This window comes from Lissotriton vulgaris, chromosome 5 (genome assembly GCF_964263255.1).
Source record: "Lissotriton vulgaris chromosome 5, aLisVul1.2, whole genome shotgun sequence".
Classification (NCBI taxonomy): Eukaryota; Metazoa; Chordata; class Amphibia; order Caudata; family Salamandridae; genus Lissotriton; species Lissotriton vulgaris.
The window spans coordinates 1,491,910,152-1,492,054,330 of record NC_141693.1 but is presented as its reverse complement, the minus strand read 5'-3'; positions in this window follow the sequence as shown (position 1 = coordinate 1,492,054,330).

The window sequence follows — 144,179 nt, the reverse complement described above, 5'->3', positions numbered from 1 at the left end:
GCGCGAACAGCTTTCCTTTCCTGAGCGCTTCAACGCTCGATCTGGCGGCTCCCTCTGGGCTCCCACGGTCGCTGGGGGGGGAGCAGGGTCATCGGCTGCCGACCTCTTCCTTCTGGCGGCAGTACTTCCAGGCAACAAGTTCTTTGCTTGTTGCTGCCGGGACAGGGCACTCCGGTCGGGTTCTGAGGGCTATGGTCACGCCGATCCCACCCTCGTCGCCAGCTGTCGTGTCCCACGCCAAATACACACGGACACTGACTTGTATATTCATGAGCCCTTTATTCATGCATCTGTACCGGTCCCTGTCCCTACTCTAACTGTCCTCGTGGTTCCTCTTCCCCGGCTCCTCCCGTTCCTGCTCCTCCCTCTGTCTCCACCCCTCAACCACTAGACTGCGTCTCACCATACTACAGGCGCCTGCAGCCGTGGCCCTCATAGTGCAATGTTAGCTCTGTCAGGGGGCTCTGGGATCCAGTGTCTCCCCCAGTACAGACTCTGGTATCAGCTCAGGGCTGGCTTTAGGGCTGGTGGCGACCGCTGTGACAATGTTAGTTGGCGCCCCCCAATGACCACCTCCACCACGGATTCCCTCACCAGCACCCTTTAACAGTGCCCACGTCTCCATAACCACTCTCTCTCAGATGCATATGAAATGTAAAGCACACTTATACCCCAACCGGGGTTTCCTTGGGTTTTACGCATACCAATGTGGAACCCTTCCTGGCTTTTCCCTGTGAAATGTCCACTCCTGGGCACCCCCAAGGTGAAGCCGGGCATCCTAGCGCTGTTGGGGCCGTTGTGGAGAGTAAGCAAGCTATTGCCCAGAGTTGCAGAGTGGGACCCATGCATAGAATAGGCACCGAAGCGAGAATTATCAGGTCTGAGGAAATTGAGCCCAAGACCCGCCGAGGCGGGAATTGAACCCTGGTCCCGGGCCAGACCTCTGCAACAGGGTCTGCCGCTCTAACCATTGAGCCACACTTCATATTTAGCACTCTTTCTCAGATGCACAATTGGCGCCACTCACCAGAGTAGGTTGTCAGAGCACTTTTCATCAGACACACATTACGCAGACGCAATAAATCATAGGTGTGTAAGGAAATGTTACATAAGACAGAGGACTCCAAGGTGTAGGATTCACGTCATCAATACTGGTAGGCAGTATAGTTTAATAGTGCGTGATCTAGAGAAGCACAGACTCATAATTTAAAAAGGAACTGGATAGCTGGAGGTTCTCTAATGATGAGAATAGATTTCTGCCTAAATTAATACTTTTTGAAACATTAATCTTTGCTCAAATCTATACTTTGTTGACTGGAAGTCAGCACCCGGTGCGGTGGCACCAGTCACACCGGCCTAGAGCCAGCCCTGCTGCCACCGCCCCTCGCTTCCGTCCACACACACTGCCGACAATACCTGACTTGTATGTGTCTCTACCCCTCCCCTTTCTCACCCACAGATGCAGACAATGCCAGCTCCAGGCTCCTCTACCTCCTTCCGTTCTCACCCTACCTCCCCTACACACACAGTGCACATGCCACAGCCACTGAAGGTACCCCGTATCTCTATCCTTCCGAACTACTTCCTCTATTGAAAGAGTTTTAAAAAATCCCACGACAGAACAGACCTCTTTTGTAAGACATTGATCACAAATGTGCCTTTCTAAAACTTGCAGTGCATGCAAAATATGCCTCCGAAGTGTACTGTCGTTGTTATGATTATTATATATAGTGCAACGATAAAAGATCAATGAAAAGTTAAAAATAAAAAAATAAGTAAAAAATCCTAGCTCCTGCATGGACCTTCACCTTATTCGTCTTACCACACAGTGCACGCAATGCCACCTCCCAGGCTCTTCTACCTCCTTCCGTTCTCACCCTGCCTCCCCTACACACACAGTGCACATGCCCCAGCCACTGAAGGTACCCCGTATCCCTATCATTCCGAACGACTTCGTCTAAGGAAAGAGTTTTAATAAATGCCAGCTCCTGCATGGACCTCCACCCCTTCACCCTATTGGTCTTACCAGACAGTGCACGCAATGCCAGCTCCTGCAGGTGTCGCTATCCCCTTCACCCTAGCTGCCTTACCCCACATAACACGCAATGCCAGCTCCTGCAGGCGTCGCTATCCCCTTCACCCCAGCTGCCTTACCCCACATAACACGCAATGCCAGCTCCTGCAGGCGTCTCAGTCCCCTTCACCCTATTGGTCTTACCAGACAGTGCACGCAATGCCAGCTCCTGCAGGCGTCGCTATCCCCTTCACTCTAGCTGCCTTACCCCACATAACACGCAATGACAGCTCCTGCAGGCGTCGCTATCCCCTTCACCCTAGCTGCCTTACCCCACATAACACGCAATGCCAGCTCCTGCAGGCGTCTCAGTCCCCTTCACCCTATTGGTCTTACCAGACAGTGCACGCAATGCCAGCTCCTGCAGGCGTCGCTATCCCCTTCACTCTAGCTGCCTTACCCCAGATAACACGCAATGCCAGCTCCTGCAGGCGTCGCTATCCCCTTCACCCTAGCTGCCTTACCCCACATAACACGCAATGCCAGCTCCTGCAGGCGTCTCAGTCCCCTTCACCCTAGCTGCCTTACCCCACATAACACGCAATGCCAGCTCCTGCAGGTGTCGCTATCCCCTTCACCCTAGCTGCCTTACCCCACATAACACGCAATGCCAGCTCCTGCAGGCGTCGCTATCCCCTTCACTCTAGCTGCCTTACCCCACATAACACGCAATGCCAGCTCCTGCAGACGTCTCAGTCCACTTCACCCTAGCTACCATACCCCACATAACACGCAATGCCAGCTCCTGCAGGTGTCGCTATCCCCTTCACCCTAGCTGCCTTACCCCACATAACACGCAATGCCAGCTCCTGCAGGTGTCGCTATCCCCTTCACCCTAGCTGCCTTACCCCACATAACACTCAATGCCAGCTCCTGCAGGCGTCTCAGTCCCCTTCACCCTAGCTGCCTTACCCCACATAACACGCAATGGCAGCTCCTGCAGGTGTCGCTATCCCCTTCACCCTAGCTGCCTTACCCCACATAACACGCAATGCCAGCTCCTGCAGGTGTCTCAGTCCCCTTCACCCTAGCTGCCTTACCCCACATAACACGCAATGCCAGCTCCTGCAGGCGTCTCAGTCCCCTTCACCCTAGCTGCCTTACCCCACATAACACGCAATGCCAGCTCCTGCAGGTGTCGCTATCCCCTTCACCCTAGCTGCCTTACCCCACATAACACGCAATGCCAGCTCCTGCAGGTGTCTCAGTCCCCTTCACCCTAGCTGCCTTACCCCACATAACACGCAATGCCAGCTCCTGCAGGCGTCTCAGTCCCCTTCACCCTAGCTGCCTTACCCCACATAACACGCAATGCCAGCTCCTGCAGGTGTCGCTATCCCCTTCACCCTAGCTTCCTTACCCCACATAACACGCAATGCCAGCTCCTGCAGGTGTCGCTATCCCCTTCACCCTAGCTGCCTTACCCCACATAACACGCAATGCCAGCTCCTGCAGGCATCTCAGTCCCCTTCACCCTAGCTGCCTTACCCCACATAACACGCAATGCCAGCTCCTGCAGGTGTCGCTATCCCCTTCACCCTAGCTGCCTTACCCCACATAACACGCAATGCCAGCTCCTGCAGGTGTCTCAGTCCCCTTCACCCTAGCTGCCTTACCTCACATAACACGCAATGCCAGCTCCTGCAGGCGTCTCAGTCCCCTTCACCCTAGCTGCCATACCCCACATAACACGCAATGCCAGCTCCTGCAGGTGTCGCTATCCCCTTCACCCTAACTGCCTTACCCCACATAACACGCAATGCCAGCTCCTGCAGGTGTCGCTATCCCCTTCACCCTAGCTGCCTTACCCCACATAACACGCAATGCCAGCTCCTGCAGGCGTCTCAGTCCCCTTCACCCTAGCTGCCTTACCCCACATAACACGCAATGCCAGCTCCTGCAGGCGTCTCAGTCCCCTTCACCCTAGCTGCCTTACCCCACATAACACGCAATGCCAGCTCCTGCAGGTGTCGCTATCCCCTTCACTCTAGCTGCCTTACCCCACATAACACGCAATGCCAGCTCCTGCAGGTGTCGCTATCCCCTTCACCCTAGCTGCCTTACCCCACATAACACGCAATGCCAGCTCCTGCAGGCGTCTCAGTCCCCTTCACCATAGCTGCCTTACCACACATAACACGCAATGCCAGCTCCTGCAGGTGTCGCTATCCCCTTCACCCTAGCTGCCTTACCCCACATAACACGCAATGCCAGCTCCTGCAGGTGTCGCTATCCCCTTCACTCTAGCTGCCTTACCCCACATAACACGCAATGCCAGCTCCTGCAGGCGTCTCAGTCCCCTTCACCCTAGCTGCCTTACCGCACATAGCACGCAATGCCAGCTCCTGCAGGTGTCGCTATCCCCTTCACCCTAGCTGCCTTACCCCACATAACACGCAATGCCAGCTCCTGCAGGTGTCGCTATCCCCTTCACCCTAGCTGCCTTACCCCACATAACACGCAATGCCAGCTCCTGCAGGTGTCGCTATCCCCTTCACCCTAGCTGCCTTACCCCACATAACACGCAATGCCAGCTCCTGCAGGTGTCTCAGTCCCCTTCACCCTAGCTGCCTTACCCCACATAACACGCAATGCCAGCTCCTGCAGGCGTCTCAGTCCCCTTCACCCTAGCTGCCTTACCCCACATAACACGTAATGCCAGCTCCTGCAGGTGTCGCTATCCCCTTCACCCTAGCTGCCTTACCCCACATAACACGCAATGCCAGCTCCTGCAGGCGTCGCTATCCCCTTCACCCTAGCTGCCTTACCCCACATAACACGCAATGCCAGCTCCTGCAGGCGTCTCAGTCCCCTTCACCCTAGCTGCCTTACCCCACATAACACGCAATGCCAGCTCCTGCAGGTGTCGCTATCCCCTTCACCCTAGCTGCCTTACCCCACATAACACGCAATGCCAGCTCCTGCAGGTGTCTCAGTCCCCTTCACCCTAGCTGCCTTACCCCACATAACACGCAATGCCAGCTCCTGCAGGCGTCTCAGTCCACTTCACCCTAGCTGCCTTACCCCACATAACACGCAATGCCAGCTCCTGCAGGTGTCGCTATCCCCTTCACTCTAGCTGCCTTACCCCACATAACACGCAATGCCAGCTCCTGCAGGTGTCGCTATCCCCTTCACCCTAGCTGCCTTACCCCACATAACACGCAATGCCAGCTCCTGCAGGCGTCTCAGTCCCCTTCACCCTAGCTGCCTTACCCCACATAACACGCAATGCCAGCTCCTGCAGGTGTCGCTATCCCCTTCACCCTAGCTGCCTTACCCCACATAACACGCAATGCCAGCTCCTGCAGGCGTCTCAGTCCCCTTCACCCTAGCTGCCTTACCCCACATAACACGCAATGCCAGCTCCTGCAGGTGTCGCTATCCCCTTCACCCTAGCTGCCTTACCCCACATAACACGCAATGCCAGCTCCTGCAGGTGTCGCTATCCCCTTCACTCTAGCTGCCTTACCCCACATAACACGCAATGCCAGCTCCTGCAGGCGTCTCAGTCCCCTTCACCCTAGCTGCCTTACCCCACATAACACGCAATGCCAGCTCCTGCAGGTGTCGCTGTCCCCTTCACCCTAGCTGCCTTACCCCACATAACACGCAATGCCAGCTCCTGCAGGTGTCGCTATCCCCTTCACCCTAGCTGCCTTACCCCACATAACACGCAATGCCAGCTCCTGCAGGCGTCTCAGTCCACTTCACCCTAGCTGCCTTACCCCACATAACACGCAATGCCAGCTCCTGCAGGTGTCGCTATCCCCTTCACTCTAGCTGCCTTACCCCACATAACACGCAATGCCAGCTCCTGCAGGTGTCGCTATCCCCTTCACCCTAGCTGCCTTACCCCACATAACACGCAATGCCAGCTCCTGCAGGCGTCTCAGTCCCCTTCACCCTAGCTGCCTTACCCCACATAACACGCAATGCCAGCTCCTGCAGGTGTCGCTATCCCCTTCACCCTAGCTGCCTTACCCCACATAACACGCAATGCCAGCTCCTGCAGGCGTCTCAGTCCCCTTCACCCTAGCTGCCTTACCCCACATAACACGCAATGCCAGCTCCTGCAGGTGTCGCTATCCCCTTCACCCTAGCTGCCTTACCCCACATAACACGCAATGCCAGCTCCTGCAGGTGTCGCTATCCCCTTCACTCTAGCTGCCTTACCCCACATAACACGCAATGCCAGCTCCTGCAGGCGTCTCAGTCCCCTTCACCCTAGCTGCCTTACCCCACATAACACGCAATGCCAGCTCCTGCAGGTGTCGCTGTCCCCTTCACCCTAGCTGCCTTACCCCACATAACACGCAATGCCAGCTCCTGCAGGTGTCGCTATCCCCTTCACCCTAGCTGCCTTACCCCACATAACACGCAATGCCAGCTCCTGCAGGCGTCGCTATCCCCTTCACCCTAGCTGCCTTACCCCACATAACACGCAATGCCAGCTCCTGCAGGTGTCGCTATCCCCTTCACCCTAGCTGCCTTACCCCACATAACACGCAATGCCAGCTCCCGCAGGTGTCGCTATCCCCTTCACCCTAGCTGCCTTACCCCACATAACACGCAATGCCAGCTCCTGCAGGTGTCTCAGTCCCCTTCACCCTAGCTGCCTTACCCCACATAACACGCAATGCCAGCTCCTGCAGGTGTCGCTATCCCCTTCACCCTAGCTGCCTTACCCCACATAACACGCAATGCCAGCTCCTGCAGGCGTCTCTGTCCCCTTCACCCTATCTGCCTTACCCCACATAATAATAATAATAATAAATAATAAAGGGGCTTATAAAGCGCACTGGTGACGCCATCCCGGCGTGTCCCCGCGCTGTGAAGAGAGTGACGGAGCGGCAGAAAGCAAGGCTTACTGAATGAACAAGTGAGTTTTTAGCAGCTTCCTAAATACAGTTTCAGACTTGGCCTGCCTGATTTCATAGGGCAGAGTGTTCCATTGGTTGGCTGCCAGCACTCGGAAGGATCGGCCACCCATTCTAGCCTTTTTAATGCGGGGAACTTTTAGAAGGCCCATGCCCATGGAGCGAAGAGCTCTGTTGGGTTGATAGGGGATAGCTAAGTCCTTCAAATATTCAGGAGCTATAGAAGCGGTAATCCTGTAGCAGATTAGGAGTGCCTTAAATAGGATCCTCTTTTTTATAGGAAGCCAGTGAAGGGCAGACAGAGTGGGTTTAGATGGCGTTCTTTTGGGTAGTCTGAGAACTAACCGGGCTGCAGTATTTTGCAGCACCTGGAGCCGCCTCAGGTTTTTCTCAGTGGTCCCCAGTAGCAGGACATTCGCATAATCTATGCGGGAGGTGACTAAAGCTTGGGTCATGGTCTTTCTAGCCTCCAAGGGCAGAAGGTCCAAGGTGCGATTTAGGGTCTTCATTATTCCAAAGCACTTCCCTGTAACCTTGCTGACATGGCTGTCAAAAGACAGTTTCGGGTCCACCCATACTCCCAGATTCTTTGCCTCCCTGCCAGGGATAGGTGTAGGGCCGAGGCAAGGGGGCCACCAATCCTGAGTCCAGCTGGTATCCTTTCCCCCGATCACTAGGACCTCAGTTTTGGAGCCGTTAAGCTTCAGGCAGTGTCGGTCCATCCAGCCAGCAAGCGCCTGCATGCAGGTTTTGAAATTGGCCGCTGCTAGCGTGGGTGCCTGAGAGAGGGAAATGAGCAGTTGAGTATCATCGGCATAGGATACCAATTCTATGCCGTATGATTGGACCACCTCTGCTAAAGGAGCCATATAGAGGTTGAACAGGGTGGGGCTCAGGGCGGAGCCCTGAGGCACCCCCTGTTCTAAGGCTATGCTGTCAGAAAGAAACAGGCCACTCTGGACCTGAAAACTGCGGTCAGAGAGGAAGGCCCTGAGCCAGCCCCAAGCCGCCTTGGTGACCCCAGCACTGCTCAGACACTGTAGTAAGATGGGATGAGCCACAGTGTCAAACGCAGCGCTGAGGTCCAGCATAATGAGAGCCATAGTGTGCCCTTCATCTGCACCCATCCGCAGAGTTTCGGTCGCTCGTAGGAGGGCCGTCTCGGTCGAGTAGTTCTTCCGAAAACCCGATTGGGAGCTGTGAAGAGCTTTAGTTGCCTCTAAGTGCTCCATAAGCTGTATATTAGCTAGTTTTTCAGTCACTTTAGCGAGGAAGGGCAGGAGGGAGATGGGTCTTAGGTTCTCTAGAGTGTCCTGACTAACATTAGGTTTCTTTTTTATAGGCAGCACTATCGCCTTCTTCCAGTCACTCGGGAGAGAGGCAGACGAGAACGAGAGTTGAATGATGTGCCTGAAGTGGGGCTCGAGTACTTCCAAACTAGCAGTCAGAACTTTAGGAGGGGCAGGATCTCGAGGAGAGCCCGATTTGACACTTTGGCAAACCTTTACCAATATATCAGGTGGAGGAACCAGGAAGCTGTGGAGACATAGCTCCGTGGGTACGGCCTTAGTGTTTTCCAAGGGGTCATAGGTAGCGGTGAGGTTTCCCGAGAAACTAGCATAGATGTCCGAGATTTTTCCCGAGAAGTACCTCGCAATCCGATTGCATGTGTCTACTGAGTCATTGGAGGACCTGTTATCAGTCGAGAGAACAGAAATCTCCTTGAAGATTTTAAAAAGCTCCTTCGAGGAGTTCACTGCCGCATCAATCCGCTGTTTATAGTGGGCGGCTTTAGAGATACGAACTTCTCTATAGTATTGCTTCTGCATTGTTTTATATTTTGTTTTAATCAAAGGGCAGAAGTTAACACGCCATGCACGCTCCAGTCTTTTACAGGAGGATTTGAGCGTTTGGAGTTCAGGAGTATACCATGAAGAGGTTTTCCTCATGTTTTTTGGATTGCTGCCATTACGAAAGGGGGCAGTCTTATCAAGGGAGTCTAAAATGCGGGATTGAAGGTGACTGTAAGCAGTATCGCAGTCCGTCCCTCCTAACGGACCACCCATTGTGAGGTGTTCATTGTAGGTAGCCTGAGAGAAGGATTTCCATTTACGCCGCGGGTACCGTTGTATAGAGTCTTTCTTAGAGACATCTTCGGAAGACTGAATGACAAAAGGAATGACAAAATGATCGGACCAAGGGACCGGGATCGGTGTGGAGGATTGTACTCTAGAAGGGTTACCAAAGATGGGATCCAGGAGATGCCCTAGTCTGTGAGTGGGGTCGTGGTTTATAAGATCAAGCTGTAAAGAATGAAGTGCAGACCTAATGTCGCTCGCCTCCCTGTCTAAAGGGTCATCCAAGTGGGCATTTAGATCGCCAAGCACAAGGAAGCTCTTTTTCCTGATCGCATGGTGAGCAGTGGCCTCCAACAGGTTGGCAATAAAATCATGCATCCTGCCCGGAGGTCTGTATACAAGGATGCCAGAGAGGGAGGTTTGAGGTCCCATATTTATCGTAAAAACACCAGCCTCACAATGGTCAATATTCAGAGGCAGTAGGGTACATTGTATTGCAGCTCTAGTAGCAATGGCAATACCCCCCCCCCTGCCATCCTTCCTGTCAAGTCTAGCAAGGGAATAGCCAGGGGGCAAAGCCTCTATGATGTCAGGATCAGAGAGTTCACCCAGCCACGTCTCGGTACAGAACAGTATGTCAAATTTCTCGTCTTCGAGTAGATGGTAGATTTGAAGACTGTGACCACCGAGAGAGCGGCAGTTAATCAATCCTGCCTTGGCTTGTCTGTTAGCAGGCACTGCCCGCACTGGATTGAGGGGTTTAAAGGTGCATAGAGGGCAAACATGTAATGATAGCACCTCCATGGAGTGCATGCAACTGCGGGAGGACTCAGGACGCAGAGCAAGCAGCTCCTCTCTGTCATAGCGCACAGTGGGTGGTGATAAGAGTCCAGAGTCTCTAGCCCCGTGCCCCGTCCTGTCGCAGACGGGCTGGACTTTGGCTCGACTTCGGCGCGCTTCCGGCGCGCCCGCTGCACGCGTCCGCTGCGCGGACGCAGACCTACACACATTTATAGGGCGTAGGGGCAACTAGACCGCTGACTTGGCCGCCCGAGCCCGGAAGTGGTAGGCTCCTCCTCGCCCTCCGCAGCAAACGCCCAGAGGTGGACGCGGCGGACCGGGGCGGGAGACGGCAGGCAAGTGAGTAACACAGCAAAATTACATCAGCACAATAATGTTTTTAAAATTGGCCTGAACGCTAAAAGTTTAAAATCACCGCAGTAAACTTATCATAAGCAGAGTGTCACGTTTAAAGCACAGAGCGCGAGCGGATAGAGCCTGCCACTGCCACCGGCAAGACTCTCTCCACCCTCTCCACATAACACGCAATGCCAGCTCCTGCAGGCGTCTCAGTCCCCTTCCCCCTAGCTGCCTTACCCCATATAACACGCAATGCCAGCTCCTGCAGGTGTCGCTATCCCCTTCACCCTAGCTGCCTTACCCCACATAACACGCAATGCCAGCTCCTGCAGGTGTCGCTATCCCCTTCACCCTAGCTGCCTTACCCCACATAACACGCAATGCCAGCTCCTGCAGGTGTCGCAATCCCCTTCACCCTAGCTGCCTTACCCCACATAACACGCAATGCCAGCTCCTGCAGGCGTCGCTATCCCCTTCACCCTAGCTGCCTTACCCCACATAACACGCAATGCCAGCTCCTGCAGGTGTCGCTATCCCCTTCACCCTAGCTGCCTTACCCCACATAACACGCAATGCCAGCTCCTGCAGGCGTCGCTATCCCCTTCACCCTAGCTGCCTTACCCCACATAACACGCAATGCCAGCTCCTGCAGGCGTCTCAGTCCCCTTCACCCTTGCTGCCTTACCCCACATAACACGCAATGCCAGCTCCTGCAGGTGTCGCTATCCCCTTCACCCTAGCTGCCTTACCCCACATAACACGCAATGCAGCTCCTGCAGGTGTCTCAGTCCCCTTCACCCTAGCTGCCTTACCCCACATAATACGCAATGCCAGCTCCTGCAGGCGTCTCAGTCCCCTTCACCCTAGCTGCCTTACCCCACATAACACGCAATGCCAGCTCCTGCAGGTGTCGCTATCCCCTTCACTCTAGCTGCCTTACCCCACATAACACGCAATGCCAGCTCCTGCAGGTGTCGCTGTCCCCTTCACCCTAGCTGCCTTACCCCACATAACACGCAATGCCAGCTCCTGCAGGCGTCTCAGTCCCCTTCACCCTAGCTGCCTTACCCCACATAACACGCAATGCCAGCTCCTGCAGGTGTCGCTATCCCCTTCACCCTAGCTGCCTTACCCCACATAACACGCAACGCCAGGTCCTGCAGGCGTCTCAGTCCCCTTAACCCTAGCTGCCTTACCCCACATAACACGCAATGCCAGCTCCTGCAGGTGTCGCTATCCCCTTCACCCTAGCTGCCTTACCCCACATAACACGCAATGCCAGCTCCTGCAGGTGTCGCTATCCCCTTCACTCTAGCTGCCTTACCCCACATAACACGCAATGCCAGCTCCTGCAGGCGTCTCAGTCCCCTTCACCCTAGCTGCCTTACCCCACATAACACGCAATGCCAGCTCCTGCAGGTGTCGCTATCCCCTTCACCCTAGCTGCCTTACCCCACATAACACGCAATGCCAGCTCCTGCAGGTGTCGCTATCCCCTTCACCCTAGCTGCCTTACCCCACATAACACGCAATGCCAGCTCCTGCAGGTGTCGCTATCCCCTTCACCCTAGCTGCCTTACCCCACATAACACGCAATGCCAGCTCCTGCAGGCGTCTCAGTCCCCTTCACCCTAGATGCCTTACCCCACATAACACGCAATGCCAGCTCCTGCAGGTGTCGCTATCCCCTTCACTCTAGCTGCCTTACCCCACATAACACGCAATGCCAGCTCCTGCAGGTGTTGCTATCCCCTTCACCCTAGCTGCCTTACCCCACATAACACGCAATGCCAGCTCCTGCAGGCGTCTCAGTCCCCTTCACCCTAGCTGCCTTACCCCACATACCACGCAATGCCAGCTCCTGCAGGCGTCTCAGTCCCCTTCACCCTAGCTGCCTTACCCCACATAACACGCAATGCCAGCTCCTGCAGGTGTCGCTATCCCCTTCACCCTAGCTGCCTTACCCCACATAACACGCAATGCCAGCTCCTGCAGGTGTCGCTATCCCCTTCACCCTAGCTGCCTTACCCCACATAACACGCAATGCCAGCTCCTGCAGGTGTCGCTATCCCCTTCACTCTAGCTGCCTTACCCCACATAACACGCAATGCCAGCTCCTGCAGGTGTCGCTATCCCCTTCACTCTAGCTGCCTTACCCCACATAACACGCAATGCCAGCTCCTGCAGGTGTCGCTATCCCCTTCACCCTAGCTGCCTTACCCCACATAACACGCAATGCCAGCTCCTGCAGGCGTCTCAGTCCCCTTCACCCTAGCTGCCTTACCCCACATAACACGCAATGCCAGCTCCTGCAGGTGTCGCTATCCCCTTCACCCTAGCTGCCTTACCCCACATAACACGCAATGCCAGCTCCTGCAGGTGTCGCTATCCCCTTCACCCTAGCTGCCTTACCCCACATAACACGCAATGCCAGCTCCTGCAGGTGTCGCTATCCCCTTCACTCTAGCTGCCTTACCCCACATAACACGCAATGCCAGCTCCTGCAGGCGTCTCAGTCCCCTTCACCCTAGCTGCCTTACCCCACATAACACGCAATGCCAGCTCCTGCAGGCGTCGCTATCCCCTTCACCCTAGCTGCCTTACCCCACATAACACGCAATGCCAGCTCCTGCAGGTGTCGCTATCCCCTTCACTCTAGCTGCCTTACCCCACATAACACGCAATGCCAGCTCCTGCAGGCGTCTCAGTCCCCTTCACCCTAGCTGCCTTACCCCACATAACACGCAATGCCAGCTCCTGCAGGTGTCGCTATCCCCTTCACCCTAGCTGCCTTACCCCACATAACACGCAATGCCAGCTCCTGCAGGAGTCTCAGTCCCCTTCACCCTAGCTGCCTTACCCCACATAACACGCAATGCCAGCTCCTGCAGGTGTCGCTATCCCCTTCACCCTAGCTGCCTTACCCCACATAACACGCAATGCCAGCTCCTGCAGGTGTCGCTATCCCCTTCACCCTAGCTGCCTTACCCCACATAACACGCAATGCCAGCTCCTGCAGGCGTCTCAGTCCCCTTCACCCTAGCTGCCTTACCCCACATAACACGCAATGCCAGCTCCTGCAGGTGTCGCTATCCCCTTCACTCTAGCTGCCTTACCCCACATAACACGCAATGCCAGCTCCTGCAGGTGTCGCTATCCCCTTCACTCTAGCTGCCTTACCCCACATAACACGCAATGCCAGCTCCTGCAGGCGTCTCAGTCCCCTTCACCCTAGCTGCCTTACCCCACATAACACGCAATGCCAGCTCCTGCAGGTGTCGCTATCCCCTTCACCCTAGCTGCCTTACCCCACATAACACGCAATGCCAGCTCCTGCAGGTGTCGCTATCCCCTTCACCCTAGCTGCCTTACCCCACATAACACGCAATGCCAGCTCCTGCAGGTGTCGCTATCCCCTTCACCCTAGCTGCCTTACCCCACATAACACGCAATGCCAGCTCCTGCAGGCGTCTCAGTCCCCTTCACCCTAGCTGCCTTACCCCACATAACACGCAATGCCAGCTCCTGCAGCTGTTAACGTCCCTCACCCTAGCAGCCTTACCACACAGTGCAAGCAATGCCAGCTCCTGCAGGTGCTAACGTCCCCTTCACCCTAGCGGCCTTACCCACACAGTGCACGCAATGCCAGCTCCTGCAGGTGCTAACGTCCCCTTCACCCTAGCAGCCTAACAACACAGTGCACGCAATGCCAGCTCCTGCAGGTGTCGCTATCCCCTTCACCCTAGCAGCCTTACACACAGTGCACACAATGCCAGCTCCTGCAGGTGTTAACGTCCCTTTCACCCTAGCAGCCTTACCACACAGTGCACGCAATGCCAGCTCATGCAGGTGTTAACGTCCCTTTAACCCTAGCAGCCTTACCACACAGTGCAAGCAATGCCAGCTCCTGCAGGCGTCTCAGTCCCCTTCACCCTAGCAGGCTAACCCACACAGTGCACGCAATGCCAGCTCCTGCAGGCGTTGCCTCACCCTTCACCCTAGCGGCCTTATCCACACAGTGCACGCAATGTCAGCTCCTGCAGGCGTCTCAGTCCCCTTCACCCTAGCGGCCTTATCCACACAGTGCACGCAATGCCAGCTCTTGCAGGTGTTAACGTCCCTTTCACCCTAGCAGCCTTACCACACAGTGCACGCAATGCTAGTTCCTGCAGGCGTTGCCATACCTTTCACCCCAGCGGCCTTACCCACACAGTGCACGCAATGCCCACTCCTGCAGGCATTCCCGCCCCCTGCAACATAGCGGCCTTACCCACACAGTGCACGCAATGCCAGCTCCTGCAGGCGTCCCCTTCACCCTAGCAGCCTTACCACACAGTGCACGCAATGCCAGCTCCTGCAGGCATCCCCTTCACCCTAGCAGCCTTATCACACAGTGCATGCAATGCCAGCTCCTGCAGGCGTCCCCTTTACCATAGCAGCCTTACCCACACAGTGCACGCAATGCCAGCTCCTGCAGGCACCCCTTTCACCCTAGCAGCCTTACCACACAGTGCACACAATGCCAGCTCCTGCAGGCGTCCCTTTTACCATAGCAGCCTTACCACACAGTGCACACAATGCCAGCTCCTGCAGGCGTCCCCTTCACCCTAGCAGCCTTATCACACAGTGCACACAATGCCAGCTCCTGCAGGCGTCCCCTTTACCATAGCAGCCTTACCGCACAGTGCACGCAATGCCAGCTCCTGCAGGCGTCCCCTTCACCCTAGCAGCCTTATCAGACAGTGCATTCAATGCCAGCTCCTGCAGGCACCCCCTTCACCCTAGCAGCCTTATCACACAGTGCATGCAATGCCAGCTCCTGCAGGCGTCCCCTTTACCATAGCAGCCTTACCACACAGTGCATTCAATGCCAGCTCCTGCAGGCACCCCCTTCACCCTAGCAGCCTTATCACACAGTGCATGCAATGCCAGCTTATGCAGGCGTCCCCTTTACCATAGCAGCCTTACCACACAGTGCAAGCAATGCCAGCTCCTGCAGGCACCCCCTTCACCCTAGCAGCCTTATCACACAGTGCACGCAATGCCAGCTCCTGCAGGCGTCCCCTTCACCCTAGCAGCATAACCCACACAGTGCACACAATGCCAGCTCCTGCAGGTGTCCCCGCCCCCTTCACCCTAGCGGCCTTACACACACAGTGCATGCAATGCCAGCTCCTACAGGCGTCCCCTTCACCCTAGCAGCCTTATCACACAGTGCATGCAAGGCCAGCTCCTGCAGGCGTCCCGTTCACCCTAGCAGCCTTATCACACAGTGCATGCAATGCCAGCTCCTGCAGGCGTCCCCTTTACCATAGCAGCCTTACCACACAGTGCATTCAATGCCAGCTCCTGCAGGCACCCCCTTCACCCTAGCAGCCTTATCACACAGTGCATGCAATGCCAGCTCCTGCAGGCGTCCCCTTTACCATAGCAGCCTTACCACACAGTGCATTCAATGCCAGCTCCTGCAGGCACCCCCTTCACCCTAGCAGCCTTATCACACAGTGCACGCAATGCCAGCTCCTGCAGGCGTCCCCTTCACCCTAGCTGCATAACCCACACAGTGCACACAATGCCAGCTCCTGCAGGTGTCCCCGCCCCCTTCACCCTAGCGGCCTTACACACACAGTGCATGCAATGCCAGCTCCTACAGGCGTCCCCTTCACCCTAGCAGCCTTATCACACAGTGCATGCAAGGCCAGCTCCTGCAGGCGTCCCGTTCACCCTAGCAGCCTTATCACACAGTGCATGCAATGCCAGCTCCTGCAGGCGTCCCCTTTACCATAGCAGCCTTACCACACAGTGCATTCAATGCCAGCTCCTGCAGGCACCCCCTTCACCCTAGCAGCCTTATCACACAGTGCATGCAATGCCAGCTCCTGCAGGCGTCCCCTTTACCATAGCAGCCTTACCCACACAGTGCACGCAATGCCAGCTCCTGCAGGTGTTAACGTCCCTTTCACCCTAGCAGCCTAACAGCACAGTGCAAGCAATACCAGCTCCTGCAGGCGTCTCCGTCCCCTTCACCCTAGCAGGCTAACCCACACAGTGCACGCAATGCCAGCTCTTGCAGGCGTCTCTATCCCCACCTCCCCCTATCCACCCTACCCACACACTGTTTAGACAACGCCTGCGCCTGCAGCTTCCCTGGACAATGCAGGCCTCACCGGTGTTGGTTAAAGGACACTGAAGGTCAGCGCCGCTTCACGCCTGCGGAGACCAGAGGAGACCAAAGAGGAAGAGAGGAAGCGTGGGGTAGAAAATCAAAGGACAAACAGAAGACATGGAGGAAGGACATGAAATTATGTCAGAAATTTGAGGGGGAGAAAGGGTAATAAATCAAATGGGCAATGAATCGAAAAGCGGAGAGTACAACGCAAAGGGTGTGACAGGATGTAAATGAGATGTGGAGCCTGATAATTATAAAGGTGGAGGCAGTGAGTCAGAGTGAGGGGTATACAACAGGCTTCTTTCTCTCTCTCCTAATCAGCATCCACTTCTTCAAAAATCATACTTCACGTGTTGGGGCAGGCCCCTGAGGGTCGGCATACCCTCTCCTCGTGGAAGCCTCCCCTCTGCCCCCTTCTGTACACCCAGGACTCAGAGACACCCTGTTTCCAAGATGTATATTCAATTTAAAGGCAGCGAGTTGTTACCGCGGCAGCAGGGGTTTACAGCAGGGTCGGATTGGGATCACAATTCGGCCCGGGCACTGACGAAAAAAGTGGCCCACATTCAAGAGGCGTGGCCCATATTTAAGGGGCGTGGCCCACATTCAAGGGGCGTGCCCTTTCATGAAACACCATTTGCACAGACAAGGAATGAAAGTGGGAGGATACTGTTCTTGCACACGACACAGGGCCAAGGTGACAATGGCCTACATGCTGAGCAACTAAAAAAAATAGCAAGGCCCCTTTTTGTCACAAAATTATTCCAGCCCTCCAGCACAGGAGCACCTGAAAAGCAGCAAAGCCCCTGCTATTACTAACCTACTCAGCCCTCCCCAGACCTTCAGCTCAGGAGCACATGAACAGAGGTAAGGCCCCTGCAATTAGTAAATTAATCAACCCTCCAGGCCTTGGGAAAATGTCCTGGCAGGGGAGCACAAAACACAGCTTTCTGGGTCATCCAAGGTAGCCAGGTAGCCAGGGGGGAGGCTGAGGTGAAGCTGGTGCATGGGAAGTGCCTTCCCAGTGTGTTCTGGCAGTTTGAGTGTTTACCATTTACTGTAGTATTACCCTTGTACCTGTGTATGGTACCCTTTTGTAACTTGCACAAGTCACTTTTCTCTTGTAACACACTGTTTGCTACCTCTCACTTTTGTTTGCTTTAGATACTTGCACAAGTGCCACCATTGCCTACGTAACGTTTGTTCTTGTGCTGGAGTGTCTGCCATTAATTGCAGTATTATACCTCTACTTATATTTTGTACGCTTTTGTAACCTGCACAAATATCTCTTTTTCCTCCTGTAATGTATCGTTTGCTCCTCTTGTATTTTGGATGCTCACTATTGTCACTTTTGATTCATGTAACTTAACGTTTGCTTTTGTAATTGGCCCACTTATAATGTTCTCCTCATTTATTATTGCTGTTCCTAGTGTGAAGCGCTCTGACACCTTCGGGTAAAGTCCGCGCTATATAAAATTGCATAAATAAATAAATAAAACAAAAAATTCCAAACATCACCAGGCCCCCACAGCAAGACCCATTCTTCCTCGTCCACTATGCCCGGAATGTGAAGGGCTGTGGGCGAGGTGCTAAGACTAACACCGTTTCTGGGCTGCATGGGCCCCAGGGGGGCCGAGGTGCAAATGGCTCAAAGGCCTGAGAAACACCTGGCCCCCAGGGAGGCCGATTATTGCAAACAATCACCCCTGCCCAGCCTCAGCTTGATTGCTTGGCAGGGTAGGGGTGAAGGAGAGGCCACAGCTGACAATCGCTGTCTGGCCGCACAGCAAGGCTGCTTTCATTTTCTCTGTCTGTGGGCCGTTTTTTTTCTCCCCTTTCCTAGTCCACTCTCTGTGGACTGGGACAGGGGAGAAAAAAACGGTCCACAGAGGGCACTGAGGCACCGGCCCTGCGGCCCATTCCCGAATGCCCGCCTTGCCAATCCGCCCCTGGTTTACAGTTTGTATTCCCTTTCTCCAGCGGTGGAGTAACACACCTCCATTACAAGCCATGCTTCTGTGCCTGGTAGGAGGCGGTGCCACCATGTCTCACACGATTACCACGTTTTAACACTGTCCCCTGGTGAGGGGTCAAAACCACATGGCGGTAGGCAAAAGGAGCTGGAAGTGACACCTTGGGAAATTGGCTGCAGCCCCAGCAACCTTTGTGCTTTTTTAGATTGAGCCTGTCGGCAGCACGCATGCACTACTCGCTCTGCGAGGCATGCAGTAGTCGAGTATGCTGTGGAAGCCTCGCCTTCTCTCCGCACATATTTTTGATTGGCTTGTGTCATTGTCCTTGGTAAATGCTGGCTTCCGATTGATAATGAGGCTTGTTAGTCCCTCCTTGTTACCGCCCTGTCGCCATTTGTAACCTCCCATGAGGACTGGATCTTTTACTTGTGGCGTTACACGGTCTCCTTCATAAGTTGGTAAACACTATTTTTAAAAAAATTTTTGCAGCATGGTCCGCTTTCCCTTTAGCGTCTGCGCTTGTTTATTTAATTAATTTGCTGCGTGGTCCGAAAGGGAGCGTTTCTACTTACCAATCTAACAAGCATTTCAATGCAACAGGTCTTGCATTTACGTGAGTTTGAGCTATTGACATTCTAAATAACAATGCCTTTTATTTTTGTTTTAGTTTTTAAAACATAAATAAAAGGCATTGTCATTTACAATGCCAATAGCTTAAACTCGCGTAAATGCGAGACCTATTGCATTGCAAATGCGTGTGTTTTATTGGAGAGGGGAGGAGGTGGATGCATGCCAAAGGGTGGACCAGACCCACCCAAGGAAGACCCGTGCCCACCCAAGTCCATTCAGAAGTGCAAATGGAGGTTACACAAACCTGGGCCGGCTTTCCTGCTGGTGCACAACCATAAAGAGGGATTGGCTGTGACTCTGCATCAAGCCACAGAGTCAGGCCGGTCCATTGCATTTGTAGACTGACAATGGACCAGCAGAGGAGGCACAGCATGGCGCATCTCCTCCCGTCCCCGGCCTCAGGAGGTGACTGATTCCTCGAGGAGCTGCTGATGCTTTTGTTAACAGGTCTTAGATGGGGTACTTTGGTTTGCTCCCTCGCAGCAGGCCTTAGCGATCGGTTAGAAAAGCTTCGGGGGCCTAGAGCCAGCCTTCTTGGTTTACAAACTGTGCAGTGACATACTAGATTGGGATTAGAAGTTTCATTCTAATTTAATTCCATCTATTTATGGTATGGGTAGTATAATGTGCACAGCTAAGTGCGATAGCACTTCAGCAATAAAACAGTTAAGACTGAATTAACTTTACATTTAAATAAAAATATGACTAGAAATGGATAAATGGAAAATTCAATTTTGACAAAGTTGCAGTTGAAAAAATAAATTTACCCTCTATGATGGGGCAAAAGAAGAGACAGAGACAAAAGGAAATAATAGACAGAGTGGTGGGGGGGGTTAGAGATAAACGAATAGGGGGAGAGGAAAGACGGAGAATTGATTGAGGAGAGAAGAGAGGAAAAGAGGCTAGAGGGGAGGGAAATAATTATAGATAAGCACATTAAGGCAGTGAGCGAGGGAGAAAGGAGAGAGGGAAACAGTCAAGGAAACGATGCAGTGAGGATAGACTAAGTCGAGAGAAGGGTAGAACAAGAGATTGGCAAAAGTAGAGTAGGAAACAAAAGTGGAGAGAAGGGCAACGGCAAAGGGAGAAAAAGAATAGTGAATGATAAAGCGAAGGATGGATTCATAAGAAGGTGTTAGAAGTTTCCCGGTCAGTAATAATAAGGAAAGAATGGATCAGGGCCTCATATACTTCTTAGTTCTGACGGTCTAACAGTCTACACTTGATTTAGAAACGCCAATTAAACTGCTGCTGACCAGGGACCCTTGTGGACTATCCCTGCAACGTTCCTGCTGCTGGGCTGACCCTTTGCCTACAACGTACCTGCTGCTGGGCTGACCTCTTTGCCTACAACGTTCCTGCTGCTGGGCTGACCCTTTGCCTCACACCTCGCGGAACCCGCTGCGCGGGTCCCGCATCGCCCGCATTGCTGGACAGGAGTGCCTCGCTGAGGCGAAGAGCTACGGCGGCGCACCGTGTGCCTCATTGGGAGAAAGGAAGGAGAGAACACTCAGCCCGGGCTGCGAGCACCAGGTGAGGGACAGGGACTCCATTTCCCAGGAGTCCCTGTGTAGCCATCCCCTGCACCTGGACGCTCTCCCGGGTAGCCCCGCCCCTAACCACCTCTTCTCCTCATTAGCAACTGCTGACACCCGCTACGCGGGACGCGTGCGGGACGCCGCCCGGGCAAAGGGCGGGCCCTCTGTGGCCCTCAGAGGCCTGAGAAGCCTGGTCTGGGCCACACCCTTTGTCATTTGTTTGCCATTCGTCGGACCAACGGATCCTCTACATATTTGTAAGTTTGCTCACTGTTAATTTTGTTATTATCACTGGGACCAACATTAGAGACTAATTTTCTACTGCTCAAATAGAAGGGGGTTCCCCGGGGGGACTTAATGATACTGGCAGGAAATGAGGGGAAGTAACAGCTGAATAGAAAAAACGAACCCTGCCAGAGCAGATTGGTTGGTCCCTAGGCGGGATCCTTTCAATTAGGTTGCGAGTGACTGAGAACACCTGTCTGAGTGAACAATGAATAAACTGATAATTCAGCCGTTATTGAAAAATGTACAAATTTTTTTTTTATTTACAATACATAAAAAGAATTTATTCTGTATAAATACATAATCCAAAAAATATATTGAGGAAAGAAGATAAGCACATGAATGAATGTTTCTGAGTGACTGAGGGAATATGTGGGACTTATGATTATGACTTATGTGCTTATCTTCTTTCCTCAATATATTTTTTGGATTATGTATTTATACAGAATAAATTCTTTTTATGTATTGTAAATAAAAAAAATTTGTACATTTTTCAATAACGGCTGAATTATCAGTTTATTCATTGTTCACTCAGACAGGTGTTCTCAGTCACTCGCAACCTAATTGAAAGGATCCCGCCTAGGGACCAACCAATCTGCTCTGGCAGGGTTCGTTTTTTCTATTCAGCTGTTACTTCCCCTCATTTCCTGCCAGTATCATTAAGTCCCCCCGGGGAACCCCCTTCTATTTGAGCTTTCTTCACAGCCCTGAGCTGTGGGGGTTCAGGTTTGGGCCCTGACTGCTTTGCAGCTCCCGTTTGAGTTCACCAGTGTGCCTGATCGTCTGACTGAAAGTTCGTACACTGTCGCCCCCGTCTCCCTGTCTATCCTGTCCCATTCCCCGCACCCAGGCTGCCCCTCCCGTTTTTTTCCCCCCCGTCTTAAAAATGGAATCCATTAAAACCTTCGGATTCTCCGATGATGACTTCGCCAGGATGATTGGCACCTCAACTAACACCAATCCTCAATTCCCTATACCCAAAGGATTAGATGTAGAATGGACCAAGTTACTTAACCTAAAGAAAAAAAGCAAAAGAACTGAATTGCATGCTCAATTCATGCTAGATTATCTTAGAGCTGGCACCATCCCAATAGGCTTGAGAGTACGCAACATACCAGGCCTATTTGTGGAAATTAAACAGTTCCTGGAGCGTTGGGCACTTATATCGAACCGCTGCTCCAGGGACTACATGATGCTTATTGTGGAAACAGCTAGGGAAGTACTGGCAGCCCTCGAGAAGGAAATACTAGAACTAGAAAGTAAGCTTAAGGACGCAAATGCAGTTGATCTAGGCAAAAGCAAACTTGAGGAAATACATCAGGAGCTTGACTCCTTCACGGAGTATTTATTGAAGAGAAAAACCGACAAGCTACGTAAGGACATTCGAATGTACTCCCAAGAACGTGCTTACCCCTATCTATCCGCGGGCTATTACACCGCCCAGGAGGAAGGAAATTCTCGAACCCCAGCCTCCGGGTGGGGACATAAAAGGGTCACCACCTTCTCAGACACCACGGACTCAGAAGGGGAAAACCAAGACCAGTACAATCCGAACTACGATCAAGGATATAACACCAATCGAACCAACAGGAATGGAGGCTATGAACGCGGCAACCCCCAGAATCATTTTTTAGGGAACCGCCGGGGCAATCAACGCCCTCCGTCGGGGGGACATCACCCCAGGAATCACCGCACGGGACGAGGACAACCCCAAATGTATGTCCAAACACGCAGCCATCAATATTGGAAAACATAAAAGGGATCCCGGTATTCAACCTCACCAAAAAGGAGGTGAACCCGATGGCCATTGACCTACTTGCCCGTGGTCTTTCATTTGTACCAGCAACCAACTTCGACAAATTTGAATTCACCAAAGACATACACCTGTTTTTCAGAAAGATCCGTTTAAAGAAATTCTTTCTAGAGAGACCCAATAACATCATCACAGAGAACAGATCTGGTTTGAAACCTCCATCCACTTTTACCCCCTCCATAGATATGTTGGGCCCTGAGGTTGACATCTTTGAAAAAACGGTGATGTCCAAGGTGGAAAAAATGATTAAATATGTTCCCATGCCAGAGTCGAATCTGCACCACGACGAGGAAGCCACACTTAGAGAACTTAAAGATGACAACACTATCACCATCAAGCCTTGTGACAAAGGCGGCGGCATTGTTTTGTTTGAGACAACCAACTACATTGAAAAAATGAATGAACTTTTGAATTCATCCGGGCATTACCAGAAGATCATCAAAAACCCTGAACCAACCCTGAAGCGAAAGATTCTTAGCAGAGTAACTCAGGCGGTGAACCACAACTGGATTTGTGAAGCTGAAGCTGAATTCCTCACACCTACGAACACCAGGATACCCATAATTTATGGGGTTCCCAAAACCCATAAAAACTGTGAGGATCCCCCACTACGACCCATAGTATCCACCATCGGATCAGCTACTGAACCTTTGTCTAAGTATATAGACAAATTTCTTCAACCCATGGTTATGGAGCTCAAATCCTATGTGAAGGATACAGGACATTTCATCAAACTTGTGGAAGGAACAGAATTTTCAGCCAACCGTGAGCTGCTGGTCACCCTCGATGTAGAATCGCTTTATTCTAACATCCCGCAAAGAGGAGCGTATACTACCATTGAAAATATTCTGAATTCCAAACCTGACATTACGAACTCCGAATTCATCCTACAATGCCTGGAACTTGTTCTGTATGAGAACTATTTTGAATTTAACAAATCTTTATTCAAACAGACCACTGGAGTAAGCATGGGGGCAAGCTGTGCTCCCAGCATAGCTTGTCTCTACATGGGAGAATTCGAGCGCATCAATATATTTAATGAAATGGCCCCGTTTTACGAGAACGTCCGGGGATGGCGTCGTTTCATAGACGACATCTTTCTAATTTGGGAAGGAAATCACACCTCCCTAGAGGAATTCATTGCCTGGCTAAATGCGGCGGATTCCAACATACGATTCACCAGCCACGTCAGCGCCGAGAGAATTGAGTTCTTAGATCTGTGGGTAGAACATCAGGAGAACCACCTTAAGGTGTCCCTATACACCAAACCCACTGCCAGAAACACCTTATTGCAATATTCTAGCTTTCATCCAAGGAACCAACGAGACAGCATACCATACAGCCAATTCTTACGCATTAGAAGAAACTGCACGAATGTCAGCGATTATCTTCATCAAGCTGACATCCTCAAAGAAAAACTAGCATACCGGGGTTACCCTAGGAAATTGATAAAAGAAGCCTTCAAAAGGGCTAGGTATGCTAACCGAGATGCTATGTTCACCGAGAAGGAATCTGACTCCCTGGATCAGCTAGTATATGTGACTCGCCACACCAACATGAACCACAAAATTCGACAAATTATCAACTCGAGTTGGCATATTCTGAATCTGGAGAAGGACAAACCTCCCTTTAAACGACCCATATTCGCGTTCAAAAGGAACAGGAATTTGAGAAACCACCTTGTCAGAGGAAAAATACCGGATAATCCCAGCAGCATCCAAAAAGCCATCACCACCCGGGCTCCCATTTATGGTAACCATAAGTGTGGTTCATGCCAAGCATGCCCTCATGCTATAATTGGAGATTCAGTTACCACTACCGAACGGACCATATCGGTAGCCCGCAATAAAAGAATGACGAACTGCAGGACGGCGAATGTGGTATATATCATCTTATGCCCATGCAATCTCCCCTACGTTGGAGAAACCGGACGTGAATGCCGCCTGAGAATTGGGGAACATAAATCCAACATCAGAAATGAAAAAACATCTGCCCCCCTGGTGACTCACTGGCTAAACCAGAACCACACGGAAAAAGATCTCCGGTGGTTTATCCTGGAGAAAATTGAGGCCCAGGCAGGCATTGACCCAGTGAACCTTCGGAAAAAAAGAGAAGTATTCTGGATGTTCATGTTTAACTCTGTATCCAAAGGCCACAACGAGGAATGCCTTTGGCAAAATGCCATCATATGAGACCCGCCTATTACCCTTTAGCCTGAGTCCGACCCATGCAGTACCTGTTCCACTCCCCTATTATATCCCTCCCTCGTTCCATCATGTTCCTTCCCCGTTCCATTCCTCCCACTCTGAGAATAGTCCCGCTAGCCTTTTAATCTATCCGTCCTTCCCTTGTTATTCCTGGTTTCTAGGGACTAGCATTCCTGTTCCAATATGGCCGCCGCTCCCACCTGACCTCTTGGACGTCGGCGTGCTCACCCTGCACTTTAATTATCTTACTTTTATATCCCGGCCTTGAAGACATATCCCTTATGAGACCGATTCTCCCTTCCTTCCCGCATCTACCTTCATCACCTCTCCTTTCCCCTGTTCAGCCTGCGTGTGTACTTAACTTCGGAATGACATTTACCATTCCAATATGGCCGCCGTGTTTGTCCGGCGCCCCCGACATCGTTTATTTCCACCTACTCACCTGTTATTCATTGTCCCGGCTAACTCCTTATTTAAACGCCGGTGTGTGAAGCCGTGGTCAGTGACCCCCCGGGAATCCCTGAAGACGCCGCTTCGCGGTCCACGATGCCCGCTCCCTTTTGAGGTAAGCGACGCTGCTGTGCCTCATGAGAGCGCCCGCCCTGAACCTTCCCCCTGGACCTATTTAAATTGACTGCCCTTACCTCCCATTAGGAACCCACCCTGGATCCCTCCACTCAACTTCCCCTCTCAACTAAACTGGACTTGGAGTTGTCTAACTAGGTAAGCGACGCTGTTGTGCCACATGAGAGCGCCCCCCCTTAACTCCTCTCCTGGACCTCTTTAATTGACTGCCCTTATTCTCCTTTAGGCAACACTACCTTGGATCCCTCCACTCAGCCACCCCTCTCAACTAACTGGACCTTAAGATGTCTAACTAGATTTTGACAGGTAAAACGCTAAAAATGCTTTGGACTTAAATGCCTTAGAGCTGAACCTGTTAGCTTATTTTCCCGCATCTTGGTCTACCTCACTCATGAGACCTCTTTCGCACTTTTAGGTCCTTATTAATGGATTGACCTTAACTCATTTTAAGAACTCACCCGCAACCCTTTTCTACCAGATAGTCCTGGAATCTATTAACCAGTCGTGTACAGGTAAACACTATAAAACTTTAGACTAAAAAGCCTTAGAATAGAACTTGCCAGCTTATTTTCGCCTAACGTGGTTTACCTTACTCATGAGACTTTCCTGTATTTTTAGGTCTCCGCTGTTAATCAGTTCCTGAAACCCGATCTAATCTCTTTTGATACTCATATCACTTCACTTTGCGACCCTGATTGTTGCCCTACCCTCCAGGTAATGAAAATTAGACCCGACTATATGGCTAATTCATTAGCCTCTTCTGTCTGTTGCATCTTTGACTTACCTGTGAACGGTTTGATTCCCCAGGATTCTCCTGAACTAGTGGACCACACACGGTATTCCCCCTGCCGGTTGACGTCCCATGTCCCTACCCAAGGTAATATCCTCCCCCCTGTTTACCACTTCTGGTTTACTTTGGGCTTGCATCTTGTGCCCCCAGTAACCACTGACTTCCTCCCACCTGCAGGACCCCGCAGGACGACACTTTGTTCACCCCTCTTCTCCTTGAGATTGCGTAGCGGAGAGAAGCCCTACATACTACTCTCCCCAGCCCCAGCCCTACTGCAGGTACCTGAATCTGTTTCCCTGTACCCCCTTATCAAAACCCCCCCCCCCCCTCTTTTCAGTCGACCTAACCTTTATGAACTACTCCAGCTTCTCTATTCCTGACCTCTAGCGTGTGATTTGAATGTTTGAATTGTCAGCTTACTGGTGAACTCATCCGTTCTTAAATGCTTTTAAAAAATCTTTTCCCGAGTGACACCCATTTGTCTGAGTAGCTAGACACGCCCCTTGTGTTTTACATTAATGTATGACGAATTATCTATGAAAAATGAATTATCTTCACAAGATATCTAGGTATATTTTTCTGGCTATCAAGTACCAGGCCTTTCTCTGTTTCAGTTCAAATTAGAGAATGAGATTATACAGGCCTTACAATTATATGTCTAGCGATTATACAGGCCTTACAATTATGTGTCTAGCAAACGTTCCTTGATGAATTACTACAGCCTCCCATTCTATATTTTTTAAATTTATCCCTTTTTTATCAACAGTGGGTCCATCTTTGCTATACACATGTTCCCTTTGGTCTCCCTCGCCCTGATGAAGATGCAGCCCCACTAGGCCAAGCATCGAAACGCGCGTCGGCGCATTTCCTCCTGGATGGCACATGTGCAGTATCAACTCAAAAAACCATTTACTGCTTGTTGCCTCCTCAATTGCTTCATATCACAGTTTGTTGTAGCCTTAGTTTAAAACTGTATCTTTACTGAATATCATGAGTGTACGTTAGATTGAAGTATGTATGAATTGAATGCTTGAAGCGCTGAAAGAGAATGAATGTTTCTGAGTGACTGAGGGAATATGTGGGACTTATGATTATGACTTATGTGCTTATCTTCTTTCCTCAATATATTTTTTGGATTATGTATTTATACAGAATAAATTCTTTTTATGTATTGTAAATAAAAAAAATTTGTACATTTTTCAATAACGGCTGAATTATCAGTTTATTCATTGTTCACTCAGACAGGTGTTCTCAGTCACTCGCAACCTAATTGAAAGGATCCCGCCTAGGGACCAACCAATCTGCTCTGGCAGGGTTCGTTTTTTCTATTCAGCTAATTTTCTACTGCTTACACGTGACCCCGGCTGCCTAGCACTGTAATTGTATTATTTTTGGCCTGTAATGAACTGTCGAGAGACTAGAAGCATGGCAGCTGCTGGAGCCAAAAAACTGACAGGTACCCTCGATGATTTTATCGTTCGGACCCATGCCTTAATAGATGAGGGGATTATATTAATGGACAGAAGGGTGTCTCAAGGACTTTCACAACGGACCTTACCTCTGTGGCGACTGGAGTTTTGGTGGTAGCAGCCTTGTCTCTGTTGTGGGCGTGGAGGGACTTGAGGATCCTTGTTTCTGCAGGGCTGCGAGCAGGCGGGAGGCGCAGGACTACCTGTCCCAGGAGCGCCCGCCCGCCCTAACTCATTCCACCTGGTCAGCTCTCCCTGCAGGCTCCTCCCCCTTTCAGCTGATTGAAGAGTAAGCTGCCCCTGTCTACTGGTGGGACTCTCGGCGGACTTTCACAACGGACCTTACCTCTGTGGCGACTGGAGTTTTGGTGGTAGCAGCCTTGTCTCTGTTGTGCTGCACAGCGACCTGTTGAAGCTAGCGGTACCCGCTGCGCGGGTCCCGCGTCGCGTGGGTGAGAACAACTTGCACCCTTGTGTCCCCTGGGCGTGGAGGGACTTGAGGATCCTTGTTTCTGCAGGGCTGCGAGCAGGCGGGAGGCGCAGGACTACCTGTCCCAGGAGCGCCCGCCCGCCCTAACTCATTCCACCTGGTCAGCTCTCCCTGCAGGCTCCTCCCCCTTTCAGCTGATTGAAGAGTAAGCTGCCCCTGTCTACTGGTGGGACTCTCGGCGGACTTTCACAACGGACCTTACCTCTGTGGCGACTGGAGTTTTGGTGGTAGCAGCCTTGTCTCTGTTGTGCTGCACAGCGACCTGTTGAAGCTAGCGGTACCCGCTGCGCGGGTCCCGCGTCGCGTGGGTGAGAACAACTTGCACCCTTGTGTCCCCTGGGCGTGGAGGGACTTGAGGATCCTTGTTTCTGCAGGGCTGCGAGCAGGCGGGAGGCGCAGGACTACCTGTCCCAGGAGCGCCCGCCCGCCCTAACTCATTCCACCTGGTCAGCTCTCCCTGCAGGCTCCTCCCCCTTTTCACCCTAGTATCCTATAAACAAGGACGACAGTCCCGCTGCGCGGAAGCGCGCGGGAGAAGCCCGGGACAAGGGCGGGACCGTCCAAGGCCGTCATCGGCCGGAGTAGGCCGGGCTGGGCCCACTTTCTTGGTTTCTCATTTTGCGCAGGTATTTACTGGACTTATTATTTTGTTGCACCCGCCCTGGGAGGCATAATTGACTGACCCTCCCGGAGCTTAATCATGCCCTCACCAACAAGGGAGAGTACCCCTCAGAAGCCGGGTGGAGTGAAAAGCGGGACTCTTGAAAACTATTTTGCACGGGCTGTGGGGGAGGTGGACAAAGAGGGAAATTTGTCAAGGTTAAGGGCGGAACGGAGACGATCAGTGGACAACCTGAAAAACACCCCCATGGGAGAACAATCTATTACATTAAGGGAGGAGTTAACTCGAATTGAGGATGTTCCACTCCTGTTAAGGGAGGGTATGAACACCTCCCCAGCTGAAATTACGAGCACAGCTCTACCTATTAGCTCCAGCCCCGTTAGGGGGATTACGGATTTAACCTCACAACCGCCCCCAGCCCATAAAGATAGGCATCCCAAATTGAAAGTAGTCACTACACAAGTAATCCCGGGACCCCCCCCAAAAAAACGCAGGAGAAGGGCAAAGGGAGTGCAGGGTGGTAGTAAACCCAAGACTCTACACCTAGACTTTGGCAAATCCCTAAAACATTCTGTATCCACAGTAAAACCACTGGCAGAGTCACACCCTAAATCTAATGTGCAGGATGTTATAGTTTCCGCCTTGAGCAAAGATGCAGGAACTAGTAGTGTTAATGTCCCCCTCTCTGTTGTGCCGCTGGGAAACTTGGAATTTCTCTTAAGGTCACTGTTACTCCCGATCAGCGAAAGCGTAAAAAAGATCGAGATCAGACTAACCATACTGGAGGCCACATTGGGAAGTCTGAAAACTCGCGGTGGTCGACAGGAAAGCGATTTAGCACCCATCACCACCCCTGTTGCCTCGCAAGGGTCAAAACACAGGGTAGCTAACCCAGCGCCAGTTCCATCTCAGGCTGTAAATGGGGTAGTCCCCCAAAAACCCCTAAAACCAAATCCTGTAGCTACCAATTCACCTCATGCCAACACGCTTAACCCCCCCCTTGTATCAGTACCTCAGACACATACGATAGACAATAACATTCCGGACCACCAAAAAATGCCCCCCGCAAGACCCCGTCGCCCTAACCTACCCCCCGAGACTAATGACCTTACAGTAGTTATGGCAGGGGTCCCGCCACTTGATGAAGGAGAAGTAGAGGATTTTTGTGGTCTAAAAACTAGGGTTATTAAGTGGTTAAATAAAAATAGACCCCTCCCGAGACACCTTAACAATGAGATTATAATGGTAAGAAGGGTCCCATGGGTGGGGAGAACCCAGAAATCCATCACTGGGGACTGTGTTTTGGTGAGTTTCAGGGACAAGGGCACGGTGTCGCATATATGTCAAGGGGAAAATATATCAAGGGAATCTACCATCCATACCCTTCGTGTGTCTTTCTTCTTCCCTATTACCCCAGGCCCACACCACCCACCCCCAAATCATGATAGATGGGAGAGAGTCAGAAGAAGCGGGCGTCACCAGGCTTCTCATCCCTGGCCACTTTTTGGTAGACCGGCACCTTTTCTCCCAATTTATAATCGGTTTAATTGTCTAAACGGCCTAGAGGGGGTGGATTGACAAACAGATAAGGCCTCTAAGGAGATCACAGAAAAGGGCGCCCAAGCAGAGACACCAGAGGGGCAAAGACATTCGGCCCTGCAAACCCAAATAGTTAGGGTGGAGGATCCTATGCTTGCAGTTAATAAACAACCAACATATACTCAGACACCGCCTTTAGCTTCTTTAGGGGAGGTGGAACTCACTCCATGTCGGTTCCTTAGCTGGAACGTGGCGGGCACTAGAGCTAAAAGACTAGATCCCACATGGATAGACTTCATAGCCAGTAACCACGTAATTGCCCTCCAAGAAACATGGGATACCTCACCAACTTTTTGGTTGGATGGGTTCACAAGTTTTACTATACCTGCAACCCCAAGTAGTGCAGGAAGAGCTAAGGGTGGATTAGTTCTCCTCTTTTCACTTAAACTGGCAGGGACGTTTAAACAACTAGAGTCTGGCTCCCCAAATATTTTAATGGTAGAGTGGATTATCTCACCAGGGCGGGTCCTAGTGGTCTCTAATTTTTATAATTCCTGGGTTAGACAAACAGACACAGCCCATGTGGACCACTTGGAAAATGTTCTTAACGATTACAGTCATAAATCTTGCACTAATTTCGATTTCATAATTTTAGGTGATTTTAACATTCAAAAATGTGTTTTAAAATGTAACTTAGGCAACCTGGAGGGTCAGACTGAAAATGGCAATCTGCACTTCGCTCACACCAAAGCGGGGGAGGCGCTTGAATTTTTCCTTGCTAGCCTTAATATGTTTGAACCCCTCAGCACTGGTAGTGACGAATCTTTGCCCACTTACAAAGGGTCTGAAAGTGGGTCTGTGATAGATTTCATTTTTGTTTCCCAGGGTTTAACCTCTAAGATGGGGATATATGAGGTAACTGCCTCCCCACATAGTGACCACAACCCAGTTTCTGCACAAGTTCACTGGAGTGACTTATGGAGCAAACACCTGGGTTTTCCTAGGGCTTGCACATCGACGGTGCCCAGCGACCAGGGCAGACGGCTTAAGTGGGGTAAGGTGGTCCAGGAAACCTTCATGGCTTCCCTGTGCCCAAAGATAGAGGAACCCATGTGTATTTGTCTAGACCAAAATGCCACTAGCAAAGAGATTGTTTTAGCTTTTAACTCTATTTGCTCACAAACAGCTAAAGAACTCACAGTTCCCAAATCCAATTTGCCACCCAAGCCTCATAAATGGTTTGACAGAAATTGTTCTAAAGCCCATAAAGACCTGAAAAAAGCACTCAAAACAAAGCCGAGGGATAAAACCTTAATCTCTAAATTAAGACGGGAGTATAAATTGGCTATCAAAAATAGGAGAAACACAATTAAAAAAAATGCCTGGAATGACTTGCTTGACGTGGATATACTACGTAATAGTAAGAGATTCTGGGACATTATAAATAACCAATTCTTCTCTGGGGAGATTAACACAATCTCGGACTGCATTATCAGTGATGAGAAATGGGTTGATCATTTTAAAAACATATACGGCGGTAATGATTCTGTGAATGGAAACGATATAGGACTGACCAGGAGGCTAGCGGCAGTAGAATTCTGCGAGGAAGAGGTATATAAAGCTATAATGGACTCCACGAAGAATAAGGCTCCGGGCCCAGATGGAGTCCCGGTAGACTTTTTTATATACGCCCCAACCACCTGGTCTAAAGTCCTCACAAATGTTTTTAGGGCAACAAATGATGGATGTTTTCCAGAAACTTGGAATACATCTGTCATAGTACCCATTTTTAAAAAGGGAGATAGGGAGAATCCGGGATGCTACCGCCCAATTTCTTTAATAGACTCTGCCTTTAAGATCCTGGGCAGAGTACTATTGACTAAATTGAGAACAAACCTGGAGCTCTGTGGGGGCCTCGCAGAGATTCAATATGGCTTTAGGGAAAAACGGGGAACCTTAGAGCAATGCTCAAATTTACATCTCCTAATATCTAAGTACACGGTGGCCGGGGAGGGCTCACTATATTTAGCCTTTATGGACCTCTCCTCGGCCTTCGACTTGGTTAATAGGGCCAAGCTCTGGGCTATACTCCGTGAGCTTGGTATCGAGGATTCCTTGGTGGCCCTCATAGCAAGTTTGCACCAAGGACTTACTGCAAAGGTCCGGGTAACCAGGGAAGGGCGATGCTCTGACAGCTTTAGGTCAAACAAGGGTGTTCGCCAAGGCTGCATTTTGGCCCCACTTTTATTCACCATTTATATTAATGATCTAGGGAAGTCCTTGTTAGCAGGCAACGCCGATGTCCCGCGGGTAGGTGGGAAGCAGATTCCGGCTCTCCTATATGCGGATGATGCTGTTCTCATCGCCCGCACGGGCATTGGTCTACAGACCCTTTTGGAGCTTTTTGGTTCCTTCATGGCTAAATTAGATTTAAAAATCAATGTGACCAAATCGCACACAATGATCGTGGGTCCGCAGAAAAATAAATCACACACAAAAACTTTTTTCTGTAAAGGCGAGGTTCTCTCCAGGGTCCCTGTTTTTCCATACTTAGGGGTCCTGTTTGATGAGAAGGGCTCCTGGGTCCCGCAAATTAAGGCCAAGCATATTTCTTTAGCCCGGTCCACAGCAGCCCTGATGGATTTCACTAAAAGACTAGGGGCTAAACCAATGGAAGCTGTGTTAAAAGTTTACAAAAGTAAATGCATTTCTATAGCCTCATATGGTGCAGCATTGTGGGGTTATACCAACCTGGACAGTATGCAGAGGGTAGAGAATAAGCTTATTAGAAGAATCTTGTCGGTTCCAAACTCCACACCTACCTACTCCATACATGAAGAAGTTGGCCTACCCTATATTATAGACGGATTGAAATTGGCCCCTTTACTTTTTTGGGCCAAAACCTGGTTAAATACTGAGTTGTCCTTAAACCACACAATTCTTAAAGATGTGACTGCAAGGGAGGGGGCAATGAATATACCCTGGTTGAGATACATAAAGTCATCATTCACTGCCCTCGGGAGACCTGACCTTTATACAACACCGTCAATAATTAGGAAAGCAGACATTGCATGGATCAAGAAGGAATTCCAGGGGAGGACACGCTTAGAGAGAGAGGAGTCTGAAGTTAACAAACCACTAGTAAGAGCACACTTGGTTTTGTCCTCTTCCCCCTCGATGGAACCATACCTGCAATATGTTTCTAAACCCTTGCACAGATTTTTGCTAACCAGATTTAGAATGAATCTGATCCACTATTCACTAGGCACCTTCCCTATGTGGGGTAAACCGGAGCATGCACCACCCTGTGAGTGTGACCAGTTTTCTAATCAGGACACTCTCCATTTTCTGTTTTTTTGTGCATTTCATAACACGGAGAGGAGAAAATATCTAATTCCCCTCCTGAAAATTCTTGGCTTCATACAAGTGAGACCAGCCTTGCTTTATCTTCAAAGATTACCGGATGCACACGTCACTTTTTGTGTAGCAAGTTTTTTAACAGCTGCATACAGAGGAAGAAACAAAAGAATCCCTAGAACTGTACTGTTTTAAACTAAAAACCAATATATTAATTGTAACTTCATTTTATATATCATGGTGATTAATTAAGCGACTCTTTTACGGACACTGTGTAAAAACAAAATGAATTGTGGGTATTTTTAAAATGTTTTTAATGTATGTATTTCCCTTGCCTTTTATGATTTTAACAAAAATCGAATAAAGTGTATTTTGACTGACTGACTGACTGACTGGGTGTCTCAAGATTTGGCATTGGCCAGGAGATCCTCTTTAGGCCTCATAGCACAAGCCTGTACGCCACATGCAGTTACAAACCTAAACACCTCAGCTATTGTACACAACGAGGGGGCTCATGATGTTATTAGTTCGCAAGAAGGTTTGGAGGCTACACCTAATCTTGCTTTGTTAGCAGAGAGTGGTTCATTAAACGAGTCTGTGGATGTTTCTGTAGAAAATGCATTGGAAAGGGGCTTGAAAGAGGGAGCTATTCCTAAAAAAAAGTCCAAACCTGTCACACGTAAGCGAAAGAAAGCATTGAACACTCAGAACTTAGATCAGACTACCTCAGATTTGGTGCCCCCAAACTCTAATAGTGTGCTGGTGGCTAATACCGCTGACATCGATGGAGCCAAACAAACTAATGTGGGTCTACCGCTAAGTTTACCAGATGACACAGTCATAGATAGTAGTCTAGAGGAAATCTTGGATCTAGGTGGTGAAGTAGATAATCATGTTAGAAGTGAGGAGGACAGGAATAGCTTAAACATGGTAAATAATAACATCTTTCAAATGTTGAAAATCCTACTTGAACCTATTGAAGCCAGGTTGCGTTGCTTAGAAACCATCTTAAAAAACATTCATAAAGATATAAGCGCTCCTAGTTTCAGCCTGGATAACAAGATACTCCCCGTAAAAAAGGCCATGAATAAGCCTCCCTCGGCTGATAAAAATACCCCTTCTCTTAAAAAAAATACGCCCACTAATCCTACCAATTCCATCATCACTGGGGGCACTTCTTCAAAAACCCCTGACATAAAACTAGTTTCGAATCCTGCTAAACCCAAGGTTACCTCTCAGGTTAAGTTTAAAGAACCCACACCTCCGACCCCTAAATTGGATCAGACCCCAAAGGAAAAGAGAGAATCACGGAGAAACATCCACCTTCCCCCGGATGCATGTCCCTACGTAATTATCCTGACAGGGGTCACTGAACTCGGGCCAACTGAAACGGAGTCCTACCAAACCCTAAAAAATAAGGTGTGCCACTGGCTGTCTAAAAACTTTCCATTACCGCCTGGCATGCCTAGTAACATTCTAATGGTAGAGAGAACTCCCTGGGTGGGAGGAAATAGGAAAAACCTACAAGGTGACTGCGTGGTAGTCACCTTTGAGCACCCACAGGTAGTAAATTACATCTGTACTGGTATACCGCGCCATCAGGCGAGCACGGTCACGGCCAGGCCTCGCTCCTATTTTTATGTTCAAGGGAACCAACCCGACAAAAGATGGAGTTGGTTAAAGGGCCCTCAGGAGTCCATCTATAGACAGAGGCATAATCCCCCCTGGGAGGCTCAATCACGTGGCTGGGAGGAGGGGGGCGAGGATGGGTGGACCGTGGTCAGGAGAAGAAGAGCTGGACCTTTTCAGGGTGGTTTTTTCGCTGGCCCCCAAAATAAACATCCATATCAGGATTATCATCACGTAAACGGGCAGGAAAATTATTTTAATGTCCCAACGTTCAATCATTACGATCACCCGTCCTTTATGGACTGGGTAGATTGACAAACATTGGGTCACTTTGCTACACAATCCGCCCTACACACCACCCCACAGAGTAGTCACCCCCCACAAGACTCAAATCCTGATCCAAGTACTGAGCGAACGTTCACCATAGAACAGGTCATGGAGGGGGGGACAGATTTGTCTGCAATTGATGGGAACAAAGGAGGCAGGCAGGTGATCGCAATGGCCACATGGAACATAGCGGGCCTCAAGAACAAAATCGATGACCCCCATTGGAGAGACCTCATAGGCACTATGGACATTATCGCTATGCAGGAAACGTGGGTGACTGAAAATCTGCTTACATTGGATGGATACACCACCTTCTTCCTCCCAGCTGTCAATTCATTGAGAGGGCGGGCTAGAGGTGGCCTGGTTACCTTGATATCCGCAAAAATTTCAGGCACCTATAAAGAAATTCCCACTGGTAGCCCCTACTGCCTTGCAGTTTTAATTACACACAGGAGCTCTAACGCTGTATTATTAGTGAATTTCTATAACTCTTTTGATAGAGAACATTCAGTCGATAACTTGCAGAGGTTAAACTCTTTTTTAATTAAGTTCCAAGAGTCCATGGAGGTCAATTGTATTGTTATTTTATTAGGAGATTTCAATGTCCATGGCTGTCAGGAAGACTGTCCTCCGAACCTCCTGTTTGGTTCCCCAGATGATGAGAATATCCATTTTGAACATACAGATCAGGGTTCTTTCCTAGAATTTCTGTTAGCTGAAAATGGTTTAATGCTGCCACCTGGGGGGGGAAGAGGGCATTCCAACTTTTACGGGCCATGGCAGTGGGTCTACCATTGATTACATTTTTTTGAGCAGTAGTTATAGCAGTCATATTATCTGTTATACCGTTGTAAGGTCCCATTTTAGTGACCACAATCTTGTTGTACTAAAAGTTAAAGATGTATTTGAACTTAACGCTAGTAGCTTGAGTCTGGTAGACAAATGTGACTTACGACCAACTGACCAGGCCCGTCGAATCAAATGGTGTAAAATAATTCCTGCGGATTTTTTTGGCAATCTGTGTATAAATAGTCAGGAGGATTTTGAACTTTGTTTAAACGACCAGGCGGGGGACACTGAGGTCTTAGAAGCGTATAAAAGGGTATGAGTCAACATCGTGTCCAACCTGACACAACAGTGTAAAAGGAAAAACCAGGAATGGGTAGGCTGGTTTGATAGTAAATGTTCTGCTGCTAACCACAAATTAAAACTAGCTTTAAATACTAGTCCTGTAGACAGAAAACTTGTGGCTACCCTCAGGAAAGCATATAAGACCACCATTGAGAAAAGGCGGCGTGAGATCAGAGAGGATGCTTGGGCTGATCTGACCTCGACAGACGTCCTGAAAAGCAGCGCCAAATTCTGGGCCGTGGTCAACCAACCATATTTTGCGGACACATGCAATAGTGATCTAGATTGTGGTATTCAAGAAGACAAATGGCATACGCACTTTAAATCTGTGTATGAGCAGGAAGCTAACGGGGCTGAGGCCACGACTAGTTTATACCAACTCCCGTATAGCCTAACGGTAGATGAGGAAGAGGTGGGCCTAGCCATTGAAAAAATGACCAGCAACAAGGCTCCTGGGCCGGACGGGGTTCCAGCTGATCTTTTTAAAGTGGATATTTTATTCTGGTCCAAAATTTTAGCTAGAGTCTTCAACAGCATTTTTAAAACTGGTATCCCAGACTCATGGTCCCAATCGGTAATCGTCCCTATTTTTAAAAAAGGAGACAGGGGGGTACCGGGAAATTACCGCCCGATATCCCTGATAGATTCTGCGGTCAAGGTCATAGGGAGAGTGGTCCTTAGTAAACTTACCGAATGGTTAGAGGAGACTAATACCCTTTCCCCCATTCAGTATGGTTTTAGAAAGGGAAGGAGCACCATCGATCAGAGCTTAAACCTACAATTGCTGATCGGAAAATACACTAAAGCAAAGCCTGGATCCCTATTTATCGCCTTTATGGACCTGTCCTCGGCTTTTGACCGAGTGAACAGGTCCAAGTTGTGGGGCCAGCTTCTCAGCATAGGCATCGACCCAAACATCGTGTACTTCCTAGCAGACCTTCACAAGGACCTTACCGCTACTGTTCGCTATGACAGAAAAGGGAATTGCACAGGGAAAATTCATATTACTAATGGTGTCAGGCAGGCCTGCATCCTTGCTCCCCTGCTGTTCACCTTATACATTAATAACTTGGGTGGAACACTGGGTTTAGCCTGTAAAGACATACCTAGAGCAGGGAAATATACACTGCCCGCATTACTGTACGCAGATGATGCGGCTCTCATAGCTAGAACTGCTGTGGGTTTGCAAAGTCTGCTGAATTCTTTTTATAATTTTATGATAAATCTGGACCTCAGTATCAACTTTGGCAAATCCCATGTAATGGTGGTTGGATCCCATGTTAAGGCCAAAAAATATGCCTTGTCTCTACACTGTAATGGCCACAAATTATCCAGAGTTTCTAGATTCCCCTATCTGGGTGTAGTGTTTGATGATCGCTCCACTTGGCTTCCCCAAATTTTGGAGAAAAAAAAGGTCCTGGCACGCTCTATATCTGCAGTCCTTGGTTTCTCACGCAAAATTGGGGTGAAGCCCATAGAGGCTCTCCTAAAAGTGTACGCCGCTAAATGCATAGCTATTGCCTTGTATGGCGCGGACCTGTGGGGTTTCATGCCCGCTAAATCTCTCCAAGTGATTGAAGACAACTTTCTGAAGTCCATTCTCTCTCTACCAAAATCCACAGCAAACTTCATTGTGCATTAGGAATGCGGGGTGGATTTCCTGGAGGATCGAATTGCTATGGCTCCCCTCCTGAAATGGATATCTGTGTGGCTCAACCCAGAGCTTGATGTCAATCACGAAATCTTGAAGGATTGCCTTAAATTAGACCATTGGAACAAGATTCCCTGGCTAAAATATGTTGAACAATTCTGTGTTAAGCTGGGCAGGCCAGAGCTGTTCCACAACCCTTCTGCCCTCGTAAAGGCTGATCTGAAGTGGGCAAAGAATACCTTTTTGCTACATAGTGGAATGGACAGAGAAAGCAAGGAGTTGAAAAAACCTTCTGTTAGGTCGCATCAACTGATTGTTTCCTCAGATCACGAACCAGAACTTTACTTGAAAGCTGTAAATAACCCAAGTCACAGGTACCTTCTTACCAAGTTCCGCTTGAACAAGGTTCACTTGTTAATCTGTGGTCGCCCTGGCTGGACCAGGGACTCGGAACTGAGTATATGTAATTGTGACGGGTATTCAATTATGGACACTGCCCATTTCCTGTTTTTTTGTACCCACTTTAAAACTATTAGGAAAAAATTCATTATCCCCCTGCTGAAGGGGAAAGGTTTCAGGCAGGTTAAACCAGCGGTATTATATCTCCAGATGCTAACTAATATCTGGGAAATTTATAATGTGGCCAAGTTTTTAACTATTGCGATGAGACTGGGCAAAAAGATCAATTGGGCGTAGAACATGTACCAACCATTTTGTGTATTGCAAAACTGAATCTGGTTTTCTATTCTGTAACGTTTTTAAATTTTGCTGTATTACTAATTGTAACTTTTTTTTAAAAAAATGATGTACTTTGATTCCTGGACCACTTTTTATATATGTTTGTACTTTTATGGTTTTGAAAATTCGAACCGAATAAAGTATTTCTTGACTTGACTTGACTTGATTTAGAGTTTGCCGATGTCTAGAGGAAGTGCCAAATCTAGAGTAAGACCAAAGAAAGTGATAATATGATACGACTCCTTCAAGAAAGGGATAGTACGGTAAAATAAATGCCATCTGTGGATTCTCCACCGTTTGTCACAGTTCCTCCAGAAATAGGTGGATTAATTTTTTTATTTTTATTTTTTTATTAGGTTTCTAAAGCGCGACAGCTACCCAAAAAGGGTTTCCTGGCGCTGTAGTACTTTACCACTCAACAATAAAACATACTTGTGGTCTGATCTCTCCTAAAGGTAGAACAAGGCCCCTCCACTTTCCTGAATAACCTTTATAAGCTGCAGACCTGAAAGGACTCACAAGGACAGGAACCTATATAACTTCTATAGATAATAGTCTTCTGAAAATGTCAAGGTTTGATAAAGCAGGTAGTTACTGACAGCAGTAAGTCAGTAAATGGGACACAATGAAATATAACATTAGGTGTAGAACAAAAACAAGTTCAAGGGATAGAGGAAAATGAGGGTAACTTGCATGAGAAAACTCAATTGGGAGAATATTTAAGACAGAAAAAAGAACTGAAGTGAAACTCAAAGCGGCAATAGAAATTGAGGGAGTGGGGAATAAGGACATAGGAGGTAAAAAAAAGCATGCAGGCTAGAGTGTATGTGTGAGACAGAGGAATGTGAAAAAGGGGAAGCTTATAGACAGAGAGGGAGGAAAATAGTGCATGGGAGTGGAAATGGGAAAAAGTCAGGGCAACTATGGAGAGTGAGAGAGACAGGAAAAAAGAGATGGAAAACAAGAGAGGCGGAATAATGGAAGGAAGACGGACATAGGAGGGGACTAAAATAGATAGAGGGGTTTGTAGAGTGAGAGAAAGACAGAGGGAAGGAGACAGAATGAAAAGTTGGTATGATATATGGACAGACAAACAGACACACAGAAATTCTAATAGATGTGGTGGGTTAGAACGTGAGAGTTCAGGTGAAATGAAAGAGTAAAGAAAGGGAAGAGAGTGAGATAAACACAAGCAGGAGGAGTGAAGGGCTATTCATACATGTGGGGAAGAAAAAGAGACAGTAAGGGCACAGGTAATTTATAGAAAATGAAAAGAACGACTGTAGTTGAAGTGATTATCTCCTGCATATCAATCAGAGTCAGCTTATGTCTCTTCCCATAGTATAAAAGTCAACAAGTACCAAACTTTGTTACACCCCCTAAGACATCACACTCAGAGAGACTTCTGTGTGGCAATCAAAAGGGTCCATGTAGGACTTGGGTGTGTACAGCCACTTAAGCCTGAGGTTTAGCAGTGAGTTTTCTGAAGTATTATATCAGGAGACCTCAGGGTGACCAGGAAAGCCAGTGATCTGAAGGTAAACAAGATATTCTGGTATATGAAATTGAGAAGAAGATTCAGCAACTTGAGGATGCCATGTGCCCCAGGGCCCTAAGGTGAACCAGAGCTCCAATGATTGATGTCTTTGAGAAGGAATCTCTGGGCACTTGAGCGTGGGCAGGAGCCACGGGTAAATGACACTTAGCACTCCCTGGTGAGCAAGAGCCTTAGCACTCTCTGGTGAGCAAGAGCCTTTGGGACAAGCAGGAGCCTTGAAGACCTTGGAGTGGGCAGGGTTTCGGGCTAGTTGGAGTAAGCATAAACATCAGGACATTGAGGGTGAACTTAAGGCTCAGGGACCTGAACTGAGAAATACTCCTGAATTGCATGTTCACCATCAATGCACACTGCGAGGATTAAGGGTGAGCTGAAGGTTCAGCTGTCTGGCGATGACAGTAAACCTCATGCCCTAAAAGTAAGCAAAACATCAATGAAGCTATACGGATATATAAGGTTTGTGGAATCTCATGGTAAACTTGGTCCTCAGGGAACTACGGATGTCCTAGAGCTTCCAGGTGAGAGTGAACAAGAGCTAAAGGGTCTGACGGTGAACAGGGAATTCAGGTGACCAGATGATGAGCTAGAATCCAAAGGCACCTGAGAGTGAGCTGTAACCTTAAGGATCTGAGCCTGAGCAGGAGTTTCAGAGCACCGGAGAGTGGAAAAGAGCTTCAAGGCCCTTTTAATAAGTGGGTAGTTAAGAGACCAACTGATGATGAGCAAGAGTCTGAAGGCCTTAGGATGAGCAGCCGAGAGAGGATTCAGAGATCGGAGAGCGAGCAAAGGCTTAGAGCATCAAAGAGTGAGAAACTGATTCAGGGACATAGTCGTTGGAAGATATGTGAGTTTGCTGCAGAGAAATAAAGGTGTTAACAGCATTGGATAATACTAACGGTGCTAGAACATTAAAAAAGTTTAATGTATTACAAATGTCTCCCCAAACTAGCCACCTGATACTAACCAAGCAATGTTTCATGAAAGGTTGTAATCTGCAAACGTGAGCACTTGGTTTTGGGTGCTCGGGCCCCTTTTTGGTCCTGATTCACCCCTGGACATAGGCTACTTTAAAGCCTGGGGATAAGTGTGGTGTCAGCAGGGATGGTAGCTGCTGCATGCACAAATGAACAGCACAGATATCCGGAACACTCTCACTCACTCTCAAAGATGAGGCAAAGGTTCCGATTTGATCCATTTTGCATTATAGCACTATGATTTTTTTCATAAGCAACTTACCTGATGTATTTCAGTGCCTTAAAGACAGGTGTTTTAAGGTTCATAGTGCACGCCCTTTGCACCCTTATCTCCTGTGGAAGTCTTTTTTAATTACATGAGTGGCTTCTATTCTGAGCATGTTTCTTAGTATAGGGCACTGCAGTATTGTTTTCCTGAGTAAAGATTCTATTATTACTTGGTACACATTAATTACCATTTTACACATTGCAAACCAAATACATGCAACAAAACAACCAGACAAATAGCAGCTCAAGATGTTGTTACTTCTTCCATTAAAGGGGAGATGTGAATGCTGGAAGTATTACCACTACATGGAAGACTGCTAGAGACTAGAATGGCCAAAAAAGCAATATTCAGAAAAAACATGGATGACCTCAAAACAGATAAGAAAAAGGCCCAGGCCCAGTTGAGTTGGTTTGCACATTTGTCAAAACCATAACTCAGTGTTAACTGTGTTTTTATTTTTTAAATGAACATGTGCATAGAAACGGAGGATAAATAATGATAAAGTAGGTAGGAGCAAGCAAAGTTGTCAGATGGCCTAATGTTACCACATTTTTAAACTCCATTCATTGCTTTCAAACTACGAAGCTGACAATAAAAATATATATATATATTAAAATAATTTTTCGTGTCCAAGGAGTGCCGTCTCCTGCTTGAGTTTGCTGAAGCTGATATATATATCTGAGTCACAAGAAAACAGAAAAACAAAGGTGAAAAAAAGAAAAAGGGGCAGGGTAGAAACACCCTGACCCCCTAGGTCTGCTCAGGGCCAAAAAAAGCATTTTTTTTTTTAATCGGCCAAATTCGAGCTGGGGTCAGGAATCTGGGCGAGAAAACCGAGCTTCATTGTATTGAAGCCTTCGGGTGGGCCTTTTCCCGGGGGTACTGAAAAAATTGTGTGGGGGTCCCCAATCCCCCCCACACTGCCCCGGGGACACCACCTCCCCAGGGCTTGATTTATACGTTGCGGGAGGCACGCAGCCCCCCCCCCCCGCAGACCCGGAGACCGCCACCCCCGGGGCTAATTTTTTAATGTGTATGGGGCCTCCAAGGCCCCCCAAGCCCTGGGGACCAGCACCCACTGGGGCTTTTATTAATTATTTGCGAGCCCACGGCCCCCCGCTGCCGCGTGGACCACCACCCCGGGGCTTTTTCATGACAATAAATAAAGTTGTGTGGGGAGGCTCAAGCCCCCCCACATGCCCCGGGGACTGCCACGTCCCTGGGCACTAATATGCAAATGTGGGGGTCCGTTACGGACCCCCGTGACCCGGGGACCACCACCTCCCCAGGGCTGTGTACTAGGTGGGAGGGGGGTCGCGTGGCCCCCTCCTGGAGCCATTCATGGCCTGGGGACCGCCAACCCCCAGGGCCGGCTCCTTTAGTGTCCCGGGGTGCCCACGCCTGGGACACTGCTGTTTGCTATGGCAGGGCGGGGGCCGTGTGGCTCCCGCCCTATAATAGAAAACTGTGGTTTGGATTTTGTAAGCAAGAGCAGGTTTCCTGCTCTCGCTTACATAATCCAACCCATATTGCTTTTCCACAAGTGGAGCTGCATGTTAGCAGCTCCCCATGTCATCATATTGAGATGTCATCAGCGATGTCACTGACATGTCATGAATGATGTAATATGTAACATCATCAGCAGTGCATGGCAGGGGCGCGAGTTATAGTTAGCTGAACTAACTATAACGGGGGAATTTCTATGGTTTTGTACGAGTGAAATGTCCAACTAACTATAACGTCCCTGAAACCTATGGTATTTTCAGTGAATTTCTAAGGTTTTTTAAATGCTAATTTCTAACTATAACATGCCTGAAACCTATGTTTTTTTCAGTGATATATATATATATATATATATATATATATATATATATATATATATATATGTATATATAGTGAGAGAGAGATATATGACAGCAGGAATGTTTACGCACATGACCAGGAGCAGGCTGCAGTAAATCTGCATGCTACATACCTCCCTTTTAACAAAGGCGGAGGTGCAGCAGGGTAAGCGAAGTAGGTACCTTGTTGGTTGGTGGTTATGTTGTTAAAATGTCAAAGGTCGACAATGTCTGTGCCTAAAATTTCAGATTTCTGCAAGACTTCAATAGCTCCAGAGCTGGCTTCAGACTTCCAACACCTGCGTCTCTCAGTGGGGAAGCATATGATGAACAAAAAATGGGAAGATATCTTGTCTTCCATACAGTTTACGGAGATTGATCAATAGCTTTTTTCAGGGGTTCAATTACTCCAATAATAAGAAAAGAAATCTAGTGAGAAGATACCAATTCTAAATGTAAAGTACAACGTTTTGGCTAATACTGGAGTGACTTCATCTATAATTTATGTGTAATTTAGTGGGACAAGAATACTTTGTTGGGTTTTTGAGTATTGCTTATCCTGTGACCAGAACCTATATACTGCTGTTCACTTCTGTGACAAAATCAAATGTAATCCGGTTGGGGAATTCCCATGGGTGCATTAGGTCGACATGCTACAACATGTCTCTATATCCCGGACCCATCGCAGAGCACTGCTATCGGTGTAGCTGAGTGTACATAATTGTGATTCCATAAGGTGGCTATGCTCAGATAAGCCCCAAACTCATAAACAATATAATAAAGGTTTGAGTATACTATGGAAGGTAACATCGGTGATCCACAGGTCCAGGAAAGGGACTGTGTGTGTGCCAAGAGGACGTCTCAACAACCCAATCTTTTGATGAACCCTCTTTCACAAGTTGACATTTGTGTGATGTTCAAATAGCCCAAGAGTTCTCTCTACATAAAGAAGTGTTCTGGTACTGTGCTTTATACGGCAGCCAAGAGGTCACACCTGGTGTCCTCGATTTTCTATTTTGAAACGCATTGGTGCTCCATTCCTTTGTGCAAGAATGCTTTCCTTTTTAAAGATGTGGGGTGTCCACCTGACAAGCTAATCCCTAAGTAGTTCAATTCCACCACCTGTTTGTGGCTGAAACAATTTTTCCCACTGCTGTATGGTCTAAACACATAATTAGTTTAGTCTGTAAACCATTGGTGAATAATAATAGGGGACACTTGGTCCAGGCTAACCTATGGGCATCATTGAATCAATTACCACCCTCCTTAACTACTTGGTTTATATAATAGGAGCAAACGTGAAGCTAAGGAGCAACACCTTTATTGATCTGAAATTGAAATGGTTGTGTAGTTTCTCCTGTCTGCCATCCAACAGTGACAAACTTTCAGTAAAGGAGACGAATCAGGATATTAAAAAGATTCAAGGGATACCTAAGTGGAACAGTAAGCGCCATGGGGCATTATCAAATGTGGATCACAAATCTACAAAGTCCACTAAAAGGGGTGCTCCTTTCAGTTTAAAAACGTATCCAGGTTCAGGTGGAATCTGAACACCTGTTTTCTTTCTGCACCCAGCCGGATTCTAGGATAAGATTAGGTTGGACTTCGCCCATGTTTCGAGTCTAGACAGCTTTTTTCCAACTTGTCAAAGAGATAAATCGGGCACTAGTTAGCCAGATCACATCTCTTATTCTTCTTGAATATTGGCAATATTTCTGCACCAAGCCAAGAGGGTGGTATGGGAGCCCACTTACTATGGTGTTATGCATAAAGATTGTTGTTAAGTTAATCCCTCTCCACATCGCAGGTGGTCCAGGATATATTTCTTGAAAGATAATATAAGTAATAAGAGTGGCGCTCCCTCCCCCTCACCATCAGGCCGCTAACTGCCTTCCCTGGAACCTCCCTTCACCATCATTCAATGCTGGCGCATGCCAACCTTAAATTCTAAATTCCATTGTGGCTTTCTTGCAAAATCTCTTTCCTAATGCATACAAAACAATTTGCTTGCTCCTCTCCTCACTCAAATTTTGCATTTTTTAAAGCAACTTCCTTAGCTGTTCTACTTGCATAGAATAATTTTATATGAATCTTGAAAAAAATTCTCTCAGGCCCAAAAATGACATTAATTGCTCCTCACAAGTAGGTTCAGCGGCATTTCAAATTGCTTCCACATGAGCAACCTTAGGATGTACTCCATCCTCTGAAATTACGTGGCCTTTGTATCCTACTTGATCCTTACCAAATTTACACTTATCACCCTTTACTGTCAATCCTTTGTCACTCACGTGATCCAAAATGCCATCATGCGTGATTTTATCCTTTCAAGATGTAGTCTTGAAATACATTTATCCCTTTCACATTTGCCAATAATTTGGTCATCTCCCTTTGGAATGAGGCTGATGCACTGGCAAGCCCAAAAGGTATTCTTTTGTATTAAAATGTTCCTTTAGTTGTTACAAAAGCAGTAAAATGGCAAGAATCATTTTCTAATTTGATCTGGTGGTACAAACTAAAAAAGGCGATTGTCGAGAAAAAAGTGACATGATTTACAGATGATAGCAATTCTTTAAATTAGGTAATGGAAATGTATCTACCCAAATGGCTTCATTCAGACATCTTAAATCTACATACAACCTTAATTGGCTTTGAGTGATATCACAACAGGTGACATCCAATCTGAACTTTCAATTGGTTCAATTATATCCCTTGCAGGTGACTCATTCAACAATTCCTTAAGTTTGGATTTATATTTTATTGGCACATTACCTAATTTGTATCTCATGGGATTCATGTTTTCTCACAAGATACTTTTGTGTTTAAGTTCCTTCAACGTGCCCAAGGATTTCTTAAATGTTTCTCATTGAGACTCTCATACTCCACACCTTCCTCATTCAATTTCTGCACTACATAAACCGGTGGATTCCTATTTGGATCCAATTTGTTTCCTAATTTGTTAATGTGGGGTCATCCCATTATCAATTCCCCCTTGTCTGCTTCATATTATTTACCCAAAAATTTCCTATGGTGAATAAGAGTTCAATTTGTACATGCGCCAACCCTACCATAGGTATTTTGTGACCCGTATAACTTCCAGGGTTCACATCCAATAGATACAATTATCTACCTGGCCACAACTTATCAAACATACTTTTGCTCATAATTGTGTACCATGCACATGAGTCTACCATAGCGTTTACCTTGCATCCTTCTACAATTTGTTTACATGTAAGTAATTTGATAGGAATTTCTTTACTAAGTGCCCCGCCCTCATGTACACCTAGCACCATACCGTGCATACTTCCCTCCTCTTCCCATCGCATGTTCCGACACATAACTCACACTTTTCTTATCACCCTTACGAACCCTGCTGAAATGGCTATGTTTTTACATGTACTAGAAATTTTCCCTACAGCAGGGCACGTTTTTGAGTTAGCTAAATGTTCATTTGAACCACACCTATATCATAACCTCGTACCAGTTTTTTTCATTTAAACATTTTTTCTTTTCTTTTATTCATCGTTGTGGCTCTGTCAAAAACAACGGTGGAGTCTAGTATTTGCTGTAATTTGCAATTGATTCTGTATGCTGAAGGTGTGCAAATCACCGTAAATTCGCTTGCCAATTGTAACTTTATTTCACATGTGGGCATCCACTTTTATGCTATTGCCGCCTGCATATAAATCAGCTGCAAAAGGTGTGCAAATCATTGTAATCTGCCTGAAATAGGCCTGTGAATCACAGTAATTTGCCAGCACCATGTAAAGCACAATGCCTAGCAATCCTTGAGGAAGCTTTTTAGATGACAGGTAGTGCACGCAGCATTAGGCGCGTTGCCTAATAACCCAGGTTTCAACTGGTCTTTAGTCAGCACTTTGTGAAGCACGTTGCTTTACCTAGCTATGCTTGTTGAATCCCAGTGACTGTGGCCGGCTTTCACAGCATTAAATCAATTTGCTCTTCTAGCGCAACTTGCTCAATTTGTAATACATTTTAACAATATATTAACCCCTTCCGCGCTGATGACGAGCTCAACTCGTCATGAGGCTTACCTGCCGTTTGCTAATGACGAGCTATGTAACGTGGTATTTACAAAACCGCCGCGCACAGCGGCAAAAGCTGCCGCAGCAATGCAGTTAAGGTAAGTCGATCACCCTGGATCCACTCTATAATGGCACCACAAGTTTTAAGTAATCTGCACAATGGTGTGCGGATCATCATTTATCTGCTTCCTTTCAGCCAAATGAAATATGGCCGCTCGCGACGTGTACTGACGTTGCTGTATTTGCCTAAACTAAAATGGCAGCTCGCACGGGCTTGTTACAGCATCAGCTTCTCGCACTCCATTGCCTGACGCACCTCAAGCCTAAATACCTCACAGCATGCAATTGTAAGTATTGATCAACTGCCGAACTCATCGGCATTTGCAATCGGCGAGGTATCATCATCATCAGACCAAAATCAGGATTCCGAAATTTCAAGTGAGTGCGTGGTTCCTTCTTGAGCATTGCTTCCTGGCACTGTTAGTTTCCGCTCAGTGCCATTATTAAGTTAATATCCCTATACATCACGGTGGTCAAGGATATATTCATTGAACGATAGTAGCAGTGATAAAAGCGGCACTCCCTTTGCCTCATCATCAAGCCGCCAACTGCCTTCCCCCAGAACTTCCGTTCACCACCGTTCCATACTCTATGCTGGCACATGGCAGGCTTACCTTCTACATTCCATTGTGGCTAATGTCACAATAATGTAAGGCCCCAAAGAACAGGATCCCAGTTGTATAGATCAGTTGAAATTTGTTCAAGACCGGGAACTTGACCCTCTTCTGTTTCTTAATTGCAGCACTAGTTTCATTTAAAGTAAAAGGATCTTTTTTTGCACGCCTTTCTATTTCAGCTACACAATTCAAGACACTTTCTGTCAAGGAGTCAAAATATAGGGATGAGAAGTATTCAGACTAGCAGTCTTGAGTAATGTACACCTCTGGTTTAACTGAGCAACATTTACTGCTGTTGGCTGTAAAGTGCCAAAAGGAAAGCAAGTCCTTCATTAAGACAGATCTGTGAGAAGGTGGCCTGATATGCAGTGCTCACTATTCTAGTGAACACTATGTATCAGTCCAGCAACCCTTATTGATGATTGGTTGTAAGTCAACCTTATAGACCAGCTATCCTAGTAGCGTGGATACGAGCAGTCTAAGGCTAAAGACTCGAGAGGGCGTGTTAAGCCAGCTGTTATACCACATATACCCCTTGAACACCAAGTGAAAGGACACCACACAAGTGTTATGAAAATAAACAGTTATTTATTAAAGATCACAACAGCCCTGTACTCTTTATGAGGACAGGGTACTAAGCACAAACCAAAACTCTTACAAAAATACTTAAGTTAGCACAGTATATACAAATGCCCGAGGGGCACGGAAAACCATATACTTGAAAAGTGGAATGCGAAATTACTAGCAGGTAAGTACAGTACTAATAGGCTTTGGAATCACTAGGACTTGACTATAGAATCGTTAGATTACTTCTAGGAGACCCAGGGGACTCGGGCGCAGTGTTTGCACTCTCACGCGAGATGCGGGACAAAGTCTATGGTAGCTAGAAATTGCAAAGTTAGTGTTCTCGGGCGAACCCGACCTGGTAGGGAGAAAACGAAAGTAGATTCTGACCCTTGGATAGTGAGGCTATGCTGGGGCACCGAAATGCCGAAGTTACCTAGCCCAGGGGCTGCAGCTGCATAGGACTCAAAAGACGTCGGGAATCCTCGTTGACGGACCAGGAGCCTGGAAGAAAGAAGTTGCTGGCAGGTGACCAGTGAAGAAAGTTCGGTGGATCCAAGCCTGGATCGATGGAAGATGACACCTGAAAGCAGAGGGGACCAAGTTCGAGACTACTAGCCAGTAGTCAGTGGGCACCAGGAGGGCACCGGATGGTAGCCACCTCGACAAGGCGTGTGGGTGACGCTGTGCTCAGAGATCACACGGACCAGGAGGCGTTGTCGGCGACCAGGAAGGAGGATCGAGCTGTCCCACGAAGATAGAAGCTGTCGGCGTCGCTGGACCCAGGATTGGGCAACAAAGCCTTGGCAAATTCAAGCCCACGCGGTGGACCTAAAATGGCGTCTGGAGTGGACCAGGAGGGTCCGGGGTGCCTCTCTTCAAGAAGGAAGCAAGGGCCAGTCTGGGACAACCAGACCAGCAGCAGTGATGTCGTCGGGCGTCGTTCAGAAGGCCACAAGCCAGCCGGCTAGTAGCCAAACAACGCGGTGCACAGCAAACAGCAGAAGGGCCCCACGCAGATCGTGGAGATGCAGGGAGGCTGATCTTGGGTGCTGGAGCTGCGCAGGGTCGGGGCTTCTCGGACCCCAAAGCACTCACCCGTGGAGGACACGGTGGGCTTGCAGTAAAGATGTCGTGCAGTCTTGGCGATCGTCGGTCCCTCGAGGTCTCGTCGCACTCACGGTTCTCAGCTTGGCTGTAGAGGTGAGTAGAGGTCAGAGGTGCCAGGGAAGCCGGGTCTCGTCGAACTGGGTCGTCGGATTCGTGATGAAGGACTTGCAGCAGACCGCAGTGTTCTTTAGGATGGTGCCCGCTTGATGCAGGGTGACTACTCCTTAGCCACAAGGGAGAATCTTGAAGAAGAAATCGTGAAGTCCTTTCGAAGAAAGTCGTGTCTTGATTCCAAAGATGATCTAATTTTAACAGGGGGCCCGCTCCCATCTTTATACTAAAAAAGGGGGCTGACCCGGTGACTAGGTCCTGCCTATGGGTGGGACTAGGTGGGGGGTGGTTACACCCCTCAGCCATGCCGGACTTCCCCAGGCCAGGGGCTGGTGTGCCCCTGGAACTGGTTCAGACCGGCCTATGTGTAGTGAGCACCGGGGTGCCACTCAGCAGTCACCTTCCTGAAAAGCCCTGCCTACCCAGGATACACAAAACCATGTCTGGGACGGTGCTAGCACCGCCCCTGACAGGAAACCCTTTGTCCAGGCTCCCCTCGCTGGAAGGACTCCCAGCTGCAGGGGGTCAGACTCGTGTCTGTGGTGGCAGCATCCATTTTGTGGAGCTGAGGCTTCAGTTAACTTTAACCGGGGTTCACAGTTACATACATGTCGTGTCCCTCTAGAAGGGTGGAATGCTAACCCCGTCGCCAGAATTGGCGAGGGGTTAGTATTCCAATTCGTATGACACCTTACTCGACATGTTTTGATAAAGCAATACCAAAGTTAGCATTTAACCGCGAGGATTATAATGCACTTAAGAGTATATGGTATGCGTTATCATGGAACAGCTATTAGGACTTGGTTCCGCAAGCTGCAGACAGGCTCAGCTCATGCCAGAGCACCATCTCACACGATTCCAAGCACTCTGCCTTCAGGATTGTCAAGGCCTGCCATAGGAGTGACTGATAGGAATCTGTGTGTCCATTTTAGGGTTAGGTATAGGTATACTACACCTACAGCAAAGCGTGTTTACACGACTTTGCCCCAGCTGTCATGCAGCCAGTTGTGTCAAATTTAAGAGGCCAGCCAGGGGTGGCATAATACATGCAGCAGCCCCTGGCAGCCCTGGGTACACCTATGCCCTGAGTTACAGGGTCTGATAAGGTGGCCCAGTACCAATTGGTAAATGCACCTAGGGTACATGTCGTAATTTAGAAAGAGAACAGCCAGGCTGTGGGTCTGATTAGCTGCCCCACAGCCAGAGAAAGTCGTAAACCAGTGAAACAAAAGCAAAAAATCTGGGTGATCATAGGATTGCAGACCCTACTCTCCTACATGACCCCCCCCCCAAATTTTGGGACAATAAGCTAACCTTGACCAGGTGAGTCTTCTTGTTCTAAGTGGAAATATCTGGAGAGCCCATCGGCATTGCCATGATCAGTACCAGGTCTATGTTCCACTGTAAAGTCCATCCCCTGTAGGGAAATGGACCACCTAAGCAGTTTGGGGTTTTCACCCTTCATCTGATTTAGCCACAAGAGGGGCTTATGGTCGGTCTGAATCTTGAAGTGAGTGCCAAACAAGTATGGCCTCAGCTTCTTCAGGGCCCAAACCACAGCAAAGGCCTCCCTCTCAATAGCTGACCAATTCTTCTCTCTGGGGGTCAGCCTTCTGCTTATAAAAGCAATGGGCTGGTCTTGACCATCAAAATTCAGTTGAGAAAGAACAACTCCCACACCCAACTCAGAAGCATCTGTTTGGACAATGAATGGTTTGGAGTAGTCTGGACTCTTAAGGATAGGTGCTGTGCACATGGCCTGCTTTAGGTCATCGAATGCTTTTTGACAGCCTGCTGTCCACTGAACCTTTTTTGGCATTTTCTTACTTGTCAGTTCATTTAATGGTGTCACAATTGAACCATAGTTCCTGACAAACTTCCTATAGTAACCAGTCAGGCCCAAGAAAGCTCGAACCTGAGTCTGGGTGGTTGGAGGAGCCCAGTCCCTGATTGACTGTATTTTGCTCTCCAGTGGCTGAACCTGGCCTCCACCTACAAGGTGGCCCAGGTATACAACCTGTGTCTGCCCTATCTGGCACTTGGTGGCCTTGATAGTGAGGCCTGCTGCTTGCAGAGCCTCTAACACTTTCCTTAGGTGGACCAGGTGATCCTCCCAGGTGGAGCTAAAGACAGCAATATCATCTAGATATGCTGCACAGAAGTCATCCAGCCCAGTAAGGACTTGATTCACCAACCTTTGGAAGGTGGCAGGTGCATTTTTCAGACCAAAGGGCATTACCACAAATTGATAATGCCCACCAGGGGTTGAAAATGCTGTCTTGGGCTTGGCATCCTCAGCTAACCTGATTTGCCAATACCCAGCTGTTAAGTCAAATGTGCTTAAGTAGTTGGCAGAAGCCAATCTATCTATCAGCTCATCTGCCCTTGGTATTGGATGGGCATCAGTCTTAGTGACTGCATTGAGACCCCTGTAGTCTACGCAAAACCTCATCTCTCTCTTACCACCCTGGGTGTGAGGCTTTGGCACTAGAACTACTGGACTAGCCCAAGGGCTATCTGAGGGTTCAATGACTCCCAACTCCAACATTTTCTGCACTTCAGTTTTTATGCAGTCTCTAACATGATCAGGCTGCCTGTAGATTTTACTCTTAACTGGCATACTGTCACCAGTGTCAACCTCATGGGTACACCAATTGGTCTGACTGGGTGTCAGAGAAAACATATGTCTGAAAGACTGAAGAACCTGTTTACAGTCTTTCTGTTGATGCTCAGAGAGGCTGCCACAAAAGACAACACCATCTACTGACCCATCATCAGGATTCTGAGTGAGCAGGTCTGGGAGAGGGTCACTCTCTTCCTCCTGTCCCTCATCTATGGCCATGAGCAAACTCATGTCCTTCCTGTCGACATATGCTTTGAGCCTGTTGACATGGAGTACCCTGTGGGGGCTCCTGGGAGTTCCAAGGTCCACCAGGTAGGTGACCTCTCCCTTTTGCTCAAGAATTGTGTGGGGCCCAGACCATTTGTCTTTGAGTGCTGCTGGGGCCACTGGCTCCAACACCCACACCTTCTGTCCAGGCTGATAAACAGTCAGGACAGCCTTTTGGTCATGCCAAGCTTTTTGAAGTTCTACAAGGTTGAAGGTTAACGAGGCTTTATATGCAATTCTTAGGTTACGACGATATGATACAAGGAGGTCTGGACTCAGGGGTCCCCTCGGTTCTGGTCTCTGGTTTAGGAAAAGGGGTAGCGGGACAGTCTTGTTACCAATGAGTGGAAAATAGCTCTCAATCCTCGAGCTCGGCGTTCTAGATGATCGGGCCGCGGCGGAGCCAGCCGGTCCCGAGATGGACGAAGGAAAAACGACGGTCCGCGGCGGAGCCTGCAGGTCCCGGTGAAGATGACGGTTACAACGGTCCGCGGCCACGCCAGCAGGTCCCGACGACGATGAAGGAGATGAAGGTTGCGAAGGCTGTGGCAGCGCCAACAGGCAGGACGATGGTGCACAAGACAGAGCTACGGCAGCGCCAGTAGTCGGCCTAGGATGAGTTCCTCTTTACGTCTCTCGACTCCAAGATACAACTGCCTTCCTGCTCTGGAGCTGCCCCAGTTATAGGGCTGGTATGCTTTGATGTCCGGACCCTCGCACTTGGAGGTCGGGAGGTCCGGGATGAGGGAGTCCAGACACCCAGCAGGGGGGTGGAGCCAACGCCCGGGGAGGCGATGGGCGAGCGGCACTTGGTGGTGGAGAGCCATCGACACCTCCTTCTCCCATTGACTTGCCAAGTAGCCCGCTCACCTCCTGGGTGGATGGTGGTGCCGGGATGTCTGAGGCCTGGCCAGGCCCAGGGTTGAGGTCGGCCGGGGGCCAGGCGGCCACGTGGGGGAGAGTCCAAGATGGCGCCCCAGGATGGGCGCGTAGGCTGGCAGTGGATCGGACCCACGAGGGGGACATGCTCGAGGGCAGGGGTCCCTGAGGGGACGGAGGACGTGCAAGGGTGGTGTGTAGTATCTGCGTGACCGGGCTCAGGCCTGGTCGGGCCGGGGGGAGAGCGGCCTTTCATGTGGCCTGTCCAACATGCGTCCCCCCCAGCTGAAGGCGGGGAGAGTTACCCATCCTCTTGGGGACTCTCCTCGTCGAGGCGGAAGAACCGGGACAGGCCATCCGCGTTGGCGTGATCTGGCCCAGGCCGGTGTTCGACTGTGAAGTCCATACCTTGTAGGGAGATGGACCAGCGTAGTAACTTCGGGTTTTCCCCCCGCATCTGCATCAGCCATTGCAGGGGTCGGTGGTCGGTCTGTACCCGAAAGTGTGTGCCAAAAAGGTAGGGCCGGAGCTTCTTGAGGGCCCATACCACAGCGAAGGCCTCCCTCTCTATGGTGCTCCAGCGCTGTTCCCGTGGTAGGAGTCGCCGGCTAATGAAGGCCACCGGTTGATCAAGGCCGTCGGTGTTCACTTGAGACAGGACTGCCCCAATGCCATGGTCGGAGGCATCCGTCTGAACGACGAACTCCCGGCTGTAGTCGGGGGCCTGGAGCACAGGGGCGGAACACATGGCGGCTTTCAATTGTTCAAAGGCAGCTTGACACTCTGGGGTCCAGTTGACTTTCTTGGGCTGGTTTTTCGACGTGAGTTCTGTGAGGGGCCCCACTATAGTCCCATAGTCTTTCACGAACCTTCGGTAGTAGCCTGTGAGGCCCAGGAAGGCTCGTACCTCGGTCTGGGTGATGGGGGACTGCCAGGACTGGATGGCGGCAATTTTTAGCTGCAGAGGGGCCACCAGGCCGCTTCCCACCTGGTGCCCTAGGTAGGTTACAGACCCTTGCCCAATTTGACATTTGCTGGCCTTGATCGTGAGGCCAGCCCGCTGTAGGGCTTGCAGCACCGCTCGGAGGTGGTGGAGGTGCTCGGACCAACGGTGGCTGTACACAGCGATGTCGTCTAGGTAGGCGGCGCTGAATCCTTCGAGCCCCGCCAGGACCTGATTGACGAGCCGTTGGAATGTTGCTGGGGCGTTCTTCATGCCGAAGGGCATGACGGTGAAATGGTAATGGCCATCGGGTGTGGAAAAGGCAGAACGTTCTTGCGCCCTGGGTGTGAGGCCGATCTGCCAGTAGCCCGCTGTCAGGTCGAAGATACTGAGGTAGCGGGCAGCTCCCATGCGGTCGATCAGTTCATCTGCCCGGGGGATGGGATGTGCGTCTGTTCGGGTGACCGCATTCAAGCCCCGGTAGTCGACGCAGAACCGGAGTTCTGGTGTGGTGCCGGGGGCAGCTGCTTTGGGGACCAGTACTACAGGGCTGGCCCAGGGGCTGTCTGAGGCTTCGATGACCCCGAGTGTGAGCATCTTGGCTACTTCGTCCTGGATGCAGGCCCGTACCCGATCTGGCACGCGGTAGGCCCGGTGGCGGATAGGGGGGCTGTCCCCCGTGTCCACATCGTGCACACACCAGGAAGTGACACCTGGGGTGAGGGAGAACAGGCTGGCGAACTGTGATAGGAGGGCTTGACAGTCCTGGCGTTGCTCTCTGGTGAGGGCCTCCGAGAGTCGGACCCCATCCACGGAGCCGTCTTGCTCCTGAGTCCGTAGGAGGTCAGGGAGGGGCTCGGAGTCTTCTTCAGCCCCAGTGTCTGTGGCCATCAGGAGGCTGAGTTCTGTGCGCACAAAGTGGGGTTTTAGTCTGTTAGCGTGGAGGACCCGGAGTGGGTTCCGGGAGGATTCCATGTCGATGAGATAGGTGGCAGGGCCCTTGCGCTCGATTACTTTGAAGGGCCCCGTCCATTTGTCTTGTAGGGCGCATGGTTCGGTGGGGGACATCACCCATACCTGTTGGCCAGGTTCAAATTCAATGGATGAGGCATTCCGGTCATACCACTTTTTCATGTCCTCTTGACTGGCCTCTAGGTTGGTTTTTGCCAGTTCCCGGAACCGCCGGGTCTGGTTGCGGAGGGTTAAGAGATACCGGAAGACATCTGGAGGGTTCTTTAACGGAGGCATCTCCCAGCCTTCTTTGACTAGGCTGAGCGGCCCCCGCACTGGGTGTCCATATAGCAGTTCAAATGGGCTGAAGCCCAGGGATTTCTGGGGGACCTCTCGATAAGCGAAGAGGAGGCACGGCAGCAGCACATCCCACTGGCGACGGAGGGGCTCTTCCAACCCCCCGATCATCCCCTTTAGCGTGCGGTTGAACCGCTCAACGAGTCCGTTCCCTTGAGGGTGATAGGGGGTCGTGAATCGGTAGGTGACCCCGCACTGTTGCCAGAGGGATTTCATGTATTTAGAAATAAAGTTCGTGCCTCTGTCGCTGACGACTTCTCGGGGGAAGCCCACACGGGAGAAGATCCCCATCAGAGCCCGGCCGACTACCGGGGCTGTCACAGTCCGCAGAGGGACAGCCTCAGGGTAGCGGGTGGCGTGGTCCACTAGCACCAAGATGAATCGATGGCCTTGTTTGGTGCGCGGGTCCAGGGGCCCCACAATGTCTATTCCGACCCTCTCAAACGGGGTAGTGACCACAGGAAAAGGTTGCAGGGGAGCTTTTAGTTTGCGGCCGCTCTTTCCACTGGCTTGGCACGTGGGGCAAGATCGGCAATGCTGGTGCACATCGTTCCTCATTTTGGGCCAGAAGAAGTGGGTCACTAGGCGACTGTAGGTTTTATCTTGTCCCAGGTGTCCTGCCAGGGGGACATCGTGGGCCAGGTTGAGCAGAAAGTCTCTAAAACGGAGGGGCACCACTAATACTCGGTTGGCCCCCAGCTCGGCGATTCTTTGCTCGCTGTACAGCAGATCATTGTCCCAGTAGACCCAATGAGTACCGGAGGTATCTCCTGCGCTTTGGGCGAGCGCTTGCTGGCGGAGTCCCTCGAGGGAGGGACAGGTCTTCTGTTCTTGGCGAAATTGTTCTTGCGTGGGCCCCCCCTCTTGAGGCCACTGGTCGAGGTTAGCAAGGTCGGAAGGTTGAGCTGGTTCGGGGGGAATGTCACGGTCGGTGGTTTCGGCTGGGGCGACCGGGGGCGGTGGTGCCGGCCATTCGGGTTCTTCTGGGCGGTGGTTGGCACGGGCGGCCATGGACCGGGTGGTGACGCACGCCCAGTCCGGGACGCCTAACATCCCCAGGTGTTCTCTTCGCTCCACGGCTGTCCACGGAGAGCTTTCAAGGTCATTCCCCAGGAGGCAGTCTACGGGGGCATCGTCTCGGACCGTTACTTTCAACATGCCGGAGACCCCTCCCCATTCGAAAGGGACGCAGGCCATCCGACACAGACTTTCCGAGTTATCGGCTGATCGTACAGGGCAGAGAATGTTCGGTAAATACTGTTCTGGGGTCACCAGGTGACAGCGGACGGCTGTTATACTGGCCCCGGTGTCACGAAGGGCTTCGGCCCGGCGTCCATTGATGCTCACCCATTGGCTGTACTTCTGGGTGTTAGCGGGTAGGGGGACCCGCGGGACCATGTCCTTCCCCCCTAAGCATGCTAGAGCCATGGCGGCTGGCTCCCACTCTTGATGCTCTTGTTCGTATTCTTCCTGCTCCTCGGAGATCTGTTCTTCCCCTAGGGCCGCAGCGGCCACTTGGCGGGGTCTTGGGCTCTGGTACTGCGGGCAATTTGGGTCGTTTGCATAGTGGCCGACCCGTTGGCATCGGTGACACGTGACATTGGCTCTGTACCCCGGTCGCGCCGGGGTGCTGCCCCGGTTGGCCGGGGGGGTGGTGCTGGTAGCGGGGGCGACCGGAGCGTTGTCTCTTCCTCGTCCTTGGCCCCCTCCTCCTCCTCTGGGTCGGTGGTGACCATTGTTGTTCCGGTTCTGTTCGTAGGACCCATTCCGGCCCACTCTGGTGATCTCCCACCGGTCAGCTTCGGCTGCGAGCTGCCGGGGATCCGTTAACTTGCTGTCGAGGAGGTGCTGGCGGAGTTCAATGAAGCAATTGTTCGACAGATGCTCCCATACCATCAGATTGAACAGTTGTTCGTAGGTCGTGACGTTGCTTCCTCTGATCCAGCCCTCGAAGGCTCGGCTAAAGTAGGTTACATAGTCCACCCAAGTTGTACCCGGGATGCGGGTGCAGTCTCGGAACCTCTGACGGTACATCTCGGGTGTGAGGCCATAGCGGGTGAGGAGTGCCGCTTTCATATGGTCATAGGAGGTCATCTGGTGGTCCGGGAGCTGTAGCAGGGTATCGCGGCCCTCATTGAGGAATCTCCCCCATAGACCGGCTCCCCAATCGCTTCTATCGATCCGGTGTGCAGTCATAGCGATTTCATAGGCCTTAAACCATTGCTGGATGTCGTCCTCTCGGAAATATTCTCGGACAACATCCTTGGGGATGTGTACCTTTTTCTCTGTGGCCTCTGAGGTGTGGGGTCGCTCGGGCACCCCTACTTCTTTATTCTGCTTGCGCAGGTTGATCTCGGCTAGGTTCCGTTCGTGTTCGTACGCCAGTTTCTTTTCCTCGAGCTCCCTTTGTCTCTGTTTCTCCTCTCTTTCTTCTCGGAGACGCAGGTGCTCTAAGTTGATTTTTTGTTCGGTCAACTTAAGTTCAACGTCCATTTTGAGCCGGGCCATTTCTAGCTCGTGTAGTCGGGTTCTTTCTCTTTCCTGGATCTCGTCTTGCGAGAGACCCGTTCTTTGCCCTTCAGGGGCCGTGGTGGTTTTTTCTGCGGTGCTTTGATCGGGGGTTCCGGCAGCCCCGGTCTCTGCCCAAGATTCTAGGGCATGCTTAAAATCGTCTTTGGTGCTTAGTCCGGTGGTAGCGATACCCAGTTCGATGCAGAATTGTTTTAGTTCACGATGGCTGTACTCTTCCAATTTCTCCATTTGGAACTTCTCGGTTGATCCGCTTTCTTTAGTTGTCATTGTGATTTCGTCGTGGGGTGAGCTACTCTCTGTACGTTATGCGGTGATTCGGATCGCGCCGCTGGCCACCAATGTTAGACGGACCGGGAGGGTCGGCCGAGACTACGGGGAGAGGTCTCCGGGGAGAGCCGTCTCCAACGACTGTACAGACAAGTAACTTCCCCCCCACAGACGGACACCACACAAGGTTGAAGGTTAACGAGGCTTTATATGCAATTCTTAGGTTACGACGATATGATACAAGGAGGTCTGGACTCAGGGGTCCCCTCGGTTCTGGTCTCTGGTTTAGGAAAAGGGGTAGCGGGACAGTCTTGTTACCAATGAGTGGAAAATAGCTCTCAATCCTCGAGCTCGGCGTTCTAGATGATCGGGCCGCGGCGGAGCCAGCCGGTCCCGAGATGGACGAAGGAAAAACGACGGTCCGCGGCGGAGCCTGCAGGTCCCGGTGAAGATGACGGTTACAACGGTCCGCGGCCACGCCAGCAGGTCCCGACGACGATGAAGGAGATGAAGGTTGCGAAGGCTGTGGCAGCGCCAACAGGCAGGACGATGGTGCACAAGACAGAGCTACGGCAGCGCCAGTAGTCGGCCTAGGATGAGTTCCTCTTTACGTCTCTCGACTCCAAGATACAACTGCCTTCCTGCTCTGGAGCTGCCCCAGTTATAGGGCTGGTATGCTTTGATGTCCGGACCCTCGCACTTGGAGGTCGGGAGGTCCGGGATGAGGGAGTCCAGACACCCAGCAGGGGGGTGGAGCCAACGCCCGGGGAGGCGATGGGCGAGCGGCACTTGGTGGTGGAGAGCCATCGACACCTCCTTCTCCCATTGACTTGCCAAGTAGCCCGCTCACCTCCTGGGTGGATGGTGGTGCCGGGATGTCTGAGGCCTGGCCAGGCCCAGGGTTGAGGTCGGCCGGGGGCCAGGCGGCCACGTGGGGGAGAGTCCAAGATGGCGCCCCAGGATGGGCGCGTAGGCTGGCAGTGGATCGGACCCACGAGGGGGACATGCTCGAGGGCAGGGGTCCCTGAGGGGACGGAGGACGTGCAAGGGTGGTGTGTAGTATCTGCGTGACCGGGCTCAGGCCTGGTCGGGCCGGGGGGAGAGCGGCCTTTCATGTGGCCTGTCCAACAACTGGCCTTAAGGTTTTCTGATGCCTTCTCCATATACTCAGCCATCCTGGAGCGGAGACCAAGTACATAGTCCACTATGCTGGTTGCAGGCTTTTTGAGAGGTCTCTCCCATCCTTCCTTCACCAAACACAGGGGGCCTCTCACAGGATGCCCATACAAAAGTTCAAAAGGGCTGTAGCCAACCCCCTTTTGTGGGACCTCTCTGTAAGCAAACAGAAGGCAGGGAATCAGGACATCCCATCTACGCCTGAGCTTTTCAGGTAGTCCATGAATCATCCCTTTTAGGGTCCTGTTGAACCTTTCAACAAGCCCATTGCATTGTGGATGATAGGGTGTAGTGAATTTGTAATTGACACCACATTCCTTCCACATAGCAGTTAAGTAGCTTGACATGAAGTTTGCACCTCTGTCAGAGACAACCTCCTTAGGGAAGCCCACTCTGGAGAACACTCCAACTAGGGCCCTTGCCACCACAGGTGCTGTGGTGGTCCTAAGTGGAATAGCTTCAGGATACCTGGTGGCATGATCCACTACCACCAGTATAAACATGTGCCCTGATGCTGTCTGGGGTTCCATTGGACCAACAATGTCAATCCCCACTCTTTCAAAGGGCACCCCCACCACAGGCATTGGTATAAGGGGGGCCTTTGTTGTGCCACCTGACTTACCACTGGCTTGGCAAGTGACACAGGAGCGACAAAACTCCTTGGTATCCTCATTCATGTGAGGCCAGTGAAAGTGTGAGACAAGCCTGTCCCAAGTCTTTGTCTGGCCTAAGTGACCTGCTAAGGGAATCTCATGGGCCACGGTAAGTAGGAAACCTCTCTGAGACAAGGGTACAACCAGCCTCCTGGTCATGCCAGGCTTGGGGTCTCTTGACTCAGTGTACAGGAGTCCATCTTCCCAGTATACCTTGTGGGTACCTGTGGCGTTCCCAGCAGCCTCAGCAGCAGCCTGCTGTCTGAGGGGTTCAAGAGAAGGGCAGCTTAACTGGTCCTTCCCCAGGTCTTCCCTTGAGGGTCCCCCTGAACCCAAGAATTCAACTTGATCAAGTTCAAACTCTCTGGGCTCAGTTTCCCTCAATTCCTGTAGGTCAGCCTCCTCTGAGACTTGATCCTCAACCTGGGGCAAGGGGGAAGGCACAGCCTTAACCCTACTGCTCTTTTTCTTGGGAGGTGTCTGGTCCATTGTTCCAGGATCCAGCACCTGTTCAGTGGGGCATTTCCTGACCTGTGACCTGGTCACAGCAAACACATGTGCTGGCAAGCCTAACATTTCCATGTGAGTCCTCTGCTCCACTTCTGACCATTGTGATGACTCCAAATCATTGCCCAACAAACAATCCACTGGGAGGTCTGAACTAACTACAACCTTCTTTTGGCCAGTTACCCCTCCCCAGGAGAAAGCTACAATTGCCATACTGTGATTGGTAGTGACATTGCTTGCATTGGTCACCAGGAATTCTGTACCTGGCATGATCTGTCCAGGGTCCACAAAGTTAGGTGTCACCATTGTGACACTGGCACAAGTGTCCCTATAGGCCTGAGCCATTTTTCCATTAATGAAAGGTGTCTGTCTGTATTTGCCCAAAGTATTGGGACTTATGTCAGGGGACATATCCATATCCCCTGTACTGACAAGGACAGCCTGAGTGAGTGTACCAACTAAGTTGTCACACCCCTCAGAACCCAGGGTTAACCCTACTAAACCCTTGGGAGGTGCACTACCACTGCTGGCTGTACTAGGGGGCACAGGTGCCTTAGGGGCTGCAGTGGCAGGAGTCTGCCCTCCTCCTTTCTTGGTGCACTCACTAAACCAGTGAGTTTTACTTTTGCAGTATTGGCACCACCTTTTAGATTGGCCTTCTTTCTTCTTTTGGGGAGCCTGACCCCACCCTCTTTGGGTTGTTGGGGACCTGTCGAAGACTTCTGGTCATTTTGTTCCCCCTTAGAATCTTTACCCTTCTGGTCTGCTTTCTTCTGACCACCTTGATTCTGGCCCTGGTTCTGTTTAACTCTTGTTCTAACCCATCTGTCTGCCTTCTTTCCCAATTCTTGGGGAGAGGTCAGATCTGAGTCAACAAGATGCTGATGCAACAACTGGTTCTGACAATTGTTTAAAATTTGTTCTCTCATCATCAAATTATACAATCCTTTATAATCAGTAACCTTACTGCCCAGCAACCAGCCCTCAAAAGCCTTAGTGGCACAATCTACAAAGTCAGACCAATCTTGAGACTGAGTTTTCTGGGTATCCCTGAACAGCACCCTGTACTGCTCAGTGGTTAGGCCAAACCCTTCAACCAGTGTATTCTTCAAGACTTGGTAATTGTTAGCCTCCTCTACCCTTGTGGTGAGGAGCTTGTCTCTTCCTTTACCTTCAAAGGAGAGCCACAAGATAGCTGCCCATTGACTCTGGGGAACACCTTGCACAGTGCAGGCCCTCTCCAAAGCAGTAATCCATTTGTGGATGTCATCCCCTTGTTTAAAGGGGGGCACTATCTTCCCAAGGTGTTTTGTATCAAAACTCTTTTCCCTATTGCTAGGTACAATGCTGCCACCAGTGGGGACTACCCCACTTAACTGTTGCTCTCTAGCAAAGGCAAGCCTTTCTTTGGCTAGGGCAAGTTCTTCCCTTTCAATCCTCAGATTGGCTGCCCTTTCTTTAGCTTCATATACTCTCCTCTGAGGGGATGTCATCCCTCTTTGAGAAGAGTTGTGAGAGCCATTGGTTTGAAGGGATCTGCCAGAGCCTCTTGACAGAGATCTGGCTCGTCCATTCCCAATGTTAAGCTGACCTGATAGTGGCCCCAGGGGTCCCCCAGGACCACTGTCATGTTTGCTTAAGTTGGACCTGCTTAGTCTACCGACCTCTACCTGTCCCTTATCTGCCTCATCCCCAGAGGGATCCTCATCCTCATCATCCTCTACATCTTCATTCTCAGTTGAGAGGTGGATGAGGTCAGGGTCACCTCTGGTTCCCTCAAGGGGAGGCATGCCTCCTTCTGGATTAGAAGAGCTAAGAAGGGTCTCAGCTTTTCTGGCATCATAAGTCTCCAAGAGACCAATCAGAAAGGAAGTTGTGGGGTTAGACCCCTGTTTGATCTTCCTGGAGTGACACACCTGTCTCAACTCCTTGAAGCTCAGTACAGTATATCTTGAAGGGATGACCTGTGGAGGGTCAGCTGACACAAGGGGAGACTCAGAGTTTCCTCCTTTGTCCGACATACTGTTTCTAGTGTGGTGTAAGTGATGCACCTACCTACACTATGTGTTTACCTACTGATCCCTTGCTAAGAGTTGCAGCCAAGGTGTGCTAGGCCTTGAGGAGCTGCAACAGCTGGTTCAGTAGAACTCAGAGTATTCTAAGCTTAGTTATATGTACTAACAGTACTTATGTGATCTTTCAACAAGATATTCTTAGGATACGTGTGGTAAAACAACAGCAAGCTCAAATCCCAACCGCTGCTCACCAATGTGAGAAGGTGGCCTGATATGCAGTGCTCACTATTCTAGTGAACACTATGTATCAGTCCAGCAACCCTTATTGATGATTGGTTGTAAGTCAACCTTATAGACCAGCTATCCTAGTAGCGTGGATACGAGCAGTCTAAGGCTAAAGACTCGAGAGGGCGTGTTAAGCCAGCTGTTATACCACATATACCCCTTGAACACCAAGTGAAAGGACACCACACAAGTGTTATGAAAATAAACAGTTATTTATTAAAGATCACAAAAGCCCTGTACTCTTTATGAGGACAGGGTACTAAGCACAAACCAAAACTCTAACAAAAATACTTAAGTTAGCACAGTATATACAAATGCCCGAGGGGCACGGAAAACCATATACTTGAAAAGTGGAATGCGAAATTACTAGCAGGTAAGTACAGTACTAATAGGCTTTGGAATCGCTAGGACTTGACTATAGAATCGTTAGATTACTTCTAGGAGACCCAGGGGACTCGGGTGCAGTGTGTGCACTCTCACGCGAGATGCGGGACAAAGTCTATGGTAGCTAGAAATTGCAAAGTTAGTGTTCTCGGGCGAACCCGACCTGGTAGGGAGAAAACGAAAGTAGATTCTGACCCTTGGATAGTGAGGCTATGCTGGGGCACCGAAATGCCGAAGTTACCTAGCCCAGGGGCTGCAGCTGCATAGGACTCAAAAGACGTCGGGAATCCTCGTTGACGGACCAGGAGCCTGGAAGAAAGAAGTTGCTGGCAGGCGACCAGTGAAGAAAGTTCGGTGGATTCAAGCCTGGATCGATGGAAGATGACACCTGAAAGCAGAGGGGACCAAGTTCGAGACTACTAGCCAGTAGTCAGTGGGCACCAGGAGGGCACCGGATGGTAGCCACCTCGACAAGGCGTGTGGGTGACGCTGTGCTCAGAGATCACACGGACCAGGAGGCGTTGTCGGCGACCAGGAAGGAGGATCGAGCTGTCCCACGAAGATAGAAGCTGTCGGCGTCGCTGGACCCAGGATTGGGCAACAAAGCCTTGGCAAATTCAAGCCCACGCGGTGGACCTAAAATGGCGTCTGGAGTGGACCAGGAGGGTCCGGGGTGCCTCTCTTCAAGAAGGAAGCAAGGGCCAGTCTGGGACAACCAGACCAGCAGCAGTGATGTCGTCGGGCGTCGTTCAGAAGGCCACAAGCCAGCCGGCTAGTAGCCAAACAACGCGGTGCACAGCAAACAGCAGAAGGGCCCCACGCAGATCGTGGAGATGCAGGGAGGCTGATCTTGGGTGCTGGAGCTGCGCAGGGTCGGGGCTTCTCGGACCCCAAAGCACTCACCCGTGGAGGACACGGTGGGCTTGCAGTAAAGATGTCGTGCAGTCTTGGCGATCGTCGGTCCCTCGAGGTCTCGTCGCACTCACGGTTCTCAGCTTGGCTGTAGAGGTGAGTAGAGGTCAGAGGTGCCAGGGAAGCCGGGTCTCGTCGAGCTGGGTCGTCGGATTCGTGATGAAGGACTTGCAGCAGACCGCAGTGTTCTTTAGGATGGTGCCCGCTTGATGCAGGGTGACTACTCCTTAGCCACAAGGGAGAATCTTGAAGAAGAAATCGTGAAGTCCTTTCGAAGAAAGTCGTGTCTTGATTCCAAAGATGATCTAATTTTAACAGGGGGCCCGCTCCCATCTTTATACTAAAAAAGGGGGCTGACCCGGTGACTAGGTCCTGCCTATGGGTGGGACTAGGTGGGGGGTGGTTACACCCCTCAGCCATGCCGGACTTCCCCAGGCCAGGGGCTGGTGTGCCCCTGGAACTGGTTCAGACCGGCCTATGCGTAGTGAGCACCGGGGTGCCACTCAGCAGTCACCTTCCTGAAAAGCCCTGCCTACCCAGGATACACAAAACCATGTCTGGGACGGTGCTAGCACCGCCCCTGACAGGAAACCCTTTGTCCAGGCTCCCCTCGCTGGAAGGACTCCCAGCTGCAGGGGGTCAGACTCGTGTCTGTGGTGGCAGCATCCATTTTGTGGAGCTGAGGCTTCAGTTAACTTTAACCGGGGTTCACAGTTACATACATGTCGTGTCCCTCTAGAAGGGTGGAATGCTAACCCCGTCGCCAGAATTGGCGAGGGGTTAGTATTCCAATTCGTATGACACCTTACTCGACATGTTTTGATAAAGCAATACCAAAGTTAGCATTTAACCGCGAGGATTATAATGCACTTAAGAGTATATGGTATGCGTTATCATGGAACAGCTATTAGGACTTGGTTCCGCAAGCTGCAGACAGGCTCAGCTCATGCCAGAGCACCATCTCACACGATTCCAAGCACTCTGCCTTCAGGATTGTCAAGGCCTGCCATAGGAGTGACTGATAGGAATCTGTGTGTCCATTTTAGGGTTAGGTATAGGTATACTACACCTACAGCAAAGCGTGTTTACACGACTTTGCCCCAGCTGTCATGCAGCCAGTTGTGTCAAATTTAAGAGGCCAGCGAGGGGTGGCATAATACATGCTGCAGCCCCTGGCAGCCCTGGGTACACCTATGCCCTGAGTTACAGGGTCTGATAAGGTGGCCCAGTACCAATTGGTAAATGCACCTAGGGTACATGTCGTAATTTAGAAAGAGAACAGCCAGGCTGTGGGTCTGATTGGCAGGCCCACAGCCAGAGAAAGTCGTAAACCAGTGAAACAAAAGCAAAAAATCTGGGTGATCATAGGATTGCAGACCCTACTCTCCTACAAGATCATTCTGCTTTCTTTTTATTCAGCAAAGCCCCGAAACACAATCTGCTGTCCATGATTTCAACTCTATCATGACATTTTAGTTCTGCAAGTCATGATGCCCCTACTTGTCTTGTAAAAACAAGAATGGTGGCTGGATCTAGCAGTCAGACAGTATATTGTGGAGCAATATAACTTAGAAGAGACATATGAAATCTCAAGGTTTGGTGTGGGTAAGTTGACTGTTACATAATCTGTTATACTCTTGCACAGACAAGTATGAAAGGTGTAGTGCCTTGGAGTGTCTGATTTGGTTCTACAAAGACATACACACAAGCTGCGAAATAGGACAACATGAGCTTACTGACAGTCCATTTGTTTATAGTGTTTGATGTAATTCTAAATGTATTTATATAGCGCTTAAGACCCCTGACAAGTGGGAAATAGTGATCACTCTCCAGTATCCCAGGCACCACTCAAGCCTGATTTTCAACTTTGTTAACCAAACTATGAAGACTCCGTGATTTATAGGAGGTGTTAAAGTCTGAGGCTGTAACTAAAGTCGGCTTCCTTTTGTCAGTAGTGGCATATGCTAATGATCTGAAACAAGCTTGAAGAAAGTGCAATGTTACAGATTCTGCCCTATGTTTTGTTCCCCTACTATAGACATTAAGAACCATTGTTTGGCTTTCTGGTTTAAACGTTACTAGCAATTGTTGGGTATCCTTATGGATGGTTGTTATGTCTCCGACTCAGCAATTCAGACTGCTATCTGGGGTTGGTGATAACCCACCTAGTAGAAATGGGTTTTCTGGTTGGCTAGGGTATGCACCGAAACCAGGCAGAATCCACCGCTCCAGTCAGGATAAGGGGATTGCATTGTCTAATATAACCCCTGCTCACCCCCTTGCTAGTTTGGCACGAGCAGTTAGGCTTATCCCAGAGACAGAATGTAAAGCATTTGCACATAACCAGTAGTAATACAATGAAAATACAACAAAAGGACACCACACCAGTTTTAGAAAAATATGTTGTTATATTGTTGTTGTTATTTTTTATACTTCTATAGCGCACGGCCACTCCACGGAGTATCCCGGCGCTATCCACTATTTATCTGTGTAAAACAAGATCAAAATGATAAAAATCCAACATACATTGATCAAAATATGAATTAAGCAAAAATAAACGTTATATACAGTTCCTTGAAGTCAATAGTTCCGTCTGGGGCTATTACAGCATCTTGAACAAACAAATCCAATAGTTCCGGATTGTCGCATTGTCGCGGGCCAGCTATGGTGTCCGGGAGACCCGTAAAACAGTACCCTAGGAGATGCCAAGCGTCAGACCTTGTGGTGAGCTCTGGAGGAGCGGCGTCAGCAGGAGCCGTTCCGGATGTCGGTGCAAGAGTCGCCAGGCCCTTTAAGTCACATGTGTTGCAGGTCGAAGTGCAGTGGTACCCTCTGCAGTGCCTTCAGGTTACAGAGCCGGCACGGCGTCGTTGACGGTGTCGGGTACATTTTCTCCTCTGTGGCAGGTGAAACATCCAGTTCCAGAAGCCGGTACCTATAAGATTTTCAAGTCTTTCTTTTCCTTGAGACTTCCAACAGGAGGCATGCTCTACATAAAGCCCTTGGAGATACTTAGGATGCAGAAAGCACAGCCCAGTCCTTTGCCTGCTCAAGACAGAAGCAGCAACTGTAGGCCAATCCAGCAAAGCACATAGCAAAGTTGTAGTCTCTCCTCACAGCTCTTCCAGCTCTTCTTGCATGGCAGGTTCCTTAGTCCAGCAGTAATCTAAAGTTCTGGTATCAGGGCCCCAATATTTATACCACATTTTCTTTCGAAGTTGGTACAAACAAAGTTCCTCCGGCACAAATAAACCAGTTCAGCCTGGCTCAGGCCAGGTTCACCACAGGAGGTAGAGACAGCTTTGTGACAAGCAACCACAGTCCATTCAGATGCAAGTGACACTTCCTCCCAATACTCTAAAGGCAGCTATGTCTATTAAGCCTGGCTATGAGTCACCCAGGAAAGGCAGGACATACCTCAACAACCTGTCCCCCCCTTTGTGATTGTCTAATGTGAATGCACACCCCAGCTCCTGTCACTCCAAACCCAGGCAGGGAATACATAAAAGGCAGAGGCAAGCGGGATGGTTAGACAAGACAATACCCACTTTCTAAAAGTGGTATTTTCAAACACATCATATAAAATTATCTTTACTAAAAGATGTATTTTTAAACCCTGAGTTCAGGCATACTAAACTCTTTTTTTCTATCAGCGCCCACTGGCAAGCTACCTTGGTAAAGTGTTACCAAGCAGCTCCCAGGTTAACCTATGAGAGAGATAGCCTTTCAACAATGAAAACGAAATACACAGCATTTCACTATTAGGACATACAACAGGCACCAGTACATGTCCTACCTTTCCAATACACTGCGCCCTGCCCATGGGGCTTCCTTGGACCTAACTTGGGGGTGACTTAGATATAAGAAAAGGGAAGGGAAGGGCCTGGTAAGTGGGTGCACTTGCCAGATCGACATGGCAGTTAAAAACAGCGCGCAGACACTGCAGTGGCAGGTCTGAGACACCTTTGAAAAGCTACTTGTGTGGGTGGCACAACCAGTGCTGCAGGTTCACTAGTAGCATTTGATTTACAGGCCCTGGGCACACACAGTGAACTGTACTAGGAACAAGAAGCCAATTAAGGAAACACCAATCCATAAACACAATTTACATGGAGAAAATTTGCACGTTGGCACTAAATATCTGTGGTAAAGTGCCCAGAGTCCTAATACCAACAAAACAAGGTCAAAAACAGTATGCAAAAAGAAACAAGCATTGGAAATGCAATAGGTCTCGGATTTATTTGAGTTAGAGCTAATGGCATTGTAAATGGCAATGTCTTTTAGCCATGTGTTATGGAGTGTATGCATGTGGTGTGTAATGGAATTATGTGGTATGGATTGGAATTGTTCACCCTGCGCACTCACTGCTCTGCACTCACTGCTCTGCACTCACTGCTCTGCACTCACTACTCACTACTCTGCACTCACTACTCACTACTATGCACTCACTACTCACTACTCTGCACTCACTACTCACTACTCTGCACTCACTACTCACTACTCTGCACTCACTACTCACTACTCTGCACTCACTACTCTATACTCACTACTGTGCACTCACTACTGTGCACTCACTACTGTGCACTCACTACTCACTACTGTGCACTCACTACTCACTACTGTGCACTCACTACTGTGCACTCACTACTCACTACTCACTGCACTCACTACTCACTACTCTGCACTCACTACTCACTACTCTGCACTCACTACTCACTACTCTGCACTCACTACTCTATACTCACTACTGTGCACTCACTACTGTGCACTCACTACTGTGCACTCACTACTGTGCACTCACTACTCACTACTGTGCACTCACTACTCACTACTGTGCACTCACTACTGTGCACTCACTACTGTGCACTCACTACTGTGCACTCACGACTCACTACTGTGCACTCACTACTCACTGCACTCACTACTCACTACTCTGCACTCACTACTCTGCACTCACTACTCACTACTCTGCACTCACTAGTCTGCACTCACTACTCACTACTGTGCACTCACTACTCTGCACTCACTACTCACTACTCTGCACTCAGGACTCACTACTCTGGACCCAGGACTCACTACTCTGGACCCAGGACTCACTACTCTGCACTCACTACTCACTACTCTGCACTCACTACTCTGCACTCACTACTCTGCACTCACTACTCTGCACTCACTACTCTGCACTCACTACTCTGCACTCACTACTCACTACTCTGCACTCACTACTCTGCACTGCCTACTCACTACTCTGCACTCACTACTCACTACTCTGCACTCACTACTCACTACTCTGCACTCACTACTCACTACTCTGCACTCACTACTCTGCACTCACTACTCTGCACTCACTACTCTGCACTCACTACTCTGCAGCCACTACTCACTACTCTGCACTCACTACTCACTACTCTGCACTCACTACTCACTACTCTGCACTCACTACTCACTACTCTGCACTCACTACTCTGCACTCACTACTCACTACTCTGCACTCACTACTCACTACTCTGTACTCACTACTCACTACTCTGCACTCACTACTCTGCACTCACCACTCACTACTCTGCACTCACTACTCACTACTCTGCACTCACTACTCTGCACTCACTACTCTGCACTGCCTACTCACTACTCTGCACTCACTACTCTGCACTCACTACTCTGCACTCACTACTCTGCACTCACTACTCTGCACTCACTACTCTGCACTCACTACTCTGCACTCACTACTCTGCACTCACTACTCACTACTCTGCACTCACTACTCTGCACTCACCACTCACTACTCTGCACTCACTACTCTGCACTCACTACTCACTACTCTGCACTCACTACTCACTACTCTGCACTCACTACTCACTACTCTGCACTCACTACTCACTACTCTGCACGCACTACTCTGCACTCACTACTCTGGACTCACTACTCACTACTCTGGACTCACTACTCACTACTCTGCACTCACTACTCTGCACTCACTACTCTGCACTCACTACTCACTACTCTGCACTCACTACTCACTACTCTGCACTCACTACTCTGCACTCACTACTCACTACTCTGCACTCACTACTCACTACTCTGCACTCACTACTCACTACTCTGCACTCACTACTCTGCACTCACCACTCACTACTCACTACTCTGCACTCACTACTCACTACTCTGCACTCACTACTCTGCACTCACCACTCACTACTCACTACTCTGCACTCACTACTCACTACTCTGCACTCACTACTCACTACTCTGCACTCACTACTCTGCACTCACTACTCACTACTCTGCACTCACTACTCTGCACTCACCACTCACTACTCTGTACTCACTACTCTGCACTCACTACTCACTACTCTGTACTCACTACTCACTACTCTGTACTCACTACTCTGTACTCACTACTCTGTACTCACTACTCTGCACTCACTACTCTGCACTCACTACTCTGCACTCACTACTCTGCACTCACTACTCTGCACTCACTACTCTGCACTCACTACTCACTACTCTGCACTCACTACTCACTACTCTGCACTCACTACTGTGCACTCACTACTCACTACTGTGCACTCACTACTCACTACTCTGCGCTCACTACTGTGCACTCACTACTGTGCACTCACTACTCACTACTCTGCACTCACTACTCTGCACTCACTACTCACTAATGTGCACTCACTACTCTGCACTCACTACTGTGCACTCACTACTCTGCACTCACTACTGTGCACTCATTACTCACTACTCTGCACTCACTACTGTGCACTCACTACTCTGCACTCACTACCGTGCACTCACTACTCACTACTCTGCACTCACTACTCACTACTCTGCACTCACTACTCTGCACTCACTACTCTGCACTCACTACTCTGCACTCACTACTCTGTACTCACTACTCTGTACTCACTACTCTGCACTCACTACTCACTACTCTGCACTCACTACGCACTACTCTGCACTCACTACTCTGCACTCACTACTCACTACTCTGTACTCACTACTCTGTACTCACTACTCTGTACTCACTACTCTGTACTCACTACTCTGCACTCACTACTCTGCACTCACTACTCTGCACTCACTACTCACTACTCTGCACTCACTACGCACTACTCTGCACTCACTACTCTGCACTCACTACTCTGCACTCACTACTCTGCACTCACTACTCTGCACTCACTACTCTGCACTCACTACTCACTACTCTGCACTCACTACTCACTACTATGCACTCACTACTGTGCACTCACTACTCACTACTGTGCACTCACTACTCACTACTCTGACTCACTACTCACTACTGTGCACTCACTACTCACTACTCTGCACTCTCTACTCTGCACTCACTACTCTGCACTCACTACTCACTAGTGTGCACTCACTACTCTGCACTCACTACTGTGCACTCACTACTCTGCACTCACTACTGTGCACTCATTACTCACTACTCTGCACTCACTACTGTGCACTCACTACTCTGCACTCACTACTGTGCACTCACTACTCACTACTCTGCACTCACTACTCACTACTCTGCACTCACTACTCTGCACTCACTACTCTGCACTCACTACTGTGCACTCACTACTCACTACTCTGCACTCACTACTCACTACTATGCACTCACTACTCTGCACTCACTACTCTGCACTCACTACTCACTACTCTGCACTCACTACTGTGCACTCACTACTCACTACTCTGCACTCACTACTCACTACTCTGCACTCACTACTCACTACTCTGCACTCACTACTCTGCACTCGCTACTCACTACTCTGCACTCACTACTCTGTACTCACTACTCACTACTCTGCACTCACTACTCTGCACTCACCACTCTGCACTCACCACTCACTACTCTGCACTCACTACTCACTACTCTGCACTCACTACTCTGCACTCACTACTCACTACTCTGCACTCACTACTCTGCACTCTGCACTCACTACTCTGCACTCTGCACTCACTACTCTGCACTCACTACTCTGCACTCACTACTCTGCACTCACTACTCACTACTGTGCACTCACTACTCTGCACTCACTAGTCTGCACTCACTACTCACTACTCTGCACTCACTACTCACTACTCTGCACTCACTACTCTGCACTCACTACTCACTACTCTGCACTCACTACTCTGCACTCTGCACTCACTACTCTGCACTCTGCACTCACTACTCTGCACTCACTACTCTGCACTCACTAGTCTGCACTCACCACTCACTACTCTGCACTCACTACTCACTACTCTGCACTCACTACTCTGCACTCACTACTCACTACTCTGCACTCACTACTCTGCACTCTGCACTCACTACTCTGCACTCTGCACTCACTACTCTGCACTCACTACTCTGCACTCACTACTCTGCACTCACTACTCACTACTGTGCACTCACTACTCTGCACTCACTAGTCTGCACTCACTACTCACTACTGTGCACTCAGTACTGTGCACTCACTACTCTGCACTCACTACTCACTACTCTGCACTCACTACTCTGGACTCACTACTCACTACTCTGCACTCACTACTCTGCACTCACTACTCTGGACTCACTACTCTGCACTCACTACTCTGCACTCACTACTCTGCACTCACTACTCACTACTCTGCACTCACTACTCACTACTCTGCACTCACTACTCACTACTCACTACTCTGCACTCACTACTCTGGACTCACTACTCTGCATTCACTACTCTGCACTCACTACTCTGCACTCACTACTCTGCACTCACTACTCTGCACTCACTACTCACTACTCTGCACTCACTACTCTGCACTCACTACTCTGCACTCACTACTCTGCACTCACTACTCACTACTCTGCACTCACTACTCTGGACTCACTACTCACTACTCTGCACTCACTACTCTGGACTCACTACTCACTACTCTGCACTCACTACTCTGGACTCACTACTCTGCACTCACTACTCTGCACTCACTACTCTGCACTCACTACTCTGCACTCACTACTCTGCACTCACTACTCTGCACTCACTACTCTGCACTCACTACTCACTACTCTGCACTCACTACTCTGCACTCACCACTCACTACTCTGCACTCACTACTCTGCACTCACTACTCACTACTCTGCACTCACTACTCACTACTCTGCACTCACTACTCACTACTCTGCACTCACTACTCACTACTCTGCACTCACTACTCTGCACTCACTACTCTGGACTCACTACTCACTACTCTGCACTCACTACTCTGCACTCACTACTCTGCACTCACTACTCTGCACTCACTACTCACTACTCTGCACTCACTACTCACTACTCTGCACTCACTACTCTGCACTCACTACTCACTACTCTGCACTCACTACTCACTACTCTGCACTCACTACTCACTACTCTGCACTCACTACTCTGCACTCACCACTCACTACTCACTACTCTGCACTCACTACTCTGCACTCACTACTCTGCACTCACTACTCTGCACTCACTACTCACTACTCTGCACTCACTACTCTGCACTCACTACTCACTACTCTGTACTCACTACTCTGCACTCACTACTCACTACTCTGTACTCACTACTCTGCACTCACTACTCACTATTCTGTACTCACTACTCACTACTCTGTACTCACTACTCTGCACTCACTACTCTGCACTCACTACTCTGCACTCACTACTCTGCACTCACTACTCTGCACTCACTACTCTGCACTCACTACTCACTACTCTGCACTCACTACTCACTACTCTGCACTCACTACTGTGCACTCACTACTCACTACTGTGCACTCACTACTCACTACTCTGCACTCACTACTGTGCACTCACTACTGTGCACTCACTACTCACTACTCTGCACTCACTACTCTGCACTCACTACTCTGCACTCACTACTCACTACTGTGCACTCACTACTCTGCACTCACTACTGTGCACTCACTACTCTGCACTCACTACTGTGCACTCACTACTGTGCACTCACTACTCTGCACTCACTACTCTGCACTCACTACTCTGCACTCACTACTCTGCACTCACTACTCTGCACTCACTACTCACTACTGTGCACTCACTACTCTGCACTCACTACTGTGCACTCACTACTCTGCACTCACTACTGTGCACTCACTACTCTGCACTCACTACTGTGCACTCACTACTGTGCACTCACTACTGTGCACTCACTACTCACTACTCTGCACTCACTACTCACTACTCTGCACTCACTACTCTGCACTCACTACTCTGCACTCACTACTCTGCACTCACTACTCTGCACTCACTACTCTGTACTCACTACTCTGCACTCACTACTCACTACTCTGCACTCACTACGCACTACTCTGCACTCACTACTCTGCACTCACTACTCTGCACTCACTACTCACTACTCTGTACTCACTACTCTGTACTCACTACTCTGCACTCACTACTCTGCACTCACTACTCTGTACTCACTACTCTGCACTCACTACTCACTACTCTGCACTCACTACGCACTACTCTGCACTCACTACTCTGCACTCACTACTCTGCACTCACTACTCTGCACTCACTACTGTGCACTCACTACTCACTACTCTGCACTCACTACTCACTACTATGCACTCACTACTGTGCACTCACTACTCACTACTCTGACTCACTACTCACTACTGTGCACTCACTACTCACTACTCTGCACTCTCTACTCTGCACTCACTACTCTGCACTCACTACTCACTAGTGTGCACTCACTACTCTGCACTCACTACTGTGCACTCACTACTCTGCACTCACTACTGTGCACTCATTACTCACTACTCTGCACTCACTACTGTGCACTCACTACTCTGCACTCACTACTGTGCACTCACTACTCACTACTCTGCACTCACTACTCACTACTCTGCACTCACTACTCTGCACTCACTACTCTGCACTCACTACTGTGCACTCACTACTCACTACTGTGCACTCACTACTCACCACTCTGCACTCACTACTCACTACTATGCACTCACTACTCTGCACTCACTACTCTGCACTCACTACTCACTACTCTGCACTCACTACTGTGCACTCACTACTCACTACTGTGCACTCACTACTCACTACTCTGCACTCACTACTCTGCACTCACTACTCACTACTCTGCACTCACTACTCACTACTGTGCACTCACTACTCTGCACTCACTACTCACTACTCTGCACTCACTACTCTGCACTCACTACTCTGCACTCTGGAAACTCACTACTCACTACTGTGCACTCACTACTCTGCACTCACTACTCACTACTCTGCACTCACTACTCTGCACTCACTACTCTGCACTCACTACTCTGCACTCACTACTCTGCACTCACTACTCTGCACTCACTACTCTGCACTCACTACTCTGCACTCACTACTCACTACTCTGCACTCACTACTCACTACTCTGCACTCACTACTGTGCACTCACTACTCACTACTGTGCACTCACTACTCTGCACTCACTACTGTGCACTCACTACTGTGCACTCACTACTCACTACTCTGCACTCACTACTCTGCACTCACTACTCTGCACTCACTACTCACTACTGTGCACTCACTACTCTGCACTCACTACTGTGCACTCATTACTCTGCACTCACTACTGTGCACTCATTACTCACTACTCTGCACTCACTACTGTGCACTCACTACTCTGCACTCACTACTGTGCACTCACTACTCACTACTCTGCACTCACTACTCACTACTCTGCACTCACTACTCTGCACTCACTACTCTGCACTCACTACTCTGCACTCACTACTCTGCACTCACTACTCTGTACTCACTACTCTGCACTCACTACTCACTACTCTGCACTCACTACGCACTACTCTGCACTCACTACTCTGCACTCACTACTCTGCACTCACTACTCACTACTCTGTACTCACTACTCTGTACTCACTACTCTGTACTCACTACTCTGTACTCACTACTCTGCACTCACTACTCTGCACTCACTACTCACTACTGTGCACTCACTACTCTGAACTCACTACTCTGCACTCACTACTCACTACTCTGCACTCACTACGCACTACTCTGCACTCACTACTCTGCACTCACTACTCTGCACTCACTACTCTGCACTCACTACTGTGCACTCACTACTCACTACTCTGCACTCACTACTCACTACTATGCACTCACTACTGTGCACTCACTACTGTGCACTCACTACTCACTACTCTGACTCACTACTCACTACTGTGCACTCACTACTCACTACTCTGCACTCTCTACTCTGCACTCACTACTCTGCACTCACTACTCACTAGTTTGCACTCACTACTCTGCACTCACTACTGTGCACTCACTACTCTGCACTCACTACTGTGCACTCATTACTCACTACTCTGCACTCACTACTGTGCACTCACTACTCTGCACTCACTACTGTGCACTCACTACTCACTACTCTGCACTCACTACTCACTACTCTGCACTCACTACTCTGCACTCACTACTCTGCACTCACTACTGTGCACTCACTACTGACTACTCTGCACTCACTACTCACTACTATGCACTCACTACTCTGCACTCACTACTCTGCACTCACTACTCACTACTCTGCACTCACTACTGTGCACTCACTACTCACTACTGTGCACTCACTACTCACTACTCTGCACTCACTACTCTGCACTCACTACTCACTACTCTGCACTCACTACTCTGCACTCACTACTCTGCACTCGCTACTCACTACTCTGCACTCACTACTCACTACTGTGCACTCACTACTCTGCACTCACTACTCACTACTCTGCACTCACTACTCTGCACTCACTACTCTGCACTCACTACTCTGCACTCTGGAAACTCACTACTCACTACTGTGCACTCACTACTCTGCACTCACTACTCACTACTCTGCACTCACTACTCTGCACTCACTACTCTGCACTCACTACTCTGCACTCACTACTGTGCACTCACTACTCACTACTGTGCACTCACTACTCTGCACTCACTACTCACTACTCTGCACTCACTACTCTGCACTCACTACTCTGCACTCACTACTCTGCACTCACTACTGTGCACTCACTACTCACTACTCTGCACTCACTACTCACTACTATGCACTCACTACTGTGCACTCACTACTGTGCACTCACTACTCACTACTCTGACTCACTACTCACTACTGTGCACTCACTACTCACTACTCTGCACTCTCTACTCTGCACTCACTACTCTGCACTCACTACTCACTAGTGTGCACTCACTACTCTGCACTCACTACTGTGCACTCACTACTCTGCACTCACTACTGTGCACTCATTACTCACTACTCTGCACTCACTACTGTGCACTCACTACTCTGCACTCACTACCGTGCACTCACTACTCACTACTCTGCACTCACTACTCACTACTCTGCACTCACTAGTCTGCACTCACTACTCTGCACTCACTACTGTGCACTCACTACTCACTACTATGCACTCACTACTCTGCACTCACTACTCTGCACTCACTACTCACTACTCTGCACTCACTACTGTGCACTCACTACTCACTACTGTGTACTCACTACTCACTACTCTGCACTCACTACTCTGCACTCACTACTCACTACTATGCACTCACTACTCTGCACTCACTACTCTGCACTCACTACTCACTACTCTGCACTCACTACTGTGCACTCACTACTCACTACTGTGTACTCACTACTCTGCACTCACTACTCTGCACTCACTACTCACTACTCTGCACTCACTACTCTGCACTCACTACTCTGCACTCGCTACTCACTACTCTGCACTCACTACTCACTACTGTGCACTCACTACTCTGCACTCACTACTCACTACTCTGCACTCACTACTCTGCACTCACTACTCTGCACTCACTACTCTGCACTCACTACTCTGCACTCTGGAAACTCACTACTCACTACTGTGCACTCACTACTCTGCACTCACTACTCACTACTCTGCACTCACTACTCTGCACTCACTACTCTGCACTCACTACTCTGCACTCTGGAAACTCACTACTCACTACTCAGCACTCTGCACTCGGCTGGTGGTGTCTGTGTGTGCATGGCAGTGGTGGTGTGTGTGTGTGCATGGCAGTGGTGGTGTGCGTGTGTGCATGGCAGTGGTGGTGTGCGTGTGTGCATGGCAGTGGTGGTGTCTGTGTGTGCATGGCAGTGGTGGTGTCCATGTGTGCATGGCAGTTGTGGTGTGCGTGTGTTCATGGCAGTGGTGGTGTGCGTGTGTGCATGGCAGTGGTGGTGTACGTGTGCATGGAACCTACTTGCAATCAGACGTGTTGGTTGTCACCAGAATGCTTCGTTACTGCTGCCGGTAATGCTGCTGGATGCTAGGACGTGAAGAGCACACCACTCACTTGAGTCGGGTCCAGCAACTTTTTGAATATCCGACCTCACTTCCTTCCAGAGGAGGATGCGAGGTCACAGCCACGACACACATAACCACTGCCCGGGTCTCCATACTATTAGGCAGTGAGTCAGTGTTCATCTTTCTTTTCCCGCTCGCCAGCAGTTAAGTCACCCATTCTTTCAGCTCAGTTTGATTCTGGTGGTTAAGTGACACCGCGGGAGCATTTCTTCATCGCTCCAGCGGTACTTAGTAATCGTCTCGGGCGGCATCAATGCTGTAGCGGCTGGGAGCCGACAGAGGGCGCACTAACAGCAACAGTCAGTGAGGTAATAAATAGCATGTGAATAAATGTGACATGCAGTAGACACGGCCCTGATAGGTAAGGGCCGGTGCTAAGCACCAGAAAGCACCGGCACAATTAGCAAAGCAACCCGCTTCTCCCTATGTACTGGCGACCTTAGGCCTGCTGCTTCAGCTGCGTGGGGGCGCGCGCAGCCGTGAACGGCGGCTGCACGCGAGCACTAGCACGCAATCTGAGAGGCAGGGACGGCACGCAACTGGGGCAAGCCGGTGTGTCCTGTTGAAAGAGTGTACCCCTCCTTAGGTGCTCGGTGACTTGTTGGGGGCCTGTTGACGACTGTGCACCTGCCCGTCCTTGTGCAAGACAGTCTGTCCAGTGCTCACCCTCATTTGGCGAACGTCACCATGGAGCGCAAAGACACGCCGAGACGAGGTAGGAAGGGGGGGGGGTGTGTCTCTGTGTGTGCTTGCGCTGCGTCGAGGGGGGATGTTCTGTATGTGTGTGTGTGAGTGTGTGTGGGTGAGTGTGTGTATGTGCGGCGAGGGGGGGGGGTCTGTATGTGTGTGCGTGCGTGTGAGTCTGCTTCCAAGGAGCCATGGGAGACAGGAAGCGCGCGCGACCTGATCCCAGTTCCAAGGTTGCGCGTGCACCTCGCTTGTCTGTCTCCCTTGACTCCTCGAAAGCCAGAATGATTACAAAAGAGTCTCGGAACGACAGATTGCTTCGCAATCTGTTCGCAGTTCCGAGACCTAAAAAGTCTGGGGGTGAACCAACTGAAACAGCCAAGTCTAACTCCACTTCAGGAAATAATGACAGCCCAGTCAGGTTTAAGTGTCATAATCACAAATTAAATGCAGTACCTAATAATGAAGTCATGAGTCATGAGGTCCTAGCAGTGTCCTAAAATGTACTGGTTATGGACAAAATGGAGTTGGGGGCAACGATCAAAGGCTCTCTGTGACTTTGAAGATTGATTTTTTTAAATTGACTCTTTGACCTGAGAATCATATGAAACTGTTGCACTCTTTATTAAATGTCTCCCCTTGAATGTACAGAGGAAGGTTTAAATGACCTTGGTGGGCTACAATTCTTTTTTAGGTTTAGGTTTTAACAGGGTAGTTGTGAAACAGACCTGTTGCTTAAAATATACATAGAATGACGTTTGGGTTTGCCCTTTTTAACCAGTGACTTTCTTCATCCAGCCGTTCGTTTGAGTCTTTGACAAACACTTCTTGACCCAGGCTGGTCGAGTACTCTTCTCTCAACTAATGCCAGTGGCTCTTTGGGTGTATTCTTGAGCTGTCACTAAAGTGCTTGCATTCAGCTTCATCAGAGACTGCATTATAACTATGGCCCTCTTTATCTGCTCCTGCTGGCTTAAAAGTGCTCACGCTGTATGTGTGGGCTTTGCCAATGCCTTTTCTCTGTTGCCTATAATACATGTTATGATAGGAATGTTGACAGCTATACTCAAGGTTGTGTTTACTTTATATCTGTGCACAATGTAAAATGTTGGGGGAGAGGATGTAGCCTTACGGCTAGAGCGGTCGACGTCGAATCTGGGGAACTGGGTTCGAGTCTCGGCAACGACGCTCAACATCCTGTGATTCTGGGCAAATAAGTTAATCGCCCGTGCCTAACAAAAATGAATGTGTCCTCATATAACAAAACTGGTGCTATGTAAAGTGCTCCAATACCCAATAACTTCGGGTCTAGTTCGCGCTATATAAAACTCCCCCCCCCCCCCCCCAAAAAAACAAAGCTTAACCTCCCTGGTAGCCTTGGTAGCCCTGGCACAGAGCAGACAGGCTTAACTTAGAGAATGTGAAAAATTATTTGTGAAGTACCAGAAAAGTAATGAAGTCAAAATGCAAAACAATTAAAATCCCAAACTGAATTAAAAAGATAGAGTACAATTTAATACACAAAATGACACAAAAATAACAAAACTCTATAACGGGAACAGGAGATATGAATTTATAGAAATAGAGTCCAAAAATAACTAAGTGCTATTATTAGTCAATGGTTGCAGTAGATCGGGACAGTAGTTGCAATTTGAGGCTGACTGTGATGAAGCACATGTCGGACACACCAATTAGAGATATGAATTCATAGAAATAGAGGCAAAAAAGCACATAGCATCAACGTGAGTTAATGGTCGCAGTAGACCGGGAACTAGGTGCAACTTGAGGCTGACTGCGATGTACCGGTTGCCAGATACACCAACGAGGTTCGTTCTGGTCAACGAATGTACATTTTAATTTACAGGCTGATTTAGAGTTTGACGGATGCAGTTTTACTCCATGAGGGCGATCTCACTGCGGTTCCAGTCAATACATTGCAAGTTTCATTGACTGCTACATCAACATGGCAGAGCTACACAACAAACTTACTATGTTTTTTTTTCCAAAACAAAAACGTAAAGTTGGATTTTGTTTTGGAAAAAAATTATTTTAGACCTGGCATCTTTTGGCATGGCTTCCCCTGGCTCTTTGCCTCTGACTTCCTGTTTTTGATTGTGTGTTGCATTTAGTTTTTGCTGGTTTTAGGACTTTGGGCACTTTCCCACTGCCGACCAGTGCTAAAGTGCTAAAGTGCAAGTGCTCCCTATTTAAACTGTATTGGTGGGGTTGACTACAGCCCTTTTGAGCTTCTGTATGGACACCCTTTGAGAGGACCTCTCAGTTTGGTAGAAGAGGGCTGGGAGCAAGCTCCTAGTAAGCCACCCCAGGATGTATTCAGTTACATGGTGGCATCCAGGAACTAGAAAGCCCACTTCCAGAAACTCACCCAGGAGATTCTGGAAGCTAGACAGAAGGACATGAAACACTGGTATGACCGGAATATCACTCTGGTTGAGTTTCAGCCTGGCCAGAAAGTGTGGGGGATGGCCCCAGTAGAGCCCCGTGCTCTCCAAGGCCGCTGGTTTGGGCCATTTGAGATGAGGGAGCGCAAGAGCAATGTCACCTACTTAGTGAACATGCAGACTTCTAGGAACCCTTTGAGAGTCCTGCACGTGAATTGCCTCAAGTTGCATTTCGAGATGTCTGAGTTGACCATGCTCTTGGTCACGGATAAAGGGGTGGAAGACGAGGGTGAGCTTCTCCCCAAACTCCTGTCTTCCAAAGAGCAGGATGGGTGAGTAGAGGATGTGATTCTCTACCATTTTATGGCCCTAGAACAGCAGAGAGACTGTCACCAGATGCTGGGACAGTTTTCCTCTCTGTTCTCACTAATCCCTGGAGTTGCCCAATGGTGCACCTATGACACTGGGGACAGCCTACTAATGAAGGACAAGTCTTACAGGTTGTCTGATAGGGTGGGAAACAGCTTCAAGGTGGAGGTCTCCAAGATGTTGGAGTTAGGTGTGATTGAGCCCTCCAACAGACCTTGGTTAAGCCCATTGGTTTTGGTTCCCAAGGCTACCCCACCCAGTGTCACACCTGAACTGCAGTTCTATGTTGACTGACATGTGCTCAATGCTGTTATGAAGATGAACACGTACCCCATCCCCCGAGCAGATTCGTTCTTTCATCGGCTGGGAACTGCCAAGTTCTGCATACATTTGATCAAACGTCTGGGTGATGGCAGATTGCCTTGACCGAGGGGGTACAGGAGAGGTCAGCATTATCAACACCAAAAGGGCATTACCAGTTCTGGGTTTTGGCTTTTGGGTTGAGGAATGCCCTTGCCACAATCCAGAGGTTGGTCAATCAGGTCCTGGCTGGGTTGAAGAACTTCACTTCAGTGCGGCCTACCTTGATGAGATTGGAGTCTTCAACTCCAATTGGGAGGACCATTTGAACCATCTTCTAGAGGTGTTGAAGACCTTGCAGAGTGTAGGCCTCTCTATCAAGGCCAGTAAGTTCCAGATGGGCAGGGGTCTGTAGTGTACTTAAGACACTAGGTAGAAAGAGGCCATGTGGCGCCTCTACAACCCAAGATTGATGCCATTCTGGCTTGGGCACCCCCCAAGACCCAAACAGAGGTGAGAGCCTTCCTAGGTCTCACTGGGTATTACAGGAAATTCGTCAAGGGGTATGGCACCATTGTTGTCCCCTTGACAGAGTTGACTTCCAAGAAGCAACCCCGTCAGGAAACCTGGACTGAGGCGTGCCAGACCGCTTTTGACGACCTAAAGGAGGCCATGTGCACAGCGCCCTGGCTCTTTACTACTCCAAAGATTTTGTGGTGCAGACTGATGCCTCAGAGCATGGTGTGGGAGCCGTGCTTTCACAGATAAACAAAGAGGGCCTAGATCAACCTAGAGACTTTATTAGTAGGATATTACTTTCCAGGGACAGAGATGGAGCGCATTAGAAAGGAAGCTTTTGCTGTGGTCTGAGCGCTGAAGAAACTAAGACCCTACTTGTTTGGGACTCATGTCCGGGTTCAGACAGACCACAGGCCCCTCAGATGGTTAATGCAAATGAGGGGTGAGAATCCTAAACTATTGAGGTGGTCCATCTCCCTACAGGGAAGCGACTTTACAGTGGAACACCACTCTGGAACAGAACATATGAACGTTGATGGTCTTTCCAGATTCTTCTGCCTTAGTGATGAGAACCCCCAAGAGGTTGGGTAGCTCTCCCCATTTCAGCTGAGGTGACACGTGATAGACTTGGTATCTTTTGGCATGGTATCCCCTGTCTTTTTGCCTCTGACCTCCTGTTTTTGATTGTGTGCTGCATTTTGGTTTTGCTAGTTCTAGAACTCTCTGCACTTATCACTGCTGACCAGTTCTAAAGTGCAAGTGCTCCCTACCTAAATTGCATTGGGGATTATTTTCTCTGTGATTAGCATATTTTATTTACTAGCAAGTCCCTAGTACAGTGCACCAGGGGTGCCCATGACCTGTAAAGCAAATGCTACTTGTGGGCCTGCAAAGAACCAAAGACAGGAGTAAACCAGTTAACCGAGGTGAGACCGGGTAGATTTTGGGTAGAGTTTGTAACAAAACAACAATGTCTCAACTGGAAGTCATTCGAGGAGGGCAATTTAGCATGATAGTATGAATCGCAAGCAAAGGGAACAAAGGAAGGGTGGCCAAAACAGAATTGATAAGATGAAAAATAATATTTGTAGGTAGTTGTAACAGCACTACTGTACAATTGTATATACAGTGACCATACCACACAAGTGTGCACTGAACGTGCTAGTGACAGTGAACGGCAGGGAGACTGGGGTGAAAAACAGCGTGAATGGTGAAAGGGTAAGAACAAATAATAATGTGGTCAACTATACAGTGCAGATATATACAACATCAGTATTTTTGATTCGGGATAAATCGATTGACCACAATAGCGCCAAAGTTCTGTACTGGGTAGTCAACAGTGTTTCAACCTGATCAATTTCAGGTCATCATCAGGACAATGGTCACTAATTCCAAAGAAGTGCTGAGTACCGCAGAAAAAGATCATGCAGGGTTGCCTCAGAGGTCTGGCAAAAGTTTTGATCAAGCAATCAAGCGATGCAAGGCAGTGAATCACAGATAATCCACTGTAGGAGATAAACGGATTGTCCGGCGTGAGGAAGCAAGGTAGATTGAAAAAACAGAGTGAGGTGGGCAACTGCCAATTAATGGTTCCACAAGATCCGCATCAGTGACGGCCTGTATGAAGAGATCCAAGTTCTGGGTGTATGGGACGGGGCCAGCTTCAAAACCTCATGGTCGGGATCGTACCATGGTGCAGGGAGCCGAATGAATGAAGGAAGTGTAGGAAAATTCCTCTAAATTGCTGGAAGGCGGGGGACGAGTGAAGCGTCTGGTAGTTAGTGGGCCTGCAGCACTGATTGTACCACTCACATGTGTAGCCCTGCAAACATGTCTCAGGCCTTCCACTGCAGTGTCTGTGAGTGCAGTTTTTTAATTTCAAATCTTTTTTATTTAGGATTCAAATAACACAAAAATACAAAAAAGATGGACATACAATAATGGTTCACAGGAGAGATACAGTCAGCAGTGCATGGAGAAGTACAGTTGATGTAGTCGGGGGAAGTAATAAAAATGTCAGTGATACATCATACATGTAATAAATACGCAAAAAGACCATACAAGTAATTATCAGATGAGAGCATTGAATAAAACGTCCATGCATAAAATCTCGATCTCATGGAGCGCATGTGACTGGCAAGATAGAGAGGGGAGAAGAGTGGAAGAGGCAAAGACAAAGGAGGACTGGGGAGGGAGGACAGAGGAAGACGAGGAGGAGGGGAAGGACCAAGCAGCAGCAACATGACTTGAAGAACGTAGTTTGCTTCCAGACATCTATCATACATTACCAGGAGTAATGCCCGATGTGACATCAAAGACCAGGCGAGGGTCATGTTGTATGTTAATCAGTGTGCCTAAGGTGGGTCATAACAGAGTTCCAATGAGTCAAGTGAACTCCAGAGCTTGGTGCGAGGCTTTTACCAAAGGGATGAATGTAGAACATCGTTGTCCGCTCCCCTCAAGGAAGCCAGCCATTCCTGCCAATGTGTGAAGGAGACATCAGAAGCGCTCTTCCACTTGCTCAGAATGATTTGCATGCCAGTGTGAGCATAAGGTCCAGGAGGTGTCTGTCATGTTCCCTAGAAATAACTGGGTCAATCGCCCCTAGCAGAATATATGTGAAGGCCCTGGGTGGTCGAAAATGAAAGGTGTGTTGGATGTAAGAAAAGATCTTATCCCAAAACGTTTGGATTAACGGACAGTGAAAAAACATATGTGCCATGTCACCCATGTGTGTTTTGCAGTTCCAGCAGAGGGGGCTATCCAGGAGTTTGAGCTTGAAGAGTTTCTCAGGTGTCCAGTAAGATCTGTTTATCAGCATGAGTTTGGTCTGGGAGAGGTTCGGGTATATTTTATTATAGAAAGGAGTGAGGTGAATCCTGTCCCAATCAAAAGCCAGATTAGAGGAGTTTGGTTCCTTTTCCCAGTCCCGCTCACTCTTTCTATGTGCTTTCTGGGGTAGAGGTGATATGAGTTTGTACATTTTTGATACCATGTGACCTTGTGACATGAGGTGGATTAGTCTAGTACATACGGTAGGTTGCTGTGGTACGATGGCTCTAGCAGAGACAAGGGCTTTGAGGCGTAGAAACTTGTAAAAATCAAGTGGTTGGAGATCAAACTTCGACTGTAGGGTGACAAAAGGAAGAGAAGAGGTTCCGTCGTAAATGTCTTGCACTGAATTCAAACCCTTTTTAGCCCAATTTTCCCAAAAGAGGAGTCCACCATCATCCTTCAGAGCCGGATTAAACCAGAACGATGATAGATTTGACGTGGAGAACTTTATTTGAACTTTACAGTGCTTTTCAAGGCTGAGTAGAGCCCGTTTAGTGTTGAGAAATATATATTTGGATTGAGTAAAGGCAGAGGCATCCATAGTCATTATGGAGGAAAGCGGCAAATTGTTAATGATGGATTTTTCTACGTGAACCCATACAGGCGTGTATTCCTGATGAGCATGGAACCAGTTCACTCCTTGCTTGCATAAGAAGGCCGTCTGATAGCATCTGAAGTTAGGTAGACCTACACCCCCTTTGTCTTTCGGTAATTGGAGCTTCTTCAGGGAGTTTCTCGGTTTTTTGTCCTGCCAAATAAAACCATTGAAAATCTTATGTATCTTGGTGAGGAAGTCATCAGAGAGTAACATGGGTAACATGCTGATTAAATAATTGACAAGGGGTGTGATCATCATTTTCAGAGTTTCCACTCTACACCACCAGGATAAAAACTTTGGGGACCAACCCTCCAGGAGTGTGGATATCTTCTTAAATAATGAAATCTCATTAATTTTTAGAGTACTGATTAAGTCTTTCTCGAAATCAATCCCGAGATATTTAAAGCTCTTCTGTTGCCAGCAAAGACCTGTGTCCCCCAGGACATTCCAATCACCGATGTTACTAAGCAATTTTACTTCGGTCTTTTCTTTATTGAGTTTATATTCAGACACTTCCGAGAAATCAGCAATAGTGGACATCAGTGCCGGGATTGCCAAGTTTGCATTTTCGGACATCACCAGGACATCGTCCACATAGGCTGAAATTTTGACTATGATGCCTTTTAAATCTATACCTTTAACCAGTTCCTTGTTCCTTAAAAAATAAAGGAAGGGTTCAATTGCCAAAAGAAAGAGTGACGGTGAAAGAGGACAGCCTTGTCTCGTGCCTTGTAAAGAAAAGGAGTCTGAAAGACATCCACTCACTCTTACTCGAGTTGAAGGATTGGACTATAAGGCCATCACCATGCGAATGAAATTCGTACCCAGATTAAATTTATGTAGAGTGGCTTCCAAGTAGGCCCAGTCAACCTTATCGAAGGCCTTCTCGGCGTCTAGGGTCACGGCCACGGTGGGGGAGTTGGTCGTCTTCGCTCTTTCTAAAATGTGCGCAAGGATTCGGGTATTATCGCTAGACAGTCTATTTTAGAGGAACCCTACCTGTGAAGGGTGTATCAACTGGGGCAAGACCGATTGAATCCTTTTTGCCAAAACCATGGCGTAGATTTTGCAATCAAGGTTGATCAGGGATATCGGCCTGTAATTCTTCGGGGCGGACTGGTCCTTCCCATCTTTTAGAAGACCCGCAATAATGGCTTCTGCTGGCGTGCCATGAACCTGGCCACTTGTGTTAAAATGTTCGTAAAGTCCTTGAGTGGTTCCGGCAGGACAGACGAGGAGCTCTTATAGAATGTAGCATTGAACCCATCAGGACCCGGAGCTTTCCCTGTTTTGAAGGATTTAACGGCCTGAACAATGTCTGCTTCGGAAATGGGGCGGTTGAGTGCGACTTGGTCTTGGTTTGTGAGAGCAGGGAGTTTGCATTTATCAAGGTAAGCCCCCACCTTGGAGCTATCAATATCTTTGTTTTTACTATATAAGTCATTGTAGAAATCCTTAAATCAGTCTGCAATTTTGTTAGGATCCGAATGGGATGTTCCTAATTTGTCAACTATGCATTTGATAGTTGATTGTAGTAGTTTAAATTTTAGATATGAGGCAAGGCTTTTACCCGCTTTGTTAGTATGGCACAACCTGAAGTTCTTATGATGTTGAAGCTAGACTCCTGCCCTTTCACTAATGATTTTGTTATACTCTTATTTTTTGTTCATTAATTCAGTCAGAGCCACTGGGTCTTTAGAGACTATGTGGCGTTTCTCAAGGGCTGATATCTCTTCTTCTAGTCGTGATAGGGTGGAGTTTGCATCTCTGTTCATGGCTGCATGTATTTTGATTAATACCCCTCTATTTGTCGTTTTAAGTGCTTCCCACCTCGTAAGATCTGTAGTGTCCCCTTTTTTGTTGTGGCTAAGATAGTCCGTGATTGCTTTTTCTATGGCAACCCTGTGTGCTTCCTTTTTCAGTACCGCGTCGTTGAATCTAAACAAGGTCCTTTTCTTGCCCATTTTGTGCACCGCCAGAGTCATCGTAATGCATGAATGATCGGAGATCACACGCGCTTCAATGGAGGTGGCTTCAATGTCTCCCTTGGAGTGAGAAGATGTCAGCAGGTAATCTATAAGTGAGTATGAGCCATGGGGTGGGGAATAAAAGGTACAATCTCTGCCTGTTGGGTTCATCAGCCTCCATGAATCAACTAGATTAAAACGTGTACAGAGATTGAGAAGTGCTTTATGTGAGTGAGTAGGCCGGAACGGACAACGCAAGTCTCTGTCTAGGAAGGGATCCATAGGGAGATTTAAGTCACCACCCAGGATATGTGTTACGGTGTCTGGGATCGTGTCAATGTGGGAGCCAAGCTCCTTCCAAAAATCTTGGTCGTCTTTATTGGGGGCATATACATTGGTCACATAGAACTCCTTTCCGCCCTTTGTTAGTTTATTAGAGACCCATCTACCTTTGGTGTCTGCACTACTGTGTAGAACATCTATGTTGGCTCGCATCGCAATGAGAGTGAGGACCCCATTCTTTTTGCCCAAAGCGTCAGACCGAATCGCCTCACTGTAGAGTCTGTTTTTCATAGAGTTGAATTGTGACAAGTCTATTTTAGTTTCCTGGAGCAATATGATGTCACCCTTCTGCTTGTATAAATAATCTAGAATTTTCCTCTTTTTAATTGGGTGATTGATGCCCTTAACGTTGAGTGACATTATTTTTATAGGCTGTTTATCCGTTGCCATAAAAAGAGAGGGAGAGTGGTCTTGGAGTCAGCAAGGTATACATAGCATGAGATCTGCCTAACATTATAATCCTGAGTAGGTGAGGCCTAGAACACATGAAGAATGTGAACGGGCGTACATGTGCACACATAGAGCATTCTCATCAATACCGGTGTGTAGTACGTTGCTGCAAGAATGTGAAGACAAGAGGTGAAGAGGGGGTAGAAACAAGAGTGAAGACATGAAAGGAGTCACAAGTGATAACAAAACCAAAAACCCTACCCGACCCACCCACAACCCAAACCCCCCCACCCCACCCAAACAATGCACCAGGAGCATGGCGACCAAGGAGAAGCAACCACCGTAGCTACCCACCTCCGTGGCGAAGACTAAGTAACCTGCTTATAAATGTAGGTAAAACAGTGCTTATGAAACAAACATTGTGAACTACAGGAACATGTCAATAACATGATAGAGGCATGATGCCTCATAATAGCATGGGGGCGTGGCTTGGATGCCGAGGGGACAGGTGGCGTGAGCCCGGAGCTCCGCACCCGATCCCCGCTTTTATCCTGAAAAACTGCTCGAAATCCATTGTGACAGACATTATCTGGCCTGCGAAGGACACCAGAACGGCGGAGGACCCCCAGGCACGGGGTTTAAGGCTTCTCCAGTGCCTGCTGGCTCAGAAGAGGAACAAAGAGATGCCGGGCGTGCTGAGGCAATATGGCGGCCGGAGCTCAAAGCCGGAAACGATGAAGACCGACTGAGTGTGGCGCTCCTTTAGCGACGGCCTGAGACAGCAGTGGTGCCGCCTGAATTCGCCTGGGCTTCCCTCCATGCTGTGAACAGTGGAGTTCATCTGTCCCATAGCGGGGGTGGACCGGATCCCATACGGACAAAGACCGCGGAGACCAAGATGGCGGCTGTCCTCGCAATCGGCAACCGAGAGAAGCTCAGTGCGTGATGGCGGAGCAGGGAGGTGTCAGCAGCACTGAGCGAAGGTGAGCCTGGCAGGCGCCCGGAGGCAACCCGAGATTGAGCCGAGACTCTTCGGACTGGCTGTTGGTTGGGACTGTACAGCGGATGAGCAGGAGGCCCTAGATGGCGACGGCACACTAGGGGGTGAATCGGAGTGAGGGCTTGACCGCTGTGGCAGCCTTAGCGGGAGCGGACAACGCACGAAGAATCGAGGGCATCCTGAAATTACAAGCACTAGTAGGAGATACTGGAGGTGATACTGGCAACTCAGGATTGACTGACTTTGAAGGGGCTTAGCGGCTTTGGAGTAGAGCTGACCCGCTCCCGCTGGCGGCTGGAAAAGTACAGCAAAGCCACACTGATCGGACAACAGCGCTACCTGACGCTGCTGGACGTTGGTGAGCCGTGACCAGGGGAGCATTGGGGATGCCCGGAGGCCGAGTGCTTGCCGCCCACGGCACCTGAAGAGCGGACCCGCCTGCCCCTCCTACCCAGACGACAGTGGGAAGGAAGTTCCCCCCCCCCCCCTTCCCAGCAGTTCAAATGGGAAAGCCTAAGGGGAGAGTAGAGGAGGCCGCGGGCTCGGGAACGGCGGATGGACCGACACAGGCCCCAGCTGACCTGCAGCAGTTACAAACTTGCATCCTGGAAGCGATTCAAGCCCCGAAAGAGGCGCTGCAGCAAGATATCGCCCAGGTGGCAACGGGACTGGGGCTTCTACGTGCCGACCATGATAAACTGAAAGATAGAGTTAAAAAGTACAGAACACACCCTCAAGGAGATATTGCCCGAACACAAATCTATGGAAGGGTGGCTGGTGGACGCGCTTAACCGCATACAAGCCTTGGAGAGGAAAGCGGAAGATGCAGAAAACCGTGGCAGGCGCAACAACGTGCGCTTGGTGGGCCTTCCGGGACAAAAGGAAGGGGATGACATGGTGGGATACCTGGAGCACTGGCTGAATACGGAAGTGGCGCCGGAGGGTCTATCGCCTTTCTTTACGTTGGAGTGAGTGCACAGGGTCCCGGCCCGACCCCCAAGACCGGGTCAACAGCCCCGTCCAGTGGTGATAAAACTGCTACACTACAAGGACCGGGACTGGCTGCTACAGAGGACCAGGGACGTGGGCCCCTTCCAGGTTGACAATAGTAGAGTAACGCTTTTCCCTGATTATACATTTAAGACTCAGAAGCTGCGCGCCTCTTTTTTATCACTCAAGAGAGAACTCCGGGCGGAAGGCATAACATATTCGCCCCTTTTCCCAGCCAAACTCAGAGTGGTGGTGGATGACAAAACGATCTTCTTCCATACTTCGGCGGACGCCTGGGCATGGTGGGACACGTACAAGGCTGGTACGGACGGAGCGAGATACAGAGCTGAAGAAGAGCGAACTCAACAACCAACCCGGAAATCGCAAAGGCTCCGGAAGCGCCGGCAAAGATCACAAAAACCGACGGAATCACAGACAGAAGGCGAGAGGAAAGCAGCGTTACAAGCAGTAATCGACCTGTCGGGAACTGTGAGGACTAGATCATGTGGGAGCTCGGAAGCAGAGGGCCATGTCACTGGCTCCGAAACGGACCAATCAGACCTAAATGGTGTCAAGGGCCCAGAGGTAACGCCACAGACGTCGGGAGGGCTAATTGACGAATGATAACGGAGACGACTCATGCTAACTCCGGAAGGTGTCTGGAGAGGGCCGGGGCCGACAGATGGTGAAGGACACAATAAAGTAGGATGGATGTTCCGACTTGAATGGGGGGATTGTTGGGTGGGGGGATGGGACTGAGTTGACCACCTTCGGAACCAAGCTACGCCTTTCAGGCCCCTAAGGCCACTGTGGTGCAGACTACGGTATAGTTGGGTTGTTGGGGGATACGATAGCCCTCACTAGGTTTGGATGGGAGCTGCTCTCGCAAAGCTGGCTCCTGTTCTGGGGGGAGGGAGCCGAGAGTAGTTGGGGGTGCTCGAGGCGGGATGGTTGGGGAGAGGGGGTTTGCTGTGTTGGGGTTGGGGGGGAGAGTGCGACCTTATGTGCCTGGATGCGCACCACTACTGGATTTCACCGCACAACATGGGACTATGGCTAGTACTGGAACTGTGAAATGTGTAACCTGGAATGTGAGGGGTCTGAATACGATGGCAAGGAGGCACAAAATACATGTATACTTAGTTCGAAGAGGAGTGCAGATTGCGCTGCTGCAGGAAACGCATTTGACAAAGCAAGAGGGTATTGCGCTGCAAAGGAGATGGAGGGGACAACTGTTTAATACTACATACTCTGCATTTGCCAGAGGCGCGTTGGTCTGGATACGGGCAGGGACCCCTTTCCAGATGATTAGGCACACAATAGATCCAGAGGGCCTGTTTGTAGCAGTGGAAGGGAAACTAAAGGGTAAGGATATAGTGCTCTGCAGCGTGTATGCGCCTAATACCGACCAATTATCTTTCTTCACAAAACTTTCCGGAGCACTGGCGGGGTTTTTGGCGGGCCCCGTCGTAATGGGGGGGGGGGCTTTAACTCAGTGACGGACATTGTATTGGACAGATCCCATCCACCTCTGGGGATGTCCCCAGTGCACCGTCTGGCAAAGCGTAGATTTGAATGGCAGAAGAGCTGGGAGTTACAGGACGTCTGGCGGGTGCAACACCCGATGATGAGGGATTACACCTATTATTCTAGTTTGCATGGCCTCCATGTCTGCTTAGATACCTTCTTATGCTCCCCACAGGTGCTTCCAGCGGTGACAAACTCGGAATACTTATCTCGCAAGCTATCTGATCACAATCCCTTACTGCTCACCCTTAATTGGATGACTGAGACCTCGTGTGTCCCGATGTGGCAACTGAGACCGGACACACTAGATGACTTGTAATTTAGAGAAGCGCTGGGGGATAGGATAACACATTACTTTGAGGAGAACGAGGGCACCGCGACATCCAGAGCGAAGGAGTGGGACGCCGTTAAGATTGTTATTCGAAGCCACTGTATTGGGAAATACACTGGAGCGCGCAGGTCCTTGTTGGATGATCTGGAGAAGGCGGAGAGAATTCTGCGTGAGGCTGAAAAAGCGCTTCCTAAGCACCCAGAGTGCAGGGGACAGTATGCACAGCCAAGGAGGCGGTGGCTGTGGAAATGGAACGGCTCCGCTGCTTTGACCATAAGACTTATTTGACAAAGGCGCATGCGGAGGGGGACAAGGCGGGGACGCTACTTGCCTGGCTGGCTAACCCCACGAGACGTAGCCACCCAATCTTAGCCATTGAGGGGGAAGGTGGCCTTGTACACCACACCCAGATGAAGATACTAGAGTGCTTCCGCTCGTACTACGAAATGCTCTACGAGAGCGCGCTGGAAGGGCAGGAGAATGAGATTGTTGCCTTTCTAGAGGGGCTGCAATTATAACAAGAGCAGGCGGAGACCCTGGGCAAGAATATAGAACTGGGAGAGATTAGGAGCGCAGTGAAGAAGATGGCTCGCAACAAGACACCAGGTTTGGATGGGCTGCCTATAGAATTTTACAGCAAATACATAGACCAATTGGCTCCGCGGCTCCAGGTGGTGGTGGGTAGACTGCCTGAATCCATGTGTGAAGCTCTAATGATACCAATATTAAAACAAGGCAGGGAGAGCAAGTACCCAGCATCCTATAGGCCGCTGTCCATGCTGACGACGGACTACAAAATTCTGAGCACCATACTGGCGACCAGATTACTGCAGCACATGTCGGAACTGGTCCACAGTGACCAATCTGGTTTTTTTCCCGCCCGAAACACAACTGTTAGCATACGCCGACTGGTGCGCCTTCTGGGAGAGCCGTGGCCTGACACACAAACGCCTGTAGTACTGTCGATTGATATAGAAAAGCATTCGACAGTTTGGAGTGGAAATATCTGTACAGAGTTATGCAGCACTTCGGTCTCCGAAGCGGCTATATACGTTGGACGAGAGTGTTATAAGTCTCTGCGATGGCACGTGTGCGGGTGGGCTCCCTTGTGTCGCACCAGTACCCGGTGCGCCGCGGCACTAGACAGGGATGCTCACTATCTCCCCTGTTGTTTGCACTGGCGATCGAACCCTTTGCGGCGGAAGCCAGGAAGGGACACTTTTATAGGGGCTTGACTTATCGGGGAAGCCCGCAAATTATTTCATTGTATGCGGATGACCTCTTGTTATACCTAGAGAATGCGCAGGAGGCGTTGGGGGGAGCAGAGAGACTCCTGGTGTTCTTTGGCAGGCTATCTGGGCTAAAGGTTAACTGGTCTAAATCATGCTTGTTTCAACTGCGTCACGGGGAACCGAGACCCCCTACCCACCCGTTGCTTGCATGGGAGCCTGACTTTCTGAAATATCTGGGGGTGCACATATATCATAAAGCTGCGGACCTGCTCGAGGGCAATGTGGGCCGATGTATACGAGCGCTGCGGGGCAGTATGACCTTTTGGGCTACTCTCCCGCTGTCGGTGACTGGACGTATATCCCTGGTGAAAATGATAGCCTTGCCGCGTCTCCTTTACTACTTCCGCACGTTGCCTATCTGGATACCCAGATCGGTCTTCCAGCAATGGAAGTCTTTACTGATTTCTTTCCTCTGGGGCACGGGCAGGCGCAGAATAGCTCTGACCACGCTGCTCCGGCCGAAGGATGAGGGACGTCTAGCGGTCCCTGATTTCGAGCTATATTATTTGGCAGATCTTCACGCAGGAAGTGGCGCGGGTGTACCGAGGGCCGGAGCAAGAGAGAGAGAGAGGTACCCCTTGGCATGGGCTGGCATTCATAACCCTGCAGCAGAAGCTGAACCTCGGGGATCTATCGCTGGAAGAGCAGACGTACAGACTCTGCTGGATCCGAGCACAGAAGCGGGCGGGGGTACGACACATGTACGCACCTGAAATACCCCTGGATATGGTGACGGCACTTCCACACGGCGGAGACTGGTCGAGGTTGCAGGGATGGGAGGATGCAGGGCTGCAAATGCTAGGAGATCTGTATGAGAACGGTGAACTAATCCCCTACCAGACTCTGCAGGATCGCTTTGACCTCCCGAGGGGGGACTTCTTAATGCATGCGGCTGTAACGCGAGCGATGCAGGTACACTGGGGGGAAGGGATCCAAGAGCCCATGGCATCCATGGCTTGCCAATATACAATGATGGCGGCCGGCACGTATAAAGCGATGACATGCCTCTATTCACGGATGTTGCGCGAGACGCTGCAAGCCTTGTAACACTGAAGGATGCCTGGGAGCTAGAGTTGCAGACAGAGATCCCCGATACAACATGGGCGCATATAGTGAGGCGGGCGAGGAAAAGCACAAGGAACGCATGTTTTCAGTTAATACATTTCTACATACTGCATAGAGCTTATCTTACACCTAGAAAGATTGGGAAGTATTTTGGGGTGGAGGACGCGGCATGCCCCAGGTGTACCACGGTAGGAGCAGACCTGGGACATATGCTCTGGGACTGCACACATCTACGAGATTATTGGAGGGAGATTATTGAGACATTGAACACTGTGACCGAAAGGGAGTTACAATTCACCAATGCGGTAGGCGTGTTGCACTGGTCTCCGCATACACCCAAAAACAGGATCTCGAGCAAATTTGTATATATGGGCTTGATTTTAGCTAAAAGAGAACTGACTAGAAACTGGAAATCGAAAAACTGCCCGACGTTTAGAAGGTGGACTAACGAGATGCTTTGGGGGGAAGGGAGTGAAAGTGCACTCAGATACCAGGTAGCCCGCCGCAGGTCGAACGACAAAGCAATGGAGGCGGCCATGGAATGGGAGATGCTGGTGCAAGCTTTGCGAGATAGCACGTTGGAGGAGGAGGAATCGAGCGATGTAGACCCCCGACACACACCAGGAGCACATTCCCAATAGGACACTAATCACTCCTGATAGTACACACACATGTATACCACTGCAGAGCTCAAGCGCAGGGGGACGGCACTCGGGGGGGGGGGGGCAGGTTGGAGAGGGAGGGGAAGTTGGGGAGCAGAGGGGTTGAGGCATAGGTGGCGACAGGGGTGGGGGGGCGAAAATGTTAAAAGCGGGATGTGGAACTCCGAGTCTACAGAACTCCATATATAAAGGATGTCAAGGAGGGGGATCCACTGATGGATGCCGCCCGACCTCCGGGTTGTGGGCTTATTGGCTGTGTACATAATACGTGCGATGCGAGACAGGCGCACTAGCGTCGGAGGACAAGAAATGTTGTAAATATGTGAAGTGCATTGTGTTTCCTGCAATAAAAACGGTTTAAAAAAAAAATGATGCCTCATAATAGCATGTGTAATTAGAACGACCATTATATTTGCTGCTAACCCAACCTAAGGCAACAGACGCAACCTTACCCATATTTCTAACAAAGTTTTAGATAGAACATTTCTGCTGAAACAAAGAATATGATCTTCATAAACATGTAAAGAACATGTCAAAGGCATAATGCCTCTTGCATGCATGCGTAATTAGTACGCCAATTATATTTGCAACTACTCTAACTCAAGGCAAATAACCACAGTCTTTCCATACATCTAACAAAACCTTTGTGGGACATGTACTGATGTGTTTTACATTTCCTATTAGTAAAATACTGCTAATTTTGTTTTTCACTATTGCAAGGTCTCGCTCTCCCATAAGGATTGCCTTGAAATATCTTTTAAGTGTAATTTCCCATTGGGAACCAATAGAAATTTGAAGTTTGGGGTCTCACATTTTAAAAATACATCTTTTGGTGAAATTGGTTTTTATATTGTAAGTTTGAAAATGCCACCTTTAGAAAGTGGGCATTTTCTTGCTAACCATCCTGTGTTTCTGTCTGTTTGTAGAATTACATGTCTAGGTTGATTGACAGATGGGCTCTTGTACATTCACTCTAGACAGTCACACACAGGGAGCTGAGGTGTGCCTTAAATATCCTGATGGCCATCACCGGGCTGATGGGCCTTCCTGAGCTAGAGTGGTGGCAGTAGTTGTTTCGGGCACCTGCATAGGGCTGTTTCTGTCCTCACACAAAGCTGTCTCATCTCCTCTGTAGTGTGTCTGGAGCCAGGTCAGGGAAAGGCAGGGTCTTGTGCACTACAAAGACTTTCGTTTGAAGTTTTTCTACTTCAAAGGAAGAAAGGGGTATAAGTATTGGGCCTCTGGCACCCTAAACTCAGAACACTTCTGGGCTGAAGACATTCTACCAGGAGGAAGAGCTGGATGCTGTAGGAGGGACTGTCACTCTGCCTGTAGCTTTGTTGTACTGGCCCGCTGCTTGCTGCTTCTGTCTTGGCATGAAAGGACTGGACTTTACTTACTGTATCCTGCTTCCAAGGTACTCCTAGGGCTTGAGTTTAGCTTGCCTTCTGTGAGGAAGTCTCAGGGCCATCAAAGACCCTTTGGACTCTTCTGCTAAAAGTCCTGACTTGCTAAGTGGTGCCAAATCCAGTTCCTAGGCACTTGGAAGTCTAACCTGGTGATGTTAAGGAGAAAATCCACGCATCGTTCCCAGCGCCTGTTTTATCAACTCATCACAGCAAAAGTTTGATGCATCGCTGCTGCCTGCCCCAAAGCATGGTTTGTGGCTCAACGCATCGACCACGGCTTTCACCGCTCATCAAAAAAATCACTGCAGTGTGAGTTTCGAGTACGGAGTCACCGTTGTCCAACTCCGACGCAGCATCTGCTTCAAGGCTGTGGAATTGACACAGGGCCTGCTTTGCCACAGTTTTTTTTTTGCCTTGTACATTTGCGCGCTTTATAAGTTTAAAAAATAAATAAAATAAATAAATCCCTGGGAGCCAGATCTTCATTGACACTGCAGTAAGAAACCGAGGTCGCCTGTCCGGTAATTGACGCATCACCTTCCCTGCCAGTAAGCAACTGACACATTGCTTCCCCTGCCTAGCAGAATGGAACCAACGCATCATCTTCCCTGACAGTTAGGAACTGACGCAACACCCTCCCTGTGTAGTAAGGAACCAACGCATCGCTTTGCTTTTCAGCACTTTCCCTCCCCTGCGTCTTGCCTCGTCTCTGCTTTTTTACGCATCTTAGGTACTTTGTGCTAAAACAAACGCATCTATTGATTCCTATGGACCAAACTTTCTTAATCTTTTAAAAGTGATATTTTGACTTGTGTATGTTGGATTTTTGTCATTTTGGTTTTGTTTCATTCAGATAAATAATGCCTATTTTTCTAAACTGGTGAGGACTCCTTCTCCAGTGTTTTCAGTGTGTGTGTATGTAAATACATTACATATTTCCCCTGAGTTAAGACAGACTGCTCATGCCAACCTACCAAGGGGGTGAGCAGGGGTTATCTTAGCTGTGTGACTCCCTTACCCTGACTAGAGTGAGGGTCCTTACTTGGACAGGGTGCAAACTACTGCCAACTACAGACCCCACTACTAACAATGCCCCTCTCACCATGGACGTTTTTTCCCATGACAAGTAGTATTTTGCAGTTTTTACTACCCCTTACTGCCATGTATCACCTGGTGGTAATAGACAGTGGCAACAGTCTATGTGTTCACCACTCTAGGGGGTCGATTAGAATCGTGGACGTAAACGTGTTCCGTCCGCCGAGGAAGGTGGCAAGATACTCCGGACCGGTCCGCGGATAAACCGCAATAGCGATTAGGATAATATATGAATGAAACACCTGAGACCGCCGCAAGCGGACGGAACCGAAAAAACACTGACCGCCGCATACGCACATGACCGCGAGAACATCCACATCTCCCGCTATACCTGCTTAGTGTCTGTGTCCGCAATTAGGATAACTCCGCAAGTACCCCGGTAGCCACCACGATCCACGTCCGCTGCGGTACCAATGCAAAGAGAAACCGTGCTTCACAGCGGAAGGCCAACACGAACAACATCCCTACCGTCAAACCAATGCCAAACAGTGCGACGGAAGTTAATACCAAACACAGGAAAATGAACGACCACCCACCTGAAACATCAAAACCAATCACAAGACACAATGACCCACCCCCAAGTACCACATAATGCACACCAGTCAACACACCCACCTAGCACCTGACTTCCAATAACCATTCAGACAGGACCAAGTCACAGACTATAAAATAATTCCCACCCACTCCCGAAATCCTCTGCATCACAGCATAGCTGCTAGCAAGAGACACAAGAGAACATACAGCACACACCAATAGAATACACATAACCACCACCCAAACACACCCACAACACAAAGACCCACCACACCATTCCTACACACCACACACCTGCACCTCCCAACTCACTCAAACCCACACCCCGAGCACCACACACCATGGCACCAAAAAAGAACCCCAAATTCACAGACACCGAGTTAAAGGTAATGGTGGATGAAATCATCCGTGTAGAACCCCACTTATTCGGGGCCCTAGTGCAGCAGACCAGCGTAGCCAGGAAAAACCACGTGTGGGACAGGATTGTCACCAGGGTGAATGCGTCTGGGACCGTGCCGAGGACCAAGCAGGAGATTTCAGAGGCGGTGGCATGACCTCAAAACCCGTGTCAAATCCATCCGTGCCAAAAACCATCTCCGGGCAAATCACACTGGCGGTGGAACCCCCCCGGAGCCCTTACCCTACACCGACTGGGAGGAGAAGGTGCTGAGCATCCTGCACCCAGAGACCCTTGAAGGAATTGAGGATGGAGAAGAGGCTGGTAAGTACAAACCAAGCACCACGAGCACAACAACATGGTGCGCCTCACACAACTCAGAAGACACATCTCCCAGAGCCCAACCCATGCATGCAGTCCACATACTCACCAACGTCTAAACCACTCCAACAGGCCCCCATGTCCATAGGGATGGCGGTGGTGGTGGGTGGGGTGTGTGAGAGGACGGCACTACAACTCCCAACAGGCCCCCATGTCCATAGGGATGGCGGTGGTGGTGGGTGGGGTGTGTGAGAGGACAGCACTACAACTCCCAACAGGCCCCCATGTCCATAGGGTTGGCGGTGGTGGTCGGTGGGGTGTGTGGGAGGACGGCACTACAACTCCCAACAGGCCCCCATGTCCATAGGGATGGCGGTGGTGGTAGGGTGGGCCATGTGAGAGGACGGCACTACAACTCCCAACAGGCCCACATGTCCATAGGGATGGCGGTGGTGGTAGGGTGGGGTGTGTGAGAGGTCACTTGTCCAACTCCCAACAGGCCCCCATGTCCATAGGGATGGCGGTGGTGGTGGGTGAGGTGTGTTAGAGGACGGCACTACAACTCCCAACAGGCCCCCATGTCCATAGGGATGGCGGTGGTGGTGGGTGGGGTGTGTGAGAGGATGGCACTACAACTCCCAACAGACCCACATGTCCATAGGGATGGCGGTGGAGGTAGGTTGGGGTGTGTGAGAGGTCACTAGTCCAACTCCCAACAGGCCCCCATGTCCATAGGGATGGCGGTGGTGGTGGGTGGGGTGTGTGAGAGGACGGCACTACAACTCCCAACAGGCCCACATGTCCATGGGGGTGGCGGTGGTGGTAGGGTGGGGTGTGTGAGAGGCCACTAGTCCAACTCCCAACAGGCCCCCATGTCCATAGGGATGGCGGTGGTGATAGGGTGGGGTGTGTGAGAGGACGGCACTACAACTCCCAACAGGCCCCCATGTCCATAGGGATGGCGGTGGTGGTGGGTGGGGTGTGTGAGAGGATGGCACTACAACTCCCAACAGGCCCACATGTCCATAGGGATGGCGGTGGTGGTAGGGTGGGGTGTGTGAGAGGTCACTAGTTCAACTCCCAACAGGCCCCCATGTCCATAGGGATGGCGGTGGTGGTAGGTGGGGTGTGTGAGAGGACGGCACTACAACTCCCAACAGGCCCACATGTCCATAGGGATGGCGGTGGTGGTAGGGTGGGGTGTGTGAGAGGTCACTAGTCCAACTCCCAACAGGCCCCCATGTCCATAGGGATGGCGGTGGTGGTGGGTGGGGTGTGTGAGAGGACGGCACTACAACTCCCAACAGGCCCCCATGTCCATAGGGATGGCGGTGGTGGTGGGTGGGGTGTGTGAGAGGACGGCACTACAACTCCCAACAGGCCCACATGTCCATAGGGATGGCGGTGGTGGTAGGGTGGGGTGTGTGAGAGGTCACTAGTCCAACTCCCAACAGGCCCCCATGTCCATAGGGATGGCGGTGGTGGTGGGTGGGGTGTGTGAGAGGATGGCACTACAACTCCCAACAGGCCCCCATGTCCGTAGGGATGGCGGTGGTGGTAGGGTGGGGTGTGTGAGAGGTCACTAGTCCAACTCCCAACAGGCCCCCATGTCCATAGGGATGGCGGTGGTGGTAGGGTGGGGTGTGTGAGAGGTCACTAGTCCAACTCCCAACAGGCCCCATGTCCATAGGGATGGCGGTGGTGGTGGGTGGGGTGTGTGAGAGGACGGCACTACAACTCCCAACAGGCCCCCATGTCCATAGGGATGGTGGTGGTGGTGTATGGGGTGTGTGAGAGGACAGCACTACAACTCCCAACAGGCCCCCATGTCCATAGGGATGGCGGTGGTGGTAGGGTGGGGTGTGTGAGAGGACGGCACTACAACTCCCAACAGGCCCACATGTCCATAGGGATAGTGGTGGTGGTAGGGTGGGATGTGTGAGAGGTCACTAGTCCAACTCCCAACAGGCCCCCATGTCCATAGGGATGGCGGTGGTGGTGGGTGGGGTGAGTGCGAGTGGCGACTGAATAGTCATCAATATGAAAATAACACATAATGCCCACAGTACTCATCTTCACAATTTTGTTTTGCAGGTGATCGTAATCTCACAGGTGGTAACACCACCCGGCCTCCAGACTCGCCTCACTCAGGACTCTCTGGGGACGATTGCACAGCCAGCTCTGGTGCGGAGGATGGTGCGGGCACAAGCAGGCAGCCAGGGCCATCTGGCTCCCAGGTGATTCCAGCACCGACTACTACGGCCTCTGCTATTCCCACCACACCGGCCACTGTGACCTGCACAGCCACCACCAGCACCACCACCACCACCTCCACCACCACCAGTACCACCACTCCTGCCCCTGCCCCCCTGACTAACCCACCGCACGACGCCAGGCCTGCGCCATCCCAGCCACGCAGGGAGAGGGTGCGGCAAACCAGAGAGGCGAGGCCACATCAGGCAGGCAGGAGCACAACGCAACGACGTTCTGAGGAAGGACACCCACCCAATGCGGTGGCACAGTCATTGGAAGCCCTAGCCAGGGTCCAGAAAAACTATGAACGTGGGCAGGCACAGGCAGATCGTGCCCACCAGGACTCAGTTGAGAACACCGAAATGTTGCGGGCCATTGAGAGGCGGCTTGGCCAAATTGTAGACATCATGTCCCAGAACACAACCATGTGGATGGGATGGATAGCCCGCAACACCACCCTACCCACCCCCCCTCAAACAACGCCACGGGCAGCAACACCACCGCCACCGCCACCGCCACCGCCACCTGGGCCCCTGGCGACGGATGTGGAACCAGAGCAGCCTGCGCCCCCAGCTGACTCCGTCCCGCCTCAAAGACGGAGGGGCCGTCCGAGGCTGGAAGTGGGCGAGAGCAGTGTGGATGCTCCTTCCACACGCTCCAAGAGGGCCCTGCCAACTATCCTGTCCCACCTTGCCAATCATTGGCACAGGCCTGCTGCACTAGGCAGATACCACCCAATGTGGTGTCAGCACAGACATTTCATCTGCCATTACCTTTAACTCACACTCCCCCACCCCTTCACTCATTTGTAAATATGCACCAACACAATCTGTAAATAAATACCACTTACTCACTCAATGATGTGTTGCCTCCATGTTTATTCACATGATTGCATCAGAAACAGACGTTACCAGGCTCAGGGATCCAAGTCTTACAGAATCATGCCGCAGCGGGAGTGACCTAGGGAAATACAGAAACCGCAAAGACACGTCAGGAAACAGATTCACACTCATCACAACACACTGCAGTGCAACATTCCACAAACCACACTCATCACAACATGATTGGATGAGAGTACACACATCATGGAGACTTGCATGTCCAAAAAAATAAACACACACACACACATGCATACATCACATTGCAGAACACACAGATGATGCACACCACAATGACACAACACCAGCAAACATACACAGGGCATACACAACCAGCACAAGAGGTGCACACTCACATTCAAGGGAAGTAGCGATCAATGAGCTGGCGCCTCTGGTCCACACCTTCCTCCTCACCACTATCCTCATCAGTCGACATGGGTGGGTCGGGAGGGCGAGGAACTTGCTGTTCATCAGGGTCCAAGAGCAGTTCAATGTTATTGCGCACAGCCAGGTTGTGGAGCATGCAGCAGGCAATCACGATCCTGCATACTTTGCCTGGTGAGTAAGGCAGGGCCCCTCTGGTCTTATCCAGGCACCGAAACCTAGACTTAAGCAGGCCAAAAGTACGTTCTACCACTCGACGTGTCTTTCCATGGGCATCATTGTATCGCATTTCTCCCGCTGTAGTTGGATTGCGTATGGGACTCAGCAGCCAAGGCCTGTTTGGGTAAGCCGAGTCGCCTATGTTGGTGGAAGAGAGAGAGAGACAGAAACATCACAACCAGAATTGGTGGGTACACCATGCCACACAGATATCACTCCTGTCACCACAGCATACTCACCAACAAGCCACGCTTGTGCCGGACGCAGATTTGCCATCATTTGGGGGACAATGCTGCTCCGCATGATGTGGGCGTCATGTGCAGAGCCTGGAAATCTTGCACACACATGTGATATTATGTTGTCGGCCTGGCACACCACCTGCACATTGAGGGAATGGAAGTGCTTCCGATTCCTATACACCTGCTCACGTGCCCGTGGTGGAATGATAGCGATATGCGTGCCATCAATGGAACCCACAACGTGTGGTATCCGACCCAGTGCATAGAAGTCTGCTTTGACCGCTGCCAACTCTGCCGCCTGTGGGAAATGAATGTAGTCATCCTTGTACAGCATCATGGCTCTCAGTACATCCCGAAGTACCATGCTGAACATGGACTGTGACATCCCCCCGGCATGTCCAACTGTGTACTGAAAGGTGCCTGTAGCAAAAAAGTGGAGTGCTGCCATCACCTTTGCTGTGGGTGTAATGGAACCTGGATAGGTTCTTCGCGGCTGCAGGTGAGGAGACAATTGGTCTACAAGCTCCATCAATCAACGTCGATCCAGACGAAATTTCCTGATCACCTCCTCGTCAACCATATCCTCCAGCACAGTGTATGGGCGATGGACATTTGGAGCCCTCCTGTGTGGGAGTAGATGGAATGGAAGTCAATTCACATACAACGCATGTCTGTACAACTCACTCACATGTCAACGAACTCTACCAACACGTAAAATGTAGTGTATAATTGTCATATGTGTGACATCTCTGATTGTCACTACAACATGGATTGACGTAGCAACAATGTGCAGCCACTAGCAACATGATGTGTCTCAACATGTGCAATGCTACTTTGTCTCAGGTCAACATTACTGCCAACAAGACATGTGACATGACCCAAATGTGTAGGCGCCACATCACATACACACATGCAAGTGCATGCACACAAACGAAAAGATACACACACACCATTTCATCATGCACCAATGGCAACACCAATAATGGTGGGCATACGTACATCACATGCATGGTGACACAATAGGCAACACACATGCACTGAACACATGTGTACCCCCACCATAGTCATTATGTCACATATACCACACACTGACAACTGAATCAGAATGTGCCGATACATCTGGGATGTACTGTGTAGATGTGAGGTACTAGAAACTTGTGCAGGGAAATACCCGATGTCGACATGCACATGTGATGCACATTTGTGGCACACCGATGGGCATGGTATGGACACACATGGGATAGAGCATGACATGTGGAGTCACGCAATCACACACACAACCGTCATCAGGCAGCTGCAGACAATAGAACAAGGTGCATCGTCAGAAAAGATACAATCATTGGCGCCGCCATGGCGGTGCACTGCTTCCGCTGTTTACGACTGGGCATACGCAGCCCGCGTTCCCTCTTCCCATTGGCTGCATGTGCACGGTCCGTCACGGTCACACACCGGCAACTGCATGTGCTAGGCTCCGGGACGGATGCTTCACTTGCAACAATGTTCAATCACTGGCGCCAACATGGCGGGGCACGTATTCGGCGGGGGAGGTGCAGGCCAACACATCCATTAGCTGATGTCAATGGACATGGCAGGTCATGACCCCCCTTACAGTCAAATTGCATCATCCACCGTACACCGGCCGGCCCAGCCCGGCCCAAGACCGCCGTGCCGGCCATGTCAACCACTGCCGTGCCATGCCCCGTCCACTACCACCGTGCCGGCCATGTCAACCACCGCCGTGCCAGGCCCCGTCCACCACCGCTGTGCCAGGCCCCGTCCACCACCGCCGTGCCAGGGCTGGCACGGCGGTGGTTGACATGGCCGGCACGGCGGTAGTGAACGGGGCATGGCACGGTGGTGGTTGACATGGCCGGCACGGCGGTAGTGGACGGGGCATGGCACGGCGGTGGTGGACGGGGCCTGGCACGGCGGTGGTTGACATGGCCGGCACGGCGGTAGTGGACGGGGCATGGCACGGCGGTGGTGGACGGGGCCTGGCACAGCGGTGGTTGACATGGCCGGCACAGCGGTAGTGGACGGGGCATGGCACGGCGGTGGTGGATGGGGCCTGGCACGGCGGTGGTTGACATGGCCGGCACGGTGGTCCTGGGCCGGGCTGGGCCAGCCGGTGTACGGTGGATGATGCAATGTGACTGTAAGGGGGGTCATGACCTGCCATGTCCATTGACATCAGCTAATGGATGTGTTGGCCTGCACCTCCCCCGCCGAATACGTGCCCCGCCATGTTGGCGCCAGTGATTGAACATTGTAGCAAGAGAAGCATCCGTCCCGGAAGCTTCCACATGCGGGTGCCGGTGTGTGACTGTGACGGTCTGTGCACGTGCAGCCAATGGGATTTGTGAACAAGGCCCGCGTATGCCCAATCGAATGTGGCGTATGCTGTGCACTGCAACCCCAGGGCCAGTCATTGGCCCATTTCCAAACACGCATCCAGGGCTGACCAATGGCTGGCGCGGTCTGCCACTGACATGGCCTCTGAGCCCTATATATGTGTGATGTGCAAAAGCACACATTCTACGATGACCACCGACTGCTGCCTGTGACCATCACCTCCACCTGCTGCTGCGGAGCTGACCACCGCCTGCTGCCTGTGACCATCACCTCCACCTGCTGCTGCGGAGCTGACCACCGACTGCTGCCTGTGACCATCACCTCCACCTGCTGCTGCGGAGCTGACCACCGACTGCCGCTCTAGTGCCATACACCGTGAACTTGCCATGTCGAGAGTCAAAGAGATCCGGTCTCGTCCCTTCACCGCCGTGGAGCTGGATGTCCTCGTGGACGGTGTGCTCCGCAACTTCGGACGGCTGTACGGCGCACCCGGACAGGTGGTAAGTGCAGTGGGGGACATGTTGGTGTGCATGAGGTGGTCCGTTACACCTGGGCTCTGAAATCTTGGTGGTGTGATGTGGGCCCAACACATTAGTCGAAATGTGCATGGCTGCTGAGAGATACGTGTTGCCCCATCTGTGTGACTGGTCAACTGTCCACTGACTTGCACCCTTTTGTCTCCCATCATGGTAGGTCAAGCTGCACCTTCGCAAAGACGTGCGGAGGAGCATTGCACGTGATGTACGGGCAGTGGGGGTGTCCAATAGACGAAATACACACTGCCACAAACGCTGGGACGACATTTCCAGGCTGAGCAAGAATGTAGCGGAAGTGACACTAGGGATGATTCCAAGAACGCCACGTCTGGCCCGACGCTCAATGACCCCTCTCATGCACCGTATCATTGCTGTGACGCATCCTGACCTGTCCGAGCGGCTGCGTGTGGATGAACAGCAACGTAGCGGTAAGCATACTGTCAGTGTATGTTGCTTGTGAGTGCAATGCCTGTATTGTTGCCCAGACACATTAGTGACTTCCGTGTAGCGTATGTCTCGTTGCAATGGCATGTTGGTGACATTGGCGCAGTGAAATGTCACGTCCAGGTCCGGCATGTTGACATGCCACTCGCTAAGCAGTTGAGTGTTGATGCACATGCTGTAGTGGTCCGTCACCCCATGGCAAGACTAGTGTTCAGATGTACGTGCTCATGCCCTGTCCGCATTCTGTACGTGTTGCACGGCCAACACCACTTATTTCATGTGAGGATGACTGGTAGGGGTGGCCCGTGTGCAGGTTGGGGGATCGATGTACTTTGTCATCAATGGCATTAGGGATTCCGTTGCAGTACTGTACGTGAGTGTGCCTATGACTTACACCAATTTTATGTGCATTTCAGCATTGGCAGAGGGCACTCAGCCACAGACGGAGGAGGTGATTGGAGGCAATGCATCCGGATCAGACGTCGCGCACACGCAGACTGACACAGAAGAGGCCAGCGCCGGAGAGGGGGACAGGACCGTCCCTGAGGACTCGCATGTGGAGACAGCATCGTCATCATCTTCTGACAGTGTTGGTGAGTAAGCACTGTTGTCACAGAGTGGGAGTGGGCAATCAGCACCTTCGGTCGGGACACAGCACACAGGGCCCACCCTGGCGCCAACTGCACCATGTACTGTTCGTGCACGCAGGAGTAGGGGGAGCAGAGTGGCGTTCGGTGTCGGCACCGCTGCCCCAGCCTCGGTGAGCCAAAATGCTCTTTGTGCTAAGGCTGTTGATCTGCTGCGACAGCTGTGTGTGGGGCAGACCAATATGATAAATGCTTTCCAAGACCACGATAGGAAGTTGGGGCAGGTGGTGGCATTCATGGAAGGGATGCATGGCGATCTTGCTGGTCTACACAGGACAGTGCAGTCATTGGCTACCAGTGTGTCGTCTGCCATTGTACAGTCGCATGGACTGGGTGCTACTTCTGTTCCCCCATCTACAACACTGGATGTCTCAGGTGGGAGTGAATATTCTGGCCAGGACTCAAATACAGGTTATTTCACTAGAAGCAGCGTCAGCCAGCACGTCAAGGCACGGAGGGCTCAGACACCATCCCCTAGGTCAGCAAAATCTGTTCACAAAGACAACGTCAGATACACTGGAGTACACACACGGGATCCACAAGAGGGGTTGGGTGAAATGCCTTCACATGCTGCACAGGCATCCCACACAAAAGGTACTCCCAAGGCAAGGGTTACTCCCAGTTCCATGGACACTACCTTGGACAAGGACAGTCAGAAGACGAAGGCACCTCATGAGAGCAGGGACAGTGTGGCTCAGGGGTTAGAGGCGGCAGACCCGGAATCTGAGATTGGTCCTGGACCAGGGTTCAATTCCCCGCCTCGGCGGGTCTTGGGCTCAAAAATTCCACGGACTCGATAATTCTCGCTCCGGTGCCTTCTCGATTCACGGGTTCACACTCTGCGACTCTGGGCAATAGCTTGCTTAATCTCCACAACGGCCCCTCGCGGCGGGATGCCTGGCTTTCACCTTGTGGATACCCTGCCGGGGTTATCTCACAGGGGAATACCAGGACGGGTTCCCTAAGCAAGCGCCGGGAAACCCACTGCGGGTAGCTGTGCGCTATATAAGCTCAAATACATTACATTTACAAGGAAGGAGGCACTCCCAAGGACAGGGAGACTAGGAAGGAAGAAGCCACTCCCAAGGGCAGGGAGACTAGAAAGGAAGGAGCCACTCCCAAGGGCAGGGACACTAGGAAGGAAGGAGCCACTACCAAGGGCAGGGACAAGGACAGTCAAAAGACAAACGCACCTAAGAAGAGCAGGGACACTCCCAAGGGCAGGGACACACACAGGGAGAAGGTGTGTTCTGGGGATAGGTACACCACAGATGACAAGTCTGCTGCCAGGAACAGGGCACCATCCAGGGAACAGGGAAGGTCCACTGACAACATTCCACCTACGGAAATGGAACATCCAAGGGACAAGGCATCTCCCATGGACAGTGGCGCTATCAAGGACAGGCATACTTCACCCCTTAATGCACTGAGGCTGCTGTTGTTGAGGGAACGGAATACAGATGTCTCCGCGGTGGAGTCACCCCTTACCTCCACTCCCATCAGGGCCCGTCAGGAGCGGAGGAAGGTGGACCCTGTAGTAGCATCCCCCATGACACATGTTGCAGAGGCATGAAGGCAGCCACACAGCAAACGACAAGCAGGCTCCAGCACGTCCCCAGAGAGCATTCCCCCTGGCAGCAGATGCACCACCCATGGTGGGTGATATTTCTTTTCAGTCCGACCCACTTGCCAGTCCTGTCCTGTCCAAGGTGCAGTCACATATCCCCAAGAAACGTAGACACACAGCATTGACACATGCCCACCCCGATGTCGGTCAAGTGCAACTATCCCCCGCTCTCAGAGCCACCCTGCCTCCTGGCCCATACAGCCCTGTGGCTCATCATTTCAGTGGTCCCAGTGGCGTAGCTGCAGTTGACTCACATGTGTCAGATAGTGGCACTGTGTCTGTTGTTTGCTGTCATGCATCATGTAGTAGCACTGTATCAGTTGTGCCCTCTCCTGTTACTGGTGCTGGCAGTGTGTCTGGGTCTATGGCCCATGTGTCAGTCACGCGGGCTGTGGCTGTGTCTCACACTCCTGTTTGTGGTGCTGCCAGTGTATCTGGGTCTGTGGCCCATGTGTCAGTCACTCGGGCTGTGGCTGTGTCTCACACTCCTGTTTGTGGTGCTGCCAGTGTATCTGGGTCAGTGGCCCATGTGTCAGTCACTCGGGCTGTGGCTGTGTCTCACACTCCTGTTTGTGGTGCTGCCAGTGTATCTGGGTCTGTGGCCCATGTGTCAGTCACTCCGGCTGTGGCTGTGTCTCACACTCCTGTATCAGGTGCTGGCAGTATGTCTGGGTCTGTGGCTCACGTGTCAGTCATTACATCTGTGGCTGTGTCTCACACTCCTGTATCAGGTGCTGGCAGTGTGTCTGGGTCTGTGGCGCATGTGTCAGTCACTCGAGCCGTGGCTGTGTCTCCCACTCCAGTTTCTGGTGCTGGCAGTCTGTCCGATGCGGGTACTTCACGCAATCCACTTGATATTGTGATGTGAGGTGCTGTTGACTTCACTCACATGTCATTGGACATGGTGTGTACATTGTCCATTGTAAACAGTCTTCCACTGCTGTGGTCCTTGGGATGGGTTCATTGTGATTCGTACTTGTGGTGCCTCAGATACTGCATTGTGCCCTCTCATGTACTGCCTCTGATGTACCTGCTCTGGTGTCCACAATGCCCTGTTGCTGTTCTGATACTGCTGTCTGCCCTCTCATGTACTGCCTCTGATGGACCTGTGCTTTGCCATGGACTGTTGGTGCACTTAGCCCCTCTCATGTACTGCCTCTGATGTACCTGCTCTGGTGTCCACAATGCCCTGGTGCTGTTCTGATACTGCATTGTGCCCTCTCATGTACTGCCTCTGATGTACCTGCTCTGGTGTCCACAATGCCCTGTTGCTGTTCTGATACTGCTGTCTGCCCTCTCATGTACTGACCTGATGGACCTGTGCCTTGCCCTGGACTGTTGGTGCACTTAGCCCCTCTCATGTACTGCCTCTGATGGACCTGTGCCTTGCCATGGACTGTTGATGCACTTATCCCCTCTCATGTACTGCCTCTGATGTGCCTGCTCTGGTGTCCACAATGCCCTGTTGCTGTTCTGATACTGCTGTCTGCCCTCTCATGTGCTGCCTCTGATGGACCTTTTCAGTGCAATGGACTGTTGGTGCACTTAGCCCCTCTCATGTGCTGCCTCTGATGTACCTGTGCCTTGCCATGGACTGTTGGTGCACTTAGCCCCTCTCATGTACTGCCTCTGATGTACCTGCTCTGGTGTCCACAATGCCCTGTTGCTGTTCTGATACTGCATTGTGCCCTCTCATGTGCTGCCTCTGATGGACCTTTTCAGTGCAATGGACTGTTGGTGCACTTAGCCCCTCTCATGTGCTGCCTCTGATGGACCTGTGCCTTGCCATGGACTGTTGGTGTACTTAGCCACTCTCATGTACTGCCTCTGATGTACCTGCTCTGGTGTCCACAATGCCCTGTTGCTGTTCTGATACTGCATTGTGCCCTCTCATGTACTGCCTTTGATGGACCTGCTCTGGTGTCCACAATGCCCTGTTGCTGTTCTGATAATGCTGTCTGCCCTCTCATGCGCTGCCTCTGATGTACCTGCTCTGGTGTCCACTATGCCCATGCTCAAGCCTACACTGTGATGTTACCCCGATTATGTGTAAATAAACTAGTGAATCATGTTGGGCTTGTACTTTCTCGGCTACTAAGTGGTCTACTGAGAATCCCATCACTAAGCAGGCTAAGGCTGGCTTAATCAACTGTCGCTCACTCAGCAAACACAGCATTCAAATACATCACCTACTTGAGGATGATGGACTAGATGTTTTGTTTTTAACCGAGACGTGGTTAGGCGAATTCTCTGACCCTGATGTCATTGAGGCAATGCCCCCTGGCTATTCCCTTTCCAGAATAGATAGGAAGGATGGTAGGGGAGGAGGAATTGCTATAGCCACTAGATCTCCAATAGTCTGTTCCCTATCTCCCATCACAATCGACCATTGTGAAGCTGGCTCCTTCACCATAATCTTTGGCCCGCAACTTTCTCTGTCAGGCATTCTCGTATACAGGCCCCCGGGCAGATTGTATGACTTTACAACTAGCCTGACAGAAGCTACAGCACACTTAGCAATTAGGAAAAACAGACTGATTGTGCTAGGGGACATGAACGTCCATTTTGACGATCCCCATGATACTGAAGCTATGGACATCAGGTCTGAACTGCTCTCTCTACAGCTCGACCTTATCAACAGTGATCCCACCCATAGACTTGGCCATCTTTTAGACCCTATCTTTATGAATGGCTCCGGTGTTCAAGTCCAATGCCCTATTCCGGTTCCCTGGACTGATCACTTCATCATCCCATTTGTTCTTTTACTATCCGACCCTGGTCCCAAACCAGTTTGTAACCATCGCTACCTACGGCGTAACTGGAAAAACTTCTCTTGTGAGAGTTTTAATAAGATACTCGATACAGGAGGTTCCCTGGGTGGCACAGACTGTGAAACTGCCAATAGTCTCTTGCAGAATCACATTCGGAAAGCCTTAGACACCATCGCTCCCATTCGGGAAGTCAAAAACCTTAAAAATGTTAGGAAGTCTAGTCCTTGGTTCACGCCTGAACTTCAGGCTGCTAAATCAGCCTGTAAAAAACTGGAGCGTGAGTGGCGCACCAACTGCTGCCCTACAAATAAAATACAGTATAAAAGTGCACTAAAACAGTACTATAGAAAAATACGCTCCTCCAAAGCTCTCCACTACAAAACTCGCATAGGGGAGGCGGAGAACTCTTCTAAAGATCTTTATAAAATTTTTAAAGAAATATCGGTGCTCACCAACGATAATCAATCCTGCAATGACTCTACTGAAACTTGCAACAACATAGCCCAGTACTTCTCTAGGAAAATTACCAATATTTATGCCAACTTCTCTGATCTGCCGACCTCTGGCCACGATTTTAAGGAGAGTGCAGTAATTGATCCTACGGCACAAAGTCTTCCCTACTTCTCTGTACCGCCCACAGACATACTCATAAAGATATGCAAAAGCGTTAAATCCGGCTCCCCCCGGGACCCAGCCCCACCCAAGGTTTTAGCCACCGGCCTACAAGTACTGGAACCTTATCTCAGGCATGTCATTCAACTATCCTTCTCCTCGGCCTGTCTTCCGGATGACTGGAAAAAAGCGATAGTCCTGCCCATAAAAAAGAAACCTAACATCAGTCAGGATATCTTAGAAAATCTTCGACCCATTTCCCTTCTCCCCTATCTGGCCAAAGTGAGCGAGAAAATTGCAAATAAACAACTGATGGCCCACCTTGAATCCAACCACTCCCTGCACGGTTCCCAGTCTGGTTTCAGAACTAACTATTCTACGGAGACAGCTCTTCTAAGAGCGACTGAAACTCTTCGGGCAGGAGCAGATGAGGGTCACACTATGGCACTCATCATGCTGGACCTCAGCGCCGCGTTTGACACTGTAGCTCATTCCATCTTGCTACAGTGTCTAAACGAAGCTGGGGTCACCAAGACAGCACTAGGCTGGCTTAAAGCTTTCCTTCTGGGCCGCAGCTTCCAGGTCCAGAGAGGGGCGTTCCTTTCAGACAGCATTGCTCTTGAACAGGGGGTACCTCAGGGCTCTGCCCTGAGTCCGACCCTGTTCAATTTGTATATGGCTCCTCTGGCAGATGTGGTACAATCGTATGGCATAAATTTAGTATCGTATGCCGACGATACCCAACTGCTCATCTCGCTATCCCAAGCCCCGACCTTAGCTGCAACGAACTTCAAAAACTGCATGCAGGAGCTGGCAGGTTGGATGAACCAACACTGCCTAAAACTTAATGGCTCCAAAACAGAGGTTCTTGTAATAGGTGGTAGCGACACCAGCTGGACTCAGGAATGGTGGCCTTCCTGCTTGGGACCTTTACCCACTCCTGCCGCAGAAGCCAAGAACTTAGGGGTTTGGGTTGACCCTAGACTCTCTTTTGATAGTCATGTCCACAAAGTGGTAGGGAAATGTTTCGGGGTGTTAAAAACTCTAAATCGCACTCTTGACCTCCTCCCGCTAGAGGCCAGACGTACCTTGACCCAATCACTAGTCACCTCCCGTTTTGATTACGGCAATGTGCTCCTTTTAGGGACAACTGAAAAGAACAAGAAAAAGCTTCAAGTCCTACAAAATACGGCAGCACGGCTAGTCCTTAAATTACCCAAGATAGCTCCTTCCAAATCCGCCTTGGATGCCCTTCATTGGCTCCCCATAAGAAAAAGAATTCTCTTTAAGGCACTGCTCATTAGCTACAGGATCATCTCCGGGACAGCTCCTGACTATCTCACAGACTTAGCCATACCCTATGAGCCAAATAGAGCTCTCCGCTCAATGGGGAAGGGTCTCCTTAAAATTCCTCGCGTAAAGAAGGCCAGGATGGGTGGTCGCTCTTTCCGCGCTCTTGCGGCCAAACACTGGAATACCCTTCCCACGCACATCAGACTAGCTGAAACAGAAACCATTTTTAGGAAAAGCTTAAAAACCCACCTGTACACCCTATGATTCTGGCCTCTGCATCCAGCTACTCTCTCCACAGCGCGGGGACACGCCGGGAAGGCGTCACCAGGCGCTTTACAAACTCATTTATTATATTATTATATTATTATGTGTCGTGGTTTGTCGGAGTCATTCCTGCGTGTGTGATGCAGGTGTGTATTTGTATTTGCTTCAAGTCAGTGGGTTCAGATACATGACACTCCCCCTCCCTACGTCACGACCCTTGCAGGTGCTCCCCTCCACACGAATCAGTGGGTGCAGATACATGTCACTCCCCCCTCCCTACGTCACGACCCTTGCAGGTGCTCCCCTCCACACGAATCAGTGGGTTCAGATACATGTAACTCCCCCCTCCCTACGTCACGGCCCTTGCAGGTACTCCTCTCCAGACAGCGAATAATTTGTAGCCTACCTGCGTCGTCCTCGATGGTGGGCCAAGACTAGGACGTGGTGGATCGCGAAGAGTATCGGGTAAGCGTGTAGTGCTGGGTCCATGTCGGCGAGCGGCTCGTGGTGGGTATGTTCGCTGTGGGGCATCCGCAGTGTTCAGGCAGGTTGTTTTTCCGCAGCGCTTTTATGTGTATTTTCCGCCATCTTGATTTGGAGGACGGTCCTAGACGTCAGTCCGTACGGCGGAGTCTCTGGATTGGTTACGTCCGCCGCGTGGTCGGGTGTGGTTGGGACGGCGGAGGGTGATCTTCCGTCGCGGACGGATTTTGGCCCATCTTTCCTATCCTGATCTGGCGGACGGAGTGTCCGTGACGGGCGGACGCAGAATAGGCATGTTCCGCATACTCCGGGGCTGCGGAGGCACTTCCGTCCGCCATCCTAATGAGCCCCTAGATCGGTGAGCGGACACATGGCTAAATCTTTGATGGCCCTTCACCTGTGGGAGGTTTATGCTGGCAGCGGAGAAGGAGTAGTCATTGCCGTCGACATAATGAAGATCAGAGCAACTCTAAATAAAGTGGGCACATCTACAGTTTAGCAGAGAGGGTACTCCTACATCATTGCGATGGAGTACCCTCTCCACTAAACTCAAAATCAGACCGTTAGTCTTCTAAGTCTCAATCCAGCACATGAGTACACAGCGAGAGCCCCTCAGGACCTCAGGGGAGGCACTTAGAGACTTGCAGGGTGTCAGGCATAGGCGAACAGCAAGGTTCAGTCCAGGTCCACTGCTCAGCTGGGTACCACTTGTAGCTTCTTGTCTCCCTTTGAAGTTCACTTTTGAATTCTAGTTACAAGAGGGGGAAGGTCCAGTCCTTCAGTGCTCCTCTCAGGTCACAGGTAGCAGGTCCAATTCTTTTCTGATCTTCAGCAGGCTCACAAAGTGTTCTGAAGTGGGTGCTTGGATGTGCCAAATTTAAGCCTGGACCCAGCTTGCGGGTGGGATGACCCCTTGGTACGCCCTAACCAATGGAGTAAACGATCCTGTGGTCAACCTTACCCACTATTTCAGTAGTTCATGTTTGCTTTACTGCAAACAGGCTCAAAATGCAATGTATCAGGGCAAATCCAAGATGGCGAAAATCTTCGGCCACACTCAACTTGGGTTCTGAGGGCTGGTGGTGTGTGGATAGAGTATAAGGGCAATCCTAGCGTACTCACACACCTTACACTAAAATGCAGGTTGAGGCAGGCATTATACTCATAACAAACCCAGAAAGAGAAGTCTGGTAGGGCAAACGCAGGGCCCTCTAGCAACCAGACAGTAGATACACAAGAATTGTCTTGGCAATTTTCATACTTGCTGTGAAATGAAAGTATGAAAATTGTGACAGGAAACAAAGCTTGCTTTCCTTTGATGCTCGGCCGCTGCCTTCTCCCTTCATCCTCTCTCATCAGATAACCAGGTATTTTCAGTTTGCTCCTGTTTGTCTTTACTCCCCAGCACTGCAGCACCCTAGCTCCAATGGTGTGGATGAGCTGCCACTATAAATAACTAATGAAGGAGTAGCATAGTCTCAGTGTGGTCTCAAAGGCATAAAGAGCCCACTCACACCCTGATGCAAGCTCAACACACCCCTCCTCCTTGTGTAGAGGCATAGTGAATTGCTCCATCCTTGCAGCACATGTGACCACGCCCACTACCAAGCCAGAGATTCTGAAAAACACAGAAATGTCTCACAGACTTAAGTGCACTTGAAGGAGCCGCTGGCTCACTGCTCCATCTGGAGAGAATGAAGGAGAGAGCAAATGTGGCCTGCTTTTGGACACGCAGTTCATTCGTCTGTGATTCCTCTGGAGTCCGCTCTCACATCTTCAGTGTCTATGGTGTCTTCAGCAGAGGTCAAACTGATGGGGATCTATGGGAAATGACTTGCCGATGCTTTTTTAATTTTACAGCAACAGTTCCCCTGCGTTTTATTACCAAATAACTGTTCCTGGATGCTAATGGTGACCTTAAGGTGTCCTTGCTGAAGGCTAAGGGAGGGGGTTATCCTGTACTCTGAAACCAAAGGAGAGACAGACACAGAAAGAAGAAACTAGCCTTCTCGCCATGGTGCCTCCTGCTTTAAAGAAATGTAAATGTGTGCAATTGGTTAATCAGAAAATCTAATGGCTGCCTTTGAGACATTATAAGCTTTCATTGATAAAGTTATTTGAGGCTTTATTGTGACAAACATTATTTCTTTTTATGAGGTAATGTAAGAGTAATATCAACTGAGTTTTAGACTATGTCCTTTTACTGGACTCGTATAGAAAAGGTTTGCACAGGGTACAGTCTGATTACATATATGTATATATATATATATGCATATTTTTTTAAACCAATTGTTTTTTTCTTCAACACTACATATTTTTGCACAGATGGCCCATTGTTAGAAAAAATATTTGCAAGACCAGTATATACTCAACTTTCAAAATTTACAGATGAAAATGACTTGATGTCAGACCAAGAGTCTAGCTACAGACACAGAGTCGGCCATTATATCCCTCTGGGGTGACCTAAAACTCACAGTGGGCAAGAGCCTAAGGTCCGTCATATTGCTTCTAGACTTAGCGGCTGCATTTGATACTGACCACCACTACATGCCAAAGACTTTATCCTCTCTGAATATGTGGAAAATGCTCTAAAATTGCTTGCTTCTTACCTCAGAGATAGGCAAACTGTGGTTTACCTGCCACCTTTCACATCAGCTCCTCACACCAAACACTAGGATGCCCCTCAGGGTTCCATCATATCTCTTTTTTATTCAACACTTACCTGATCCCCTTACCAGACCTGCTTAAATCATTCAGCCTTGCCTGTTATCACTGTATAGATGACATGCAAAGCATTTTAACAATGGATGGGCAGAAAGACCTCTCCAACTCAAAACTCGATGGCTGTCTTAGCTTCATAAAAATCATAGATGATGAGTAACCACCTAAAGCTTAACATATAAAAGCTTAAGATCATGACCTGCGTACAATGGCAACACTACCAGCCTATCACCATATGGTCCAAGGGACTTGTCGCCCCTCTAACAACATCAAGGGAAAACAGAAACATAGAGTAGCCATGGATTGAGACCCAGCTTTGCTACTACACATCAACAATGTCACAAAGAGCACCTCCTACACAATAAAAACACTGCATCACATCCTCCCATACCTTGGATACCATTAAAAAGACAGATTAGCCTCACCCCTGTAATCACAAAGCTGGACTATGCCAATAGCCTATGCCTTGGCACATGCAGATTAATCATAACACTGCTGCAAGACTCTTTCTCCATCTATATCGAACAGAATGCCTGACTCCAGTTCTACATTCATTCCATTGGCTCCCTATTGCTAGAAGGGCACTGTTCAAGGCAGAGAGTCACCCAAGGAAAAGACTGATAAGTCCACAGGAGCCACTGCTTCTCAGTGCAAGCCACCAAGCTCTGGAACAAGTTACCAACCAGGATTTGAAGCATTCACTGTCATATTCTCTTCAGAAGACAGTAGAAAACATGGTTATTTCCAAGACAATGTCATCATCCCACAATCCTGGGATAGAACCAGGGAAGATCATTGCACCTTCAGGTACAAGCTACAGTTTACTGCCCACTGATGTGGAAGAACCCAACCAGCACACTAGTTTTTATACTGAGGTAAGCTTAAAAGGCTTGACCTATGGTTAGCCTGAATATTATATTGTAATGTAAATTCTTATCTAACCCTTCTGGCTTACACTATTACTATAGCACTCAGTGGTCAGCAGCCAACTGATGCTCATTCCACTTCCACTCACATAAGACATATCTGTTGCGAGTCTTGTCCATCACACAGAACTTTACAAGTTCATAAATCACCACTGTCAACCAAACAGGCATGCAATAACTGAGGAGATGTGCATCACACTGCTAGACTGTTGTAGAACTCCATTCTAGTCCACCATTGCAGATCCCAACTAGCCCCACACAATGGCTGCTTCTTTACATCTCACTACTACATTCAAATATGGGATAATACTAACAAAGTCTATCCCAGCAGATCGCGCCATCACTTGTCTCTCCAATCATGCCTGCTCAGAAGCAAACACTCTATGGCTTAACTCATTCTATTTAACTTACTGTCTATTTAACCTACAGTAAAGTACATGTACCGTCACCTACAACCCTTCGGAGGACCAAAATCATTAAACAAAATTTCAGGGTGGACACCCAAGTGCAAAAACCAACTAAGTTGAATAAAATCAAAAGAAATACCATAAAGAAACCTGAAGAGCTGCTCAAAGATGCCAGCTTCCTGTAAAGCGTAAACCACACTTCTGTCTCTCACAATTCTTCATCCACCACACTGCTAAGCACTGTGTTCTATAACATGATGACCACACCTCAGTGGGTTCACAACAAACATTTTCCACACAGGATCAAACAACAAAGACAATACCCTTCCAACTACACACATCACTTTGTGTATCTTACTGCCTATTTAGGCCAGTGCTTCAGTGTCCCATACAGTAGTAGTGAGAGCATTATAATGTAGCAAAACGATACAATAAAAAAAGGGGAAACCTATTGGCTTTGCCAATGCTTGTTTTTTATACACTTCAACTTTTGGTCACTAGGGCACGAGCATGGCAAAACAGCGCATCAGAATATAAACTGCCAGCTGGCACGTTAGTGCACTCGGTGGTACTCCACATCAAACCCGCAGGTTCACAGAAGCGTCTATTGCTCAGATGGCGGTGATTTAGTATACTCGAGATAATGGAGCAAGTAGGCATTATGGCTGTTTCAGTAAACGTTGATACAAAGCACTACCTCCCTGGTAGGTCCGGCTCTCTTCCCCAGCTCCCTTCTGACCATGAGTCATCTCTGTCTCAAGCCTTTATTAATTTATATTATGCGGTATTTTGGATTTTTCTACAGTTGGATTCAGGAACACTAAACTGTAGGTGGTTCAGATTATGGAAGTTAACAGTAACCAGTCTGAACACCATCCCTTCCCCTAGAGTAGCCGACATAGCCAGTCGCCTTCTGCTTTTCCACTGATGCATTTTAGAGGGTGCATACTTATTCCAGGTTTTTCCCCTACTGGATTTCACAATCTTTGCCGAAAGCAAGTTTTCCACGACCACCATCTCTTGGAAAACCCTTTTCTAACCCTATTCAAGAGAACATTTCCACTCCCCAGATAACAGACCTCCTACTGTCACTGTCACTGAAGCAACATATTCCTTCTTCCAAAGAACATACAGCTCTCCACCACTCAAACAAATATACTCCAGAATAATCGACCCACAGACACAATAATCTAGAACCAGTCTGTAGACCTGAATACAATACTACACAAACAACTTTACCCGGGACTCAGGAAAAATGCCCAGAAACAGCCTACAGGCCTGTACACATTACTCCAGAAACACCCTGAGCAGAGTACTCCACAAGTGGACTCTAGATCTGAATGATATACTCCAGAAGCACCCGCCAGACCTGAAGACAGCACTCCAGAAACTGCCATTACACTCGGGAACTGCACTTCATATACAGCCTCCAGACCTAGATACAATACTCCAGAAGCAGTTTCCAGATCTGAAAAAATACTCTAGAAGCAATGTTCGCTCTGGAAACAACACGCCAGAAATAACCTCCAGATCTAAATAAAATACTCAAGAAGCAGTCTCCAGACTACGACACATAACTCAAGGAAGATCCTTTAGACCTAGGTACAATACTCCATAAATATCCTCTAGACCTAGACACAATGCTCCAGAAATATCTTCCAGATCTGGCCACAACACTCCAGAGGCAGCCACCAGGCCTGAGAACAATGATCTAGAAGCAGCCTCCAGACCTAGACACAGGATGCCAGATTCAGCCTTCAGCTACAGATAAATACACAAGAAATTGCCTCCAGATGGGGACACAATACTGAAGGAAAAGACTCTGGACCTGGACACACTAATGCCGAAACAGTCGCTAAACCTGGGTGTAGTAATCCAGAAGAAGCCTGGACACCCGGACACAGTATCCGCGAAATAACCTTCAGACCTAGATACAGTCTTCTGAGTCAGATGCTTCATGTCTGGCTTCCAGAACAGGATTCTGCAGAGGAGCCCCCCCAGTTCTTTTTCCAATAGGTACTCCTTCTTTCAGTCTTCCTCTCCCTGAATACTTGTAAAACTATTTCCCCACTTTGAGGTCATGTTATATGATCATTTAAATGGCCTGTCTCCTGTCTGTGGAAATGTAGGGCGAACTTCGCAGCCAAAGCCTGGAACGGCCTCCCCATCCACCTCCGAACAGCTACCTCCATCGCCGACTTCAGGAGGAGACTCAAGACCTGGCTGCTCGAGTAGCGCCACCTCACGCAAGCGCCTGGATACCCCTCGTGGCGATTAGCACGCTCTACAAATTCTGATTGATTGATTGACCCTCCTATCCAATAATATCATTTAGAACCAACCAGTGGAAGAATCTGCTGCCCCTAGCAAGCCCTTTGATACCCTGAAAACTACTCTTTCTACCCATGGTGTCAGGGGCCTTGAAGGCAATGTAGGGACAGAAACCAAACCGGATTAACACCATCGGTGTGGCGCATTTTCCCGCTGTGCGCTAAAGATTCGCAAATCCCGCGGTTTATGACGAGCTCAGCTCGTCATGAGCGTACGAGAGGTGTACTTCATGACGAGCTGAGCTCGTCATCAGCGTCGAAGGGGTTAAGGAGCTTTTTATTTCTTTGAGATCCACTTCTGGCTCTTTCTCTGATGCTGTGAGGGGCTGAGGGTGGCCAGTGATATCATCGCCTGTCAAAGGGTGCACAGTGCCACTTCTGCTGCCGGTGATAATTTGGTGAATTGATGTCCATTCTCCCATCATACATCATGCCCTTCCTACAGGAGTCTTTCAACTTTTTTATTCTGCTCCCGGCTTGTGATACATGATTTGATAGATGCCCCCTCAGAATGATGAAAAACATTTTTTTCACGATTATTTGATAAAATTGCAGTTCTAAACATATTTGACAGTTCAAACATTGCAGTTAAGCTCAGTTATCCCTTTTACAAATGCATGATTGTCATTGTGCTGCGCGTAGGCTGGTCTCCTAGAAGAGTAATCCTTCATCAGAAAGAGAGGGTGGGACTTTCAGGGTTATTTCTAAATCACATTTGACACCTATTTTCAGCCAGACATGAGTGACAGAAGGTGTTAGGACGGCCTAACACAGAGCAGCCCACTGCCACTTGTTTCACTAAGACACAGACGAGTTTTCAGCAGGAACCTTCTCTTTGCAAGACCGCCCCCTTCCCCCTCCCCCTCCCCCACATCAATTTACCCCCCTTCATGAGGAGGGAGGGGGGAGTCCCATTTTGTAGGCCTGTGCCTTAGTCCATGACTTGCACTTGGGTCCATTGAAACTAAGCTGATACTTCTAGACGACTTTATCAGATTTCAAAGCCTATTTTTCCCTTCACTGAGAGGTATGCACCCTTGCACGAGCTGCAAATACATCTACTTGTTTTCCATCAACTCGCTTTCATATGTCCCAGTCCAAGAAAGGATCCCTCGCACTTGACTTCCCGTCAGGCCTTGTGTATTTTAACGTGCCTATAGGCAGCTCGCGCAGTGTGTGTCGCATCGACGGGTCGGGATCTTCTTAACACAGATGGACCCAACAGAGAGAAGCAAAGAGAAGACATGATGAGAGAGCAGCCGAGAACATCAGAAGGACTGCCGGGGCCCCACCCTTCCGCTTGGGGGTGGTTTGTTTACCCACAGAACCCACTTCTGGAGATGAAAGTCTGCTGGCGTTCACCTGCCAGAGCCTGTCAGCGCCTGTTCAGCTGTGTTATGATGTATTCATAAACTGCTTTACTTTGCATACATTTCTGTAGAATGCACAGCCGCAGACAAGCAGGAGGGAGGAGGGGTGAGCACACCCAGTGGGGAGGGGTGTGTGTGTGCCCCCTCCGCCCCCCACCCGCCTAGGGAGCTACGCATTGTGTTAGGCCAGGTGTGGACTGCATAGCAGGATCGGATTGGGATTTCAATTTGGTCCCGGCACTGACGAAAAAAAGTGGCCCACATTTGCGGGGCGTGGCACACATTCGCGGCCGTGCCCTTTCATGAAACACACAAGGAATGTAAGTGGGAGGATATTGTTCTTGGGAAAGACACAGGGCCAAGGTGACAATGTCCTACAAGCTGAGCACATGAAAATCAGCCAGGACCCTTCCTATTACCAAATTATTCCCAGCCACCCAGGGCAGGAGCATCTGAAAACCGCGCGACCCCTTTCTCTTAAAAAAAATATTCCCCAGGTCTCTAGCGCAAGAGCATCTGAAAACAGTGAGGCCCCTTTCTATTACAAAATTATTCCTCAGCCCTAAGCATGAGCGAATTTTGCGGATCTCGCGTTCGCGAATTTTGCGGATTTGCGGATTCGCAATCCGCAAAATCCGCGAATTCCCGCGAATTTTTTTTTTTTTTGTGTTCGCCCGTGTTTCTGCCAGTTCGCGAGGGTTTTGTACACTTTCGCAAATTGCGAACTTACCTGTCGGGTCGCAAGTTTCGCGAACTTGTTGTTTCTACGTGTCCAGCCTGTTTGGGACACTCTTCTTCATCACTGCCACTCTCTGTCACCACTGCCACTCTCTGACTACTCATGCCACCCTCTGGCCCACCCATGCCACCCTCTGTTTCATCACCACACCCTCTGGTTGTCCAGTGTACATTATTTTCGGCAAAGCAAAGCACACCTTCCCTGCCTCAAGTGACCTGAATTAATTTGGGGCTGATTCATGTGTCACAGAATATTTTTTTAGCTGGCACCTGCTTCCTTAGTGCGCCCTGATTAGTGATCTTTTGCACTTGCTAAGTGCTTTCATTGTTGCAAAATTAGTTACAACACCTGCCCTGCCCCAACTGACAATAATGAATTAGGGGCTGATTAATGGATTTTAACTTCTAGCCTGGCTCCTGCTTGTCTCCCTTAGCTGTAATTCAGGACCTTTGTGGCATATGTGTAACTATTCTGAGGTTCAGAGCAGGGTCACATACTAGTTTCAACTGGCAACTGAACTCTGGAGGGGCCCCTCAGGAAGCACTCCAGGAAATGGCTACTAATGATGAGCCTGAACTTTTGAACCTGGTAAGTAGTTACTTTCAGTTTTGCTAAGATCGTATTTCTGCAATTTTGCACTTATTCGCGGGGCGCGAACTCACGCGAACAGTGCGAGCAGTGCGAGCAAAATCCGCTGCTCGCGGATTTGCGGATTTTGCGGGAAATTCGCAAATCTCGCGGATTGCGGATTTCCCGAAAATCCGCAAAATCCGCGAGCGGAACGGATTTTCCGCCCACGCCTACTCAGCCCCCAGCGCAGGAGCACCTGAAAAATAGCGAGGCCCATTTGTCGTAAAAAATGATTCCCCAGCCCTCCAGCGCAGGAGCACCTGAAAACAGCGAGGCCCTTTTCTATAAAAAAATTATTCCCCAGCCCTCCACCTGAAAAAAGGGGGGCCCCAGCTATTTGTAAGTTACTCAGCCCTTCAGTGCCTCAGGGCAATGGCCTGGCAGGAGAGGGGCTAAAGCAAAAACACATCTTCTGGGCCATCCATGGGGGTGGGAAGGAGGCTAAGGTGAAGATGGTGCGAGTTCGCCACATCACCTCACCCCCATAGTGAGACCCATTCTTCCTCACCCACTATGGCCTGAACGAGAAGGGCTGTGGGCGAGGACTAATGCAAGCAGCACTAATGCAAGCAATGCTGCGTGGGCCCCAGGGGGGGCCTAGGTGAAAATGGATCATAAACCTGAGCAACACCTGCCCCCCTGGGAGGCTGATTCTGGAACACAATCACCCCTCCCCAGCCCACCATCAGCATGATTGCTTGGCAGGGCAGGGGGTCAAGGAGAGGCCATAGCTGATCATCGCTGAACGGCCGGCCGCACAGCGAAGCTGCTTTCCTCTCCCTATCAGTGCTCTCTGTGGACTGGTAAAGGGGGAAAAACCATTGCACAGAGACATCGGCCCTTCGACACATGCCCAAGTGCCCGCAGTGCCAATCTGCCCCTGCTGCATAGTGTCTTTGGGCATGTGTACCGGTGGTACCAACCGGTGTCATAAAGAACATTATCAGATCTGGCCTGTCATACACAAGTCAGGGGTGCCAGCCCATGCCGGAGAGCAGCAGGTGGGGCACGAGACAGGGAGCAGCAGGGTGGGGTAGATTGAAGGCACGAGAGCCGTTAGCAGCTGACAAGCTGGTCTATGCGGGGCTTTAAATGGGCCAGGTCTTGCCAGTGCTCAGCACCGGAAGTTCTTAAAAGCAGGTGCCGAAAGGGGTCCCTATCTGGTTCTCAATTTCTACCCTAGGGATGGAGGGGAGAAAAACTTAACTCTGCAATAGTAGCACCTGTCACTGCTTTTAATGTAACTTCAAAGTGACTTGTTTTTCAGTTTTATATATCGCAAACATGAGCACCAGTTACATTACACAAGGACGTGTTCATTTTTTGAATCACCGGATGTTAGGCTCAAACCTGTTTTCTCAGGCTCAAAAGTCAGTAGCTCTAGCCCTTACGCCACAATCTCGCCTACAAGAACAGAACCATTTTTAATATTATATACAACGAAGTCATAGGTGTTGATAATTTGTATGTGTAATGTTACTTGTTGTAATGTATATATATATATATATATATATATATATATATATATATATATATATATATATATATATATATATATATATATATATATATATATATATGTATATATATATATATATATGTTACCCACCAAAGTTTAGCTGATCCCAAGCCACTTAGTCGGCGGGCTCACGGCTGTGATAGCCACCACCTGTAATCACCACACACTGTCACCAATGCAACTTTCCTTAGATCCAAGGCAAGTCAAAACACTGGAGCCGCGGCCACAAGTATTTAGTGCAAGTTTATTTAGACACGATGCCCTACGCGTTTCGGAGTTCCAATCACTCCTTCTTCACGGGCAAAAGACTGTGTTGGAATACAAACTAATAAAGTGCATGATCACGTGCTCAAAAACATAGACGACATACTTCCACACAGGGAGTTGTCTGTCGTTCCGTCTCAATAAAGATTTTAAAACAAACATTAGTATTCATAACATTATGTTGCAAGAACAGATGCTTACAAAGTGGAATAAGCGCCATAAAATATCACCAGTTCAATGCAGTTGTGTAATTATGTTACGAGGCATTGGAATCGTTATAAGTGCCAAAACAACAAATAAAAGCACACTTTTTTTAGTGCAAGCAAAAGTAAATTTCTTTACAAATATCATGTAGCGCATTGTTAAACTATAATTTATAACGTAACCAAAATTGATTACGATATCACGCTGCGTAGGCGGTGCGAACCATCGACATACCTGACAAAATTAAACTCGCTATGAGCTACTTAGCCCTTAGAGCCACCCGCTATAATGCAAATAATAAGGCTACCTGAAACAAGTATTAGCGATTAGTCTAATACAAGCCTGACAATGAAATTAGATTACACAATGCCTTATGGACAAAATTAATAAATAGATTGTAGAGCCCCAGTGGGCATATAACTGACTGTGTAATTGTGTGAACAAATCAAATGGAAGTCCACATCTAGCATGAGGCCCAAGTGGGCAATGTTGTCTATCTGTTCTGTAAGATTGAAGACATCCACTAGTCACTTGGATTTCTAAGGACTTGTACATACTTCTCGTATCTGTAAAAGATCAGAGACCGAATAAGTGAGTTAAAACCATTAGAATCAGTAAGTGCACAAAAATAAATTAAATATTAACACAAAGTCTAAAAAACTTCAATAGGGATATTTTCTACACAGTACAGCCAATTATCACAACTACACATATTTAATTACAAGTGGACAGACATTTCCTCATCAATATTGAGTCCATTAGGGGCCAAGTGTTGAATCTAATGATAAATTTAGATTCCAAACGTCTTAATTCGACTAGTCTATTGCCTCCTCTGATATTCTGTAAAATGCAATCAATCACTGTAAATTTCATTAAGTTGGAATTACTTTTGTGAAATTCTTGGAAATGTCTAGCCACGGGGTAGCTTTTATCATTCTTTTTGATGGCCCGCAAGTGTTCCAGCACTCTTTTTTTGCCTTTGTGAATGGTACTACCAATGTAGTATTTGTTACATGGGCGTTTTAACGTGTATATGGCAAATTCAGTGTTGCAACTAGTGTGTTTTTGTATGCTGAATGAGGCCTCATTGTTATTAAATTTTATGGAATTCAAATTACTGCTGTATTTGCAGGCTTTACACTGATTACAGATGTAAAGCCCTTTCACATCATTCAATTTTTTCTGACTTTGGATTACATTTTTGCATAAATGATCCCGTAAAGATCTTGGTTTACGAAAAGTTAAAGATGGGTAGTTACCTACCTGATCTTTAAGGTCATCGTCCGTTTTCAACACATCCCAGAATTTTTTGAGACTTTTCATCACTTCCCAAGCATGGGCATTATACTTGGTAATGAATCTATTAGGTTTTTTGTTTTAACTACTTCATTAGTATTAGTTGGGAAAATGAGGTCATTTCGTTTAAGGGTGTCAACCTTATTACTGGATTCCCTAATAAGTTTGTCATTATAACCTCTGGCCAAAAATCTTCCGGTCATGATGAGTTTTTCCGCTTCATAGTTCTCCTCTGTACTGCAGTTCCTGCGAGCCCGCAAGAGCTCCCCATAGGGGATACTGCGTATAAGACTTTTCGGATGGCAACTGTTTGCGTGCAGCAAACTGTTGCCTGCCTTTGTTTTTCTATATAGAGAACTGCATATTTTGTTGTTGATAACCTCCAGTTTCAAGTCTAGAAATTCAAGGGCGGATTTGTCTAGCTGGATTGTGAATGTAAGATTTAAATCATTGGTGTTGAGAGTAGCCAAACATTTGTATGCCTCTTTTTCTGTACCTTTCCATATACAGAAAATATCATATATGTACCGCAGCGAGAGAACGGCGTGGTCTCTGTACTGTTGGTATTTGTACACAACCTGCTTCTCCCACCAGCCGAGGTATAAGCCTGCGAAACTGGGGACGAAGAAGGTTCCCATCGCCGTCCCCTTGATCTGTTTGTAGATGATATCATCAAAAAGGAAAAAAGTGTTACCTAGACACAATTGAACCATGTCTAGTAACATCTCTGTGTGAAGTAGTGAGGATAAAGGTCTCTCCTTAAAAAATGCTCGACATGCTTGGATCCCCAGATCTTAGGTAATGCAAGTATATAGGCTGCATACATCTAGGCCAATGAGTAGATAATCATCTCTCCATGTAATTTTATCAATATGTCTTAAGAAATCACTGGTATCTTTTACAAATGATGGAATGGCTTGGACAAAGGGTTGCATAAAAAAGTCAACGTACTTCGATGTGTTCTCAAGAGCACTCTCGCATGAGGAAACTATCGGTCTCCCTGGCGGTTTAATGGCATTTTTGTGGAGCTTAGGTAGTAAGTATAACACTGTTAACTTTGGATGTTTACATGTTAGAAATGAGTGTTCTTCCTTACTTAAGAGACCATTCGACTTCCACTCTGCCAATTTTGTAGAGATCAGTGTCATTGCTTTGTCATATTCATTTTTTGAAGACACTCGATTGGTGTCAGCTAACTGATCCCTGCCTTCCTGTCGGTACATATTGAGGGGCCAAATTACTAAGTTAACCCCCTTGTCACTTTGTCTGATAACAAATCTTTTGTTGGCTTCTAACTCCTTTTCCTCCTTTTCCACGACCTCTTGCCGGACTGCCACTTTGGAACTGTGCATTTGCCCGTTCTTTGGCCATCAGTGTGAACTCCTTTAAAACTTGGGCTTTTACTCTTTCATAGTCATCCATTGAACCAGTGATTAGTTCACCATTGTCACTTTCAAGTATTTGTGCTGTGATTGGCGAGATTCGATTGGTTTCAGTATTGCCAGATGAAGTACTTGCTTGTTCACATACGTGTTTTGTGGCTTTGGGTTCACTTTTGTTATTTCTAAATTTATCAAACTTTTTACCAAAAGTGAGAATCTGTCCATTTTTATAGTCAATTTTGTCCCGTTCAAACTTACTGAGTTTCTTCATCTTAATGTCTTCTTCAATTTTCTCGAGTTTTTTATTCATTTTCTCCATTTTGATATCAAAATCATCCTTATTGTATAGTTCTTTCAATTGGGTTATAATGACCTCACTTTCCTCTGTTGGTTTAATACTTTCCTTTTCGACAAATTTGATGAAAATTTTCAGCATATTCAGCGAACATGTATGGTTATTCTCCATCCATTCATGGATCATTTCTGGGTCAGATTGTTGTAGTGTCAGGGTAATGTAAATATGCAGCCCGCGAAGCACTCTGTTACATTCCACATAGTGTTGTAAAGCCGTGGTTTCCCACCATTTTGATTGTTCTTTCTTGAGTACCTTCCATAGACTGTCCCAAAGTTTCTTTTTATCAGTTTGGGTACCCGTTATAGTAACATGTTTGTTAGCTGTGTCTTGTTGCTGTACCGTTGCTGTACCGTTTTATCAAACAGCGTCGAAGCTGCTTGTTTCCGTTTGTTGTTCCTCGTGTCTGCCATGTTCAATACTGCACGATTTAGACCAGTATTCGTCAAGCAAAGAATTGATTTAAGCTTGAAACAGCACTAATAATAATTAACCGATAAGTCTATAGCAAAATCAGTATCCCCAGACAAAATCCACCGCGCTCACAGTGAACTGCAGCCCCCTCTTGTCGGCTTACCGGTACTCCTGAGTAGTTTGGGCTTCGGAAGCGGCCACAGGCACGGCTCCTCTTCCTTACTGCGCTCGAAATCCGGTTCGGCACGGCATCGGGTTCTCCTTTTGATGCAGCGTCTTGGGGCGGGCAAGGGTTTCCACAGATAAGTTACCACCAAAGTTTGGCTGATCCTGTCCATATATATATATATATGGACAGGGTGACCAGAATTTTAAAGCCAAAAACCGGGACATTTCACGAAAATAGAAGGACTACAGTTTTACTTTAAGCGAGCGCGCAGAATGACAGCGCTCCTCAGCAGAGAATTACAGAACAGGCTCTTAGAACATACATAAACTGCAATTTTTAAACCCAGTAGCTTGTCTGTTAATGAAATAGCTTTCTTGAAACAACTGCTAACAATTCCTGCTGTGTAAAGTATAAAAAGCAGCACCTCCCACAGTTTTCAGTCGCCCTTCTCTAAAAACTGGGACAGGAGCTACATTTCCTGAAATCTGCTGGGACAGCAGGTGAAAAACGAGGACCGTCCAGGTCAAATCCGGGACGCCTGGTCACCTTACATATGGATGAATGGATGTTAGACGGACCGGGAGGGTCGGCCGAGACTACGGGGAGAGGTCTCCGGGGAGAGCCGTCTCCAACGACTGTACAGACAAGTAACTTCCCCCCCACAGACGGACACCACACAAGGTTGAAGTTTAACGAGGCTTTATATGCAATTCTTAGGTTACGATGATATGATACAAGGAGGTCTGGACTCAGGGGTCCCCTCGGTTCTGGTCTCTGGTTTAGGAAAAGGGGTAGCGGGACAGTCTTGTTACCAATGAGTGGAAAATAGCTCTCAATCCTCGAGCTCGGCGTTCTAGATGATCGGGCCGCGGCGGAGCCAGCCGGTCCCGAGATGGACGAAGGAAAAACGACGGTCCGCGGCGGAGCCTGCAGGTCCCGGTGAAGATGACGGTTACAACGGTCCGCGGCCACGCCAGCAGGTCCCGACGACGATGAAGGAGATGAAGGTTGCGAAGGCTGTGGCAGCGCCAACAGGCAGGACGATGGTGCACAAGACAGAGCTACGGCAGCGCCAGTAGTCGGCCTAGGATGAGTTCCTCTTTACGTCTCTCGACTCCAAGATACAACTGCCTTCCTGCTCTGGAGCTGCCCCAGTTATAGGGCTGGTATGCTTTGATGTCCGGACCCTCGCACTTGGAGGTCGGGAGGTCCGGGATGAGGGAGTCCAGACACCCAGCAGGGGGGTGGAGCCAACGCCCGGGGAGGCGATGGGCGAGCGGCACTTGGTGGTGGAGAGCCATCGACACCTCCTTCTCCCATTGACTTGCCAAGTAGCCCGCTCACCTCCTGGGTGGATGGTGGTGCCGGGATGTCTGAGGCCTGGCCAGGCCCAGGGTTGAGGTCGGCCGGGGGCCAGGCGGCCACGTGGGGGAGAGTCCAAGATGGCGCCCCAGGATGGGCGCGTAGGCTGGCAGTGGATCGGACCCACGAGGTGGACATGCTCGAGGGCAGGGGTCCCTGAGGGGACGGAGAACGTGCAAGGGTGGTGTGTAGTATCTGCGTGACCGGGCTCAGGCCTGGTCGGGCCGGGGGGAGAGCGGCCTTTCATGTGGCCTGTCCAACATGCGTCCCCCCCAGCTGAAGGCGGGGAGAGTTACCCATCCTCTTGGGGACTCTCCTCGTCGAGGCGGAAGAACCGGGACAGGCCATCCGCGTTGGCGTGATCTGGCCCAGGCCGGTGTTCGACTGTGAAGTCCATACCTTGTAGGGAGATGGACCAGCGTAGTAACTTCGGGTTTTCCCCCCGCATCTGCATCAGCCATTGCAGGGGTCGGTGGTCGGTCTGTACCCGAAAGTGTGTGCCAAAAAGGTAGGGCCGGAGCTTCTTGAGGGCCCATACCACAGCGAAGGCCTCCCTCTCTATGGTGCTCCAGCGCTGTTCCCGTGGTAGGAGTCGCCGGCTAATGAAGGCCACCGGTTGATCAAGGCCGTCGGTGTTCACTTGAGACAGGACTGCCCCAATGCCATGGTCGGAGGCATCCGTCTGAACGACGAACTCCCGGCTGTAGTCGGGGGCCTGGAGCACAGGGGCGGAACACATGGCGGCTTTCAATTGTTCAAAGGCAGCTTGACACTCTGGGGTCCAGTTGACTTTCTTGGGCTGGTTTTTCGACGTGAGTTCTGTGAGGGGCCCCACTATAGTCCCATAGTCTTTCACGAACCTTCGGTAGTAGCCTGTGAGGCCCAGGAAGGCTCGTACCTCGGTCTGGGTGATGGGGGACTGCCAGGACTGGATGGCGGCAATTTTTAGCTGCAGAGGGGCCACCAGGCCGCTTCCCACCTGGTGCCCTAGGTAGGTTACAGACCCTTGCCCAATTTGACATTTGCTGGCCTTGATCGTGAGGCCAGCCCGCTGTAGGGCTTGCAGCACCGCTCGGAGGTGGTGGAGGTGCTCGGACCAATGGTGGCTGTACACAGCGATGTCGTCTAGGTAGGCGGCGCTGAATCCTTCGAGCCCCGCCAGGACCTGATTGACGAGCCGTTGGAATGTCGCTGGGGCGTTCTTCATGCCGAAGGGCATGACGGTGAAATGGTAATGGCCATCGGGTGTGGAAAAGGCAGAACGTTCTTGCGCCCTGGGTGTGAGGCCGATCTGCCAGTAGCCCGCCGTCAGGTCGAAGATACTGAGGTAGCGGGCAGCTCCCATGCGGTCGATCAGTTCATCTGCCCGGGGGATGGGATGTGCGTCTGTTCGGGTGACCGCATTCAAGCCCCGGTAGTCGACGCAGAACCGGAGTTCTGGTGTGGTGCCGGGGGCAGCTGCTTTGGGGACCAGTACTACAGGGCTGGCCCAGGGGCTGTCTGAGGCTTCGATGACCCCGAGTGTGAGCATCTTGGCTACTTCGTCCTGGATGCAGGCCCGTACCCGATCTGGCACGCGGTAGGCCCGGTGGCGGATAGGGGGGCTGTCCCCCGTGTCCACATCGTGCACACACCAGGAAGTGACACCTGGGGTGAGGGAGAACAGGCTGGCGAACTGTGAGAGGAGGGCTTGACAGTCCTGGCGTTGCTCTCTGGTGAGGGCCTCCGAGAGTCGGACCCCATCCACGGAGCCGTCTTGCTCCTGAGTCCGTAGGAGGTCAGGGAGGGGCTCGGAGTCTTCTTCAGCCCCAGTGTCTGTGGCCATCAGGAGGCTGAGTTCTGTGCGCACAAAGTGGGGCTTTAGTCTGTTAGCGTGGAGGACCCGGAGTGGGTTCCGGGAGGATTCCATGTCGATGAGATAGGTGGCAGGGCCCTTGCGCTCGATTACTTTGAAGGGCCCCGTCCATTTGTCTTGTAGGGCGCATGGTTCGGTGGGGGACATCACCCATACCTGTTGGCCAGGTTCAAATTCAATGGATGAGGCATTCCGGTCATACCACTTTTTCATGTCCTCTTGACTGGCCTCTAGGTTGGTTTTTGCCAGTTCCCGGAACCGCCGGGTCTGGTTGCGGAGGGTTAAGAGATACCGGAAGACATCTGGAGGGTTCTTTAACGGAGGCATCTCCCAGCCTTCTTTGACTAGGCTGAGCGGCCCCCGCACTGCGTGTCCATATAGCAGTTCAAATGGGCTGAAGCCCAGGGATTTCTGGGGGACCTCTCGATAAGCGAAGAGGAGGCACGGCAGCAGCACATCCCACTGGCGACGGAGGGGCTCTTCCAACCCCCCGATCATCCCCTTTAGCGTGCGGTTGAACCGCTCAACGAGTCCGTTCCCTTGAGGGTGATAGGGGGTCGTGAATCGGTAGGTGACCCCGCACTGTTGCCAGAGGGATTTCATGTATTTAGAAATAAAGTTCGTGCCTCTGTCGCTGATGACTTCTCGGGGGAAGCCCACACGGGAGAAGATCCCCATCAGAGCCCGGCCGACTACCGGGGCTGTCACAGTCCGCAGAGGGACAGCCTCAGGGTAGCGGGTGGCGTGGTCCACTAGCACCAAGATGAATCGATGGCCTTGTTTGGTGCGCGGGTCCAGGGGCCCCACAATGTCTATTCCGACCCTCTCAAACGGGGTAGTGACCACAGGAAAAGGTTGCAGGGGAGCTTTTAGTTTGCGGCCGCTCTTTCCACTGGCTTGGCACGTGGGGCAAGATCGGCAATGCTGGTGCACATCGTTCCTCATTTTGGGCCAGAAGAAGTGGGTCACTAGGCGACTGTAGGTTTTATCTTGTCCCAGGTGTCCTGCCAGGGGGACATCGTGGCCCAGGTTGAGCAGAAAGTCTCTAAAACGGAGGGGCACCACTAATACTCGGTTGGCCCCCAGCTCGGCGATTCTTTGCTCGCTGTACAGCAGATCATTGTCCCAGTAGACCCAATGAGTACCGGAGGTATCTCCTGCGCTTTGGGCGAGCGCTTGCTGGCGGAGTCCCTCGAGGGAGGGACAGGTCTTCTGTTCTTGGCGAAATTGTTCTTGCGTGGGCCCCCCCTCTTGAGGCCACTGGTCGAGGTTAGCAAGGTCGGAAGGTTGAGCTGGTTCGGGGGGAACGTCACGGTCGGTGGTTTCGGCTGGGGCGACCGGGGGCGGTGGTGCCGGCCATTCGGGTTCTTCTGGGCGGTGGTTGGCACGGGCGGCCATGGACCGGGTGGTGACGCACGCCCAGTCCGGGACGCCTAACATCCCCAGGTGTTCTCTTCGCTCCACGGCTGTCCACGGAGAGCTTTCAAGGTCATTCCCCAGGAGGCAGTCTACGGGGGCATCGTCTCGGACCGTTACTTTCAACATGCCGGAGACCCCTCCCCATTCGAAAGGGACGCAGGCCATCCGACACAGACTTTCCGAGTTATCGGCTGATCGTACAGGGCAGAGAATGTTCGGTAAATACTGTTCTGGGGTCACCAGGTGACAGCGGACGGCTGTTACACTGGCCCCGGTGTCACGAAGGGCTTCGGCCCGGCGTCCATTGACGCTCACCCATTGGCTGTACTTCTGGGTGTTAGCGGGTAGGGGGACCCGCGGGACCATGTCCTTCCCCCCTAAGCATGCTAGAGCCATGGCGGCTGGCTCCCACTCTTGATGCTCTTGTTCGTATTCTTCCTGCTCCTCGGAGATCTGTTCTTCCCCTAGGGCCGCAGCGGCCACTTGGCGGGGTCTTGGGCTCTGGTACTGCGGGCAATTTGGGTCGTTTGCATAGTGGCCGACCCGTTGGCATCGGTGACACGTGACATTGGCTCTGTACCCTGGTCGCGCCGGGGTGCTGCCCCGGTTGGCCGGGGGGGTGGTGCTGGTAGCGGGGGCGACCGGAGCGTTGTCTCTTCCTCGTCCTTGGCCCCCTCCTCCTCCTCTGGGTCGGTGGTGACCATTGTTGTTCCGGTTCTGTTCGTAGGACCCATTCCGGCCCACTCTGGTGATCTCCCACCGGTCAGCTTCGGCTGCGAGCTGCCGGGGATCCGTTAACTTGCTGTCGAGGAGGTGCTGGCGGAGTTCAATGAAGCAATTGTTCGACAGATGCTCCCATACCATCAGATTGAACAGTTGTTCGTAGGTCGTGACGTTGCTTCCTCTGATCCAGCCCTCGAAGGCTCGGCTAAAGTAGGTTACATAGTCCACCCAAGTTGTACCCGGGATGCGGGTGCAGTCTCGGAACCTCTGACGGTACATCTCGGGTGTGAGGCCATAGCGGGTGAGGAGTGCCGCTTTCATATGGTCATAGGAGGTCATCTGGTGGTCCGGGAGCTGTAGCAGGGTATCGCGGCCCTCATTGAGGAATCTCCCCCATAGACCGGCTCCCCAATCGCTTCTATCGATCCGGTGTGCAGTCATAGCGATTTCATAGGCCTTAAACCATTGCTGGATGTCGTCCTCTCGGAAATATTCTCGGACAACATCCTTGGGGATGTGTACCTTTTTCTCTGTGGCCTCTGAGGTGTGGGGTCGCTCGGGCACCCCTACTTCTTTATTCTGCTTGCGCAGGTTGATCTCGGCTAGGTTCCGTTCGTGTTCGTACGCCAGTTTCTTTTCCTCGAGCTCCCTTTGTCTCTGTTTCTCCTCTCTTTCTTCTCTGAGACGCAGGTGCTCTAAGTTGATTTTTTGTTCGGCCAACTTAAGTTCAACGTCCATTTTGAGCCGGGCCATTTCTAGCTCGTGTAGTCGGGTTCTTTCTCTTTCCTGGATCTCGTCTTGCGAGAGACCCGTTCTTTGCCCTTCAGGGGCCGTGGTGGTTTTTTCTGCGGTGCTTTGATCGGGGGTTCCGGCAGCCCCGGTCTCTGCCCAAGATTCTAGGGCATGCTTAAAATCGTCTTTGGTGCTTAGTCCGGTGGTAGCGATACCCAGTTCGATGCAGAATTGTTTTAGTTCACGATGGCTGTACTCCTCCAATTTCTCCATTTGGAACTTCTCGGTTGATCCGCTTTCTTTGGTTGTCATTGTGATTTCGTCGTGGGGTGAGCTACTCTCTGTACGTTATGCGGTGATTCGGATCCCACCGCTGCCACCAATGTTAGACGGACCGGGAGGGTCGGCCGAGACTACGGGGAGAGGTCTCCGGGGAGAGCCGTCTCCAACGACTGTACAGACAAGTAACTTCCCCCCCACAGACGGACACCACACAAGGTTGAAGTTTAACGAGGCTTTATATGCAATTCTTAGGTTACGATGATATGATACAAGGAGGTCTGGACTCAGGGGTCCCCTCGGTTCTGGTCTCTGGTTTAGGAAAAGGGGTAGCGGGACAGTCTTGTTACCAATGAGTGGAAAATAGCTCTCAATCCTCGAGCTCGGCGTTCTAGATGATCGGGCCGCGGCGGAGCCAGCCGGTCCCGAGATGGACGAAGGAAAAACGACGGTCCGCGGCGGAGCCTGCAGGTCCCGGTGAAGATGACGGTTACAACGGTCCGCGGCCACGCCAGCAGGTCCCGACGACGATGAAGGAGATGAAGGTTGCGAAGGCTGTGGCAGCGCCAACAGGCAGGACGATGGTGCACAAGACAGAGCTACGGCAGCGCCAGTAGTCGGCCTAGGATGAGTTCCTCTTTACGTCTCTCGACTCCAAGATACAACTGCCTTCCTGCTCTGGAGCTGCCCCAGTTATAGGGCTGGTATGCTTTGATGTCCGGACCCTCGCACTTGGAGGTCGGGAGGTCCGGGATGAGGGAGTCCAGACACCCAGCAGGGGGGTGGAGCCAACGCCCGGGGAGGCGATGGGCGAGCGGCACTTGGTGGTGGAGAGCCATCGACACCTCCTTCTCCCATTGACTTGCCAAGTAGCCCGCTCACCTCCTGGGTGGATGGTGGTGCCGGGATGTCTGAGGCCTGGCCAGGCCCAGGGTTGAGGTCGGCCGGGGGCCAGGCGGCCACGTGGGGGAGAGTCCAAGATGGCGCCCCAGGATGGGCGCGTAGGCTGGCAGTGGATCGGACCCACGAGGTGGACATGCTCGAGGGCAGGGGTCCCTGAGGGGACGGAGAACGTGCAAGGGTGGTGTGTAGTATCTGCGTGACCGGGCTCAGGCCTGGTCGGGCCGGGGGGAGAGCGGCCTTTCATGTGGCCTGTCCAACAATGGACAGAAGCAGCAAATTACCAGTTGGGCAGCACACTATGCTCAGCACATATTTTTTACCATAAGTGTTTTAAGTCACACCTTTAATTACATTGTCCACGCCCCAATGGGAGGTCCCCCAGCTTTTTCATCCTACTTAAAGCCCTGGGTCTATGTATTACTTTACTTCCTTCAGTCAGCCTGGGCAACAAATAATGGTCAGCAGGTAGTGGCTGATCTGGCAAGCTGGGGCACAAGGATGGCCTGGAAATTGGGTGACCAGATCTTGAGAACTAAAAACTGGGACATTTTGCAAAAAATAGAAGATGGACTGCAATTTTACATCAACGGAGCAGCGCAGAATGACAGCTCTTATCAACATAGGAATACAGGAGACACTAAGAAAATAAATACAATGTTATTTATAAAACCAGTATCATACCTTTTAATTAAATTGCTTACGTATAACTGCTGATAACTAGCACGGCTTTAGAACACCCAAAAAGTTCTTCTTACAGGTTTCAGTCGACCACCTCTAAAAACCGGGACATGAGCCACACTTATGGAAATCTGCGGGGACAGCTGGTGAACACCCGGGACTGTCCCGGCAAACCCGGGACGTCTGGTCATCCTATGGTTAGGCAAAGTGAGGAAACATGCAGGGGCTCGCATGCTCGGGACAGCACACAGGGACTAGCAGGGTGGGGGCAACAGTCAGGACAATCCAGGCTGCGAGGTGGAGGCTGCTGGCTGCTGACGGGCTGGCAGAACAGGGCAGCAGATGACACATGGCAGTCTGCGGCTGCTCTGATGAGCTGGCAAGACAAAGGTTGTGAGAAGAGATGCCAGGGGCACAGAGGGCTGGCAGGCTGGGAGCGGCACACACGTAGGGCTGCCAGCACGAGAGGAGCCGCTAGTTAAGGGCACTGAATCCCTGGCAAGCTTGCCCATGGCTGGACTGGAGAGCAAAACTAGGCCTGCCAAAAACGTTCAGGTCAGCCACGTTGCACCTTGCAAATTACATCGTCTGGTTCCCTGGACTCCTTCCACCCCCTTTCAGATCTATGTACAGGAGGAGTGTCTCCTTTACTCTCCATCCCTGGCCCTCTGTTTCTTCTCACTTGCAGCTTGCGTGGCCTGGTCCACTCCTTCTGTCTGCCTCGTTGTGCCAGGCCACACTCATGCCTCGCTGCCCGGGAGCCCTTAGTGTGGTTTTGAGGGCTCTGCTCAACCCAACTAAGACATCAGGGGTCTGCCTCCAAGAGCTCGAGGCACTCATCAACCTGAATGCCTACGTGCCTTTGATCACACAACAACAGTGACCTGTGCAGAGGAAAGATGCGGGGCAGTCAGGAGGGAGCAATGAACCAAAAGAAAAGTTTAGGGAAGCAAGACTCGACGCACACACACCATGCACTCCAATCAATCAATCAGGATTTGTATAGTGAGGCTATTCACCCGTGAGGGTGTCTAGGCACTGTGAGTGTTGCTGCAGGGGGCTCAGTCAAACATCCAGGTCTTGAGGTCTTTTCTGAAGTCCAGCAGAGAGGGTGAGGTCCAGAGCTGAAGAGGGAGGTTGTTCCAGGACTTCACAGTGCGGTATGAGAAGGAGCGTCCTCCACTGTTGCTGCAGCGGATGTGAGTGAGGAAGAGGCAGGGGTCGGTGGAAGTTCAGGTGGTGGTTGATGTACGCTGGTCCCCGGTTGTGGAGGGCTTCTCCCATTCAGGGTTATGAAACAGGAGGCGGGACAAACTAGTCTCTAAAACAGAAGAAGGTGGGAGTTGAGGTTGGAGAGCCCTACAAAAAGGAAGCACTGTGATCTGGGAGGGCCTGCTGTCATAGCAGCTTGGTGCAGTGGGGCCCGTTACAGGGATCTTAGGCGGGATGTCAAAAGGGGTAACAAAGAGCAGCAGCTGCTATCCCTGGCTTGCCATTTGCTACCCCTTTACTACCAGGGTCTCCTCAGCCTGAAAGTTGCTACAGCAATAGAAGAAAACAGGAGGCATACCCTGGATTACGAGGGCCGTGGTAAATTTCGGCACGTGAAAACTTTTACCGTCGGTACGAATGTTATGCAGCCTCTAAGTTTTTACTAAGTATATTACCAGATCAACTCTGCTAATATTTACCAGATGAAAAGGCCAGTTAACTAGCAGGAGATGTAGATTTTTGGCGTGGAAATCAGCACAATTATCATTACTTCCCAATGCAATGGGGAAATCTGGTATTAGGTACTCGCTATAGGACCCATTAAATTCTCACCCCGGGGAATCAGTATTTAATGGGTGTGATAAATAGCGCCTGTTACACAACCAGCTCATAACCGAGGCCTCAGACCCCTGTTTACTTTCTGTAGTTTGCGCTTCTTGCCCTTTCACTAGTCCCTCGGCAGAAAAGAGGGTGTTCAGGGGGGCTAGCAGTGGGGCAGACGTGATATCATCAGGAGGTCAAGGGAGCGAATGGTGGGACTTGATGGTTTCAGGTCTGAGCCCTGCATCATCTCAACTAGTCCACTAACATCATGTCGGAAGAGAGAGCAGGAAGAACCCGATATTTATCCGTATCCAGCCTTCTGACACATTTCTATACCAGCACCATCTTACAGTGAGACAGAGGAGAGAGAAAATAGCAAAGCATAGAAGGAGACGAGAAATGATAAGAAAGAAAATAGGGAATAGGAAAACAAGAGGAAGAATATGGCACAAGAGGACAGATGTGTAAGACCGAAAAGTGAGAGCAGGAAAAAAAAAATGGAGAGTAAGGAGAATTAAACAAGGGGCCCAGCAGGGACTAGGGGAGGGAGAACGATGGAAGGCAAGGAGGGAAAAGTAAGAGGAGACAGTGAGAGTGAAAATGACAGCATGAAATAGAGTGGAGTAGACAGGAAGGGGAGCTGAAAGAAGATGCAAAGAAGAAAACAAAATGAAGAAAAGGGAAAAGTAATGACAGTGGCAAGCGTGAGACACTGGGTGAGCAGAGCAGAGGAAGAGAGGGGGAAACATAAAGGTGGATACGGGTGGAGATCAATACTGTCGGTGTAAATGGGATGAAAAAGGGTAACCAGGCAGAAAAGCGATAAGAGTGAGGTTGTGATGGAGACAATAAGGTAGAGGAAGGGGGAACGGGCATAAAGGACATAAGGAAAATGAGAAAGGTTTTGACGATGAATTGAAAAGAAGAGAGGAGAGGAGAGGGCGGCCTAGGTAGAAGACACGAGGGAGTGAAGCGAATTGAATGTACAAAAAAAGAAGCTGGAGGAGAGGGGAGGAGGAGGGAAATTGAGTAGGTGGGTACGAGCTGTGAGAAGACGTAGGTAGGCGAAGAGAAGAAGATGGGCTGATCATAGATTTATTATACAAGGAGGCACAGCAGAATATGAAGGGGAGAGCAGGCGACAAAGAAAGAGAGGAAGGGAGATGTGTAGTGATCGCATAATGGCTGCTATGAAAAGGGTACCTGGGAAGAAATAAATCAGAGTGAATGGATCAGGAAGGGAGAGGATGAGAGCCAGGGGGAGGGGCATTGGTGTAGCTTCCATTGGTGCAGCAGGTGCAGTGGCACCGGAGCCCAGAAGCAATAACGGTCCACTAGACCATCATTATTGCTGCACTTCGCAGTTCATACGGCGACCAGGGTCCCGTTTTCTTTCTTGCACGAGGGCACATGACACACCTGCTACGCCACTGTGGAGAGGAGGAGAGGCTAGGCGGGCTGGTAGAATGGCGGGAGAAGGCTTGGTGTAGCACGGTAGAAGCGAGCGGATGTGTGGCTGGCGCGAGACGGAGGCACGGCGCACAGGGTGAATGAGAGGGCAGGTTATGCGTGGGGGAGGCTTTGGAGCAGTAGTGTGGGAGCCCAGAGCGGAGGAGGGTAGGTAGGTGTGCGGGAATAGCGAGTGCGTGTGTATGTGTGCGTGTGGAGGAGGGGATAGCAGTGATGGAATTCAGTGTGTGTGCGTGCCTGCTTGCGTGCCGCACACACACCTACGGACCCGTCCGCCACAAAGAAGAGTTGGGGACCGAGACAAGAAATGCTGACAAGTGGCAGAAGGGGGCAGTTCAAAGTCCACGACGAGGACAGACATGGGGAGGCCGGCTCCCCCCTCAGTAGATGGGGCCAGGACTGGGAAATAAAGAAACACCTCGGTCTCACTATGTGCGCCTTCTTCCTTCCGCAGAGCGCAGCACTGCAAGACAAAAATATGTACCGAGAACGGGGAGACTAGAAGCCTCTAGGCACCCATTGCAACCAACAAAGATGATCCAGCCATCACCGTAGCCAGAAGAACAACCACATGTCTGGCAACAGCAGCGGCCTGGATGGCAAAGTGGTGCCACACAAGCTGGGACATTAAACGACCCCACAAAGCCACAGTCTTGCCAGACTAAAAATACAGACCTCAATTTTCATAGCAGAGATGAGTGAACACCGTACATATCAGATACAGCCATCACAAAGCCAGACACCTGTACACTGGGCCAAAGAAAGCAGGAGTAAGACAACAATAACAAAGAATCTGCGCGCAGTCAATCAAGGAATTACACAACATCAACACAAACCATGTCTGTAGACAGGAAGGTCAACCAGAACCCGGCCTCAAATCTAAGGCCCTCTGAGCAACTAGCGATAATTCCTGCCAATGACGTATGCCCCGGATGGACTGAGTGGCTCTATGACTTTGATGACTTCAACAAAACAACACAAGAAACAGGTGAGACCCTGAAATGAGCAATGCTAAAAAAAATCTTGTAAAAGATACCTGCAGGATGAGCAAAAAAACTTCCACCAGACCATCACGTACCAGAAAATAAGAGGTGCTAAACACAAATTCTTAACAAAGAAGAAAGTTGACTACGACCACTATAAGTTCAATCTAGCCTCCTAAGAAAAAGATGAAACAATAGGCAAAACCATCAGGAGAGATCGCCATTTAGTCTGGCATTGTTAATTCAGCAAGGTCTCAGATGAGGATGCAGTTTGGTCATGGAACATTGAAGAATGCATCGCTGCCAGTATGAGTGCCTTTGGCGTCGTTCACTGAGAAAAAAGCTGCAAGTTAGAAAAGATTGAAACGTGACAGCTACATGATCAAGCTGAAGCTCAAGCAAATAAACAGTAGGAATAAAAAAAATCTCAAACAGGCATTTTGGCTACACAGTCAATCAATGAAGAAACACATAACAGGAACTGGGCACCCAAGAAGCAGAAGAAGGAATACCAAATAAGTGCCACTGGAGAGAAGAAAAGGGAATACTATTGGATGAGATCATCCCCATAGGGACATGTGTCCTGCCATATGATACATTTGTCACAGATGCTGAAAAAAAACAATCAATTTGAGAGGATTTGCAAGAGCTCCAGTGGTGAGACACCCAAAGTCCAAGAAGGGGCAAAGCTCACTATCAAGTTTGAGCTGTGCGGGCAGGAGCTGCAGCAGTTTCAGGTCCACCTTACATCAGGTAGAGCCTCACGAGCACCAGTTCCTCATCTCTTGGATCGAAAAGGAGCCTGCTAGGGTCATAATCAGAGGACAGCAATGAATCATGGTATCAGATGAACAAACCACAAAGAACTACCCAGGGCTAGACCTCTCAGCCAGGAAGAAAAATCTCAGACTTGTGCCGGACAGTGGCACCTCACTAAGCTACATCTGCATCAAGGAATATCATGAAATGAAGCCCAGGCAACCCTTCACCGTAGAAATATTCAGGTGTAGACATGGATGGGGAACCATGAACACGTGTGAGACCGGTATAGACGATACCTATAATCCCATTCCACAGACTGTCAATCATATATAGAACGGACCCATATCCACAGTTTATCTTCTGCACCTCTGTATCATTAACCAACTTAAAGTGGTCGCCATCCTGGATTTGGTGGACGAGAGACCACCAGTGGCGAAACAGCACCCGCAACTATCCAGAGAGCTAGGAAAGATGAGAGACTCCCAGGTACGCCTACCCAAGAATGAAGCGGTGCATCCAGCAGCTCAACACCACAGGAAAGTGCTGTCTCATTGGCAAAGAGCAGTAGAACACGAAAGGCTGCGAGCATACTGCAACTCAACACAGCACGGCTGGTCAGTACCCATTGACACCAGTACTGGGTGGAAAAGATCGCAAAAGACTACTGAGCTGCATCTCTCAAATTACCCCGACAACACGGTCCACCAGAGAGGAAATAGTCTGCTGAAAAGCTGAAGAAGCAAAAGAGAAGACAAACCCTTATGAAGACATAAAGAGAAAAGCAAGAACCTCTGACACACGAGAAGGAGACTGGGTACTGGTCAAACAAGAACAGGCCTAAGCAATGAACACCAGATATGCCAAGAAGACATTAAGAAGGGTGACCTGAAGGGGTCCATGGTGATTACCCACACAGGAGACAGAGGAAACCAATAAATATGCTTCATTTCAGCCCATACCACCCACTAACCCCATGACAACTCTCGGAGATCTCTGACGACAAGGAATCAGGGGAAAGCCAAGAACCAATTTGC